This window comes from Oryctolagus cuniculus, chromosome 11, assembly GCF_964237555.1.
Source record: "Oryctolagus cuniculus chromosome 11, mOryCun1.1, whole genome shotgun sequence".
Classification (NCBI taxonomy): Eukaryota; Metazoa; Chordata; class Mammalia; order Lagomorpha; family Leporidae; genus Oryctolagus; species Oryctolagus cuniculus.
This window is the reverse complement of record NC_091442.1, coordinates 113,773,762-113,914,624: the sequence shown is the minus strand read 5'-3', so window position 1 is coordinate 113,914,624 and position 140,863 is coordinate 113,773,762. Positions and strand designations below refer to the sequence as shown.

The 140,863-nt window shown below is 57.9% G+C and overlaps 1 protein-coding gene and 1 long non-coding RNA gene across 3 annotated transcripts; one reads left to right on the top strand and one right to left on the bottom strand.

The window, feature by feature from the left end:
• Positions 1–21,874: 21,874 nt before the first annotated feature.
• Positions 21,875–123,777, top strand: CACNG2 (calcium voltage-gated channel auxiliary subunit gamma 2). The gene is made up of 4 exons (XM_070052882.1): positions 21,875–23,132; positions 111,464–111,547; positions 119,515–119,655; positions 120,137–123,777. The coding sequence occupies exons 1-4, from the start codon at positions 22,922–22,924 to the stop codon at positions 120,670–120,672; spliced, it is 972 nt and encodes a 323-aa protein (XP_069908983.1). The 5' UTR covers positions 21,875–22,921; the 3' UTR covers positions 120,673–123,777.
• On the bottom strand, positions 118,916–120,681 carry LOC138844433 (uncharacterized). 2 transcript variants are annotated; one of them, XR_011380275.1, is made up of 2 exons: positions 120,565–120,681; positions 118,916–119,434 (listed from the first exon to the last, which is right to left on the bottom strand). It is a non-coding gene; the product is annotated as an uncharacterized lncRNA (long non-coding RNA). The 2 variants fall into 2 exon arrangements; XR_011380276.1 differs by having other exon boundaries at positions 118,916–119,146; positions 120,565–120,673.
• Positions 123,778–140,863: the final 17,086 nt, after the last annotated feature.

The window sequence follows — 140,863 nt, the reverse complement described above, 5'->3', positions numbered from 1 at the left end:
CAGGCCCAGGAACAGGTCTCTGAGCCCCCGACCACTCCCAGCCGTGGGCCCTGCAGCGTATTCAGTGCGCTGGGTTCTGAGAATCCCGGGATGCGGGGAAAGTGACAGCGGCGACACCAGGGCAGAGAGGAGAGTGCCCACTCCCCCGTGTGACAAGGGTCCCACCCCACTCCCGAGCTTAGAGGCCCCAGGAGCCAGCTCTGCACGCCGGATCTACACTTAAGCAAGAGAACTGGGCGGAGGTAGGAGCTGGAGCCAAAGCTGAGTCTTCCACGCTCACACATGGATGCAGACACACACATACAGACACACAAATGCCCAACCCACACAGGCATGTACACACATGTTCACACACGCACGCACATATCTACATATGCACCGGACGCAGACACGCACATGCATGTGCAAATGCCTGAGATCCACACGCATGTACACATGTGCTCGCATGTGCATGTGCACACACGTGTGTCTACATGTGCACTGCACACAGGCACACACACAGGCTCACACCACCCAGGGAGGTGCACCAACTTCCCCATGAGATTGCCATTTTAAAATGAGCAGGCGTGCGTCTTAACAACCAGAGACTGTTCTTTTTTTAACAACTGAACGTGACTGGAAAGATCTAGAAGAGGCTGGAGGTGTCCCACAGGAAGCCGGCTACCCAGCACGACAACCAAGCTCACCGGAGTGGTCCGGGCACGACGGGAGCAGTTTTTAGAAAGACAACGAAACAGAGCAGAACCGTTGTCTGGGTGCCTCCCACGCCCCGGCCCTGCGAACCCCCACCATCTCCCAGCTTCAGGCTGGACCCCAGCTGGGCACGCTCCCAGCACCCAGGGAAAGCCTCCGTGAACTGGGAAATCTGAAGGGTAAGCGAAGAAGTGGGTGCATTGGAGGCTTTCTCACTGCCGCCTGGTTTTGCTTTCAAATCCCGACACGAGCGGTGAGTTTGCCAGCCTAAGGGGTCTGTGGCAAATTCTCACACATGTATGGTACAGCAAGGCTCTCCTGTTTGACCTTGGCTGCTCTCCTTCTCCCAGGCGATTCCACTACTTCCCAGTAGGGGAAGGGTCTGGGAGTGCAGGCAGGGGCTCGCCGTGGGAAGCCCGTGCCTGGTGCCTGCTCACTGGGTGCCCAGGCCAAGCCCCTGTCCCTGGCAGACTCCTGGGCTCATCACGGCCGGCTCCGGGAGTCTGGGTGAAGGAGAGGATGGGTGCGCTCAGTCCTCACCCCGCGCCGGGAGCCGGAGCTGCCTGCCCCAGCCCCCAGGAGCAGCGCAGGCTGCTGCATGATGCTCCCCTCTTCCAGAGACAGGAAATTGTCTCCACGCGGCCTGACAGGCGAAGCTTCCAGGTGCCTCTGTTTGGTGAGCACCTGTTTTGCACTGGCCCCTACCAGGGGCTCTGCCCACTCAGCTCAGAGGAGCCCCAAGACAGCAGGTCCCACCACCCCTGCTTCACTGGGGCAGCGCTGGGGTTTGAGCCAGATCCGTCTGCCCAAGCCCAGGAGGGCTCTCGGCCCCTCCCACATCCTCCCTGCTGCTACAGGGCCGGCCATGACTCCCCCTGCACCAGCTTCCCCTCTGACCCCCCACCCCCACGGCATGCGGAGCTGTCCCCATTCACCCAGCCTCCTGCCCATGGATCAATGCCTCCCTCTCTCCCTCTCTCTCCTCTTCCCTCTGCCTCCAGCCCTTGAGTTTCCAGTGTCACCATGAGCTCATTGGACAGTGGCAGTGTTCCCGGTCCCACTCTGGAAGACACCATCTTCTGCAGGACACAGAAAAGCAGCACAAAGGAAGGGCCGGAGGGGCGGCAGTGGGCTCGGGATCGCCCAGCAGCAGGCCTGCTGCACCCCTGGGGCTCCCTCAGCCAAGGTCAGTCCCCGCCCCCGGCAGGTGTTTCATGTGCGTGAACTGTCACTCTGAGAGGGCACACAGGGGCTGGTCGGGGATCGCACAGAACAAGGGACCCTGTAGTCAGTAAAGGCTGCACCCGGGCTGCATGTTAGCACTTCCTCGAATGCCAGGGACCCGGAATGGGGACGAGCCACTGGGCATGCGAGGGACAGAGCAAGGTGCAACGTGGCAGCTCTCAGTGTGAGAGAAAAGAGAGGGGTGCCTCTGGGGCCCCCCGGATGCCCAACTTGAAGGGTTGTCATGAACAGGGTGACTAGGATGGGGGACACCCCTTCCTCTGTCCAGTACCTCACATGTTTCATCGTCTGCTGCCCTGGCAACACTGCCCTGACATCATCGTCCACCCATTGGACAGATGAACAAACTGAGACCTGGGGAGTGAGGTGACTTTTCCAAGGCCACACAGCTGGGGCCTGGGGGCCTGGGACTCAGACCCTGAGAGCAGCTTCTCAGCCTCTTGCTGGGGTGGGAAGCGTGGAGCACCATGGCCAGCCCAGGGGAAGGGCCCGGGGAATGGGTCCACCACACACACTTGACCAAGCGGGGCGGGCCCAGGGCCTGAAAGAGCTGTCCATGGTGGACATGGCCTGCGAGGCAGGGAGTGCCTACCAGACCCCTGCATCTGAGGCACATGGCTTCCGTGTGGTCCTAGGGCCAGCCTGGCAGCAAGAGCAAGACTCCAGATATATTTAAAAATACAAGTGACCTGGGGCTGGTGCCATGGCTCACTTGGTTAATTCTCCACCTGTAGCGCCAGCATCCCACATGGGCACCGGGTTCTAGTCCTGACTGCTCCTCTTCCAGGCCAGCTCTCTGCTGTGGCCCAGGAGGGCAGTGGAGGATGGCCCAGGTGCTTGGACCTCTGCACCCGCATGGGAGACCAGGAAGAAGCACCTGGCTCCTGGCTTCGGATTGGCGCAGCTCCAGCTGTAGCAGTCAGCTGGGGGGAGAACCAATGGAAGGAAGACCTTTCTCTCTGTCTCTCTATCTCACTGTCTATAACTCTACCTCTCAAATAAAAAAAATTCAAGTGGCCGTTTGAAACCATGGCCCATCTGTGTAAGGCGTCGTCAGTGGCAGTCCCACTCACTGCAGGCATCCTGGACTGGGGGGGGGGTCTAAAAAAGCAGGGTTCTGGTCTAAGATTTACTAACTCCACTTGCTGTGTGCCCAGGGGTGAATCCTGGCTGTCTCTGGGACGGCCATAAAATAATTCAGTAGATGCACCTGTTCTTAAGTGCCTCCCCCCGTCTGGCTTTCCAGGAGCCCAGTGAGTGAGTGCCCGGGTCTGTGGGCCGGATGGAGCGGGAGCCCACAGAACTTGTCATACAAAGTGCTAATTCAGCACCGACCTTGTCAGCTCCTGTCCATGCATAGCCTCAGGTTACGGGCAGCTCAACCCCATGACGTGGAACTAGAAGAGCAGCCCGCCCATCTTGCAGAAGAGAAGTTGAGGTTCCAAGGTGTGAAGTCCCACGCCCTTTGGCCCACAGCGAGTTCAAGCCCAGCTCCAGTTCTGGTCCCCTTCCACTGTGCACTGCTGCCTCCCTACCCCTGTGCCCACAAAGGTCGCTCCTCCCTCCACAGGGCCTCCTGCGAGGGGCTACACTCAGGACTCCCATTTCACAGAGCGGAACACGGAGGCACAGGCCGTGAGCTTCACCGCTTAGCAACACTGCCTTGCCCACCTCGAGGCTCTCACGGTATGAGAGGCAGCAAGCTCGCAGGCCCCTGGCAGCAATTAGGTACTAGACACAGACCTTGTGGAGGCCCAGGGGGTTCCAAGAGGGGCCGCGGTCCCGATCAGGATGGCAGGAGGCTGCCTTGAGGGGCCGGGTGGTAGGGGATGAGCAGAAGCAGGAGAGGAGATGGAGCAGAAGGGAGCAGCTTGTGGCTCGGCCGTTAAGACACTGCGTGGGACAGTGGCATCTCACACCCAAACACCTGGGTTCAAGTTCTGGTTCTGCCTCTGGTCCCAGCTTCCTGCAAACACACGCCCTGGGAGGCAGCAGCTGAGGGCCCAAGTGCTTGGGTCCCTGCCACCCACGTGGGAGACCTGGATGGAGTTCCTGGCTCTTGCTTCAACCTGGTCCAGTCCTGGCTGTTTTGGGCACTTGGGGAGTGAGCCAGTGGATGGAAGATCTCTCTCTGTCTCTTTGCCCTTCAAAAATATACATATTTGGGCCAAGCACCTGCATTGCATGTTGGGGACAGTGCCCCGCTCCAACAAAGGATGCGAGTTTGGACACCGCTCCCAAGGCTGGGGGGGACACGAGGAATGGGGGTGCAGGGGCGATGCGTGCTGCAACAGGGCGGGGTGCAGAGGAAGATGCTGGCCCTGTCCACATCAAGGAATCCCGGTACTGGGTCCTGGAGCTGCCCTCTCAGGGCACAGTTGCGACGCCACACCTCCCTAGGGTCCTGTGCCCGCCTCCCTCTCCTGGCCATGCCCACAGCCGCGCAGCCCATGGAGCGCCCTTGAATGCCGGCTCCTGCCCTTGGTTTGTCACAGAACTTTCCCAAGGTCCTTTGCATTTTAATCTTGATGACCCGGCTTAAGGTCCAGGATCTAATTTGTGTTGCACAGAATTTACTACGCGGACAGGAACTACGGGGGCAGACAGATGGCGCAGAGGTGAGGATGGGCTCTTAGGCTGTGCTGGCACATAGCAGGTGCTTCTCGAACGTCTACTGGATGGACCGAGGGTCAGAGGTGAAGGTTAGGGGCCAGCAGGGTGAGGTCCAGGGCTCCAGCAGAGCCTTCTGCCACCTCCTGCCCCCTGACCTTGTCCTCACAGCCATTCCCCGGCCTTACTTCCTGAGAGACACTTTATGACACTTCATGATCAAACGCCCATGACGGTCCTTGGAGGCACTGACCCATGGTCACTCAATGAGAAAGCAGCGGAGGAATTTCAGTCCAGATTTGGCTGACTCTAGAACCTTCTTTCTTAGTCGCTGGATTTTATTGATTCTCAAAGCTTCGCCCATAGACATTCACCTCTTTGGCTACTCAGGATAAATATTTGAGGTCCACGTCACGCTGTCTTATCAGACCTTTACACTTTAGTGTGAACATGTAACTGAAAGGGGGATGCATTTACTAATGAAAACGCCCATAGTAACCTCACGACTAGTATTCGCACAGTCGCCCGATTGCTCATGGAGCACGCACGACACACCAGGGACTGTTATCAGCACGGGACAGGTATTCTGTCTTTTAACCTTCGTGGCAAGCTCTGACAGCAGTGGTTGTTAGGATCACTGGTCATTAACGATTGAGGTCCCCCGCTCTTTCACACCGTTGGCGGGAATGTGAAATAGTAGAGCCACTTTGGAAAATGGGATGGAGGAGCTTCAACAAACTAAAAGCAAACAATCCAGCAATCCAGCGATCCCACCACTGGGTGTCCATCCAGGTGGGATGAGGCCACTGTACCCAAGAGATCCCAGCACGGCCCAGTTTTTTGCAGTGCTCCTCACTGTAGCCAGCACCCAGAGTCAACCAGTGTCCACCAACAGATGAGCGGACAAAGAAAACATGGTATGCACACAAGGGAATGCTACACAGTCATCAAAAAGAGAAATGCTGGGCCGGTGCTGTGGCGTAGTGGGTAAGGCTGCCGCCTGCAGTGCTGGCATCCCATATGGGCACTAGTTTAACCCAGCTGCTCCACTTCCAATCCATCTCTCTGCTATGGCCTGGGAAAGTAGAAGATGGCCCAAGTCCTGGGGTCCCTGCACCCATGTGGGAGACCGGGAAGAAGCTCCTGGCTCCTGGCTTTGGATCGGCACAGCTCCGGCAATTGCAGCCAACTGGGGAGTGAACCAACGGATGGAAGACCTCTCTCCCTCTCCCTCTCCCTCTCTCTCTCCCTCTCCCTCTCCCTCTGTCTCTCCCTCTCCCTCTCCCTCTCCCTCTCTGACTCCCTCTCCCCCTCTCTCTCTCCTTCTCCTTCTCTCTCCGTGTAACTCTGACTTCCAAACAAATAAATATTTTTTAAAAAGTGAAATGCCAACATTTGCAGCAACATGGATGGAGCTGAGGCCATCCTATTACACAAAAGAAGCCAGGGAGACAAGCACCACGTGTTCTCAGCGTCTGCAGACGCGGCAACAGCTGCTCTTCTAGCACAGAGCTCACCAGAGGTGAGGCAGGGAGGTGGGGGTACCCTGAAGTTGGCCAACAAGTGGGACAGGAGGCATGGGTCACAGTGTGCTGCGTGCGTTAGCTCTAGTGGGCAGCAGTCTGTGCTGCACTTCAGAAATAGCCAGGGGGCTGGCACTGTGGTGCTGCAGGTTAATCCTCTGCCTGTGGTGCCTGCATCCCGTATGGGCACCAGTTTGAGTCCCAGCTGCTCCTCTTCTGATCCAGGTCTCTGCTGTGGCCTGGGAAAGCAGTTGAAGATGGCCCAAGTCCTTGGGCCCCTGCACCCATGTGGGAGACCTGGAAGAAGCTCCTGGCTCCTGGCTTCGGATTGGCTCAGTTCTGGCTGTTGTAACCATTTGGGGAGGAACCAGCAGATGGAAGACCTTGCTCTCTGTCTCTCCCTCTCACTGTCTGTAACTCTATCTCTCAAATAAATAAACAAAATCTTTTTAAAAAAAATAGCTAGAAGATCCCAACACACAGCAATAATCAGATCAACATTTGAGGGGTCAGGGACACGAGCTTCCAGGCATTGACCATTGGACATGGCCTGCGTGCATCCTGTTTCCACACTGTACCCCCAAAACACGGACAACTCCTAGGTGTCAGATCCAAGTTTCAAAAGTTCCACTTCACTTCCCCTCCCACTTCCCTGGCCCTTGACCTCTCTGCTGGGCCCCCTCTCACCATGAGAACCTGCCTTCCCTCACCCATGGGTCAAAGAGGAGGTCAGACAAAGGGAGAAGACCTCTGCTCCGTGCACAGCCTGGAGCCATGCGCAGAGAGCCCAGCCTGGACAGAGCAAGCCCGGGCCACTTCCACCCTCACCTCCCCCCAGAGGCACAAACGGAAACCTGTGTTTGCTGTGGATTCACTGTGTCTGGGGGTATTTGTCACCCGCCACAGCCAACCAGGACAAATCCCCACGTGCATACAAAATGACTGAGACGCAGGGAGATGGCCTCACTCCCGTGCGTTCACAGGGCTAAAGGTAAATTCGAACAGTCCCGGGCCAGGGCCTGGAGTCACAGGGGAGGGGCAGAATCTTGAAGAACGAAGTCCAAAAGCTTGTGAATAAAATAAACCAAAGCGGACGAATGGCCCATGGGTTCATGTTCAAGGTCACCGAAAGGCAGCACCTGCAAGTGCAGAGCAGGTGTGGGCATGGCCAGGACTGAGGTGAGGCGAGAGGAAGGAACTTCAGGACCCTTCCCTGGCAGGGGTGCAGGCTCTGCGGAAGGAGCTCTGTCAGAGGAGCTCCAGGAAGCTGGCACCACCCTCCGCCAAGATGTCACTCATCCAACACATCCCTCCCAGGCCCCCGAGGAGGGGAGGAGACAGTGGCCCGGGGACAAGGACAGCAGGAAAAGGAGGCACCAGGCATAGTGTGGAAGGAGCCATCGGCCGGGACCACAGAATTCTTTCATTAGAAGAACTTCAGGGTCGGGGCCAGCGCTGTGGCATAGCAGGTAAAGCCGCCACCTGCAGTGTCTGCATCCCATATGAGTGCCAGTTCTAGTCCTGGCTGCTCCACTTCCGATCCAGCTCTCTGCTATGGCCTGGGAAAGCAGTAGAAGATGGCCCAGGTCCTTGGGCCTCTGTACCCATGAGAGAGACCCGGAAGAAGCTCCTGGCTCCTGCCTTTGGATCGGCCCAGCTCTGGCCACTGCAGCCATCTGCAGTGGATGGAAGACCTCTCTCTCTGTCTCTCTCTGCCTCTGCCTCTCTGTAACTCTGCCTTTCAAATAAATAATCTAAAAAAAATAAAAAAGAACTTCCTGGTCATCACTTTATGAGCCCCCGTGTCCCTTCTCATGGCCTCCTGAGCCAATATAGCAATCGGGAAGGAATGGGGGGGTGACTCACTCAAGACCAAACAACAACCTTTGGCCCGGGGCTGACGATGCCCACGGCCCACGCCAGAGAACGCGGGCTCTGCCAGGCAGCAGCCATGGCTCAGGTGACTCGGTTCCTGCCACTCGCGTGGGAGACCCGGCCTGGGCTCCCAGCTCCCAGCTCCTGCCCCAGCTTAGCCTCACTGTTGCAGGCCTCTGGGGAGTGAGCAGTGTGTGGAAAATTGATCTCCCTCTCTCTCCTAGATAACAGATTGTTGTTATTATTATTACTACTACTGAGTAATTTTCAGTATCAGTGGGAAGCCCGGTCTCTGCAGAGTCCTGGACCAAGTCCAGGCTGAGGGTGCTGGTTGGAAATGCCCCCGGAGACCCTGGGGTCCGAGCTCCAAGATGGGGAAAGAGAAACCCGGAGCGGCTGACGGATGCACAAGTCATATGGCAAAGCCCCCAGCGTCTCTTCCATCTAAGCCTCACCCTGATTCCACCTCAAGGCCAATCCCAAAAGTCCTTCCCTGCACCAAGATGTTCAGCTCGGTGTTGTTTAGAACCATGCAGAATGCAAGCCTCCTGCTGCCGGCGGTAGGCGAGGGAGCCCCATCGTTTTCTAGCCACAGCGCCCTTGATTCGAGCCCCCTGGAGCGACTCTGCCCCTGGAAGGTGCGCCTCAAGCCTCTACTCCTTTGCACATACTGTTCCCTCTGCCTGGAGCCCTTCCTCCCGCACCTGTCCACAGTCCCCTCACTACACAACTCCACACTGCTCAGGAGTGCATACTTGCTCTTGCCATCCCCAGCACCCAGCTCGGTCTGGCGCACAGGTAACCGCTGGGTGAAGGGCAGCATCACCCTTGAAGCGACACACACACAGGCCTCCTGAGCCCCTGTGGGGTCGCCCAGTGCTTCTGGCTGCCTAAACCCAGGGACAAGCCCTCGAGTCCAAATCACGCGTCCCTGCCTGCTTTCAGCAGCTCCCAGCCACCCCACCACCACCACCACCAGTGTCCCCGCGCTGCTTCCTTCAGCATCCCACCCCCTTTCCCCTGCGGGCCACCACCCTCGGGGTCCAGTTTACAAAGAGGCGGAGCCGTCTGAGAGCCACCGCCCAGCCACCAAGCGACGCAAGCTCCCTCCTTGTGTGTTTCAGACACCATCGAGGGACAGACACCCGCAGCGGCTGTTCTCAAAACTCGCTTCTATCCCCAGCTGCCTCCAGCGAGCTCCCCGCCAACACCTGCAAAGTCCCCGAGCCCTCCCTGGGGCTACCTGTCCATGTCCCTCTCCCCTTTCTTCTGGATTCTGTATCCCAAAGCTTCCCCCCAAGAAACAAAGCAGCAGCCAAACACTGTTGGTCGGCAGTGGAAAGGGAGTCCTGAGTGGTGTCCCAGGTGGCTTCCTCCCCCGGGGATCGGCTTCTGCGCCCTTCCCTGGATGCAGTCCATGCTTCGTCCTCATCCTCTCCGGGGGCTCTTGGGGTGTTCGCTGCTGTCACAAGACAACACCAACTGGGTAACTTCTAATTAAGAGACGCTGCTGCTTCACAGTTGCAAAGCGCGGGGAGTTCGGGGTCAAGGCGCTGGCCTTCCTGCTGTCTCGTCCCCTGGCGGGGGGCGGAAGCACAGGAGGGCAAGGGAGCCCGAAGCAGTGGAAGTAGCGTCCAGAAGCCGCCTGCTCCCGGGACAATGACACAGACACCTCCTGCCAGCCCCCAGCCCCCACCACGGTGGCAGGAAAGGGCCAGGGTGGGGTGGGGGGGCCTCTGCGGCCGCACAGTGAGGGGCGACCCTGTCATCCAGGGGCCCAGGCAACTGTGCAGTCCCCACAGCCAGCACTCTCCAGGCTGAAGTCTGTTGGTCCCAGGTCCGCACACCCGCGCCGGTGGAGGAACCACCACAAACGCACGTGGATAACCGGCCGTTTTCTCCAAGAGCGACGTTGAGCTCAGGGACATTGCGCCTGGAGAACCCGTTGAACGTGACGCTGCTAGAGACGCCCTCAGAACACAGAGCAGGAGCTGGGAGGAACATTCAGCACACACAGCGCCCTGGACGCAAGCAGTCGCCATACCGGGGCCCTGGGAACTCCACCTCTGGACGCTCTTCTGACCGCTGAACTGTTGGGCCAGGAGTCAACCAGACTCCTCAGCGGTCAGCAGTGCCCAATCCCCAACCTGCCACACACACACACACACACACAGAGTCCCTGTCCACACTGCTCTCAGAACTCACTAACCACACGGTGGGGCTGGCTGATCTGATATTTTATAAGCAGCATAGATCAATTGGAAAAGTGAATTATCCTTGGTTAGTGACTAACAATAAGATAATAATGTTAGAACTACCCCCCCCAAAAAAAAGAAGTGTGTAGGAGCTGGGAAAATATGGCAAGAGGAGAAAAATTGAATTAAGTTATGCACAAAAAAAAAAATCCAAAGCGAGTGACTGTGAGAAGGCAAAGAGCAGTTAATTTGGCGATGGAATTAAATTACTCCTCTGTTAGAGATGAATTTAGCACCGTAAAATGTAGGAAAATGTATTTCAATGATCATTGAGCTTATAAATCCAATAAATTGTTATGATCTTACGGAGGTGTCTTAGTTCACTCGCTCTGAGCCCAGAGACAGCTCACTGACGGCGCGAGGAGATCCGGGCTGGCCACCCGGCCCCTCGGCTCTCACCCTGGCCTCTTTGCTCCAGGCTTCTTGCTTGCTGTCCCTCGGCCTGGGCATCTCCCCAGCGCCCTGTGCAGACAGACCTCAGGTCCTGGCAGGGGTCTTCTCTGATTCCCCCAGTCCCGCCTCGGTCCCGGCTCCCATGAGTCCCTCGTCTGTTGCTGTCACACAGCCCTGGGAGGCTCGTGGACAACACCTGCTCTGGCTCTGCCCCAGGACCCACAGGCGGGACCGGAAATTCAGCGAATCCATAGCAGACTGATTCCTAAGTCGATCGTTTTGCATGGCCTGCGAGTGATGTTAGGAATACCCAAATGGCCCTTGGCAGAAAAAAAGAAACAGGTTCCCCAGCCCTGCTTGAGACGGAGCAGGGTATAAAGCAGAGGTTTCCTTGGGCTCGTGGCTCTGGAGGACCAAGACCAGGCAGCTGCACCTGCTCTCCTGGCAGCAGGCAGAAGGGCAATGGACGTGTGCAGAAAGGGGCTGTCCTCCCACAACGGCTAACCCGCTCCAGCCCCGCGTCCAGCAGCTGCACTTCCGGGGGACTCTGCAACCCTAACACCCCACTGCCGCACTCTCTCTCTGCCATCATCTTGTCTTGTATCTTTCACAGCCCCCCCCCCACACACACACACCGCTGCATGAAACAGACCTGGCACGGATCACGCTCTATGTGGGGGCTCATGGGCCTGAGCAGGAGCCATAGAGATAGCACAGAACGTGGGGGCCGGGGAGGGCAGGGCCATGGCGCTGGAGCTCTGCCACTTACCATCCCCCTGGCCACACCTGTCACCCCAGTCTCTGGGGGCCCTGCCTTTCCAGCCATATAACTGGGTGCCACGCCCACCGCACCAGGCTACTTCGAGAAGCCAGCAAATTAACAGATGTAAGACGATTTCAGCCCTGCCTGGAATGTACATCTGTTATTTCATCCATCCCTGCCCCCATGGGTTATTCAGAAGCAAATTCCACCTTTCCTGTGATTGTCTCTATTTCTTCAAGCGTCTCTAAGGTAGGGACTCTCTATTGTAAATGCAACCCTAACATCACTGTCACGCCAAAAATAACCCACAGGGTACCACTGTCACAACTTGAACTTGAGCTTCCGTCTGCCTGGGCCCCTACTCTCTCGCCAGCCCCAAGTCACACCTCACGTAAGACAGGTGCTTGGTAAGGAGGTGTTACCCAAATGGCTTTTTTAAAAAAGATTTATTTACTCATCTGAAGGTCAGAGTTGAGAGAGAGAGAGGGAGAGACAGAGAGAGGTCTCCCATCTGCTGGTTCACTCCCCAGATAGCCACAATGGCTAGAAACCAGGAGCAAGGAGCTTCATCCGGGTCTCCCCCGTGGGTGCAGGGGCCCAAGCACTCGGGCCATCTTCTGCTACTTTTCCCAGGCCATTAGCAGGGAGCTGGATCAGAAGTAGAGCAGCTGGGACTCAAACCAGCACCCATACAGGATGCCAGCACTGCAGGCAGCGGCTCTACCCACTACACCACAGCGCCAGCCCCTAAATGAATGACTTCTTCCAATTTGCTTCGAGGGCCTGAAATGTGACAACCGGCCCAGGGGCTCAGTGCCTCTGAGATGTCCCATTCAGTTCGATCCATCTGTTCTGTAGACATTTGTCTGGTAACCAGGTAATATTTTAGGGTCCTGGGGTGGAGGGAGAGGAGGCCTGGGGAGGGAGGGAGCAGCAACAGCACCCACCCAATGTCTCCTGTGCCCACTGTAGTCCCCGGGGGCTCCCATGCAGTGATACCTGAGATGCCACGGAGTAAGACAACGTCCAAGGTCCCGCAGTGGAACCAAGAGCCTGCTGACAGCAGACGAGTGTGAGAGCAGCCAGCCCGGCTGATTAGAGATGAGGACACACAAAGACCCCCGTGATCAAACACAAACAGGGCTATGGAGGAAGTGACCCAGAGACGGGGGGCTCGGCACCAGAGCAAAGCACTCGCGAGAATTTCCCCTGGGGCAGGTGACGGTCCAGGCCGGTCGGAGCCTGTGCCATCGATGGCTTTACTGTCGATGCCAGCATGACCCACGACCTCATCTTCCTTCCTACACATAAACAAACCCGGGATGAGTTAGAGCTTACTGCCCCACCATCCCTCCTGAAAATGTAGGGGGTGGGCGCAGTGGGTGAGATGCCATGTGGGATGTCCACATTCCATACCATGAATCCTGCTAACACACACCCCGGGAGAGAGCAGCCAGGGCAAGTCCTCGGGCCCTGCCAGCCATGTGGGAGATCCAGAGTGAATTCTGGGCTCCTGGCTTCAGCCTGGCCTAGTCTGGCTGTTGCAGGCATTTGCAGAGAGTGGAAGATCTCGATCTCTCTCTCTCTCTCTCTCTCTCTCTCTCTCTTTCTCTCTCTCTCTCTCCCTCTCTGACTTTTCAAATAAAATAAGTATGTAAGCTCTTCTGATAAAAGGAAGACATATTTCATTACCCAAAAATGACTCGTCTGGCAACAGCTATTCCCAAAGCCAATATGAGGACGAGAGTATATCAACTATTTGCACACAGCTGTCAAACCAAAGGTTCCTGAAAGCAGCTGGTCCACACTGAGCCAGCCCGGACAGAATTGGGAAGGGGGTAGGCGAGGCAGGGCACAAAGCCCAGTGGTCAGTGGGCACACAGAGGCGCAGACTCCCCAGCCGATCCAGAGTCGAAAGCAAACGATGAGATTTCATTTTGTCCCCAGCGGGCAAGTGAAAATTAAAAATGCTGTCAATACCCTTTGCTGGAGCGGCTTTAGAGAAACGGTGAACTCGTGAATTGGTGGAGAAAACGCAATATGGCAGAGCCTTTGGAGAAAGCAATCTGGTAACCTCGACTAAAGTGAAAAATCATCTCTGGTCCTTCAACTGAGTGATGCCACTCCTGGGAGTCCATTCCCTCAACATCAAAGCCCCCGCTGGGCGGACGTGAGAACCCGGAGGTTTCCTGCAGCAGGGTTCACAGAAGGTACACAACAGGACATACAGGGGATGCTGTCCAAAGAAGACATCCCAGCGCATCTTCACGGTGAAATACGGCACCGCGGGTAAGCGAGTGCGTGCGAGCCGCGAACGCTCCCAGAAAGGATAGAGCGCAGAGCAGAAAGGGAGCCTGAGACAGTGACGCAGCCCCCGTGTGGACGCGCGCACGTGGGTACGCGCAGGTGTGCTTGCCGGGGTAAGGACTAACACGTGGGAAAACACAGGTTGTCTTTTTTACAAAAATATTGTATTTATTTATTTGAAAGGCAGAGTGATGGGGCGGGGAGAGACAGAGAGATATCTTCCATCCACTAGGTCACTCCCCACATGGCCGCAATGGCCAGGGCTGGGCCAGGCTGAAGCCAGGAACCTGGAACCCCAGCCGATTCTCTCATGTGGGTGCAGGGGCCCAAACACTTGGGCCATCGGCTGCTTTCGCGGGTGCATTAGCAGGGAGCTGGATCGGAAGAGGAGCAGCCGGGACTAGAACCAGTGCCTGTATGGGATGCCAGCACTGTGGGCAGAGGCTTGGCCCATTATGGTGCAGCACCAGCCGGAAGAAACTATTTTATGGAAAAGGGATCTTGACGTCTCGCAAATCCCACAGAGGGTGGGCAGGAGGTGGAGTCTACCCACGCACTTTGTTCCCAGCCAGGCCTGGCCACAGCTCGTGGGCACTTAGAACCCTTAGTGGCTTTGACCGTTTCTGGAAGGAGTCAGGGGGCTGGGGGTGCACTTGGCAGACCATAAGGACAAAGCGCTGCTACTGAAAACTCACCAGCAGAGAGGGCCTCGTCTGGTTCCCACAAGGTTACCATTACACCCATTTCGCAGGTGAGCAAACAGAGGCTCAGAGAGGTAGAGGAGGGAGGGGTGGAGCTGGGCTAGCTAGAACTCTGGCTACCATCACCTGGACGCAGGAGAAACCCCTCCTCCTCCCGCGATCTGCTCTGGGAGCCTGTATCTCCTTATGATGCCAGCACCCGTGTCGCTTGCACCCAAGGCCCCGAGGAGGAGCTGCAGGCTTGAAACTGTGTGGCCGAGCCTCCTTCGGCTGTGGTCCGGCCGCCTGCAGCCTGCAGAGTAGGAAGCCCCACTCCTGAAGGCAGGACAGCGGCTGTGGGATGGAGCTGGAGCCCTGTGCAAACGTCACCTCCTCCATGGAGCCCCCCCTGCTGTGGATCTGCCTTGGCCACTCTGCATCCAGTCCTCGGGTCCTGCCAGTGACAGCCTTGGGTTTGCTCCGCTGTGTGCCCAGTGCCGTGAGCGTGGCACCCAGCAGGCCCTGGGCTGGTCCAAGGCCCTCCCGGGCCCAGCCCCACCTCCTCTCCCAGCTGCTCTCCACAGGACCCCCCACTGGAAACCAGGACCACCTGGAGCTCCAGGGCCACACCATGCATGTACCGCACCTGCAGTTAGGCAAGCAACGGTGGGATCCGTTACTCAGCGCCCGCCTCCTGCCTTCGAACGTGTTTCTGTGGGCGGCGGCTATGCCAGTCCTGTTTGCTGACACGCCCTGGGCAAACCTGGGGAGTCCAAGCCTCACGCTTGGGCCTGACAGGCCCTCTGCCCAGAAAACGCTTCCCCAGCACCCTCCACCTCCTCATCACCTACTCATCCTTCAAGACCCACACCAGCAGTCACCACCTCCTGGAAGCCCTCCCGGCCTCCTGGGTGGCATTACCTGCCCTCTGCCTGCCTTCCCCGTGGGACACTGAGCCCCAGTCCCAGGCCCCCGCACCTCTCGGCTGTGAGGCTCCTAGGCAGGGACCGCGTCTTAGCATTTCCATATTTTATGCAGAGCCCACAACCTCCAGCAGGAGCTCCCCACACAGCTGAGATTTCTCCGGGGCTTGCTACACAGTAGGCGCTGGGAGCGCTTTGCGTGATTTTATTTGATTATCAGAACAGCACCTCAAGGCGGGCAATGCTGCCCCCCGTTTCCAGACAGGGCGGCTGAGACCTCGGGTGGCTGTCGCACACCAAGGCCACGCTGCTAGGAAAACATTGGAACCGGGGCCTGACCCCAGGCTGCGCGGCGCCCAGCCCAGCCACCCCAGCAAGGCCTTGTCCTGGATCCGCTAAGACCCACACAGAGGGGAGCCCCCTCTCCTGTCCTACTCATCGCCACTCCAGGTCCCACCATGCGAGGGACCCCGTCAGCCAGGGCCCCGCTCAGAGACCCCCAGCCCCTCCTGGGGGCTGTCCCCATTCCCTTCCTCTTCAGGGCATTTGTTGAGCACCTACTGTGTGCTAGACACCGTGTGAGAGGCAGAGGCCATAAAGTAACACAGCCAAGCCCCTGCCCTTATGCTACAAATAAGAAAATAAATACGTGTGGGAGCAGGGGCGCTGCTGAGCAGGTGCAGAGGGTGTGGCTGTGGGGGGAGGGGCAGCAGGCTTGTCTTGAGGGGTCAGTGGGGCCTCTGAGCAGACACTGCAGGAATAAGGGAAGGAGCCAGTTGCCCAATGAGCGTCTCAGACAGAGGAGGAGTGATGCAAAGGTCCTGGGGTGGGCATGGACTAGAGGGGAGGAGTAGGGGGGAGGGGCTGTGAGGTGGCCCAAGCCTGGTCACATAGGCCATGCAGGACCTTGCTCGCCCAAGTGTCCCTAGGAAGGGTCTCGTTTTCTGCCTCCACCCTCGGATGCCTTCCCCCCAGGAGTCCCTAGGGAGCCCCACCAGCCGGCTCAGTAGGGCACCTTGACCGCCCGTGTCCTTTCATGTCTTTGTAGCTTTATTGGCCTCTCATGATTTCCTTCACCACAGCTCAGTTCCCGGGGGCCAGCCTGGAGGTGGTGACCCTGGTGATCCAGAGCTCTGATGGTGGCCGTCCTGGGAGGTGGGGCCAGTGACTTCTCCTGGGAGTTCCTGCCGTGGGCCCCACACGTGGGGTCTCTGCTTCTGGCTCTCGCAGGCTCAGACCTCCCGGCACTCCACCCTCGACACACAGGCTGCCCCTGCCCCACAGCCCCAGCCCCCTAGGCCACAGGTTCTTGGGCAGCCTCCAGTGCAAGGGAATCACCCACCACCCGCCCCCAGCGCCTTCCCTCCACAGCCCCCGGGGCCCCTGCACAGCGTGGGGCTCCACAGCTCTGCTCCCGGGCCCAACCCGCACCTCTGCCAGTGCCCCCACCCGCCAAGGGCCAGGACGGCATCCAGGACTCGTTTCCCCGATGGTCCGAAGGCTTCTGATAGATGCAGCCCTCCGCGTGATCCCAACAGCCACAGCCGTATCCGTGTGCTCGCAAACCCTCCGCTGGGCACCATTCTGGGGATGCCGCAAAGGAAGAAGAGCCACGGAATCTGAGCCTGGGCGGGGACAGAACTCAGATGACGGACCAACGTCGGGCCAGAGTTGCCGGGGTGACCGCGTCCGGTCGTGTGGCCAGCAGCGCCTTCCCGGAGTGGACACTGACGCGAACCCCAGACTGGTGAGCTCAGGAGACGGCATCCAAGCAGGGGGACAGCAAATGCAAAGGGCCTGAGGTAGAAACAGAGCCGGCACCGATGCCCCAGTCCACAGAGCAGGACGCTGGGGCTCAGGGGGCAAAACTGCAGCCCGAGGTCACACAGACGGAGCAGCTGAGCGGGGACGCAAACCCAGGCCCATCTGACGACACAGCCTGTACCCTTCCTGCATGGGCAGCAGCCACAGGACGGGGTCGCCGAGGGATGTCCCGGACAGGCCCAGCAGCCCCAGCCCAAGCCCCTGCCCCTCAGCCACGCCCCCCCCTTGAGGCTCCTGGTGCTACACCAACCTCTCTGTGGCTCTGCGTGGAATGCCCTCCTCTCTCTCTCTCTCTCTCTCTCTCTCTCCCTCCCCTGACCTCACCCCACCCTGATCTTGGAGGGTCAGCTTGTCACCAAAGAAAAGTCCTCTAAGACACTCCAAGATCCAAGACGGGAGTAGATGCTTCCTGCCAGGACGCCACAGCACCCGTCTTCACTGTGCGCATCCGTTCACTCGTCAAACAAGCGTCGCAGACCTACTACGTGCCAGACAAGCTCAGCCACGAAACAGCAACTGCAGCAAGGGGGGGAGGCGCGTGGGGCGTGTGGGAGTCGCAGCAGGCAGGGCCGCGCGCCCACAGCCCACAGCTCTCCCGGGCTGGCCGCAGTGCCCTGGCCGAGCTGTCCGCCTGCCAGCCTCCGTGATTCGGGTGTTTTGTTCTCGTCTGCATCCCTTGCACTCGGCCCAGTGCCTGGCACAGGGCAGACACGCATTTGGGTTTCCAGACCAACAAAATCCTCTGTTCTTATTGAGCACCTACTATGTGCCAGAGACAAAGCGGACCCACATCTTGGCCTCCGTGTGCCTCCCCTTCCTGCGGGGCTGGAACGGAATGGAAGGGGCTGTTCACGTTCCTGCTTCCTCCGTTACCAAGCTGAGAAGAGCTGGGCAGGGAGCAGGCAGCTCAGAGCAGCAGAACCCAGCAACACGAGACGCGGGGCCGAAGCCGAATTCCTGGCTCCCTCCCCCAACTCCTTGCCCCACCACACCCTGCTGCCTCACACTTACCCATCTCGGTAATGGGCACCAATCACCATCAGTCTCTTCCCTGACACCCCGACCCTCGCCTCCACTTCTCTCCGGCCCCGGCCACCACTGACTCCTGCTTGGGCTCCGGTGACAGCTGTGGACAGCCTCCCTGCCTCCGGGTGTGGTTCTCACGTCTACGTCGCACCTGTCTCCTCCCAGAGGGCTCTCCACGCCCCCCCACCACCAAGGGCTTAGCCCAAACCATTTCCCAGTACTGTTTTAGGATCAGCCAGACTTAGGGTCTTCCCACACTTCTGAACCTTGGCACCAGCTATGCCCCCCTCCCATTCAAACATTCTAGAATGTTCTTCCTCCGCTCAGCTCCCCTGCCCTCTCCCCACCTGTCCACTGCCATCTTGGCCCAGCTACTTCCTCCTTCCTGCCCTCAGGGAGGGTGCTTCTCCCCCACAGAGGGTCTGTTCACAGCACTGTGGCCCCTGCTGGCCTGCCTGCCCCCTGGCTCCCCTCTGAGTCCTTGGAGGCAGGGACCGCATCTGTGACCACCAGCACCAGGAATTAGCCCAGCGCCTGTCCCCAGGCAAGGCTCAGCTCTTCGAATGAGGAAGGAAACGCATAAACTTTGGCCTTGCGGCTACAGAGCCGGAAGCAGTACCAAGTGCTCAGGTCTCTGCCACCCCGCATACGAGATGCGAGGCCGGGGGATGCGACGTGGGCTCTTGGAGCCGCGTTCACTCCTCTATAGGAGAAGTTACGAATGTGGGGTCAAGTCTGGGAAGGGCCGGGCAGCAAGAAGTTCCTCTACAAATGTTCCCAGCTCTGTGGATGAAAAATAAAGAGCCGGGGTCTAAAACCCGCGCTCAGAAAGCTCGTGTCTTAGGTCTCACGGGCTTCGAGCCAGGCTCCGGGGCCAGCCTCCCAGCCGTGCCACTCACTAAGGACAGCCTCAGGTCAGATCGCTGGGCCAGGCTGTGACTCAGTTTCTTCGCCTGCAGAATGGGAATCAGGAAGGTACAGACCTCACAGGCTCATTGTGGGGTTCCGCTTAGCTGGCCCCCACAGTCGCTAGCTGTTGTCACTGCTACAAACATGGACCACGCACGGCCACGCCATGTCCTTCCTGACCGAGTGAAAGCCATGTTTCCCCGAGAGGTTAGACGACTGCCCAAGGTCACACGGGGAGGAAGCGGCAGGCTCGCGCTTCCAGGCCAGGTCTGCTGCGCCCAAATCCCATGTTACTTCCACTCTATCAAAGAAGCAGCTCAAAATAGGCCTGTGGCATTTCAGCTAATTTCCTCTAAGCCCTTCCCAAAGAACCAGCCACAGGAGCACCGAGCTGCTCCCCCATTCAGCCACTACTAAGTCTGGGTGCCTGCTGGGTCCCCACCTCCGCGTGGGGCTTGCCCCAAGCCGGCTCTTCCCTGGTCTGCAGAAAGGATCTTGGAGGGGCAGAGGCAGCTTGGGAGGGGGAGGGCGGGGGGACAGGAGCCACGTGGAAGAGGAAGTTGAAGATCAATGCTTGCTGAGCAGCCCCCGCCCCGCCCAGGGCCTGGCACTCCCCGGGTCTTAGCCCCATTTCACCTGCACCATCCCCGCTGGGTCCCTGCCGCTGGGACTTTGCCTTAGGTTAGGCCCCCAAGACGGACCAGTGAGCAGACAGGGCTAAGGGCCCCCAACAACCTGCCCAAAGATGCAGACTGAAGTGCTAGCACCGTGACGACCCACGTCCGGTAGGGTGGCAGGCAGTGCGAACCAGGGAGCAGCTGGGAGCAGTTTCCAAAAGTGGGAGGCAGCCACCAAGGGGCCCGGATCCCACACGGCGGAACCGAGGCCTGAGGAAGCCGGCCCCTTGAAGCCACACATTTTGCAAGCAGCAGCGTGACGCTGTGCCCCGGGCCTGCTCTCTCTTTCCCGAGGTCTCTGCTCTCTCCGGGCTTGCAGTCCAAGCAAGGGCTTCCTCCCCGCCCCCTTTCCTTTTCTCAATGATCATCTGGCCAGAAGATTAATCAAATGCTGCTAAAGCCGCGGCCGCTGTCGGGGCTAAGACGTTAGCAGCTCCTCTGTCCACACAGAAGCTTCCGGGCCTTGGCTACGGACTCCTTTTGAGCAAAACATTCAGGGCAGGTAGGGGGAAGAGAAGAGGGGCTCTCTCTCCAGAGAGAAGGGACCTCTAGGATGGCCAAAGGCAGCCAGGGGACAGGAGCAAGCCAGGACAGGCCACTCAGGCTCCTGGCTCCACCAAGCTCCTCTCCACCAACCCCCTCAGATGCCTAGCTGATCCTGGAGGCCTCGGTGCCTGCCCCTTGCTTCTTCCTCAAGGACAAGAGCCGGGAAAATCCTCCCCACTGGCTCAACTAACTGGATTTCCTGCTAAGTGGGGTCAGCAGCCCAGCCCCTCCCGCCTTCACAGGATGAGACACCCACGGCGGGGGGAGCCTTCAGCCTGCAAACGTGATCTTGCTGCACCCCCAGGTGCCTTAGCAGAGGCTGCGGGAACCCCACTTCTGTTCTCAAACATCACAGCCCCACAGGGCCCTCTCCCAGGCACCGGAGGGCGGTGGGGCCTTGCGTCTGGGAGGGGAGCCGGGAGGGGGCGGAGGCAAGTTTTGCAGGGAAACAGGTAGCATCTTGTGAATGCCCTGGCCCTACCTGCTGCCCCCCACCCCCAGCTGAGGCCAGGAGGCCAGGCAGTGGACGGATGTTGGCCACAAAGAAAGTTTCTCCGTCATCCGTAAATCTTTTCTCTCCTCTCTGACAGTCAGCAGTGAGAAATTATTAAGCAAAGAACCTCAAGACAAGCAGTGGAGGACAGAGAGAGGCAAGCACGGGAAAACGGATGGAAAATCTCAGCTCTCCCCCCACCCCCGCCAGCCCCCTCCAGGCTCCCCCAGGAAAAAAAAAAATCTCAAAACCAGGCACCCACATCGCGTCTCCTCCACACGCACTCTCTCTCTCTCAGCGGCAAAACTTATCAGAGCTAAGACGCAATGGGCAGCAGGAGGGGCGGGGTGGGGGGGCTGCTTTTTCACAGGAAAGAAAAGTTGTCCTCGCAGGTGGAGACCGTGAGGCTGGAAGGAACCCAGGACAGCGGTTTGCGGAGGAGGAGGAGGGGAGGGCTGTGCGTGTCGGTGTCCCCAGCGGGGAGGGCTTCTACTCCCAAGCCAGTTTATGAATGGCACCGGAAACCTACAGCGCCTACCATTTCTCCCGCGTCCCCTGCAGAGTGTTTACCCTTGGGAGGAAAGCCACAGCCCGCCCCTGCCTCCAGCCGCCCCTCCGCAGCCTTTCCCACGAAGAATCTTTCCAAGATGTCTGCTTGCAGAGCAAGACTTGGAATGTCACGGAAAAACTAGAGACATAGACAGTGCAAGGCACACCCGTGTTAGCCAGAGAGACAAAGCGAGGACAGACAACCGAGCCCATAAAATAAATCCCACCACCACCATCACCACCCCCCCAAAAAAAAGCAAAGTGGAAACGGTGATGTCCACAACACACAGAGACGGGGTCTGTAATTACCCACACAGCTCATTTTCGGCTTGCAGGCTGCCCAACGGCTGGGTGAAGTTTGGTGCCCGTCTGATTGTGGTGGGAGGGTGGTGTTTGGAGCTCTGGGCACGTAGAGATGGAACGAGAAGGAGGCTGAGCTGGGAGGGTGGGAGGGGAGAGGGTGCGAGCGAGGGAGCCAGCGCGCTCCAGCGACGCCCTCCTTTAGCCCCGGCAGCCCGGCCGAGCGCTCCCGGCAGGGGCTGGCGGCGCAGCGAGCCCCGGCGAGGCCGCCCCCAGGGAGGGAGCCCCGCGGCCCGCGCGCCCCTCCCGGCGGGCCGGCCCCGAGCGCCGAGCGCCGAGCGCGGCGGGCGCGGCGGGCGCGGCGCGCGGAGCTGTCCAGTTCAGCACCGCCCGGCGATGCAGTAGGTGGGAGCCTCGGCGGGGCCGCGCGGAGCTGGGGGGGCGGCGGCCCATCCTGCAGCAACACGCCGGCTCCCTCGCTTGCGGGCGCTTTGCAGATAGGGGGAGGGAAGCCCGCCTCGGTGCTCCGGGAGAAACCCCCTCCCTCCCCCACTTCGCCGACTCTTCCCCCGCCGCCGCCGCCGCCGCCGCCGCCGCCGACAACAATACCCGCCACCGCGGCCGCGCCTGCCCGCCCCGCCGCCGCCGCCGCCGCCGCCGCCGCCGGGGCCGAGCCATGGAAGGCGAGACCCCCGCACCTGCGCCGCTGAGACCCAGGGCTCGCGGAATACCGGGGAGTCTGGTCTGAAGCGGAGGCGCCCGAGACCCCCCAAGGAGGAGAACTGGCGAAGCCCAGGATTTTCATGGCGCAGGCCGCAGAGCCGGGAACGAAGAGGAAAGGTTCCACCGCAGCTCGCACGGTCTCTAACTCTCTAGGTCCCGACCATGGGAGATGGCGTTGACGATTGCACCCTTCCGTGGCTCATGGTGGAAGCCATCTCCAAATTAGCTATCACATATGGAAACTGGAGACCAGAATTTTAGGAAAAGAGATTAAGGCATCTCACTTTGGGGGGGGTGGGGGGTGTCTTTTTATTTTTATTTTTTCCTTTTTTTAAAAAAAATCAGTGCAACTGGAACAGTTTCTGATCTCAAAAGGCAAGCCTCTTCCGTGTGATCTTTATAATTTACACTCTTCGTGAGCTTTCTTACCGCCCTTTTTTTTATATCTCTCCGTATTCTCTACTCACACATATATCCGTTATATTAGTAGTGGAATTATCTTTATTGGTTTTTTTTTTTTTTTTTTTTTTTTGCTTTAGTCCTGGCACCCTCGCACACACTCTCCCGAGAACCAGAAGTCGGTTGGGTGTTTATATAATGAAGAATTATGGGGCTGTTTGATCGAGGTGTTCAGATGCTTTTAACCACGGTTGGTGCTTTCGCTGCCTTCAGCCTGATGACCATAGCCGTGGGGACCGACTATTGGCTCTACTCCAGAGGGGTTTGCAAGACAAAAAGTGTCAGTGAGAATGAAACCAGCAAAAAGAACGAGGAAGTGATGACCCATTCTGGACTGTGGAGGACCTGCTGCCTGGAAGGTATTTGCTTCTCCACCCCTCCCCCTCTCCACCCGCCCCTCCCCGCCGCACTCCCCCCACCCCAAGAGTCCCCTTCACCTTCCACCATTTTCCTACTTCACTCCCTCCACCACACATCAGGGTTGGCTGGGGTACTTTCAGAGCGGAGAAAGATCAATAAGCAAAGACCGTACTCTGCTCCCTCGCCTCCACCACCCGTCTCCCCCTGCACCCTCCTCACTGGCATCACCTGTGAAATGATGACAACAACGAGAGGTGGTCTTTAGGAGTCCGGTGGGCTCTACCGGCTTTGGAATCATTAGGATTTGCCCTCTGATTTGGGAGGAGAGAAAGAACCGCTTCTCTCAGCGCTGTTCCCCTTTCCCACTGAAGAACCGGAAAAGACTCCCTTTTCCCCTTCTCCACCCCTGACTCTCCAAAAGTCCCAGACACATTAAAAAAAAATCTCCTTTTTATTAAAAGAAAAAAATCTGTTGTTTCTAAAGAACGTTTTGCTTGCTAAATCCTAATGATTCCAGGGTTTCCAGAGCATTTCGTAATGTCTGTGAGCCACACGTACCGCGCGAGGCGGCTGGCTGCGTGTGTGTCTGTGTGTGCTTTAGCGTTTACGAAGTCTAAAAATACATGCGTCTCTCACAGGAAACAAGCCCAAGTTCTAATACACAGCAATGAACTTGCGGGTCAGGCTGGGAACCAATGCGCGTGCACACAGAATGACATGTCTGTTAAGCCGAGGCGAGAGGAATGAGCCCTGCAGCCGGCTTCAGATTCCGACATTGTGCGGGCAGGGAGGGAGGGAAGCGAGGGCACGGGGAGGTGGGGGGGGGGGCATTGGGGCGCAGTGGGGTGGGGATGGCAGGTGTTTGCCTTGATCTTGCGGGGTTGTTGAGCCGTGTGCGCGTGCTGCAGGCAAAGAGGCCCTCACGGTGTAGGCTGGGGGATCAGGGGCTGGACGGAGGCATGTGCTTTTGGGACACATTAATGAGCGCAGGAGAAAAAAAAAAAAAAAAAAACTCCTGCAGGTCATACAACCTGCATTCGGCAATGGACTTTAATGGGGGGGGGGCGCTGCGTCTGGCCGGCTCCGCGCGTCTGTGTGTCCAAGCTGCGGCCGTCCACAGATAGCTGTGCTGTTTCTGTGTGGCAGGCAGGAAAGGCTGGTGTGCTTGGTACCTGATGTGAACCAATCCTGGAGGCCGTTTGAGGCAGTGTTGGGAAGCAGGGACTACAGGATTGTTTGTTAAGCTCAACATGGGATGGTGATGCAGGGAGTTGAAGCCAAGAGGTGGGGGAGAAGGGAGGGAAAGGGACGGGAGAGGGAGAAACTGATGGAGCCTCTGGGGTCTGAGCTGAACTGAGCCAAAGCTGCTCTGGGGGGGGAGGAATGGAAAGGTCTGGAGGGGAGCTCACGTTCAGGCCCCCTCCCACCGGTCTTGGTGCAAACGGTTGAGTGATGGCTGAACATGTTTTGAATAGCTAAGTGACTTCATTGAGCGATGGTCTGTTTGACGCATACTGCATTTGGTGCCCTCTCTCCATCCAAGCCGCTGCCTTTAACACATTCTGCAGAGGAGCTCCGTGCCGAATGCTGGATGCCCGTCCCTGGCCAGGGAATCGATACCAGGAAATTAATGGGGACTGTTTAGAACACACGCACGCATACCCCCACCTTTGAAAAATGAAAAGCCTTTCTCTCAGACAGCTCGTCGTTAGCGGTGAAAAGACTTCCATTTAATTAAACATTTATGACAGACTTTTATTCCGAAAGAGAAGGAAGGCAGAATGAATGAGGACTGCTTTAGGAAAATGATCAGAGTAGCAATTTGCCTTCCGTGGCGTCTACTCGAGGGACAGAGACAGCCAGCCGAGACAGGGAGCAAAGACACGAGCTGGCTTTAGGGGGAACACACCCAGGAATGGGTGGGTTGCTCTCCGTTGTACTTTCTCGGCCAGGGTTTTTTTCTGATTCCCAGAAGGCAGGGGGACTTCAAAGACTTAAGTGTCTGTCATTAAGATCCCATCTGTATGGTGTCCATGTCCCCAGATCCGCAGCCCACCCCAGTAACTTTCTCTGCAGGCTGCACACCCTCTGTGCCCCTGGAACATCTATGCCTGGATAGAACTGCGGCGCATCCCACGGCCTGTGGGCTGCACACAGGCACCTGCCTCCCGGTGATAACGGGAGGCTCGGGCTGTCTTCAGGTGGAGGGACGGTTGGTCTCTCTCCACTTGTACTGGAGGCCTTTGCAGGAAGGAGCCTGGGGGCACCCAGCCTTTAATTCCCAAAGCCTCTTTTGAGATGGGGCATCGCAGGCCTGGGACTGGCCTTGGCCATGCAGATGCTTTGATGGTTTTAAGGCTTCTTCTTTGCAAAGGAGGCACTGTGGTTTCCCGAGATTGTCAGCTCACTTCTTTCTGGAAGTCAGCATCGCCAGTTCTTGGGGGGCTGTTGCCGGGCTGCCTTTCTCTGAGCACCCCGAGTGGGGGCAGCGTTCATGATTGGAAGTCCGATTCTCCCTGCTGCAGGCTGCCCCAGCCTCTGCTGCTTGGGAGAAACCGGACTTTGGAAAAAAGACCCCAGCCGTCTCCTCTTTATCTGTGTTTCCTGCCCACACCGGAGAAGTTGTGGACCGGTCTCGCAGCTCCTCTCCGATCTGCTGCTAAGGCTTCCAGACACAGAGCAGCCCCGGCCTCCTCCCATCGCTCACTCCCTGGCTTGCGCTAGGGCTGAAAAAGGCATCTGAGATAATTCTTCTCATTCACCCGCTTAGGAACACAGGAACTGCTGCTTTTGAAATGAATGAGTTTGCCCAAGACTGAGAAAGGACGTGGCCACCTGTTAGGGACAGACACAGGGGCACAGGGAGAGGGATCCAAAAAAAGAAAGACAGAAACCCACAGCCCTTCTTTTATCCCCATGCAGAGAAAATAAAAGCTTTGGCGTGTGCTGTCTCCAGCAGGCGCGTGTCCTCAGGGGCATCTGAGGAGCGGGGTGGCGGGTGCGGGCTGCACGTGCACACAGGTAGGTGGCGAGTGATTGGAGGAGCTCTTGAACTCGTCAAGGAAGCTGCATTGAGAATCTCGGGCTGCAGAGATGAATTGGCCCTTTCAGGGAGGGGTTCAGTCAAACCTGCAGCAGGGCGCTAACACAGCTCGTCCCCAGCGCAGCGGCAGCTCGTGCTGGGGATATTAACCTCTGTGGTCACCCCAAGGAAGCGGCGTCCCCAGGGGCAGGGAGAAATTCTCTCTTGGTTGGCTCACTCTGCACCTCCCTTCCCTCTGCCCAGGCCCCATGCCTGCCCCAAAGGATTCCCCGCGCTGCAGAGGCCGGGCCAGCAGCTGCTACAGTGTGGTCTGCAGGAGAAAGGAGCCCTGTTGCCCTGCTGTGGGCAGAGCAGCTCTCTCTCTCTCTCTCTCTCTCTCTCTCTCTCTCTCTCTCTCCTGGCTGTTGGATTCCATCTGCTGAATTGTTCAGCTCCTTCTGCACCCGTGGCCCTCTTTGAGCAAGAAGTGTCTTAAGTGTCCTGAATTCTCTTGGCCAAGTTCATGACTGCACAGCCCTCATTGCGGGAGTGGAGGGAGTGTGCCGTGCTCTGCTGGGCCTCGGCTCTCGGGTTCCGTGGAAGGCAAAGGTGCATCTGGCTTTTTGCTTTTCTCACGCACCCTAGCCCATAGCATGGATGAACTGGGAGTGGAAGACAACGTCTTTCCCACAGCCTGTGCATTGCCCCATGATCCCCAGGGCAATTCGGCTTTTTGAAGGAACTTTGCAGACAGTAGGTGCATAAGCAAATATTTATCAGTGTGTTCATTCAGAAATTATTAAAATGACCTTAAAGGAAAGCAAACACCATAAAGACATGTGACAGGTAATTAGAGAGGGAGAGAGAGAGGAGAGAGAGAGCCGAGGGGTGAGGAGGTCAGGATGATTTGCTTGTTCTTCCTGGAACTTCTCTTTTTAAAAGAATAATAATGAGTCACGAATCTGTTATTATAAAAAGAATTCAAAAGGAGCCAGTCACTGGGTCTGCACAGCCCCTAATTGGCTACAGTGAAGGCAAATTAGTCAAGGAAAGGTAAATATATAGAGATGGAGATGGAGATGGATATAGAGATGGAGAGATAGAGAGAAAGAGAGAGAGGTCAGAAGACATGGCCTCTACAGGGAAGGAAACTACCCACTTGACTTTCCTTTCTCCTCTGCTGCTAACGTTTACTGGAGTCTGGTTCGATCCTGCCCTCCAGCACAGCAAGTGCTCTGGTGGGCTATACCTGCTGGCATCCCTTGAACCGTCTTTTTTTTCTTTCTTCCTTCCTTCCTTCTTTTCTTTTCCTTTCTTTTCCTTTCCTTTCCTTTCCTTTCCTTTCCTTTCCTTTCCTTTCCTTTCCTTTCCTTTCCTTTCCTTTCTTTTCTTTTCGCCTTTTTCGCAAACCTCCCGTCCAAGGTCCTGAGTTCTAGCTCAAGGTTCCCCACAGATCCAGGCCCTCAACTCCCTGACCTTAGCCACATTCCACCTATGCGCAGTTCACACGGCCCGCCCTGCCCGACTTCTGCTCAGCAGGTGAGCAGAATGGGGCACAAGGGACGGAAGCACCACACCAAGCGCACAGGGCAGCAAGGCACAGAACCCGATCTTGAACCCAGGCCCCTTGTGACTCCCTGAGCTGCGTGTCCCCCCCGGTCCAGACACCCTGAGAGCCCGCAGGGGCTGTGAGTAGACCTCAGCCCACCGAGGTCGCCACTCACCCCAGATACCAGGCTGCCTGCGCCCCACTGAGCAGCCCCAAGGAGCTCTGGCCTGAGCCTGTGCCTCTGGACGCTGAGTTCTGGCCCACCTGACTCAGCCAGCAGGCCACGCCCCCAGGCCACCAGGGCAAACCGCCCGCCCCTTTCAGGACAGTGAGTGCACCTGTGCACCAGGTGCTTGAGAAGAAGGGGGTGCCACCGTCCGGCCAGGCCCGCCAGGTGTCTCTTTCTTTTTGCTCTTTCATTTGGGAAGTGTCTTCAACCTAATAAAAAGCTTTGGTTTGATGTTGCCAAGCGTCTTCAGGAAATAGGAAACTCACAGCCACTGCAGCTCCCGGGATTTCGCAGATGAAGCTTTGTGCTGTGCTTGGAAGAATTTTGCAACCCCACAGACCCATACTCACGGCCTGCTTGGCCGTCTTAGGAGCTTGTGGTTTGGGGCCGGTGATTTGACCTCGCCAGGAGTCAGTTTCCTTGTAAGCAAAGGCAGTGTGACAGCCTCCTCACTGCCGGGCTGGCGTTCGGAGATTAAATGGATGGGCGTCCGTCCCCTTCTCTTCTCTGGCCACCGTCTTTGTAATCACCATGAGCAGTCTTCACTCCACAGCCCCAGACAGGGGACTTCAGTAAGTTCATGGAAACCAGAATTAAAAAATAAGTCAGGGGCACGCATCTGGCCACGGGGTTAAGATGCCGGTTAACACGCCTACTTCTCTGGGTTTGAATCCCGGCTCAGCTCCTACCTCCAGCTTCCTGCTAATGCCGAAGGTGGACCCAAGTCCTTGCATTCCTGCCACCTGCTGGGAGCCTAGATGGAGTCCCCGGCTCCTGGCTTCAGCCTGGCACTGTCCCAGCTGTTGCAAGCATTTGGGGAGTGAACCCAAGGATGAGACCTTTCTCTCTCCTCTCTCTCTCTCTCTCTCTCCCTCCCTTCTTCCCTCCCTCTTCCTCTCTGTCTCTCTACCTCTCCACGCATTCTTAAGAAATAAGTTTGGTTTGGCACAAAACCCATTTGGAGTCCGTGTGTAGTTGGTTGGTGAAGTTCGACTTCCGTCGCCGTGGTGAAGACCCCCCTGTGCGTGCCTCATGTCTTTGAGCCCTTGTACGGAGTCCATCCCATCCCCCCACACGTGGTCTCGGACTCCCATCCCCCCACACGGGGTCTCAGCCGCTTGTATCTGCTTGTGTCTGCTCCCCAGCCCTGGCCGCTCAGCTCCAGGAGGGCTGGGCCCACAGCAGTGGTGATGGCGCCAGGTGGGAACCTGCCCTGCTTGAGAAGTGGCCAAGGGACCTCTGCCCACAGCCATTGAGAAGTGGCGGTCCCTTGTTCTTGCCCAAGGATTGTCCTTTATACACAGTGAGCGGCAGTGGCATAAATGTCTTTTTTTTTTTTTTTTTTTGCACGTTCCAAAAAAAAAAAAAAAAAGTAAGAAGTTCAACACAAAGACACCTGAGACAGGAGGATGAAAGAGCTCAGAGAGAAGAATCCTGAGACCGGGTGGGAGTGAGGGTCTCCAGGCAGCGCCACGCCCCGAGGCCCCGGGGAGAGCTCCCTGTGACTGCGCCCTTTCGGGCGGGGGTGGGGAAGACGATGCATATCCAGACTGATAGCGCAGCCGCAGCCGCTGTTAAATGCATCCAAACCCGGCGGCTCCTCTCAGCCTCACGAGTATGAGAATGCTTCTGAAAATGCGTGGAGAATGGAGTTAACAGGACCAACGAGGGGTCTTCAAAACACCCATGGAGGCGCAAAGTACAAAAACCCACGGATTTCACCTGGGGAGCCCCAGTGTAGACTCGTCCTTCAATCCCAGTTCCCGTGGACTTCTGGGAGAGGCCTCGCCAGCCGTGTGAGCTTCCGGGTTAGCTGCAGCGGGGGGAGGACACGGTCAGAGAGGGGAGGACACGGTCGGAGGCAGCGTTCTTCAGGGTCAGCAACCTCAGGCTCCACAGAGCCTAGCAGGAGAGATTCGATTCACAGCCTCTCTCTCTCTCTCTCTCTCTCTCTCTCTCTCCCTCTCTCCCTCTCTCCCTCTCTCTCTCTCACACACACACACAGCCAGAGCTACTATAATATGTACTAATCGAGGGATGTCCCACCCAAGTCTGAATTCCTGATCTTGGGATTATGTCTAATCAGGGAAGGCTTCCCTGAGGAGGCAAGAAGGGAATGAGAATCTGCAGGATGCGTAGGAGTAACAGGCAGAGAAGGAGCAAGCCAGGGAGGAAGACAAGTGGCTGGAGAAGGCTGGGGGGGGGGGCGGTGCCAGAAAAGCGAGCTGGATGGAGGGGGTGGAGCTACTGGCTGGCGTGGGCGGGGACAGGGATAGTCCAGTCCAGGAGTTTTGCTCCTTGCCTTCTGGCTGTCAGCTGTGTGACCTTGGGCTACCGAATCCTGCGTCTGTGCCTCGGGCGTGCCATCTGCTGACTGTGAGCGCCCTTGCTTGCCTCCTTGGCGCTTGTGGGGGGTCCCGGAGGCTTCACAACTCCCCCTGACTGTGCAGAGAGCGCAGGAACTAAATGCCACCGAATTCCAATCCACCAGCTAAATGCAGAAAAGCACGAGTGGAGGTGGGTGCCAATCCTGTGGGAAGCAGCAGGCAGTGGCCCCCACCCCTGCCTCCAGGCCCCTCCAGAGGGGTCCCAGCGGGGGGTCCTAAAGCCCCAGATCTCACAAAAGGGCTCCCTCTGATCCAGGACATCAGAGGCAGCCCCAGAGCCTGCAATCCCCACCTGCCAATTCAGAGATTTCCGGTGCCTTCCACAACCTGGTGGGATCACGCAGGATTGGGGCTGGAATTTGAATGAGGCTCAGTTACAACCGTGAGGCTCTGGGGAACTAGGAATGAGAGGCGAGCGATGCTAAACTCGGCTCCCAGTGGCAGGAAATACCCATCGGCCGCTGTGGGGGCGGCCAGGACCCCCGAGGGCCACCCCAGCGCCTGCTTCTGGCCCTGGGATACACATCGGGCTCCATCCTCCGGTTCTAAGATACCGCCAACCGTGAAAGGAATGAACTGTCCCCAAAAACAGCCTTCGGTGTGGGTGCAGGAGACAAACTTGATGTTCCACATTAATTGTAAGATACACTCTGATCTCAAAAGCCTTGAACCTTGAGATAGGTGCCCTGGAACAGGAGGGTGGAGAGCTCTCTTGCTGAGCGGAACACAGGTGGGCAGGGCCCCAGGGATTTCTCCAGATGCAGCTGATGCCTGGCCCCTGGCTCAGGAAGCAGCAGGGGGCCTGAGAATGTACTCTGCCAGCAACTTTGTTGCCAAGGAAAAGTGGGGGGGGAGTCATTGGCCAGGTCCCAGGTGTGAGTCGCAGAGGGAGTTAAGAGGCTCAAGTTCTGCCCTGGAGGAACCCAGTCTGGTAGAGAAGCTGCTCCAGCCAACAGACGAGGATGACGGCACGGGGTGAAAGGCAGAGCAGGGGATTCTGGGAGCACAGAGACCAGGGACACGGGAGAGGCACAGGGTGGGTGAGCAAGCCCGGGAGAGGAAGAGTGCTCCAGAGGGAAGGAACGGCGGGACTCCCACGGTCCAGGGGGCTGGGAGGTGGAAGGCCCGGAGGCACGAGGGAGGCTGGGAGGCGGCAGAGGTGTCACACCCGCGGTACAGAAATGCCTCCCAAGCAGTTTGTCTTTGAGGATGACTCGAGGGATGGCCACAGCGGATGCACTGGGCACAGGTCGTGGCAACCAGAGACTTGGCTAAGCTAATCTCAGTAAGGGGAAAGCACTGGGGAGAAGGGGGAGACGGCAGGTGCCGCTCCATGGGGGCATCCAGATGCCCCCTTTTTGCCGTCCTAGGATGAGTGTCGTTGAACACAGGCAGTGTGCCAGGCCCTGCAGTTACACAAACAGAGAGTCTATGCCCAGCTGCCATGTTCTCCAGGGCCCTTTCCAAAGCCGCCCCCCACCCCGGGCCCTGGGCCTCTCTCTCACTTCCTTCTCTACCATTTGCTGTCCATCGATGGATTTTTTGAGCATTCCCTTGTTTTTGATCTGGGTGCCCCTGCGAGCCCGTCAGCCCCAGAGGGGCAGGGCCCAGGCCTGCCCAGCCGCCACAGGCTTCCAGAGCGGGGGCCTTGTGCATGGCACAGGGAGTTCACGGCAGCCACAGGTGGGCCGGAGGAAGAGAGAGACGCGGCCGGAGCCCGAGGGCTCGTGAGGCAGGCAGGCTTCCCGAGCAGGACTGCAGGCCTCCTCCTGGATGCCCCCTTCTCCCGGGCCTCGCCGGGGGACCAGCAGGTGTGGCCTCACCCCCTGCACCCGGAGGGCTTCCAGGAAGCCACGGTTGCCTGGCCCAGAGGCCCTGGCTGAGCAGCCCTGGGCTCACTCCAAGGAGCTGCCCCCGCCCACCTTGCCTCAATGCCATTCTCCCCTGGACTTCTCCGACCACGGGTAGCTTCCCAACCACTAATGATTTTTCCCTAAGGGGACCAATGCTCCTCCCTCGTCCTCCTCCATGGGATCTTGCAAAGCCCTTCTGCCATCCGTGGCTTTAGCACCAATAACGACGGCAGCAGTAATAATAACAGCCGGTCCCTCGTCGGGTGTTTGCTTTGTGCTCTGGGCTGTCTGGGATGCTTGCCGGAGGTCAGCTCACGTTCGGTCTTTTCACACTTCTGAGGGATCGTCTCCATGTTCTCCGTCTTCGCAGGCTCAGAGAAGGTCAGTAACTTGCCCAAAGTCACACAGCCAGGGGCAGAGCTCAAGTCTGCCCGGCCCAACAATCTGCAGATTGCAATCTCTTACTAGGCTAAATGTATCATCTGCAATTTCCGCCACCCCTTACCCCCCAAATCTGTATATCAGTTAATTTGAGAAGTTGGGGCAGGGCTGAGAGAGGTCGCTCTTTGAAATCCTGTGCACGAGGGAGTCCCCAGCATTTGGAAGCCTGGCTCAGGACAGGCTCCTCACCCGCCCAGGCGGAGTGGGGTGGAGTGGGGGGCTGCCAGCTCTGCCCGTTGCTTTGAAAACAGGCAGGCGCCTCGCGATGCAAAGACAGCCTTTGCTCCCCCCCCCACGTTGTGAACACACGGCCCCTCCCTGCCTCCTGCCTGGCACCCAGCTCTGTCTGTGGGTCTCAGCAGCACTGTCACCTCCTCCCCCCGCCCCCCGCATCTCTGCCACCCCACACCCTGCTGCCACCTGGGTGGGGTCCCTTCCCCCTCCCTTCCACAGCACCCATGCTCAGCTCCAGGCCATGCGGCCCCTCACCTGTTTCTGCGACAACACTTGCTAAGTCACTATTGTGTGTCTTGGACCACGTGAGGTTTAGACTTCGGCTGGAGACCCAGGTGTGGGAGCGGCGGCAGGGGAAGGGGTTAGCAATGACCGTGAACTTGGGCAGAGACCGCAGCATGAAGGGCCGGTTACACTGGGGTTGCTCAGTTCATGTCCGGGGAATCAGTGAAGGCAGAGAAAAAAGGACCCGGCCCGGAGTTTTGCAACTGAGATTACGATGCACATACACGCTCAGCTTTTCCCAGCATGCTCACCCTCGAAGTGCGCACCACATTGCAGCCAGGCCGGCAGCGCGTGTCGGCTCTGACACCGGCCCGCCCGAGTTCAGAGCTGATCTCGTCACTTCCCAGCTGTGTGACCTTGGCCGAGGAACCGCCGCCTCCTAGATGGGTTTCTCGCGTGTCAGACAGGGAACCTGCTTGCATCTCCCCCGGGAGCCGGCGGGGGTGGGGGGAGTTCAGAACGACGGGCAGCCTGCAGTGAGGGCTCGGAAAAGCCCAGGGGCACCTGTGCCCTGGCGTTGGGGACACTTCCCCCTATTGGCAGGTGCAAAGGGTCCTCTGCCAGGGAGCTGTGTTCGGGTGTAGGACTGGGAACTTTCTCATAAAAATTCACACTTTGGGCTTCGCTTGGGGGAAAAGAAATCTGAAGATTTTTGTAACCCTTGGGGACGGCCGGCAGAAGCCGGGCGGCAGATGTCTCTGTGCACTCCTGGGTCCCCACAGCTCCCGTGTGGCCTCCCAGGGCCTCTGTGCTCCGTGAGTGACCCTTACCTGGCCTGTGTAGGCGTCTGAGTTTGCAAGCCAGTGGCAAGTCCCAGCAGAGCCTTTGTCTTTTGACAGCTGACAGCGTAGCTAAGACAACACGGGCACAGGGCGGGCATCGCGCGGCTCCCGGCCACAGAGGAGCACAAGCCAGAGCACAAACAGCCCACCTTCCCGAGGCTCGGGTGCGAGGTTCGCCCCTGGCCGCTCCCTGTGCCGGAGCAGCCCGGCCAGCGCTGCTGACCTTGGCCCTGGCTCGGTGCCTCCAGGAAGTGCAGGCACCCCTGTGGCGCCCACCAGCCACGCGGTACACCTGCGCCTCCTGTGGTGAGGAATCGAGGGGAGGGGGCGCACGGGAGCACCTGGGGGTTCTCTCCGGCTGCTCTCTACCTCCGAAGACTTCACAGCCAGCAGGGAAATCTGAGGAGCTGCCCCAGTAGGGAAAAATGGCCCGGCAATTGCCCAAAAAGGCTTTGAGTTTTGCGACAGCGACAGGCCTGACCCAGTTCAGGAATCGTTGAATGTTAGGGTGAAGGTCCGGCTCCGCGCGCACTCAGAGGTCCCCGGAACGGGTCAGCTGCGGCAGAGCCGGCTGCCCCCTCTTCCCTGCACCCGGTTACACTGGGGTTGCTCTTCCCTGCCCCCCTCCCCCATTGTCTTTGCTTCATCGTATTTAGTTCCCTCCGAATCCGCTTGTTTGTCTACGGTGTCTGTTGGTTCCCTGCTAAGTTCTGTAAGACCAAGGTCCTCGCCTGCCTGGTTCACTGCCACAGCCCTAGAGCTGAGATCAGCACCTGCACACAGTAGGCGCTTAGTGAACACTTGTGGACAGCAGAAGATGCGGGAAGGAGATCAGGGCTAGAAGAGACGGGCAGCTGCTGGGCCACTGGCCGAGCGCTCAGAGCACCCATAGATGCGTGGGGAAGCGCGGAGAGGAGAGGTCAGGAAACAGACTCTGGAGGCAGTGCCCTCTGCAGTGGGTTCTGCAGGGTGCATAGGAGTTTACCAGGTGGAACAGGGGAGAAGGCCCAAGGCAGATGAGAGAAATGAAATGACCCACAAAGGGCGAGGTCAAGGACAAGCAGAGGCCTGGGAAGAGCAGCAGCTCCCGGGCTTGGACGTGGACACCGTCGCCGAGGGCCTTGGGCAGGGCTGGTGCTGGGTCGAGGTCCAGCTGGCATTTCCAGCTCCCAGGTGAGGCTGATGCCACAGCCCCTCGGACCCAAGGTTCTGGGCCGTGGTCAGCAGGCTCTGCAGGACGCGGATCCAAATCCCGCCCCGGGCCTCGCTGCCAGGCGCCGGGTAAACTCCAGCGCATGGATCCAGGTCGCGGTTTCGCACTCCCAGCCCTTCCTGGCCCTCCATCTCAGCTCATCTCCCACTGGGGCTGCGGGGGTGACCCGCGGCACGGTCTGCCCGAGGCCTGCTGTCTGGGCGTCTCCCCGCGCTGGCCCTGTCCTTCGGCCGTGGCGGCTGCACCCCTGCACAGGCCGCTCAGCACCCTGGACAGGGCTGCGACCGCGCTCCTCGCCTTACGCAGGGCGGCACCGCAGTGGTTCATCTGCTGCCCTGAGGGGCCTGTGGAGCGGCTCCAGTGAACTCAGACCGCTCACTTGCCGTCGCAGGGGTCAGACTTCCGAGATGGGTCTCACCGGGCCAGCGTCGGGCGTCGGCGGTCCTGTGCCCCCCGGGAGAGTCTTTGCTGCCTAGTCCAGCTCTCGGTGGCCGCGCAGGCTCCTGGGTCCGTGGCCCCTTCCTCCACTGACAGGGGCAGCAACACGGGCAGAGCCCCCCTTGTGAGTCTCCCATGCCTGCTGCCTACCTGAGGACCCTGGGGGCGGCCAAGACCCGTCCAGGTCATCCAGGTCACCTCCCCATCCCAAAGTCAGCCTTCTTCTCTGCTGTGCCACGGGGCACATTCTTGGGCGACAGCACCTGGGGTGTGGGCCCCTCCGGGAGGCCATCTTTCTGTCTCCCACATGCGGTGGGTGAGAACCTATGACTTTCACAGCTGGTACCAGAGAGGATACAGCAAATAACAGTAGCTTCAAGGAAACAAATCTGGAGGCTGGTGTGGAGGCCCCACAAAATGCTTAGCAACACAGGCTCCTACCAGCTGCCTGCTCCACAGCCCCCCACAGTGCAGCCATCAAACTCATATCCCATTATGGCTGCCAGAGTTCCAGCCACTGCCTTCGCATTCCATGCATAGAGGTGGAGGATGCCACTAAAAGACAAGGACAAAGGGCACCTGTCCAGGAAGGCTTCCTGGAAGATATCACACAGCACTTTTGCTTTTGTTTCATTGGCCGCAAGTTTGTCACAGATCATACAGTCTCTATAAAGAGTCTGGAAAACACTATAGTTAGTTATTCCAGAAAAAAACCAGAGGTTGTGTCGTGACGGGAGAGGGGAAGCTGCAAGGCAGCTGGCAGCGACTCCGCGAGCTCAGCTCCCAGTCCCTCGCCTTATTGAAGGGCTAGAGAGGGGCTGCAGCCAGAACCCACGCGCCCTCGTCCCAGGCGGCACCGCGCACAGAGCCGGGCACATGGTGGCAGCTCCCAGGCACGCTGCAGACTGAGGGGCGCCTGGCCTTGCATCTGCCCCCGCCCCGCCCTCTCCCCACCTCCAGGAGGCCCAGCTGTTGGCCCCTCACTTGTGGCTTGCGTCTCCGCTTAGCTCCTTGGGTGAGCGTCGCGCTCGGTCTGCGTCCCACAGAGCCCTCAGCTCCGAGGGTCCTCCCGCGGACCAGGCAGAGAGAGGCTTGCGGGCGCGCCGACAAGTGGGGCTGCTTCCCTCTCCCCGGTGTCTAGATGAGGCTCTGCACGGAGGCGGGTTCCGCAGCGTGGCTTTGGCACGGGAAGGGCTGACCAAAGCCAAAGCTGGTGCCGACCTTCCGCTCTGCCCTCGGGCTCCGGCCGCCCCCCCATGACGGTGCAGACGGGCACGAGAGTCTCCCCGCTTCCTGTCTCTGTCTCCCACCCGGACGGGAAGGCCCTCGGCCGCTGTGCCCCCCACCTGCCACGGCGCCGGCGCAGGGTGGGTGCTGGGTTGCTGAACGGAGGATTGGCCGATTATTTGGAGTGAAATTGCAGAGGCGCGCGATAGGCCCTCAGGAAAGAAAGATGAGCACAGGAGGGAAGATGGCCGGGCTCAGGGCCGTCCCCGTAGCAGGGGGGCCCTGGGGCCCAGAGGGCCTGCGGCAGTGGGTCAGGGCGGGACAGGGGGCAGCAGAATCCGGGGAGAGGCCTGCCCCCTCTCCAGGCAGGAAGAGACAGCCCTGCCTCCACCCCGACACCCAGCCCCGGGAGAGATGAGAGGGCCAAGGGGAAGCCCGCAAGCCGCGAAGCCTGCGGCCAGGGCTCGGGCTGAAATCCCAGGCCAGGGCCAGGAACCGCAGCAGCCGGGGCCGATGGATTTTCCCTAGAACCCGGCCGCTTCCTGCCCTAGTTTCTTCCCGGATTGATTGGGCGGCGCGATCCAGCAGGAGCCTCAGATAGGCCTGGGTGGGGCTCTTGCCTGATCCTGGTCCCGCCCCCCACCCCCCAGGCAAGCTGGAGCGCCGTGCGCCCGTGGGTCCTGGGGCTCTGCGTGGGTGACTTGTGCCACACCCAGACACTGCCCTCCCCCACTGTTAACCCAGCTCCTCACTTGAAGGAGCCCCCTCCCCCCCTCCCCGGCGTGAACTTGGTGCAGAGCGGCCGCCTCCAAGGGGTCTCAGGTTTACATTCTTAACCCACATTTACCGCAGTCAGCCTGAAGCTGCTGGAATGTTCCTTCCACCACCCCGAGTCTTCCCGGGGCACCCCGGCGGCCCACTCCCCACCGGGCCAACACATCCGCCTGGCCAGCAAACCATCAACTGGGTTGGAGAGAGCTGGGAGAGGCCCCGCCTCCCTGTCACTCATCAGCCTTGTGCTGTAGGCGCCCAAGGGGACAGCGGGTCAGGAAGTGACAAGGCCAGGGTCGAGCCGCAGGGACCACCGGGGTCTCCCGGAGCCTCTTGTGGGCAGTAGCAGCAGTCGGCCCTTGGTGCAGAGGACGGTGGTGTGGATGACATCCCAGGGACAGGGAGGGCAGACAGCCCACCTGCCGCTGTGTGCGGGAGGATTGTCCACGTGGTTTCCCCAGGGGCGGGGCCAACAGGGAGGCCCCTCACCCAAGACTACACGAGAGTGGGAGGAATCAGCCTTTCTCACCATCACCGGAGCAGCAGGGATCTTGCCCAGCCCGGGGTTTTTCCACCGGAGCAGGGGGCGCCCCTGGAGTCAGGAGGCACCGTGGGGCCTTGGCGCGTCCTTGGATAAAGCGGCATCGCGTTCACACCCAACTCAACGCCCCTCGTCCTGTATACACGTGATCGCCCGTAGATTACGCACAACACCCGAGACAAAGTCTGCACAGGCCAGGAACTGTTGCCCTGCGCCACTGAGGGAACTGTGACAAAATCGATACCTGTGCACGAGCAGGCCAGGTGCTAACAACTTTTCCCAACGCTTTTGATCCACGGCCCCACTGAATGTGTGGATGCAGAACCCACGGAGAGGCGGGGACTCTGCACTTGCTTGGAAGAAGCTGGGAGACCTCCCAGCCGTGACTGTGCCCTGGGGGGCAGGAGGACAAAGGCCACTCTGTCCTAACAGCAAAGATTCTGTGTTATGATAAGGAGCGGCAGGGCCAGCGGTCCCCTCTGGGCCGGATAGACACGGCTGCTTCCTCCCCTTCTCTCTAAGTCTGACGCAACCTCTTAGATTCATGGGCTTCCTCCACTCCCCCCACCACCCCCACCCATACAGTAAGCGCTGAACTTGAACTTGAAGTGGTGAACTTCACCCCGATGGTGTTTGCGCTCTGAAGATCCAGCACTGTCTTGTTAGACCCTCGCCCGCTGCGAAGAGGCAGGGCCGCTTCCTGCACAGCTGAGTGCGTCAACACATTATGAAAGCCCTAAACTAATTTCTGAGCGTTAACGTGGGGGCCTGGGGACTAACCCCGGAGCGTCCCGTGTCGGCAGCTGTGAGAGGCCAGGATGCCCCTGAGGAGGAGCGGGGAGCCGGTGTGCCTCCTCCCAGAGGGCCCCGAGCAGCCACGGGTTCGTTGGCCCCCAGAGCTCCCTGCAGGACGGCGGGCGTGGGGGAAGTAAGCGGTCTCGCAATGAAGTTGATGGGATTTTAATAGCCAGACAGATGGCCCGAGAAAAAAAAAAGAGAAGATTCTTTTTTTTTTTTTAAATGAGGGAAAAGACTTCCATAGCTTCCCTTCTATTAAAAACGAAGTGAGAGTTGCCACGCCAGGAGGATTTATCAGCATTATTAGTATTGTCAGCGTGGACGTCTTCTTTTTAATAACTGAGTGATGGGGCCTCCGTGATCAATCAGGGCCCTACTCCCGAGCAAATGGGGGCTGGAGCTGTCCACTGGCTTTCGATGCGATTGTTATCTGGACTCCGCTTGATTTCACAATTTAACGATTATCCTAAGTAATTGCGTTGTTGTTCTCATTCACGCCGTCAAACGTGCTGGGGGGCCCACCGTCTTAAGAACTTAAGGTTCCATGGAACCCACCCCAGCGGTGCTCAGAACCCTGGGGGAGGAGGACACACCAGGGAGAAGCTCAGGAAGAAAGAGCAGACAGAGAGGGAAAGAAGAGAAGGGGGAAGCGAGCCAGCGCTGCCTGACCCCGGCGACAGCCTTGCAAAACTTCCATTTTGCAGACGAGGAAACTGGGGGGCTGACATGAAGTAGCTCGCCCAGAGCCGGCGGCCGGCAGGGACAGAGCTGGGAGTCGACGTCAGGGTCAGAGCGAGCCCTCACTTCCGTGTGGGGCGGCCAGCCCTGTACCTTCTCCTCCAAGGGCCAGCCCAGCCTTGGGGACTGTCCTCGTCCGTCCCCCAGCCCTCTTGTGGTTTGGCGAAGGGCAGCCGCTTCACCCAAAACCCTGCCCCCAGGTCTGCCTCTGTCGCTTGTCCCTCATCCGATCATCAGGTTCTCCTGACTGAGCCCTGGGCTTGATGGGCCCCAGGAGAGGAGGGGGTCGGGCCCCCGGAGCACGCAGTGAGCCCTGTCGGAGAGGACCACGCGTGCATAGGAGGGCCACAAACCTGGTCCACCCTGCGGAATCCAAACGTGGTCAACCTCGCGGCGGCATCGGTGGCACCAATTTGGACCTCAGAAGAGGTTTTAGCTGCCCGTGGGACTGTGGATTTCATTCTCTCCTGCAGGGAGCTAAGACTCTAATTGAATTCTGAGCGCATTTGCTGGGTGCTGACAAGGTGCACATCACCCGCCCCCCGAAGCACTGGGTGCCGACCCAAGATTGGCTTCCCTGCCTCTCCCTGTCTAAGAACTGTGGACTCTGAATAAAGAGATGTCTGTCCTCCCCCAGAGAGGGACGACCACTCGGCTGCTGTTCCTCACGCTGTTTCCAGACAGAGCGCTCTCCGCTCTCTGGTCCGCCCTGGGCGTTTGGAAGCGTTCTCCCCATTCAGCTTGCATTGATTTTCTTTTTCTTTGCAAGGCAGAGAAAGAGAGACGGACAGCCGGCGCCGCGGCTCACTAGGCTAATCCTCCGCCTTGTGGGGCCAGCACCCCGGGTTCTAGTCCCGGTCAGGGCGCCGGAGTCTGTCCCGGTTGCCCCTCTTCCAGGCCAGCTCTCTGCTGTGGCCAGGGAGTGCAGTGGAGGATGGCCCAAGTGCTTGGGCCCTGCACCCCATGGGAGACCAGGAGAAGCACCTGGCTTCTGCCATCGGATCAGCGCGGTGCGCCGGCCGCAGCGCACCAACCGTGGCGGCCATTGGAGGGTGAACCAACGGCAAAGGAAGACCTTTCTTTCTGTCTCTCTCTCTCACTATCCACTCTGCCTGTCAAAAAAAAAAAAAAAAAAAAAAAAAAGAGAGAGAGAGAGAGAGACAGAGATCTTCCCACTGCGGAGCCAAGCAACAGGGAGAGGGGGCCAGGCCAAAAGCGGGGGTCCGGAACTCCACCCGGGCCTCCCAGGATGCGCACCTGCAGGAAGCTGGTGCCCAAACAGCATCTCCAGGGCTCCCTGAATCACTCAGCTGTGGAAGGGGCGTCCCAAGTGGTGACTCAAGCCACTGAGCCAACACGGCCCGCATCTGTAAGCTAAGGTGCTGCATCGGTTACTCTTAGCTCTGAGCACGTAACCAGCGAAAACGAGGGCAGGGGTTGAAGGAAAGACTGCAAGGGAAGAGCCAGAGGGACAGAGCCCCAGACGGGCAGAGACCAGAGCGGACGCTAGGCAGACAGGGCATGAGCGGCCAGCTTGCTCCTATAGAAAACTTTCAAATCCTGAAAGTGCAATAAAGTAGGAAATAACTTCTCTGCTTCTTAAAAAAGATTTGTGTATTTATCTGAAAGGCTGAGTTACAGAGAGGCAGAGAGAGAGAGAGGTCTTCCATCCGCTGGTTCACTCCCCAGATGGCCGCAATAGCCAGAGCAGCGCCGATCCGAAGCCAGGAGCCAGGAGCTTCTTCCAGGTCTCCCATGTGGGTGCAGGGGTCTAGGGACCTGGGCCAGCCTCTACTGCTATCCCAGTCACATTAGCAGGGAGCTGAATTGCAAGTAGAGCGGCCGGGACTCGAACCGATGCCCATATGGGTTGCTGGCACTGCAGACGGTGGCTTTACCCACTCGCCACGGCGCCAGCCCCTCTGCTTTTTATTCTCATTCTTCTTAAAGGATAAACATGTAGGTGAAGAAGGTGATAGCAGAGGAATTAAGCTGAGAGGAGGGGTCAGCCTTGGTGGAGGTGCGGTCCTCGTGATGGAGGGGGCGGGGACAGGACGGGCAGGTGGCAGCGGGGACTGGGGCGCGTGAGGTGGTGTTGGAAGATGCTGATCATTGTGAAGATGGCAGGAATTACCATAATAATCAGCATCTGGGACAATTCTTCACAGTTTCTAAAACCTTTAATTTGCATTACCTCATGGTAGAAGAAAGATTGGAGTTTTCAAAACAATAAGTATTTCTTTTTTAATCAGTATTTGAGATGCAGAGGGATAGAAAAGAGCTCCCATCTGCTGGGTCGCTTCCCAAATGGCCACTGACGGGCCGGGGTGGGGCCAGGGCCGAAGCTGGGAGCCAGGAATGCCATCCGGGTGTCCCACCGTGGAGGCGGCAACCCCAGTACTTGGGCCATCACCACGGCCTCCCGGGGTCTGCATGAGCAGGCAGCTGGAGTTGGGAGCTGGAGCCAGGAACGAAGCCTCCGATGGGGACACCGGGCCAAACACCTGCTCCCAAACAGCAGCTGCCTCAATCTGGCCCCAGCTGGAGTGTCCCCCGGCTCGGCCAAGTTAAGAGAGAAGGGCAGACTGTGGGGGAACCCTTCCTGCACCACCCGGAACCAGACGGTTGGGTAGGGAGGAAAGGGTACTTATGGCAACTATGGCCAAGCCCAGGCTAATTCCCCCGCCTGCCTCTGCGCCGCTCGTCCCCACCCCCAAGGTCACTCCGTCCTCATGACTGGTGCACTGAATGCCCTTGTCACCCAAAGCCTGGTTAGTAGCTTCACAGAATGCGTAAATGATTGGAGGCTGGCTCCTGGTGGATAAGTAAAAATCATTGCCGATCGTTGGAGCATATTTACTTTTTAATTAGGCACCAGCAGAGACGGGGGTGTCCCTGGGGAGCCATCTCTGATAACCTCTTAAGAAGCCCGACTGACATTGCCTGGGGGAGAGGGGGCGCGGGGCGGGAGGGGGCATCCCGTGGCCGTGGCTGTGGCCATGGCCTGGCCGCTGCCTCTGCTCCTTCCACATTTCCGTATGGAGGCCTTCAGGGCCTGCCTGTCAGTCTATCACCCTTCACTGAAACTGATCACACATCACTTTTTTTTTTTTTTAAGAAAACCCAAGTGCTGACAGATAGCTGCCAACAAAATGATTTCTTTAAAAATAACCTAATCGGGGAATATCAGATTAAGGTGTGGGCAGCTGTGCACCTTCCTCTGGCCATGGCCGGTGCCGCAGTAACTGCCTGCTCTGGGCTGTGCTGTGAGCTTTAATTGAGAATGTTGGCCGTGTCGGAGGGCCCCACACGGCAGCTATGACACAAGCCGCGCGTCCTTGGGCAGAGGCAGGGAGGTGAGCTCCAGGATCTGAGCAGGGTTGGAGAAGTGGGAGAATCAGGCCAAATTCCTGGGGCGGCGCCTGGGAGGCTGTGTCCTCCGTGGCTTTGAAGCGGGTGTTGGCGTGGCCGGACGAGGGGGACACAGCTCTGGCTGTAGTCCATCGTGGGGACACACACAGAGGGGCAGGGGGCGTGAGTGGCACGCATGCGGGTGGAAATGAGGCCAGAGCTAGTGTGGGAGCTGGCGGGGGGGGTGGGGGAGTGTGGCCGCATGTGCAGGGCGGGGCGGGGTGGGGATGGTGACAAATTGGGTCACGTCTTTGTGGAAATGATGAAAGAATTTGGGTCAGAACTGTGGGGGAGAAGGCTTGAGAATTGGGTCGAGTCTTTGGATAGAAGGGGGAACTGGGTCAAGTGTGAACAAGTTGGGGAAGAGGGAAGTAGAAGGTGACGGTCAGAGGGGACTGGCTCCCCGGGATCGGAGGGGGAGGGGCAAGGAGGAAGCAGTTTCGAACACCCGGGGGTTAAAGATAGAGCCTTGAGGTCTGGATGGTTTTCTCCCGAGTCCGCCCACTGGCGGCTTCCTCTCCCGTAACTCGAGGCTGAGAGCAGGCTCTTCCGCTCCTGCCTGGGACCACACGCCATACATCGCAGCCAAGACAGGCTGTCACTCACTTTGCAAGCCACCCCGCGCTGGCGTCTCAGGAGGTAGCAGCTCCAGGTTTCTGCGTAGCCTCTTTTTATCGGGAATAGACAGCCGGCGGGCAGAGGCCCTCCCTCTGGGGTCCAGCCCGTCCACGCGGCAGCACCGAGTCCCCCTCCTCCCCGGCCGTTGGCATCCTTGTATGACTCGGAGCTGCAAAATACATTTTGTAAATAAAAGCTGAGGCACCCGTTCATTCCAGCGGCTTCCAAGCTGGCTTGGTTCAAATTCGTGCAATCACGGAGCCGGCAAGCCACAACAACCCTCCAAATTACACTGCAGAGGAACGGTCTCTGGTTAATCACCCCCAGCTCCCATTGGCTACTGGGTCGAATGGAACTTATTCTCAAAGCAAAAGCAGACCGCGTGCAGCTCAGAAGTCCGTCTTTGCTGTGACACTCTGCAGAGAAATTCATGAAACCACAGAACTCGGTTACAATCGAGTGGCAGCACAGGGCCGGCACGGGCCACTGTATGTTCTTGGGAATTCCACCCCCCCCCCGTGGATGCCCGTGGTGGGTTAAGTGGGGTTTCGTTGAAACGCTCACCCATGACCTGGCAGCTCCTCTTGGGGGGACCTGTGCATGGAGCTACAATGACCCTGACCAGATCGGAGCTCGCTGGTTGAGTCTGAATTTTCGGTTGCCTCTGAGAATTCCCTTCTGTTGCCGTGAATCACGGTGAGTAAGGAGATGAGCGTGCAGTGGGCAGCTGTGGCCGTGGGCCCCCCACCCCCACCCGAGCCGTCCCCGGGAACGAGGCACACCTAGGCAGTACCGTGGGAGGTAAACCGCATCATTTCTTGTGCACCGGAAAAGGTTCTGGCTGCCCGGAGGAGACAGGAGCAGCTCCCCATGGTGTGGCTGATATCGAGGGGTATTCTGGAATGGGGGGCGGAGAGCTGCCTGATCAATGCGCTTGGAGCTTAAGTGATCTGCTCTGGTGTTTCCGGACTCTTATCATCTTTGTAGAAGGATCTCGCAGCTTCTGAATGCCTTCTCCAGGAGAAGAGAGAGAGAGGAGAGAGAGAGGGAGAGAGAGAGACTAAAAGGGACTCATTCCCTCTGCAATTCAAATCAAACCCTCATTTTCTCCGGCAGAGTTATTTTGAGTCATTCATTATTATTTTTCCTCTGAAGCGGAGGCTGTTTGATACTGCAAGACGGTTAGAACCAAAGAGAGCAGAGAGGGCCCTGAAGTAGTATTCTCACTGCAGTTTCAGATGTGTTTGGTGCTGGCAAAAGATTTCACACACACACGCACATGCACGCCCGCACACGCACACACACGCATGCACACACGTGCACACACACGCACACACATGTGCACACACATGCACACACGCACATGCACACACGTGCACACACACGCGCGCGCACACACACACGCCCTCCGAGAAGCAGCAGCTCCAGTAGGCAGTTCAGAGAAATGAGGGCCCAGGCGCTGGGGTGAGGGGAATCGCACGGCACAGGGGAGCAGGCAGCTGGGTGAGAGGCCCTGGCCTCCACTTCTGAGCGCCGTGACCTTGGCCAAGGCTCTCACCCTCTCCATCTCCTGCTCTGTAAGACCCAGCGTTTCCCTGGCCAGCCCCCGCTCCATGCAGCACCATGAGCTGGGCCTCACGCCACCCCCGTCAGAAGTGGGTGTGGCCTCGCTGCTCCGAGGCTTGTGCGTTTACTGAGCGGTTCCAGGACTCAGCGGGTGACCTTGGGCCAGCTGCGTGGCCTCTCTGAGCCTCGCATGCCTCATTTTGCAAAATGAGCGCAGTTGCGATTCAGATGAGCTCCTGAACTGGGCTAGCGCCCCGATCCAGACGAGAGTTCCACACAGGGAAGCGATTGGCACTGGCTCCAGGATTCAGATTTGGCAAAAAATATGTATGTATGTATGTATGTGTGCAAGCATGTATGTGTGCATGTATGTATAAAGTTCAGACGTGGCAAGGCTTCCAGAACGGGAGCCCTGAGAGGTCCAAGTGCAAGCTGCTGGTCTATGGTCCCAGCTCCAGGAAAGACAAGGTCCTGCGTGTCCATGAAAACTTCTGTCGTGGCAGCAAGCAGCCAAGAGACAGCACTGGGGGAGGTCACTCCCTGGGGGTTGGGGCCCTGGTGTCACCCAGCCCAGGCTCGTGGTAAGCACCACCACACACCAGCCCTGTGGGTGCACACACCCGAGCCAGCTCTCGGTGCCTCCCACAAATCGGGGGTGGCAGCCGCATGAACCTCGTCAGGTGCAGCTGGGGCAGTCACCGTGGAGCCCGGGGAGCAGCCCCTGCTGCCGCCTCCTGGCTCTTATTGGCGGCCGCCGTCACTGGTGGCAGGCAAAGGAAAGCAAAGCCAGCGCTCCTGATGGCCGCTCTTGCCCTCTCTCAAATATTTCCCCATGGAAGGTGAAAAGGGAAAGGAGCATCCCGTGGGGACAACCGGGGAACAGGTGGAAGGCGAGAAAGTGGGGGAGCCGTGGGCCAGGCCCTCTGGAGCTCCGACACTGCTCTCTCTGGCCCGGTGGCACTGGAGGCGTGGCCGAGCCCAGCCAGAGGGCCCCAGGGGCCTTGGATGGGGCCCGGTTCCTGGGACCGTTATCCACAGAATGAGATGCGCCCCCAGTTCTTTAAAAGCAGCCAACATAGAAAGCAGGCCCACGTGTGTCACAGGTTGGGATGCGTCCCACTTTGGCTTTAGAAGCAGATCAGGCCAGTGCCACGGCTCACTAGGCTAATCCTCTACTTGCAGTGCCGGCACACCAGGTTCTAGTCCCGGTCAGGGTGCCGGATTCTGTCCCGGTGGCCCCTCTTCCAGGCCAGCTCTCTGCTGTGGCCCAGGAGTGCGGTGGAGGATAGCCCAAGTGCCTGGGCCCTGCACCTGCATGGGAGACCAGGAGAAACACCTGACTCCTGGCTTTGGATCAGCGCAGCGCCTGCCGTGGGGGCCATTTGGGGAGTGAACAAACAGAAAAAAGGAAGACCTTTCTCTCTCTCTCTCACTGTCTAACTCTGCCTGTCAAAAAAAAAAAAAAAAAAAAAGATCAGAGCTTACCTGTCGGACCAGGGAGGGAGAAGAGGGGAGAGGACTAATCTTTCTGTTGGGCTCCCATCTCCTAAGTGACATCATTTAACCCTCTGGCCACCAAGAGCCAGTGCTCATTGGGCACTCAGCAGATGCCCAGCGTTGTTCTAAATGACTTACTCATGTTGTCTCATTCCGATCCCCACAATGACCTTTGAGGCAGGTGCTGCCATGAAACCCATTTTACAGATTGGGAAACGGATGCTCAAGGAGATGCCGTCCCTTGCACAGGCCACACGTCCCCTTAGCAACGAGCTGGGATTCAAGCCCGGGTCTGGCATCCACAGGGAGGTCCCATCCCCCCTGTCTCCCATGCAACACAGCATGCTGGGAGAGGAAGTGGCCCCAGCACTCCGACTGCCTGTGTCCAGTCCAGTGCTCTGCGGCCAGCCTCAGCTTTTCTCATCTGTAAGATGGGAATGTAAACAGTGCGGATCACACACGCAGTTTAAGACTTAAATAATGAGGAGATGAGTTTATCCTCTGTCTGTGCGGAGGAAGTGAGAGCTGGGACAGATGCAGTAGCCTCCCCACGGCGGCCCCTCCTCCAGGTCCCCCCCCCGGCCCACCACCCACACCACCCGCAGGACCAATGTCCACCTGCAGGCATCCACTGCCCAGGCAATCTCTTCAACCGCCAGGGCTGACGTGGCCAAGCCTGGGCACCACCGGGTCGTACTTGACCGTCAAGGAGGGCCGGCTGCAATGGCGAGAGCCATCAGCTCACCGAGCACCCCTCCCTCAGGCCCCTCCCTGCTCCACCCACTGTGAAGCGCTCTGCCCCTGGGGAGGGCTTTGTGTGGAGGCCACCGCCCTTCTCCCTGCCCTTCAGACACGGTGGGGAGAGGGGGCGGCAGCGGCCCCCAGGCCCTCTACACTCCTCTCCCCGCCTGGCCCTGCCGACGGTCCCTGATGCGGGCCGGCCCTCCAGGGGGACGGCCGTTTTCATGGCATTTAAGAATTCATCCGGGAGATCGATGTGTTTTCGGCGAAATGTTTATTTCACAGGCAGGCCACTGTCCACATAAAGGTTTTACCGATGCCTCTGACATTATTAGAGTTCAGAGGATTCGATTTCCAGTCTTTGCCATCTCCTTCTAATCCTTGGTGCCCACTCAGATTGATCGATCACCAGCCTCGCTTGCGCTGGGGCCTTGCCCCGCCCGCCATCCTCGCCTTCTCGGAGATCATTAGTTCACGCCTTCCACACGCGCCCGTGACCCTCCCACCACGCGCCCAGCCCTCTGGTGGAGATAAAGACATCAGCTTAGACGCCACCCTTAGCCCACGACGCCTTCCCAGGCTCCAGGTTTGCTTCGTTCACTCTCTCTTTGAATGCAGGTTCAGATTCACTGCACCCAGGAAGGGGCCGGGACTCCGCATTTTTCCCTCTGTTTATTTATTTGGAAAGCAGAGCAACAGAGAGAAAGAGAGACAGCCAGAGAGAGATGCTGTCATCGTCTAGGCCACTCCCCAAATGCCTGCAATGCCCGGGGCTGGGCCAGGCGGAAGCCAGGAGCCTGCAACTCCCTCGGGGTCTCCCACGTGGGTGCAGGGGCCCAAGCACCTGGGCCGTCCTCCACTGCCTTCCCAGGTGCATTAGCGGGCGCTGGTTGGGAAGCAGAGTAGCGAGGACTGGAACCAGCGCCCTGACCCAGGCATCATCGCAAGCAGCGCACAGCCCTGTCCCTTAAGTTTTCTTCTTAACCTTCAATATGCACACATCGGCTGGGGTGACAGCGGATCGAGATGGGGCATGGCGGGGTGAAGGGGGAAGAGAACCCACCCGTGGTCAGTGATGGCGATGCCGGGGAGGCCTGGGGCTTCCCGGGAGCCAGGAGAAGGACCGACCTCATGACCTGACAACCGGAACAGAACTACAAGTGTTCCCAGGTTCAAGGTCACCCCAACAGGCAGAGGCAGTGCGACCTCCCAAACCCAGCGAGTTAGAGCCGTTCTCGGCAACAGCCTCGCGCAGGCCAACCTGGTGGACAAAACCTCCCTGCCTGTGGGTTCCTGGTCTCTCCACCCTCCCTGCCCCTCCTCCCACCCCTATTCCAAAGATAGCCCCCACCCCGGGCCTCTTCCTGGGCTCCACGCTGTGTTGCTCCGTGTGTACCTTCTTGCTCTTGCTGTGGGTCCCAGGAGAGCTTCCGCCTGCGAGAATGTCACCTGTTCCTTCTTCCCGTCATTCCTCGCTCCCGCTCTCTGCTTCGGGACAGTTACCTCCCCGCTGTCTCCTTCGGCTGCAGTTGCCACTGCCCGTCCTCGTCCCCGGAAGCCTGCCTCCTCCCTCTCCCCTTCCAGAAGTCTGACTGCTTTGCCCAGTAGCAGAAGCTTCCTTCCTAGGCACGGGGCTAGGAAAAACAGGAGTCCCCCTTTGATAGCAGAAGTTCGGGGTCAACAGAGCTCTGTCACAGAGGCAGAGGGGCCAGGGGCTTCCCTACACGTGCTTGGAACACGCAGCTGCCGGCCAGGCCTGTGACGGAGCTCCAGGGAGGTCAGGAATGCACAGATCTCAGAGCAGCCCAGGAGGAGGAGCTTTAGGGCAGCGTGAGATCCCAGCATGGAGATTTGCTTTAAGACCCTGGCGGGGGTTGGGGGGGGCTGCCGGAGGGCACTGGCTGGCGTTGTGGTGTAGCAAGTTAAGCTGCCACCTTGAAACACCCACATCACATACGGCACCAGTTCGAGTCCCGGCTGCTCCACTTCCAATCCAGCTGCCTGCTAATGGGCTGGGAAAGGTGGAAAACTGCTCAGATGCTTGGGCCCCTGCACCCATGTGGGAGACCTGGAGGAAGCTTCCAGCTCCAGCCTTGGTCTTTGTGGTTACTTGGGTGATGAACCAGCAGATGGAAGATCTCTCTCCCTCCCTCCCTCCCTCCCTCCCTCCCTCCCTCTCTGTAATCCCTGTCTGTCATAGCCCTCATCAAGCACAGGCCAATGCAAAGGCGTCGGCCCTCAAAAGAGCATGAATTATTTAAACCAATCCATTGCCGATGAGTAGAACAATGACGGGGTCGGACCCAAGGGGAGCACAGAGCGGCACTTTTCAGCCTGCTTGGAGGCTGCCAGGTTAATTTCCACTTGTCTATTTCTGACCTTATGGAGAACGTATTACCACAAGGTCAAAGCACATCTCTATACGTGTGTAATTTTAGAACTTCAGACATAGCAGAGAGCAACTAGTTGAGTAACGAACACACACATGGGACCTGGTTTGCCATTCCGGCTGCGCTGCCCTTTGAGTAGGTGACTTAAATCCTTTGAGCTGGCCTCAGTCTTCCCTTCAGGGAAATAGGTACGAGGAAGTCTTCCTTGCTAGGCGCATTGATTAAACACATTGTGGGTAACGCCTGCAACAAAACTGAGCAGTGGGCTGTTACGATGATTAGATTAGCATCAAGCAGCAGATTGTTACCATGTTACAAAGATAATAGCAGAAAAATAGACCCTCCCAGCAAAGCCACTGGGCAGAGATGCTAAGCTAGCCTCTGCATTTGTGCCTAACAGCTTCCTTTGTAATTGACAGATAATGTGTTCAGTTGAAAGTTGCAATTGCCAAGCTTCGAGGTCCCCGCCTCCTGGTGTTTCCTTCCTTCTCTTTTGTATGTTTGCCTGTCAATCAGCATCCAGCCAGTACCCAGCCAATCACAGTCTCTGGTACCCATAGATGTCTACAAAATGTTTGAATGAATGAAGTTTGTAAAGAGGAACTTATAACTCAGAAGTCTACAGAAGCTGAGACTCAGAGATGGGGGGAAGCAATAGAAGAGACTTGATTCCTGCCTTCAGTTTATGATCCAAGTGTGGAAAGGAAGCAATCATTTAAGCATGAGCACACACACAGTCATACATGTACTGCGCACTCACAGCCATACCTGTCATACATGCACGTACACAAGCTGCATACATGTGTGTGCATATGCACATGCACACGTCATCCATGCACTGCAAACACGCCTTATGCATGAACACACATATATAATCATGCATGCCCATGTGTGCACACTCAAACACACTCATGTCAGACATGCACACTCCTACACACGTATAGGTTCTACATGCACATACAGTCACATATGCATGTGTGTGCATGCATGAACACACACAAAAACCCTGACCAGGCATCTGGTTTGGACTCTGTCCAGACATGAGCCATGCCTTCAGGATGCATGCGGGGGTCCAGACCCAAGGCTGGCAGGCATTCTAGGAAGGGGGTGCTGAAGGCATTGTCTATGCATCAACTTGTCTGGGCCCAAAGGTGCTGGTGGAACATGATTCCTGGGCGTGCCTGGCAGAGATGAGCCCTTGAACTCAGGAGCTTGAGCATGGACGTGCCCACACCCGTGTGAGCAAGCGTCCTCCCATGCACCGAGGGTCCGGGGGCAGTGAAGGCAGAGAAGGCTGCATCCACTCAGCCAGAACTGGGACAGCCATCCAGCGTGGGTGCACCTGTGCCTGGGACCCAGACTCAGCACGATTGATGCCCCCTGGCTCTCAGCGGCAGAACCCACACAGAACGCACCTCAGCTTCCTGTGTCTGTGCAGTCGCATGAGCCAGTCCCCGAGGAAGTCTCCTCTTGTGTCGCTGTCCGTCAGTGCCACGAGCTGTTTCTCTGAAGACCCTCATACAGGTGGGCGGGAGCATGGAGGAGCCGGGGACCTGGGGTCTCCCCAGAGCTCTGGGTCGCCCTGGGAAGTCCTGGGCTGAGCATGACAAGGACTGGGAGAAGGGAGGGAGAAACAGAGTGAGGAGGCAGAGAGGGGCCAGAGCCAGTGTGGGAGTTAAGGACCCAGAGCCACAGGTAGCATGAGCCGCAGGTCCCGCAACTCAGAACTGGAGTTGGCGGGATCGCCTGCTCCCAGGGGTGGGCGGTTGTGAGGATTCCCTGCGGGCGTAAGGCTCAGCCCAGCACCAGCGAGGTGGAAGCGAGGTTAATGTCATCTTGGCGGTTTGGAGCCGGGAGGTATCGGCGTGGATGAACTGTTTTAAGGAGCCAAGTCTAGCAAAGCAAAAAACCAAGATAATTACCAGATATTTAGGCCAGAAGAGAACTGATTAGCATAGCTCTGTAAGGCACACTTAGCGACACCCAGTGACCTAATTTCTCGAAGGAGCGCCACGAACCCTTGCGTTCTGCCTCCCGGTTCCTGCGGCAACCCCGCCCCCGCGCTGCGTGGCAAAAGGTTTTTCACCAGGGAAATAAACGCAGCAGCCTGCCACGGGCTCCGCGTGGACCTGGCCTCTCCCCTGGCCTCGGCATTTGCTTACTTTATAATAACAAGAGCACCAAGTGCCCCTTCCAGCCCACGCAGTCTCCTGTTGTGGGGGACGAGCCCACTGAGCAGGCAAAGCGAGGCGTGGGGCTAGGTCCTGGGGGCCAGAAACCATCGGGCATGGGCCCTAACTGTCCAGTGGGGGGTGGAAGGGACCTGCCAACAGCTCAGGGCGCCGAGAAGACAAGGGGCTGGGGACGGCAGCCAAGGACGGGCCCCAGGAAGGCTGAGTCCAGGGAGCAGGGGGCTCCAGGGCAGAGGGGGCTGCAAGTTCTCTCCAAGGTGAGAACTGAGTCTCCCTACCAAGGACCAGGTGACAGCAAGGCCCGGAGAGGCGGGGCCTCCAGTGGTTCAGTCCATGGGGGAGCCCAGGGGTGGGAGCCCCGATGCAGAACTGGCAGAGGCCTTGAATGCCAACTCAGAACTGTGGTTTCCTCTAAGGCCAGCAAAGAGCCTCTGGTTGCATGGTCTTTTTTTTGGGGGGGGAGGTGGCTTTTTTCTTTATTTTTTAAAGATTTTATTTATTTATTTGACAGGCAGAGAGAGAGAGAGAGAGAAACATAAAGAGAGAGATCTTTCACTCCCCAGTGGCCACAACGGCCAGGTCTGGGCCAGGCTGACACCAGGAGCTCCATCCAGGTCTCCCGCGCAGCAGGCAGGGACCCAGGCACTCAGGCCACCTTCTGCTGCCTCTCGGGTGCATCAGCAGGGAGCTGGATTGGAAGCAAAACAACCAGGACTCAAACCGGTGCTCCGAAATATGGGATTCTGGCGTTGCTGCCAGCGGCTTCAACTGCTGCGCCGCGATGCCAACCCCTCATTTTTTTATTGTGGAAAAATTCACATAAGATTTCCCATCTCGGCCATCTCCAAGTGTAGAGTTCAGATGTGGCCATGTTTAGCCACCACATCCATCTCAGAACTGTTCAAAACCTCAGACCTGAGGCTGCTTCCTGTTAAATACTAGTGCCCCGTATTCCCCAGTGCCCGACGCTAGCGTCCTCACCGTGCCAGGCGCCTCCTGCAAGTGGAATCACATAGCACCTGCTTTTCTGTGTCTGGATCATTTTGCTCAGAGCCAGGTCCTCACGGTTGATCCATGATGGAGCCCACGCCAAGGTCCGCTTCCTTTTTGAGGCTAAGGTTCATTCCATGGCTGGTCTGGGGCCACCGCCTTCTTGTCTGTCCATCTTTCAGGGGACGCTGGGGTTGCTGGTGTGTGTTGGCAATTGTGCACGTGGGTGTACAACTATCAGTTAGAGGTACAGCTTCCGGTTCCTTTGGGTATCTTCCCAGCAGTGGAATCACTGGAACACATGGGGATCCTATTGTTATATGTTTCCCACAGCCAGTGGACCATTTGACGCTCCCCACTCCCAGGGTTCCGATCTCTCTACATGCTCCGCGGTGCACTGAGTTTTTTGAAAGTGACAGAGGTTCCTGTTGTAGCTTGGATTTGCAAGTCTCTAATGGTGAATGGTGTGAAGCATCTTTGTGAATGGCTAGTATCTGCCTCTCTTCCTTAGGGCAGTGTCTGTTCAGGGCTTTTGCCCATCTTTGAATCGAGTTGCTTGGCTTTTTTTTTTTTTCCTCACAAGGGTGTGGTATCAGCAGACTTAGGTAACAGCAGCTCCTGTTAATGGAACATTTATTATGTGCCAGGCCCTGTATAAGCGATTCCTGCCCATTGGCTCCTCCATCCTTGCGACAGTTCTGTGAGTGTGGAGTCACTTCAGGCCTCACTCAGGGATGAGCAAACGGACATGAAGTGACCGGCGCAGGGTCACACAGCATAGGAAGGGATGGTCAGGGGTTCAGACCCAGGCACGTCGGCCCTGTGGGTTCCAAGCTGCCTGCTTGGCGGGCACAAGCCCTCCGGCTGCACGTGAAGAGTGGGCTCTGGGAGGAGCAGCCAGAGACCTGGAGAGGAGTGTGGAAGTGTTGGAGACAGATCCAGTCTGCACCAGCTCTCCTTTCCCGTAACAAGTCTTTCCCGTCATTCCCAGCAGCCTCCCAGCCTCGCCAGCCTCCTGCAGGCGCCAGCCCAGCCTTTCCTGGTGGGGAGAGGCATCCCGTGACCCCCTCGTCAGAGCTGAGTGGTGCCCGCAGGCTCTCATTCCTTCTGCGTCCATCCCCTGGGCCTTGCAGCCTGCAACGCACGCTTTCCCTCCCCCCGAACAGTCCTGTCTTAATGTTGGCTTTCTTGTTCTGTAAACACGAGGAGATGCTGCTCGTAAGAGAACTCTGTTTTATTACACTGCAGTCTAGCAAGCATAATCGAATTAGGCGAGGCCTTATTTGAGTGCACGTCAGCCGATTCTCCCTTCCCGGCTGGCACCATCCCTTCCGGCTCCGGTGTGGCCATTGCTTTTGAGCAACGGGCGGAAAAGAAAGTCCGCTTCAAATCTGGGTTCAGATTGCGGGGGGCCACCGCCCAGCCTGTGGCCGGGGAAGGCTGAACTCCCTGAAGCGTAGAGCCCTTCCCCTGGGGAAGTTGGGGTGCAGTGGTGGCCCCCCCAACATCTTTGCATGAATGAGATTAACCTGGTGACAAGCCTGGCACCAAGAAACTCTTCACTCCTAGGGAGCAAGGGCCTTGGCCATTCTGTTCCCTGCTGAGTCTCAGGCCGGGTAGGTGAACACATGCGTGTGTGCACGCGTGTCCAAGTGGGCCTCTCCGTTTCCCCGGCTCTGCGGCTGTGCGTGCAGGCGTGCCTGCGTGCACCTGCCCCCGCAACTCTCGTGGCCCTGAAATCCTAACTGTAGAAGCCGCAATGCCTGGCAAGTGGGACAAGGGCTGCGAGCTGCCAAGTTCCAGATTTTTCTGGCCTCGTCCATGCCACGCCGGCCACAGGGGAGGAGCGGTGGGAGGAAGCGTGCAGAGACGAGGGTGCCGGTTACTGGACGTGCCCCTCAGGGAGCGCAGGTGCAACTGTCCTCTGCATGCTCTGTGCCTGGCCTGCACCTGCCAGCCTGCCTCCTCCTGGGCCTCTTCAGGGCATCGGTGTCCTTGCTTAGCAGCAGGGCCATGTGACCGAGGCCTGGCCTGAATTTGCCTGTCTTCCCGCCCCCCCTGCGGAGGGGAGCCAGGTTAGGGCTGTCTTGTTCCTGCCCAGGACTCAGCAGGTCCTGCCAGACTCTGAACGGGATGTGGCGGTCATGTGGGGCGCCCAGCGATGCCGGGCACGGCTCAGGGCCGAGGCGTTGGATGTCGGCTTCGTGCAGCCCGCGGGAGAGGCCCCCTCGCGACACATTGATAAAGATTAAAGGTCTCTCTAGTCCCTGTGATCTTCGCCGTGTCAAAGGGAAAGAGTCGTTTTCCTCGGCTTCTCTCTGGCGCTTATGAATGTTACAGGGGTTTGCTCTCAGAAGCGCAAGCTCAGGTTGCCTGCGGAAGATGGGCGTTCCGCGGTCTCGCTGTGTCATGTCGCTTCTTGCTGATGCGTGTGAGAGTTTGGGGGAGGGGGACAGGGACGGCCCTTTCCTCAAAGGACCCCGTGGCATAAATCAAAGCCCTGGACATGAAGTCCCAGAGCAGCCGCAGCTCATGAGGAGCAAGACTGTCTGAGTTACCGGGCCCACGGGGGCCGGCACCTACTTGCCCACGCCAGGCAGCGGAGCGGGCACCCAGGGACAAACCCGGCCAGGGGTCTCTCTGGGCCAGGAGCCCCCCGTGAGCACCTGCCTTGAACCAGGGAGCAGGATGGCAAACTGGGAAGCCCCATGGATGTCTGTCTGGGTTTTTGTTTTTTTAATTGTGTTATTCTGCAATCATTGTTTGAATGCCTTTGTGGCAAAGGGCCGTGGGACTACAGGAATAAGCACACCAAGGACTGGTGGAAGAAACAAGGGACCGAAACGCATTGCCAGGTGCCCCAGGAGCGCTAAAAAGCTCTGTGGTCGGACTCATCTGACTTCCGGTCCTGGCACCTCCACTGAGACGGGCAGAGGGGACAGCTCTGCTGACCGTGATGGGGCACACTGATGGCAGCACGTGTGTGAGGGACCCAGCACGTGCCCGAGAGACAGGGAGCATGGATCCAGGCGCAAGGGGCCCTGACCTCCAGTCCAAGGAGCCCAGGCTTCCTGGAGGAGGAGACATGCAGCCCAGGCCAGCAGAAACAGGCACGAGGCGGGAAAGGAGCAGAGCTGAGTGCTGATTCCCTGCACCTGTGCAGAGGAGAGCAGGGGCAGGGGCAGGGGCAGGGGCAGGGGCAGGGGCAGGGGCAGGGTCAAGAAAAGGGGAGAAGGCCGGCGCCGTGGCTCACTAGGCTAATCCTCCACCTTGCGGCGCTGGCACACCGGGTTCTAGTCCCGGTTGGGGCGCCGGATTCTGTCCCGGTTGCCCCTCTTCCAGGCCAGCTCTCTGCTATGGCCAGGGAGTGCAGTGGAGGATGGCCCAGGTGCTTGGGCCCTGCACCCCATGGGAGACCAGGAAAAGCACCTGGCTCCTGGCTCCTGCCAGGATCAGCGCGGTGCGCCGGCTGCAGCGGCGGCCATTGGAGGGTGAACCAGCGGCAAAGGAAGACCTTTCTCTCTCTGTCTCTCTCTCTCACTGTCCACTCTGCCTGTCAAAAAAAAAAAAAAAAAAAAAAAAAAGAAAAGGGGAGAATGAGCGACCTTTCTGTGCCTCGGTTTCCACGTCCGTCCAGGGAGAATCTGACAGCTGGAACAACTTGGCAAGGTAGCTTAGGATAGCGCCTGGCCCCGAGGAAGAAGTGGGAGCTGTTGGTAACTTTCCAAGGGAAAGCTCAGTGCCCGCCAGTCTGCACCCCAGGCCCTGCAGGCCCCCTCGCCTTCGACCCCTAAGGCTTTGTCCAGTCCCGGTTCTGGGCCAGGTCTCCGTGTCCCTTTGTCTGGTGACACGCAGACTGGGGTAAAACCAGTTCTGCCTGAATGCAGGCGCCTTTCCCCCAGGAGACACTGACAAGCCTCTGGGGCGCCAGGGGAGCCAGCGTCGCCTGTGGAGGGCGCTGCTCCGCAGGTGAGAACACTGTTGTTCCCGCGCAAGGCCGACTCGGCCCCCCCCCCGGGATCCACGCGTGCAAGGAGCCTTCAGAACAGTGCGTGGGGGCTGCACGTGCTGAAAACACCACGCGTGGGCTTCCAACCGCTCTGCACCAAGGCAAGCTTCCCTTTGGAGCCCACTGTCCGGGGACGGTGTGAAACGCGCTTTCTCCAGGTCTCCCTAGAGGATGCAGTGTGCGTCTGTCTGGAGGGTGTCCCCAGGGCGCTGTGTCCGCTGTTTGCTCAGCAGCCTGCACAGGGCCGTGACGAGCCCCTCGTGGGCCCACAGTGGGTGTCGTGGTCACCCTGATGTGTTGAGGGTTTCAACCGAGTCTGCTCTGACTGGGCCCCTGGGAGACCTGGAGCATGAAGTAGCTGACGTCATAGGAAGCCGGCCCTGCAGAGGCCTGCGCTCACAGCAGGACACTAACCCGGCCAGCAACATCGCGGCCAGCAGGGGGCCGAGTGCCCACTCTGCACCAAGCCCTGGCCGGGCACTTCCCATCACACTGACTCCTCCCAACATTCTTGTGCAGTGAGCACGGAGTCCGTGGAAACGTTGAAAAGTCCGAGTTTGTTTCGGCGCAGACTTCTTTTCATACAGCGTGGAAAACGCGTGGTGTGAACACTCAGCCGTCTCATTCGTTTCCACGCGCTTCCTGCAGCCGCTCGTGTTCTCATCCCATTGTCCAGACGAGAAAACTGAGGCACAGAGCGAGTAAGTCACTCGCTTCAAGTCACACAGTTAGTAGGGAACTGGGAAGAAGCGGTGACTTAGGGACTGTGGTGAGAAGGGAGCGAGGTGGGAGTGGGTGGTGGGAAGGGGCCAGGTCCTTCCCACCGGGCGACCTTGCCCCGTGTTTATCACTGAACCCTGGACACACCCACCTGGGGCACCTCGTGGGTGAGAAGCGGCGAGCCAGCCAGGCCCACAGGGCACACCTGCCCGCCCTCTCCCACCTGGAGGAATGGGGACTTGGGCTGTTGGGGGAGGGGCGAGCCCGCCGCGGTGAACGCCCACCGGCAGCACCTCTGCTTGTGCCGCGCGCTCCATTCTGCTGGCAAGAATTCCCAGGGCGGCGTGGGGTTTCCTTGTGATTTTCCAAGTCAGGACGTGAGAATGGGCTGGAATGAAAGTGCGGTGAGGAAAACAGTGCTCTGCTCACCCTCCACGTCTGAGGGCCGGCAGCAGGGTGAGCGCTCGGGAAGCTGTGGTCAGGGGACGGGGGACGGTCCCCAGCCTGGGAGTGCGTCCGGTTTGAGCGGGAAGGGAAGTCAACCACACCTGCTGAGCAGCCCCCACGAGTCCAGTCCTGGCCCGAGCGCTGGGAACACGGGGATGACTCAGGCTCATCCCTGCCAGGCACAGCTCACGGCCCAGCAAGGGACGCGGACATGCGACCGTACGAGCACACACAGGCCAGCGCGGGGGAGGCTGGAGCTCCTGCGGGTGCCAATGGTGCCATCGCCCCGTCTGCTCCCCGGTGGGGCAGTCACGCCAAGCGGGGAGGGGGGGGTAGCAGCCACGGGGACACTCTGCCCCCTGCAGCTCCTGAGGTTGGGAGCCAGGACCGATGAGCCAGGCTCTCCTGGGGAACACAGGAGGAGCGGGCAGGCTGGGGGCGGGGCGGCACAGCGGGTGGGATATTCAAGCTGTTCCATGTGGTTTCTGGGGACCAGCAGGTGGCCGAGCCAGCGAGCCGAGCCAGCGTTGGAGCTCTGGTCCTTTCTGCTCCCGGAAGCAGAGCCCGTCCCCATCCCCCATGCGGCCACCTCCCTGTCCAGGACTCGCCCCACGTCCTGTCCTGTCCCCTTCCCTGGCCCTGTGGCCTCTGCCCCATTCCTAGGGAAGAGCTGGGCCCAGGAACCAGGGAGACCCAGCACCCACTTGCTGAGTGACCCTGGGCCTCAGTTTCCCCACTTGTTGGAGGAGATGGGAAGAGACCTCCAGGAGAAGAGGCAACCCCAGGCCCCCAGCCCGAGACCCCCCCTCCCCCACCCCATCAGGATGCCCTCTCCCCTCCCCCAGCCCCTCTGCTGGCCTGGCAGGGGCCGAGCTGTGCTGTGAGGAGACAGGCTGCTGCCCGGGCCCTCGTGACAGGACAGAACCAGGGCCTTAGGACTCCCCAGCAGGACTCCACCCACACCTGTGGGAGTGGAGGGCGTTGTGTAAAGCGGGGTCCCCCCACCTCCATCCCCACCCCACCCTGGCCCCCTCTCCCACAGCGTTTCCCCTCGGTCCCCCTGCCGTCTTTACTGTTCTCTGCCCACATCCCTGCCTGCCCCCGCCTCTCCCGCCAGGGCTCCCTCCGCTGGGACAGACCGCGTGTTTTCCCCTCCCCCTGCACGCTGGCCGTGGCCTCCAGGCCGCAGTCGGCGATGATCTCACGGTTTGCTGCTTTGTCTGCAGAGACGCCCCCCTCGGCTCCCTGCAGGGCACCGGGTGCCTGCACGGGGCCTGGGTCCCGATGCCTTGAGCAAGGGAAGAAAGCAAAGCATCGAAGCAGAGAAGACATGAGCGAGACTTAGAATCAGGGAGAGAACAAATGACCTAGCTTGTGGCCTTTATTTTCCTCATCTAGAAAATGGGAATGATAGGGAGCACTCTGGGTTATTTTTCGGGCACTCTCCTATGTGAAATGCCCGCCGCGGGTGCAGTGAGTGTTCCCTCCTCTCATCTTCCCTCCCAGGTGTCCTAACCATCCCCGGGTCTGTCCCGCGTGCCCGTCGCTGCTCTTTCTAGGGGCGGTAGCGTGTTCCCTCACTATCCAGGGAGACTGACCTTGTGTGTCCTGGCTTGACATCACAGTTCAGGCTCCTGCTCCTCCAGGTGCAGCTTGGAGTCCCTGTTCCTCACTGCCCATGCGGGTCACAGGCCACGTGGGCTCAGCACCGCCGCCTCGTGAGGTGGCCCCCACAGCCCTTCCGCTGGGTGGCTTTCTTGCTTGCTTGCTTGCTTGCTTTTTTCTTTTTCTTTTTTTTTGGTAAAGATTTTATTTATTTATTTATTTATTTGAGAAGTAGAGTTACAGACAGTGAGAGGGAGAGACAGACAGAAAGGTCTTCTGTCCTCTGGTTCACTCCCCAGATGGCCACAATGGCTGAAACTGGGCTGATCTGAAGCCAGGAGTTTCTCCCAGGTCTCCCACACAGGTGCAGGAGCCCAAGGACTTGGGCCATCTTCCACTGCCTTTCCAGGCTGCAGCAGAGAGCTGGATGGGAAGTGGAGCAGCCAGGACTAGAACCAGTGCCCATATGGGATGCTGGTGCCACAGGCAGAGGCTTTACCTGCTACACCACAGCACTGACCCCAGTAAAAATATTTTAAGATTTATAAAAATTTAGAAAACTTTTTACACTCTGTTAAAATGTGTATTTTATATGTTTTTCTATTCTACATTCTTAAAATATATGCTTTATGAAATTAATAAGATTAGGGGCCAGCACTGTGACTTAGCGGGTAAAGCCACTGCCTGCAGTGCCGGCATCCCATATGGGTGCCAATTTGAGTCCCGGCTGCTCCACTTCTGATCCAGCTCTCTGCTATGGCCTGGGAGACTGGGAAGGAGCTCCTGGCTCCCTGCTTCAGATCAGTGCAGCTCCTGCCCTTGCAGCCATTTGTGGAATGAACCAGCGGATGAAAGATCTCTCTCTCTCGCTCTCTCTCACTCTCGCTCTCGCTCTTGCTCTCACTCTACCTCTGCCTCTCTGTAACTCTGCCTATCAAATAAATAAATAAATCTTTCAAAAAATCAATAAGATTATAAATTATAAAAATGTAGGATTTGTGAAAATGATGACAGATTAAAAATGCTTTAAGTTATAGGCAGGTGCAGCCGCATCCAATTTGAAAAATGAAATCCTCAGATCAGCTTCACAACCCTGGGAACCCAGTTGCAGCCACAGTGTCATCCGGCTCTCTGTGCAGCCCGTGTTCCTTGGCTGCTCACTGGCAGGGTCTCCCTGAGCTGGGCCGGCTCTCCTGTCTGTGGCCTGTGAGGCCCTGGTGCTGGGGGCGGGCAGGAGTTGTGGCTATGGGGGAGCACCCACAGGAAGTGAGGGAGTGAGCCCTGCCCCTATCTCGGGCAGAGCCTGGAGGTGAGAGGAATAGGCAGGTGCTGATACATGGAGGAAGTGCAAGGAGGCCAGTGTCCCGGGAGGCAGCAGGGGCTGGCCGGAAGGGACCTGGGGAGTTGGATGGGGAGCCTGGGAGACTAGGCATGGAGGAAGGCTTTCACCCAACCGGGATGGAGAACACAGCACGGGGGCTGGGGTGGCAGCAGGGTGACCAAGCCAGGGGCACGGGGGGTGAGGCAGCATGCATGGCAGTGGAGGAGGTGCTGGGGGGGTGGGCAGTGAGATTTGCTTCTGGATTGGATGTGGGTCATTCAAGAAAGCAGGAGTCAAAGGCAAGTCGGAGCGAGGGGCCAGCCCGGCAGCATCCGCACACGGCCGATGCATAGTCTCCGCCTCCCGGAGTCATTTGTAGGAACGATGCGCACAAGGACTCAGTGCCACTCCCCGGGAACACCCGTTCCCCAGCGGAAATCAGAAGTGGTGACTCAGAGCCCGCTCCTCGCACTGCTAGGTCCTTGGCCACCGCCGGTCTCAGGAGCCCTGGGTGTGGAAGCCTGCAGTGAATCGCGCCCTGGGCAGCCCCGCCCATTTGCTCCACGGATGCTTTACCAGGCGCCTGCTCTGTGCCGGCCACGGTGGTCTTAGCTGTGGGCTGAAGCTACCGAAGCATCCAACAGAGTTGGTTCCTATTCTGCAGAACTTCAGGGCCAGGAAAGGGAGACAAGTGTGTGAGCTGGTGAGTTGTTGTACGGGGCAGAAAGTGCTAGAACAGACTACGAACCAGCCGGTGCAGGGCATCCATATGCCAGTGGGCGAGTAGATGGAGGTGCCACCTGCTCCAGGCTTTCATGACCTCATCAAGACCACAGGCAGGACAGGGGACGGTCTCCTTGCAGGAACTGCTTTGTCCTAAACCTGGTAGGGACAACTTGGATAGCGGGACAAACAACAGAGCTCCCAGTGGCTCCATCCTACAAACAAATGGTTACATATGAAGGAGCTGGGCAGAGAGCAACAGAAAGGGGATTCTGACGCCAACGCTACACACGATCCCTAAAGACCTTTTTATTAAGGATTTTTTAAATTTACTTTGAAAGTCAGAGAAGAGAGAGAGGTTTTCCATCCTCTGGTTCACTCCCCAAATGGCCACAATGGCAGTGGCTGGGCCAGGCTGAAGCCAGGAGCTTCTTCCAAGTCTCCCATGTGGGTGCAGGGGCCCAAGCTCTTGGGCCACCTTCTACTGCTTTCCCAGGCCATAGCAGAGAGCCTGATCAGAAGTGGAGCAGCTGGAACACAAACCTGGACTCCAGCTTCCGACACCAGTCTGCCAAAACCCAGGTTGGGGCGGGGGGAGGCGCAGGAGTGTGTGCAGCCACATTTCTTGAAAGCTCTGAGCTCCCGCTCATGCTAACTCAGACCGACCCCCGTGGAAGGAGCCCGCCCCCCGCCGCCATGGGAGGTTCTTGGTGACCCTCAGGACATCCTTGTGGGAGAAGGTGGCTTGGAGCCATGATGAGTCTGAACAAATGGGAACACTTGAAGAGGGCGGAGCCAGGACCACACGTCCTGGTGGGCTGTTTGTTGGGTCTGGCTTCTGCCTTTTGCTGTTTGAAAGACATGGCTTTGTCTGTAGCCCCTCCAGAGACACCAGTGAGCAGTGTGAGGGGCGCCTCCCAGCTGCGTGGCTGCTGATGCCGCCAGAAGGAAGGGGGCAGGGAGCGTAAGGTGTGCCCACGTTCCTGATGCCAGCATGCAGAGGAGGGGTTGCCAAGCACCCTCAAAGAAAAAGCGGGGCTCTCTTTGATAATGCGGGAACCTTCATTCACTTGTACTGAGGCACATATGGATTTTGTCCACACATGCCTACACACATATACACATACACATATACACATGCATACACATATCTACACATACATACACATACACACACATATCCACACATGCATGCATACACACATATACACCTATACACATACACGCACGTGCACACACACACATACATACACATACGCACGCATATCCACACACATACACACATACACACATACACATATACAAACACACATACATGCATGCGCACATATCCACACACATACACATATACAAACACACATACATGCATGCACACATATCCACACACATACACACATGCACATATACAAACACACATGCATGCATGCACACATATCCACACACATACACACATACACATATACAAACACACATACACCTATACACATACATGCACAAGTGCACATGCATGCATATATGCATGCACACATCCACACATGCATACATGCATGCACACATATGCATGCATGCACACACACATACATATACACCTATACACATACACACACATGCACACACATACATACATATATATACAGACACATATGCACATATACACACATACACATACACGCACAAGTGCACACATGCATGCATATATACATGCACATATCCACACATGCACACATGCATGCACACATGCACACATGCATGCACACATACACACATACATGCATACACACATGCACACATGCATGCACATACCCATACACACATACATATACACCTATACACATGCATGCACATGTATACATACACATACAAATATACACACATGCACACATACCTCTATATACATACAAATATACACACGTGCACACACATACATATATACACATACAAATGTACATGCATATACATACGGGTGCACACGCACTGCATATACACGTGCACACACATGCATGCACATATACACACATGTATACGTGCACACTTGCGTGCATGCATGCACACACATACTCACATACACATGCAGATATACACATGCAGATACGCACACACATATGAACATGCATGCACACATGCGTGCACAAATACACATACACACGTGTACATACACTTACATGCACACTCACACCATTCTTGTTGTAATTTTAAAAACCAGTTCTTGAGATGCCTCTTTCTCTCCCAGTAGCATGTGTGACCACGAGAACCTTCACCAAATGGTCTGTGACGTGTGGTCTCTGCTCCTGGAGGCGGGCAGCTCCCTCAGTTCTGTATGTGTGGACACAGGGGCCTGGCCCACACTGGGAGCCTCACAGAGACCCCAGCTCTGGTGCCTCCACACAGCCTGAGGGCCCAGGGCGGTCAGGCGGCTGGCTTCATGGAGAGGACCTTTCTTGAGGGGGGGCGGAGGCGCCAGGTCCCATCGGAGCCGCCCAGCGCGGCTCTCTCCTCTGACGCTCCGCCAGGCTGAGCTTCAACATTTTATGTGAAAATTCAATTTTTCAGTGTCAGCCCTGGTGTCACTGACGTGCCCTGGGACTTCCATCTCCTGTGGATGCGGCGTGGAAGTCACTGGCAGGGACGCCCCCCCGACCCCCGGCGGGGGGGTTCCTGCCACACTCCTGAGCACCTGCTGCGTGCTTGGTGGCAGCTTGCCGGGCAGTGGGCACGCAAGGGTCTCAGAAGTGCGGTCCCGCCCTGCTGACCCCACAGCGCTGCCAGCCAAAGAGCTATCAATCCAAAGAGCCCAGCCACAGTGGTCAGTCCCCGGCGTGACCCAGCTTACAGAGAAACAGCTTCTTAAAAAGACAGTGAGTGTGGGGACATTCAGCTCAGGGGTCAGTTCGGAGGGTGAGCAGGACTTGGAGGGGGGTGATCTGGAAGTGGGAGACACACAGGTCCACCTACGACAGCCAAGGGCAAGTTCGCAGGGGCCCGAGAAGCCAGAGGAGCTGCACTGCAGACAGCGAGGGAGGCAGGAGCAGCCGCCTGGGGCAGGTCCACGGCCACGCACAGGGCTTTTCAGCCTGAGCTCCAGGGGTACAAGCAGCAATGGTGGGAGATGGTTTGGGGACCTAGGGGGACACCCGTGAGCCAGTGAGCAGACAAGGGACAAGGAGGCAGCCAGGGAGCCTGGCCAGGAGACAGAAAGCGTCGTCCAGATCCTCCATCTACTTAAGCAGCAAAAGCGGAGGGGTGGGGAAGGGCGGCCCACGGCCCCTTGGTGACGGTGGATCAGCAGCAGGTTTGGGTGCTGGGCTGCACAGCAGGGGGACTCGCTGACGGTGGCCAGGGTGTTCCTGAATGGGTGGAAGCCAGGATCTGGGTGGCTCTCAGCGAGGGGGTGCGCTCAGAAACAGAAAGACCAGGTACAAGGCTGCTGCCACCATCCAGGCAGGAGCGGCTTGGTGGCCTGCACCGCGGAGGTTGTTGCGGGGGCGGGATTTGGGAGGACAGCTGATGGGATTTGCTGGGTGAGGGGAAGCGGGCGTCAGTTAGAGAGAGGAGCCAGGGGTGAGTAGCACCGGGATGAGGGAGCCGGTGGAGGGTGTGAGGAAGTCGGTCGGGCAGACCCCGGGGGAGGCCAGCGCGGGCAAGTGACCTGCGAGGCCAAGTCCCAGTAGGGCCGTGTCGGCCCCAGCTGGGAGGCTGCACGCTTTTTCCTGGTGAGGTGGAAGCCACAGAAGAGCCTTAGGGGTGCGATTTGTGTTGAGAAATCTGTCTGACCCCCAGCGTGGGGAGAGAAGATGGCGGGGAGGAGGGTGACAAGATTGGGAAGGTGGCCCCGCAACCTCCAGCCCCAGCCACGCCTTCGCCCAGGACCGGCTCATGCGTGCTAGCGGGCACAGTATCCCATTGTGTGTGCGGACGAGATGTTTTCTAGACCCGCCGGGCAGCTGCTGGGAGCTTATGTTGTTGTCGTTTTGTGGTGTGAAATAAACCAGGCTCAGAAAGACACGTGTTACACGATCTCACTCATATGCGGAACCTAAAAGCACCGATCCCGTCCAAGTTGAGTGTAGAATGGTGGTTACCAGAGGCTGGGAGCGCCGGGGAGAGGAGTGGGAGGCAGGTGAGTGGGCACCAAGTTACAGTTAGAAATAAGTATGGCGCTTGCACAGGAGGGTGACACAAATAGTGGTGATGTGCCACCAATTGCAATAAAAGCGGGGACAGGATTTTGAATGTTTTGTAATCACAAAGAGGAGGTAGACTTGTTCACCCTGATTTCGATGTCCCACCACACCCATGAGCATCACAGCACCAGCCGGTGCCCCATCCATGCATACGAGTTATATGGGTCAATTTGAAAAAGAAGAGGGGGCCGGTGCTGTGGCTCACTTGGCTAATCCTCCGCCTGCAGCACTGGCATCCCATATGGGCACCGGGTTCTAGTCCCGGTTGCTCCTCTTCCAGTCCAGCTCTCTGCTGTGGCCCGGGAGGGCAGTGGAGGATGGCCCAAGTGCTTGGGCCCTGCACCCTCATGGGAGACCAGGAGAAAGCACCTGGCTCCTGGCTTCGGATAGGCATAGCTTCAGCTGTAGCAGCCATTTGGGGGGTGAACCAATGGAAGGAAGACCTCTCTCTCTCTCTCTCTCTCTCTCTCTCTCTCTCTCACTGTCTAACTCTATCTGTCAAATAAATTAAAAAAAAAAAAAAGAAAAAGAAGAGGTTAGGTTGGTGGAGTTAAGAAGAGGTCAGATCTGGGGCGAGCCTTGCTGACGGCTGGGATGTGGCAGGGGGTGGGAGAGAAGGCGGCCCCGGGGCCCCCAGGTTTCTGTCTGCAGCAGGAGAGGGGGGTGCTGAAGATGAGAACTTCACTCGGATAAAGAAATGCCGTGTGGTGAGGCTGCCTGGGAGGTCAGCCAGGGCCCTGCAGGCGGGAGTGGCCGGGGAGGGGCGGGCGGATCCGGCAGAGGGTGGGCTGGAGGCACCCGCAGCCGGTGGCGGGCCCAGCTGGGAGTGGCTGCGGGCGCCTGCTGGGGGGCAGGTGTCCACTGCGTGCGGCCAAGGGCGCTGGGCGTCCCGGCCCCCACGTCACCGAGCCTCCTCTCCTGTTTCACTGGAGGACCCTGAAGCGCCCGGGCTACTCCTCCTGGTGCTGGATTTGGAACCCACCGGCTCCTGGTGGGTTTCTCTCACTCGCTCTCGTCAGGGGCCTCCTAGACCCGGCCGCGACCCCACGGAGCGCATTCTCCGGGCTGAACTCGCACTGGGAGCAAAACCGCGTCATTTCAGGCTGGCAGCCAGCGCTGGCTGGGCGTCGGGCGGGCAGCGCCGGGCCTGGGCGAGCCGCGCCTCCCCAGGGCTCGAAGCCGTGTGCGGGCGTCAAGGTTTCTCCTCGGGCTCTTGCTTTATTAGACAGAGACCTCGCTGTCACCCTAGAGTCATTCAACAATGTCCTTTTAAACGCCTGCCTTGCCTGGGGGAGCCGAAGCTCCGAGCAGTCAGAGGCACTTCCTGCTGTCATGGAGCCTCGCACACACCTACACACACTCAATACACACACTCACTCACACATATACACACACATACACACACTGACACATATACACACATACACACTCATATACACACACTCACACACACTCACACACTCATATGCACACTCACACACATACACACACTCATGTACACACTCACACACTCATATACACACTCACACATATACACACTCACATACACACTCATATACACACTCACTCATATACACACTCACACACACTCATATACACACTCACACATATACACACATACACACACATATACACACATACACACACTCATACACACTTATATACACACTCACTCATATACACACTCACACACTCATATACACACACTCACACATATACACACATATACACACTCACACACATACACACACTCATACACACACTCATATACACACTCACACATATACACACATACACACACACACTCATACACTCACACACACTCATATACACACACATATACACACACTCATATACACATACACACACTCATTACACACTCACACACTCATACACATACTCACACATATACACACTCATCACACACACTCATTACACACACTTATATACACACATATACACATACACACTCATATACACACTCACACACACTCATATACACACTCACACACATATACACACATGTACACACACTCATGCACACACTCATATACACACCCACACACACTCATATACACACATTCACATGCACACTCATATACACACACATACACACTCACATGCATACACTCATATACACACGCTCATATACACACTCACACACTCATATACACACACTCATGCATACACACACATACACACTCATATACACACACTCACATACACATACATTCATATACATACACACATTCACATACACACATACACACAGTCACACGCTCACACTAAAACACACATACACACACTCATACACATACACACACATGTACACTCACACTCAAACGCACAGTCTCACACACAGTCACATGCACACTCACACTCTTACATACATACACATTCACACGCTTACTCTAAAACACACAGACACACTCTCACACACACGAGTACAAACTGTGTTGCGTGTTGTGAAGGAACAGAACAGAGTCAGGAGACTGTAACTGGCCGAGCTGGCAGCGCATGCAAGGGCCCTGAGGCAGGAGCGCAAAAGGAGAAAACTAGGGACCGAGAGGAAAGGCAGAGGCTAGAGAGGAAGCCAGGGAGTGCAGTGACCGGGTCTCCAGCCACAGTGGGATGACGAGCCTCAGGCGAGGGTGACTGCGGGCGGGCCTTTGAGACGGCCACCGCGCCTGCCCAGGCGGGGACGAAGGAGGTCTGAGCTAAGAGGGACAGAAAGGGAGGAAAGTGGGCGGCTACGAGGTGCGTCAGCAGGGCTGGGTGCAGCTACGTGGGGGACGGCGTCACTAAGAATGTAGACGCCAAGGTACGCCAGGGTCATTGGCCTTACGGGCCCCTCGCAACTTGTCTGACCCACCAGGGACAAGCCCTTCAAGCTGTTGGGAGCCGGCAGTGACGGGGCGTGCAAACAGTCTCACTTCCTGTGCCTGCAACCGGGCCGCCCCACCAAGACACCAAGAGCTGTAAGGACACCTAAGATAAGGTCCCCGCTCACCCATTCACTGGCTCTGGCCGTGTCGCCACTGCAGCTGGGAGGGGTGGGCCGGGGAGGAAGGGGCGATGGGCACCCCCAGCTGGAGAGAGAGGCGCGAGGTGAGCCCTGGGCTCGGAGGGCCTGGGGGAGGCAACAGACCGGCATTCCCCAGGGGCGCACCCCGGATTCGGGCTTCACATTTTACTCATAAAACAGTCAATTATCTGCTCGATTTGCCAGGCTGAAACAGGCTTCTTAGATTTTTACAAAACAAACACGACTGATTGCAAATCAGCTTTCGTGACGCGAGAGATGAAACTTGGCTGGGGAGCTGCCGATGGCAGCCACGATAGCGTTCCTGTCTCACTTGGAGCTCATCGCCGCTCCAACAGCGCACCAACAAATCCCTGGGCTCTTCCTCGGTGCCAGGCAGCGTTTAATTCCACCAAACCTTTCTTCTTCCTTCAGTGCGTCAGGAGTGATGTCATCATTTCGAACCCGATTTAGGAAGTAGACACGTTCAGGCAAGGGGCGAGGTTGCCTTGAACAATGGCCAACTTCACCTATAAAATCGTGGGAATAGACAGCAAGGACAAAGAAACACACATCTACCTAATCACGGGAGGACGCTTCTCAGCTGTGGGCTTGCTCTTAGCCACTTCACACAATCTTAAAATTTCACTTAGCATATTTCTCAGCTTAACGATATCAAGCCAAGCTGGGATTCTTTCTGAAGCCTTTTAGGTGGAGGAGCTCAATGCATTATTCTACTTGTTGAAGTTTATGTCTGTCTCTTCTTTCTTGTGTTTCTGTTTCAAACCATGATATCAACCTCGTATTGCTAAAACTTGAGCACAAATGAACAGTAGCATTCTTTCCAAAAACCTCCGACACTGTGCAGGAAATTTCATATTGAAATGAGGATGGGGGCCTTTTTATTTATTTGAAAGGCAGAAATACAGAGAGAGAAGGAGGGGGAGAGAGAGACAAAGAGAGAGATAATGAAAATCTTCCATCTGCTGGTTCACTCCCCAAATGGCCACAATGGCCAGGATTGGGCCAGGTCAAAGCCAGGAGCCAGGAGCTTCTTCCAGGTCTCCCATGTGGATGCAGGGGTCCCAGCACCTGGACCATCTTCTGCTGCTTTCCTATGTGCATTAGTAGGGAGCTGGATTGGAAACGAAGCAGCCAGGACTCCAACCAGTGCCCATATGGGATGTTTGCCCTGCAGGTGGAGGCTTAACGGTCTATGCCACAGCGGCTTTTTAAGTTTGGATACCGCTGTTGCTTCTTCAAAAGGCTCATGAGGCCGGCGCCGCGGCTCACTAGGCTAATCCTCCTCCTTGCGGCGCCGGCACACCGGGTTCTAGTCCCGGTCGGGGTGCCAGATTCTGTCCCGGTTGCCCCTCTTCCAGGCCAGCTCTCTGCTGTGGCCAGGGAGTGCAGTGGAGGATGGCCCAGGTGCTTGGGCCCTGCACCCCATGGGAGACCAGGAGAAGCTCCTGGCTCCTGCCATCGGATCAGCACGGTGCGCCGGCCGCAGCGCGCCGGCCGCGGCAGCCATTGGAGGGTGAACCAACGGCAAAGGAAGACCTTTCTCTCTGTCTCTCTCTCTCACTGTCCACTCTGCCTGTCAAAAAAAAAAAGGCTCATGAGACTTGAGTATCATGAAAAGTCATGCATAGATTTCAATTTCTTAGCAGCAAGGTAAACATATCTTTTAATTTAATTTCCCATGAACTTTTGGAAGCCCTCTCGTATGTTCTTCATGTTTGCTTGCGGAAACGGGAGTTGAATGAAGGGGAGAGTGCAAAAGGGAGAGACACAGTCATTTCTGTGCAATTTCCATCATGAGATTCCTGTAGCTGTAGACAGGCTGTGTCTCCATAAAGTGCTTTGGCATCCATAAATGCCAATCCACAAAGCATTACCCAGCGCCATGAAGGAAGAAAATATACTCTCCCTCTTTCCCTGCCCAATAAGCAAACTTTGAAAACAATCATAAACATACATCATCATCGCTCAGCGACTTGCATTGCTATAGCAACTTTCGCTGGAGGATTTCTCAGATGCTTTGCACACATAATTAATTAGACCCCCTAACATCCCTGTGAGGGAGCCCTGAGGTGTGGGCGACGCTGACTCGCTGTCACCTTTGCGGCTGGCGCGCCGCTGTTGTTTACAAACCAGACAGCACACGGGACTGCGCACTTCACAGCACTATCAAAGGACTCAGGGTTCTGAGAGGCAGCAGAAATTTGGCCGTAGTGCAGGCTTTTGTCTTGTCGTGTAAATGTGACGGAGAAAGATGGGTGCACGATGTTGTTTTCTATGTCATCTGCCATCATTGCATCCCCTCGGGCTCCATTTATCCCATGGCATGCTGTAACTCTGCCAGACTCATCATCCAAGAGATGACCCCATTACCAAGCAATTCTGCCTTAAGGAATGCAACCAGCTCTTAAAAACGAACACATACACAGGACTTATTATTTGCCCAGCACTATTTTCAGCCCACGGTAACTAGTGAACCACTGGATCCTCACGGCACCTCTTTTGGGGGTCGGCACGAGGATGAGAGTGATGAACTCCATTTTACAGCAAGGACACTGAGGCATAGAAGGTTTAAGAAACTTGCCCAAGGTCACTCTTAGCTATGCTGCCTCTCACCTGCTAATGAACAGGTGCACTTACAGATTGACACGTTTCCTCGGCGTAGTCTCGCAGATTGTCACCTTTTTCAGCCTGCTGGGATGCTAGTGGGGTTACCTGGAGTAGCGTGGCAGAGGCAGGAAGCCGATCTGAACGGGAGGCTGGGCGCCGCTCACTTCAGCACCTTGGACAGAGGCTTCCGTTGCAGGCCCAGGCGCTGTCCGGTGAGGGTCTGTTATAAGGGGGGATTGGGTTTACTCTCTTTGCTTACTGAGACCATGCCTCTGTGACGATAGAAACACGTGCAGCATTGCCAGGAGCCCAGGTCAATGTTAGTTTGGCACTGACCGCTCTGGCTTCGCATTCTTGGGCCGTTGAGATGTCTTGAACCTAAAAGCTGATGCTTTTCATACTTAACAATCCATTGTCTCACTGCACAGAAAAGTGCCTGGCTCGTATTAGACCCCCGGAAGGTGTCTTCGCCCATGGACCCCAACGTCCTCTATCACCTTGCCCTGTAGGAGTGGCAGTAAAGGGCAGGGTGGGGAACTCAGCCTGTGGGTGTGGACTGCTGGGAATGCATCCCAGCTCTTCCCATTTCCAGATGTGGTGTTTGGCAAGGCATTAATTTGTTTTAGGCCTCAGTTGTTGTTTTTATCTATAAAATGGGGCTGAGTCAGGAGATTGCTTAATGAAATTGTTCTAAGGCATAAGTAAAATTATTAGTAGATAAACAGATTTTATCATGATAAGAAATGAGGAATGTAGTGGCGTGTCTTTGCAAACCAGAAGATTCGTGTAACTGATACACTTCCCCTCCTTGCTTTGGCTGTCAGGGAGCTCCAAGCCACGTTACCACTTAGTGTTAACAACTCTATGGGATGCTATGGACTTCCCATTGCTCTTCCTCTGTTTCTGCCCTGGCCCTGACCTTCCTTCCTGATTGACGTAATCTTTTTGTGATCTCATTGTCTGCATCATTTCAGATCACTGCACAGATAGACGGAAGCAGATGCCTAGAAGGGGAGTCTACAGTGATCAAAGGGCTTCATCTCTTGTGTTGTTGCTGTGCCCCAAAGCAACGGGATGATGCAAGGCGTTTAGTAAGGGCTTAGGAAATATTCATTGTACAGTCGAAAAGGTAGATGACAGGTAGAGGTGAGGGGAGAGAGGGAGAGGGAGAGAGAAGAGAGAGAGACTTCTCTAGCAATTCCTCTCCATCTCCTGACCACACAATTGTCGCACATGTTTTGCAAAGGGCACCATTATTACTTCTCGCACCGGCCCACAGCCAGTGCTCAGAACGACCCCTTCCCTTGGATCTGCTGCAGTCACTAACTCAGCAGCTTTGCCTCGATGCAAGGTCAGCGGGCCGTGGCCGCTTCACTCCGCATCCAGGATCACACAGGCCCTGCCCGGCGGAGCTGCAGAAGTGTTGATGCTGATGGGGCACGTGGTACAGTCTGTCTCTCCCTACCCCCATCATCTGAGAAGGCAGGGGGAGGATTCTACTCAGCAAACTTCCTCTCTCTCCAGACACCCAACCTCGAGGTCTCAGCTGGTGCAGGCCCCTTCCCTATTAAAAAAAAACCTACCAGGGTTTTACCAATGCAGGAAAAGCCTTCGTGACTCAGAGCCCCAGCACGTGGGTGGAGCCACGCATGTCTGTGACAGGGAGATTCCCCTGGGGAGAGCCAGATCCCTCCCTGTAACACAGCCAAAGGCTTCCAGGCTGCTGGGTCTGTGTGGCAGATTCGTAGGCAGGGTGGATGCCCTGGGGGCTGGAGGCAGGGAGAGGCGCAGTCTGAGCCCCACGCCAGCCACAGCAGCTGACGCAGCGTCCACACCCTCCCGAGCTGACTTCAGCTCCAGCTCTACTTCCATTTATTGAGTGCTTACTATGTGCCCGAGTTCCCGAACTGCTGAGCGCTTCACATTCCCAGGCATCTGATTTGAAGACAACGAAGCCAGGAGAGAGGTTGCCACGTGCCCCTCTTGCCTGCACTCCCCTTCCCACCCCCCCCCCCCGATCTGCCAGCCTTGGTCTTGAGATTTTCACACCCTCACGAGTCAGAGTCAGCTTCCCTTGGAAGGAATCCAGCACACCCTCTTCTCTCGCTCAGCAGGTATCGCACAAACAGCAATTCCAGCCAGGCAGGGAGCACTTGTGCCCCCCCCCCCGGCCCACCCCCAGCTTCAGGAAGTCTTCCAGCTCCCATCTTGTTAGAGGAGTCTTGCCTTGGAAGCCTCCCTGGGAATGAACAGGCATTTCTGATCACTATAAAGATTAAGCCAATGAAATAAAAATTCATTTTTGAGACATAAACTGTAAATGACCGGGATTTTCCACGGCAGCGCTGGCACTTCGGTGGAGGCCCCGCGGCCCTCCCGTCGATAATAATTCTCTGCAGTGAGCCAGGCGGTCCTGGGGCCGCTCAGTAGACAAGACACCATCAAACAGCACATCTGAATTCTGTTCATATTATTAGAATGAAAAGGGTAATGCAATTCAACTGCCTGGAGATCCCGAGTACACACAGCCATAAACAGCTGACCAGAGGCAAAATTGCTTAGCAAGAGTTGCTCACCTCTCGGGCCCTGGCTCGCCTTCCTCTGGCCTGCCAGCCAGGGAGTCCAGAATGACTGTCAGTCCACGGGGAGCCCCTCCCCAGGGATGCGCTTTTCAAAGGTGCTCTCTAGTTTGATAATGAGGGGATTAGCAGCCGCATTTCTCAAAGCACCAGGCACGTTCTCACAGACATTGTTAATCCATCCTCTGGTTCATTGAGAAAACATTTATTGACTATGCACCCCAAGCCGGGCCCAGGGCCAGGTGCCAGAGATCAGCAGGGATGAAACACACAAGACCCTCTCTGCCTGGGCTCTAGGACGGAGACTGCAGGAAGGAGATGATAAGCAAAAGTTTTTAAAGATTTTATTTATTTACTTATTTATTTGAGAGGTGGAGTTACAGACAGAGAGAGGGAGAGACAGAGAGAGAGGCCTTCCATCTGCTGGTTCACTCCCCAGATGGCCCCAGTGGCCAGAGCTGGGCCTATCTGAAGCCAGGAGCTTCTTCTGGGCCGCCCACATGGGTGCAGGGGCCCAAGCACTTGGGCCATCTTCCACTGCTTTCCCAGGTGCATTAGCAGGGAGCTGGATTGAAAAAGGAGCAGCTGGGATTTGAACCCACATCTATGTGGGATGCCGGCACTGCAGGCAGAAGCTTAGCCCAGTACACCAGAGCACCAGCACAATAAGCAAATTTTTTAAGGTGTAAGTAGGGACGGGGGATAGAGGAGTGCAGGAAGTGAGAGTTGAACAGAGTCCCCAGAGGGAATGAGCACACGAGCCATGTTGCTGTCTGGAAGGAAAGTATTCCAGGTCTGGGAACAGCAGGTGTGACCATCTTGAGAGTGTTTGCTGAGGTTTTCCAAGAAGCGAGAGAGCAGAGGGAAGAAATGGGGGGGGGGGGGGTGGCAAAGAAGAAGTGCAGGGCAGACACAGGAGTACTCGAAGGCCAGGCCAGGGTTCTGGCATTTAGCCCCAGGGCACCAGGGGCGCCACTGCAGGTCCAAGCTAAGAGCAGCAACCAATGACGTGGTTTGCAGAAGCTTGCTCGGGGCGGCGCCTAGGGAACAAGCGTAGAACCAGAGAATGCTGCAGCACCCCAGCGGGCCGGTGTGGACTGGGGTGGTGTTGCTAAATGGCCAGACGCACCCGCTGGTGGAAGCAGCACGGCCCCATCCTGCAGGTGAGGAAGCGAAGGGACAGAAAGGGAGAGCGGCTGTGCGAGATGGAAGGCGTGCAGAGCCAGGGCGCGAGTCCTGCAGGCTGAGGGTGCCGGCTCTTTTTACTGGGCCATGAGCTTCGCTGCCCCCAGTGAAAAGCACTGTGTGTGGGGGCGGGGGGAGTTTACCTCTCTGAGAGCAGGAAGAGGGACTTGTGCGGGGCCGGGGGATTTTTCTGTGCCCTTCGTCTCCCTATAGACTTGCAAGGAAAGGGTCCCACCAGGAACAAATGGCTACAGCCATTTTTCCTACAGCTGTCTTCTAAGCCATCCCCACTCACTGTGGCACCTGTTCCCGCAGCAGCCCCCAGGAAGGAGCCACTGCCAGCATTCCCAGTCTATACACGAGGCGCTGGATGGGGAACAGGACCCTGGCAGTCTGGCTCGCAGAGTCCTTGGTGGAGACATCACCCTTGGAGAGTTCTTTGCTTTTGATCTTGGAGAATCCAGTCCACACCACTGCCAGTGCACACTGATGTGGATTCAGGACACTGGAGAGTGTCCGGGTCGGGGGCCGAGGCCCCTCCTCTGCAGGGTGTGATGGGGCGTCCTGCCCCGGGGGGCAAGGAGACAAGAGGGCCTCCGGCTTCCCATCCATCTCCCAGGAGTCAATGAGGCTCCCGCTGTTGTAGCACTGGCTTGTCCAGCCTGGGGCGCAGCTCTTCCAGCTGGACACAGGGGGAGAAGAATTGGAAATCATTAATGGAACTCTGGCAGCCAGCTCCAGCGCTGGGTGATGGATGGCAGACACGTGTCAGCCCGCCAGCCTTCCCCGCTCAGAGGGAGCAGGGTTAGCTGGAGGCACGGAATTGTGCAGGGCGGGGCAGGGATCAGACTGGCAAAGGAGGGGTACACTGGGAGGACAGGATCCCCAAAAGACAAGCAGAACTGATCTGGGAAGAAGATGGGGTGGGGTGTGCAGCGAGAGAGAGAGAGAGAGAGAAATTTTCAAACCCTCACACATTCAGATTCCCCCCTCAAGTCCACTTTATCTCACCTCTCCCTCCACCCCAAAAGCGCTCGCTCCTCACCCACGGGCCTTAGCGGCACTCACTCAGTACTCAGTACCCGACCTCCCTCCTTCGGTAACCGTGACCCAGCCTCCATCTCCACCCCACTCACCTCCCCAGAGGAGACAATGAGCTTTGCTTCTGCTGTCAGCTTAGCATCCACACAGCCCTTCGACGTGGCTGTCGGGATCTCAATGCACAGAGGAGACACGCAGAGCTCAGAGAAGTGAGGTGGCTTGCCCAGGGCCACACAGCTGAGAACTGAGGATGGGTGACCCTCACGTGGAGCAAGCTGACCGAGAAGGCCAGGCTCCTGCCCCTCCCGGGGCCCTGGTCAGCCCCCCCCCACGCTGGCCGTGTGACTGAACAGTACATCTCTCTCTTCACTCACGTCTGTGTTCCCAGCACCCAGTAAGGGCTTAGTAAATATTGATAGAAATGACTCATGGATGAATAAGTGGGTGACAACTGAGCTCTAAGGAAGTGGAATCTACAAGTGTGCTCACGTGCACTCACGCTGTCAGACAACGCCAGCAGCTCTTGAAAACCATTGATTCCTTCAACAAGTTGCAAAAGGACTCATTGGACATCTGCTGTGTGCTGGGTGGTGTGTGAATCCCTGGGTATAGAACAAGGTGCAAGAGGAGCTCGTAAAACAGAGGGGAGGAAAGGCCATAAAACAAATAGCCAGCGAGGTCACAGCTGGGGAGATCCCTGCACAGGGTTGCAGCCTGATGAACGCAGAGTACAGGACCCCAGGGAGGAAGGGGTGGGCAGACAGTGAGGGCCGGAGTGATCTTGGAGCAGGAAATTTTAAGGCTGGGCAGTCATTCAGGCAAAGGCTGCAGGCAAGTGTTCCTGGCAGAAGGTGTGGCCTAAGCGAGAGTCCCGAGGCAGGGCTTGGAGCCTTCTAGAAAGTGCTAGAAGACCACTGTGTTTAGAGCAAGAGTAGAGGAGGTGCAGGGGCACAGAGGAGGCAGAGGCCAGATCTTTCCTCATGGGCCTTGTTAGTACTGTGGGCTCCAGGCAGCGGCCATGGGCAGCCCCAGCAGGGTGTGGAGTGGGGGAGGGCAGTGAGGATCTGCTTCTGTGCCGTGGGCCATGGGAAGCAATGAGGGCAGCAAGAAGGAGCCAGAGAGACTGGGCAGGAGGCTCTTCCGGTCAAAAAATGGAAGCCATCGTCCCTTTGCCAACCTCCAGATACCAGGAGTCTGACCTGCCCGCGGCTGCCCTGACCGCTGGGCTGCACTGCCCCAGGGAACACTTGAGCTCCTCTAGACACTGGACCAAAGAGAGAATGCAGACTGGCCCTGTCGGGATGCCTGGCAGCACCTGCCGGCCACACATCACTAGGACTTGTCACTGGCCACGGCCTCTCATCACTTGGGCAATAACTCAGTCACCAGCCCCTGGGTACCTGCAGACACAACACCTCCCTCCCGTGCGTCTCCATTGTCTTCCTTAGAAGCCCAGGTCGCAAGTCAAGTTCTTGGCCCTAGTGAGAGCTTTTTGCCACCTGACGGGAGCTACTGAGCAGGTGCTAAGTGCAGGCTTTGGGCCGCCCGGGACAGAGGCAGCCGCCAGCCGGGAGGTGCTGCGGCCCTGGCACGGGAGCCGTCACAGCAGATGTTGCTGCCCTACGTGGCAGCCCAAGTAGAATGCTCACACCCTGGGCGCTAATCCCTGGGTCCTGGCCAGCCGGGAGCCGCTCTGCTCCCTGCTTTGACAACACGAGTCCTCTGGGTGACCAGGGAAGTGCCTAGGGAGGGTGACCCTTCTCCCCAGCTCATATTCAAAGCCCCGATTCTCTGTGTCACACCCAGGGTGGGGGCTGAGATCTCCTAGCCTACGCGTCACATCCGCACGCGGCAGCCCCTGAGAGCTGTGATTGCAACGGAACCCCGCAAAGTCAACATCTTACCGGTGGTGCACCGGGCTCCTTGGATGCGGCTTTTCCTTCCCTGGTCCCCGGGGGTTGACAGCTGTTAAGTGAATTGTGAGCACCATGAGAGTGGGGGAAGAGTGCAGCCTCTTACGTGCTATGGACTCCTTGGCATAAAGCCCTAGTCCTGATTCAAGTTCAGTATCAGATCTGTGATGTATAGATCCACACTCAGTCATCCACAGGTGAGGCACCTGCTCTACATCTCCAGCGACAAAGGTGCCTTGCAGATTTGGCTCCTCACTGTCCAGAACAGCCCCAGGCCCCCTTTCCCTCTGTCCAGGTGCTGAGTGAGCCACGGAAGCAGGGCCCAGGGGAGCCCTGATCTGAGGGCAGGGCCAGGGAGGGCTTCCATGAGGTGCTTGAACCTGTGAGAGATGGAGGCTACGCTGATGTGAACTTGGTAATGGTGCATTGGAGGTGGGTAGGAGATCAGGCTTGGAAAGTGCCCTCTCAGCTGGTGCCGCGGCTCACTAGGCTAATCCTCCACCTGCAGCGCCGGCACACCGGGTTCTAGTCCCGGTCAGGGCACCGGATTCTGTCCCGGTGCCCCTCTTCCAGTCCAGCTCTCTGCTGTGGCCCGGGGGTGCAGTGGAAGATGGCCCAAGTGCCTGGGCCCTGCACCTGCATGGGAGACCAGGAGAAAGCACCTGGCTCCTGGCTTCGGTTCAGTGCAGCGCCAGCCATAGCGGCCATTTGGGGGGGGGGGGGGAGTGAACCAAGGCGAGGAGGACTTTTCTCTCTCTCTGTCTCTCTCTCTCTCACTGTCTAACTCTGCCTATCAAAAAAATGCCCTCTGAACAGAGGGAATGACTTGGGCTGTGTCCACGGCTGGACTGCAGAGGAGGAGGAGAGGAGTAGAATGAGGTGAAGCTGCAGAGGCGCAGCCCAGCCAACAAGGGCTTGGAGGGCCAGGTCAAGAGTTTTGGCCTTCGCTCTATCAGGGGCGCAAAGTTGCTGCAGCGAATTAGAGGAACAGCAGGGATGAAACAACGGACATGAACTTGAATGGACAGGAGAGGAGTCTAGGAGCGCGCAGGAAGCCCAGTTGGGGAGCTAAGATGGCGTCTTAGAGGAGATGAAGAGGAGAGGCTGGGTTTGAAAGCTATTTAGGAGGTGAACATTCAGCATAGTGGCTAAGAATCCGCACCCCATATCACAGGGCCTGGGTCCGAGTGCCTGCTCCGGTCTCGAATCCAGCTTCCTGCTGATGCACAGCCCTGGGAGGCAGCAGGTAATGGCTCAGGTACTTGGATCCCTGCCACCCATGTGAGATCCGGAATTGAGTTCTCCAGTCCTGGCTTCAGCCTGGTGGACGGGAGTGGACCAGCGGAGAGGAGATCCATCTCTCGCCCTCTCTCTCTCTCTCCTCCCCTCCCCCGCCTCTCAAATAAATTAAATATTTTTAAAAAATCAAAGGTATTTAGGACTTAACGGATTGGCTATGGGGATAAGGGAAGGAGCTGTTGAGGAGGCCTCCCGGGACCCTCATTCTCATGTGCAGGTGGCGGGCAGAAGGCGCTGGAGGACCCCATTGAAGGGTGGGAGGTGACAAGGGGAAGCTGTGCAAGCCCCAAGTTCAAGGTCAGGATGCCTGAGTCTGTGATGCCTTGGTGACATCCAGGAGGGGACACCCGTATGGAGTGGTAGATCTGGGCGTGCAGTTTGGAGAAGTCAGGGCCAGAGCGGCAGATGTGGGAGCCACTGACGTGACACTGACTGAATCCATGGATTTCAATGGCATTTCTTAGGGGCAGATTACATCTAAGGCTGTCACGCGGTTGTCTTCGGCTTTTTCCCACGGCTGGGCATTCGATTGCTTCTGTCTTTTGGCATTATAAATGGCCCGGTAATGAGCACCCTTGTACTAACTTACAGCTTTGTCTATATTCAGGGTTAAGTTTCTAAGTAGCCATGTCAGCAATGAGAGAACGAATCTGTCATGTTCATTCTCCCTAGAATGAAGTAGAAATTCTTTTTTGATTGACCACGCTTCCTGGTGGTCCCGGCGACTGTGTCTTTGAGTATGTGCGTGATTAATTAAGTCTTCCCCAGCTGCCTAGCCAAAGGGACTCTCTTCCCCGGAGTTCTTAAGGAAAATCCTAGACCCCTCACTCCCGGCTGTCCTTCGGAAGCCTGGTGCTTCAGGATACGCACCCACCACAGGACAAGTTGCCTGCCTGCCCCCATTAGGACCTGGAGCTAGAGAGCTGGGACCTGTTTTAGATACCCTGAGGCCCCTTCCGAGGCTAGTAGAACCCCGTACAAGGTCTGTGTGTCAGGAAAAGTGCAGAATAACTAACCAGGCAAGCACTCAGGAAGAGGCAATATCGATAAAACCCCTGCTGTGCCTCAAGACTTGCTGGCAAGCTGCAAACACAATGCACCTGCCAGCCCTCCAAAAAAAAGTGTCCCCATTTTGCAAAGGTTTGGGGGAATGGCTTCTGACCTGACAACCACACCCCCGAATCCCAGCGGCTCAGCACTACGAGTTACTTCCTCACTCACTTCAGGTCCTAGACAAGGATGCAAGGACTTGTGAGTTCCAGCTGGTGGCCCCGCCACTTCCAGCTTCTGAAGTGAGTGACCACAACCCCCTGCCTCAAACCAGAGAGGCAAAGAGCATGGCGGTGGCCTGGGGGAGGTTCTTGTGGCCAAGGCTTGGAAGTCGTGCACATTTCCTTCTTCATGTGTTGCCGGCCAGAACGCCCGCGTGCATGTGGGCACATCTGACCTCGAGGAAGGCTGAGAGGTGGGGTCGGGCTGTGGTCTCAGGGGGAGAGGGCCAGGCCATTCATGTGGTCCCCACTGGTCACAGTCCAGGGACATTATGTAGCTGACCTGCTGCTGCTCAGCTCATACGCAGAAGGGTGGGGATCCACCCCCAAGTCTGTACAACTCCAGTGTCTGCTCTCTCCACTGCTTCCTCCTGACCAGCACCGCCCTCTGGTGTCTCGTCCCCCTGGGAGGTCTGAGACGAACCTGGGTGACTCGCCTTGGCCGTTGTTTGATTCCACAAACGATCGCATTCCCAACGGCAGGGAGAGTGCCAGACTCTCCCCACGCACGCCCCTGCTCCTTCCACCCCTGGTCCTGGGTTCTGCATCTCATCGATCAACTCGTGAGCATGCCTTTGTGTCCGGTAGGCGCCTATTCACGTTCTAAAGTCTACGCCTTAGAAACTTGACGTATCCTGATGCCGTGGCTTTTATCATGAGTCAGTTAAAGCTCTGAAGATGTCAGTGTTTCTCTTCCATTTGACAGTCTCACTGCGGGTCAGACTCCTGCCACGCGGGCCCGTCTAAACGCTGTCTTAGCCCAGGGCTCAGAAGGGCTTTTGAGGAAGTCTTGGGTGTCCAGGGGTATGAGACCTTGACACCCTGAGCTCAGGAATTCTGTTTGGATCTCTTCCCGCGTGAGCGATTTCCATCCATCCCTGCTGGATCTTGGGGGCGGGGAGGGGCAGTTGTCATTGAATCCACCTCTCGTGTTGCAAACACAAACCACAGAACCTTCAAGTCGGGGGAAATCCGAGGACGAGAGTTCTAACACTAGCAGTTATCCTCAATGGATGGGTGTATCCGACAAACGTTTACTGAAAGCCCATTTTGTGCCAAACGCTGTTATAGGAGCTGAAGACAGAACTGTGTACAAAATGAGGTCACCGACACTGTGGAGCTGGGTGCCCACGGGGGAAGGGCTAACACACAGCTGACTGTGTCCCCCGGTGCAGTGGCCCTGAGTGCCGGGGAGACCGATCCAATGGGATGGGGAGTGGTTAGGTTACACCGGTGCCTAGGGACCGGCCCTCCGACATCTGAGCAGAATTGAGCAAGGGAGACAGTGAGGCTCTGGCAGGAGGCAGAGTGAGGGAAGAGGCTTGAGGGGGGAATAGTCTCGGCATCTTCCAGAGACAGCAAGTAGACCAGATGACCCGGGGGAGAGAGGTGGGGAGGTAGGGGGGGAGACTGGGAAGGGAGACAGCAGGGGTGGGGTCCTGTGACCCCTGATAAGGATGCTGGGCGTCACTCCGACTCAGAAAGGGGCCTTGAGTGGTGAGGATATCTGGAAATGAGAGGAGGTTTGAGGATCAAACCCAGGGCCTTCCACGATCCGGGGGTCAGGAGGTGTAGAGGAGCCAGTGAAGCAGAAGGGATTCAGGCAGGGGGCAGGGGCCTGAAGCAGAGCAAAGAGGGGAGGCAGGACGGGGGGACCGAGCAAGCCCAACACCGCCGATCGGCCACGGAAGCCGGGACAGACCTGGCACGGGGTCTCTGGGCAGGCGGGAGATCAGTGAGAGAGCTCGCGGGAGACCGAGTTGGGGGAGCAAAGAAAAGGGCGCTCACCCCTGCACTCTCATCTCATCTCTATCTCGCCTTCATCTCACTCGGTCTCTGTCATGTCTCTCTCCATCTCCGTCTCTATCTCCCTCTCTCTCTCTCTCTCTCCATCTCTGTCTCTCCATCTCTGTCTCTCCATCTCTCTCTCTCTCTCTCTCTCTCTTCTTCCATCTGCTGAGCACAAGCCTGGCTCCTTGTGTGGGTCTCCCAACTTCACTCCCAGCTCACCTTGGGGGCAGCTGCTTTCTCCCTGTTACCAGTGAGGCTCGGGGGGACCACACAGCTCACGGGGCTGAAAGCTGGACTTGACTTTCACACATGCCCGACCCAAAGCTCTGGCTCCCTTCCTCTGGACTCATGGGTGATTCCTGTAGGTCATCCAGGGCAACCGGCACAAAATGAATTCCACTTTAAAACTCTCAAAAAATAGGTCATTTGGTTTCTCTTTGAACCATGCGTGAATCATTCTCATGATTAGCATCTCTCCTTTGATTTTTAAATACAGTGGTGCCACAATCCGCCCTGGACATGGCCACACAATGTAGTACATTCTTCAAGGAGGTCCCTCCTTTCTTTACTCCAGTTTCTTCCTTATTAAAAAAAAGAAAAGAAAAAAAAGATCTTATCTGAATAGAAAACAGATGCTATCGGATCCTATTGACATCACCTTTCAGAGTGGCGTTCGCTTTCTGTCTCAAAATCCAGCTGAGCTCCAGCCCTGGACAGAAATCCCCGTGTGCCTGCCACAGCCGTCCACTTGCATGGCCCACTGGCCCTTGCACCTGTTGCGATGCTTCCAGCGCAGGCTTCACCAGGAGGAAATGGGGCACACACATAGCGTTGGCCTCTTTCTCATCCTCCCCAGGCCGGTGGCAGGGCAGGTGCAATGATTTAGGGGACCAGCGAGGGTCACTTCCTGCTACTCTCAGACAAAGGCAAGGGAGCTGCCTTCCCAGAAGCCTCCAGAAATCCACTCCTGTCTCATTGGCACAAGGTGGTCACATGACCACCATCCTGCTAATCATTGGCCCGGGATGGGTCACCTGCTCGGACAGAGAAAGGGGCAGGGAGGCAGCTGTCAGGCAAAAGTATGGTTCTGAGAGGAGGGAGGAAGTTCCAACTGGACACCAGGGGAGCCGCACTCGAGTCCTCCACATCCGAGTCCGCACCTGGACCCCCCCACCCCTGGCCTCCCTCTACCACGTGCCACACTGCTAGGTGGAAAAACACTGTCCATGCGGTCATGGCAAACGGGAGCTCTCGGCCTCCCTCGTCTCCCGCATGCGCCAAGTCACTGGGGGCTGTGCCTTCCACCCAGGAAGTAGCCCAGGAGTCGCACCTCTTGCCTGCATCCTACTGCCGTCAGCCTTCGCCAGCTCTGCCCAGGGCCTTGCCGAGCCTCCCCTCCTCCCAGACAAGACCCACGCTGGAGCCCACGTCTCCAAAGATAGACCCAGAAAGCGGTCGCCATGCCGGCAGTGTCTGCCTGCCCTTCTAAGTTGGGTCTGGGTCTCTCCCAGCGCCTCTGTGATCCCACGTGACCCCTGTCTGTCCCTGCTGCCATCCCCTGCCCCCTTCCATAACCCTGGGCTTATGCCTCTGAAGACCCCCAAATGCTTGCTCTCCCCCACTCCAAAACAACCCCTCCTCCCCGCCGCTATAAACGGCCACCACCCACCTGCCTCTCAGGCAGAACGCCAGAGCGCTATCTTGGTTCCTCTCTGTCCTCCCATCACATCTGACGCTTCCGTGGATAACGTTGACCCTGCCTCCAGGACACGACCCCAGACTCTTGTCTTCTGTCCATGTCCACAGCATCTAGCTCAACCCAGGCCACCAGGGCTTCCCCCTGGCTCTGCAACAATAGCCGACCAACTGGTCTACCCACTGCTCCTGCCCTTTGCAACCATCTCTCGATGTTCTCAGCAGGGCCCCCTTCCACTATCCCCCAACTCGCTGCCTTCTAATCCCTACACACACTGATCCTGTTCCCATCTGACTGCCCCTGCACTCACTGCTCCCTGTCCACGGAAGGCTCCTCCCCAGAACTTTCTACCTCTACCTAAGGATACAGCGTGGACAGGCGTCTCTGAGCTGGCCTCTCGCTAGCCCACAGCACCCTCCAATCACGTGATGTCTTCTCACAATCCCCGTGACCCAGCGCCAGGGGCAAGCCTCGTCTCGGTTGGTTTCTCCGATCCCCCTAGAATGGAAGATGTCGGAAGGCAAGCATCTTGTCTACCCGGCTCACTCAGTCCTTGTGCCTGGAATACAGTAGGAGCTCAATACCTGTGCTGAGCAAGTGAACGAACACATGACGATCCCGCCTGGGTGGCTCATGTGCTTCTAACGCTTTGTTCTGCTGAACTTGCTCTGGGCGTCCTTAAAGTCACCTCTGCCCACCTCCAGTCCACACACAGGCACCTGCGCAACCCCCAGCATTTACCGCCACCCCTTTGTGGATCACAGAGCTCTGTGCCGCGGCCCCAGCCCCACGCTCTGAGCTGCTCGGAGCTGGGGCTGTGTCCTGCCAGGCCACGTCTCCTTCCCCTGCTCACCGCCAGCCCTGGGAGGCACCGGGAGACTGCCAAGCCAATGAGCTGTTCGTCACTGATCCTTAAGGCTTTGCTTATTCCTTAGAGATAAAATTAGACCCATATTCCCTGTTTCTTCCCATCAGTCTCCAAGCAGGAGTGGGAAGGGTGGGCATCCCGATTCTCTCCGTGTGTTCCTGCAAGTCCCTACTCGGCTGTAGCAGGCTAACGCTTCTCTGGGTTATTTCAGACCTGGAACCTCTCTGATGTCGTATTTCTGATCGGTCGCTATTTGTTTTGACAGCTGTCAGGGTTTTTTATTTATGCCAAGCTCTCCCCAGGGTTTAGTTGACTGGACCCTCTCCATCTCACACCTAGAAAGAGGAGAAAACGACTTCCCCGTAAATCTCTCTTATTGAAGGTGCGCCACGAGCCGGCTCTGCCTTCACCTCTCCACGCTCCCCTGAGACGTCGGGGCTCCTGGTTTTTCTTGTAGTCTTTGCCACTCAGTTCAAAAGGACAGAGCAGCCGGCGGCGGGGTGCGGGACGCTGAGAGGCTTATTAACCCCACCCGGGAGGGTCTGCAGGCTCACCCCTGCCTGCCCAGGGGGTCTGGCCGCAGGTTTCCCGAGACTCTTCGACAGCTCCATGACAGAAACACAGAGCGGGCTGAGGGCGTTGATTTGAGGGTACGTGTCCAAGGGGCCAGAATGCTGGGCCTCTTCTCCTACCTGCCCCTTCGCTGGGCTCCTAGCAGACGGCCGTGGATACAGCCACTGATTTCCAAGGGGAAAGCAACACCCTGACTACAAGTAAGGCTTCCAGGGCTGCCCCAAGAGACACCTTCCCGTGTTCTTTCCAAGTCGTGCCTGCTTCGTGAGAGACGAGGCGTCTGCAGGAAGTGAATCTTCCAGAAACTCTGACGACCAGCCCCTGCCCCAGCAAACCCCATCCCCCCTCTCCGATGCATCCGGCCCGAGTGCTACTTCAACAGATCAAAGCTTGGCTCTGCTTTGTCTCCACACATGGTGAACGTTGTGTGCCTCTCGAAGACATCTCGTCCCCAAATATCTCTCCTCTTTTCGTAAATAGCATACATTATTCTCTGATTGTATAAGCAAAAAATAGTCTCATTATTTAAAAAAAAAAAAAGTGTTAGTGGGGCCGGCACTGTGGTTTAGTAGGTTAAGCCTCTGCCTGCAGCACCAGCAACCCAAATGGGCGCCGGTTCAAGTCCCAGCTGCTCCATTTCTGATCCAGCTCTCTGCTGTGGCCTGGGAAAGCAGTGGAGGATGGCCCAAGTGCTTGGGCCCCTGCACCCGTGTGGGAGACCTAGAAGAAGCTCCTGGCTCCTGGTTTCAGATAGGCCCAGCTCTGACCATTGCAGCCATCTGGGGAGTGACCCAGCGAATAGAAGACCTTTCTCTGTCTCTCCCTGTCTCTATAACTCTGCTTCTCAGATAAATAAATAAATCTTTTTTAAAAAAAAGTATTATTAAACACTGAAAACTACAGAGAACACGCTCCTCACAGCCCCACTCAGAAGTAAGCAGCAATAACATTGCAGAAATACTGGCTGTGCCCTGTCTTTTCTGGGGCTGTAGATCTCTATCTTAACACTCAGATCCTACTGGAGACATAATATTTTAAAGATTGATTTATTCATTTGAAAGGGAGAGTTACAGAGAGAGAGAGAGAGAGAGAGAGAGAGAGAGATCTTCCATCCGCTGGTTCACTCCCCAGATGGCGGCAAGTCAGGGCTGGGCCAGGCTGGAGCAGGAGCCAGGCGCTCCATCTGGTCTCCCGTGGGGGAGGCAGGGGCCCATGCGCTTGGGCCATCATCTGCCTCTTTCCCAGGAGCATTAGCAGGGAGCTGGGTCCAGAGCAGAGCAGCCCGTAGGGCTGCTGTCGTCCCGAGGCAGCTCAACCTGTACACAACAGCATCCCCAGTGCACGCCATTTGCTGTTCTCCTTTTCAGCAACAGCAAAAAGCCTTCCACTCCATGATCTTTGCAAACATGCTCATGTTTTGGTGATCGTAAAACCCATCTGTGGGGAAATAAACCCAAGGAAGTAGCCGGGCGGCAGGGACACGGACACCTACCCCAAAGCGCCCGTGCGTCCAGCACTCGCAGCCGAGTGACTCACTTAGCTGCTGGCTGGTGGTCTCCATGGCAACCTGCCAACAGGCGAGCCTGGGCTGGGGCTAAGGCAGCCTCCCCAGGGAATGCAGAGACCTCTGAGCCCAGCTGGGGGTCTCCCCTCCTCAGCTCGTGACCACGGCGTGGGCAGTTCTCGCTTCCGGTCTTCATTTCTGCCAGACCAAGTGTGTGGCCATGAGGATGCACTGCTTTTATGATCAGAAACAAACCGTAATTCTGTTGTCATTTCGGGAGCAAACACCTCACTATGTAGCAACCCTAGGAGTCTCTACTTCTCTCCCTCGGCGTGCACGCACACACACACGTGCACGCGCACACACACGTGCACGCGCGCACACACGTGCACGCGCGTGCATCTCCACCCTGAACCCATTTCCCATCCCCCCACTATTCCAGGCACACCTCCCCCACCCCCACCCCGTGGTCCTGGGTAGATGGGGCGGCAGTGGTGGAGCCCCCGATCCCTCAGTCTCCCCGTGTCTGGCTCCACTCCACGGGCCTCCAGCGCGATGCCAGGAGGCAGCATTGCTCAGCAGAAAAGGAGACACACTTTGATGGAAAGAGGCTTTGACGTCAAAGAGCTGTGTCACTTCCTATCTGGGTGGCCCTGGCTAAGTCACTTGACCTCTGTGAGCCTCAGCCCCCGCGTCTGCACAATGAGGATGAGGCTGTCCGGCTTGCAGCCCCCATGGCCCCTCGGGGGGCAGGTCTTCCTCTAGATCCGCCTGTCCTGCCTCAGCCAGGGGCGAGGCCACGCGCGTCTGAGCTGCAGCCGTGGGCTTTTCATCCACGCAGGGCTTCCTGCTTGGATGGAGGCTCTGGGCTCTGGTTTCAAAAGCCAACCACTGAAGAGACAAGAACCGAAATGTGGCTCAACTCTTAAGACAGCGCAGCCCTGGCTGCCCGAGGTTCCGCGCTGGCTTCGCTGTAAAACCCACAGAGACCCGCCAGGAAGGTCGCTTTCATTGATAAAGGCAGAGAGGCCCCCTGAAGCCCCGCCCCCGACGCATTTCCATGCCTGACCCCACACTGGAGCCCATTGGACGATTCGGGAAGAGGAGGCGGGGCCGAGGGGGAGAATGGAGAGGATCAGATGATTCTTTAAAAAGCGGCCATCGTGGGGCATGAAGTGGGTCGGTGCCGTCATCCTCCGCCTCGGAGCCAGCTGGGGCTGTGCCCTTAAGTGACTCCAGAGGCTAAAATGAAGTCGGCGTCCGAAGCAGGACGAGAAGGGTGGCGCTCGGACTCCCTCTCAACTGGCGCTGGTTGGGAAATTGCCAACGGCCAGGCCTCAGCAGGTTGCAAGGCAGCTGGCTCCACCTGCTACGTGTTTCATTCCTGTGCCTTTAAATCCCCAGCAGCCTGGCCTGTGACTGAGCCGCACTTGTTCTCGTTTCTCCCTTCCCCCTCCCACCCCGCCAAGAAAATGACTAGAGGTAGAAAAGCCCATATAGTCAAATTACTGTCGGAAGGTTTTACTAAAAATTATTTTTTTAACTGCAGTTAAAGATAAACGCGTTTTCTGCAAAGCGGAGCAATTTTATCAAGTCAGACAAAACATCATCCAGTTTCTTCTTAAGAACCAGATTAGCTCTATCGTTGGTGATTATCTGGATGTAATCCGTCACAGTTTGCACACTGAGCAGCCCACTCCACGCTAGGAAGCATCGCTCATTCATTCGCAGTCTTTCCTTCCGTGTAGACCCTGGGGCACCAGCAAGGCAATGGGGCAGCGCCCTGCCCAGAAGGACCCTACCCTCTGCTGGGGGATGATGGGCAGGCCCCCTCACAACCTCCAAGCAAAAGGTGATCTCCAAGGGCAGAGCGAAGAAAGATCAGCTCACAGAAAATGGGCACAGAGAGGGGATGGGACTTCACCAGGGTCACACAGCAATTTTTTTTGAAAGATTTGTCTGTTTATTTCAAAGAGTTACAGAGAGAGGGAGAGGCAGGAGGAGGAGGAGAGATCTTCCATCCGCTGGTTCACCCCCTAAATGGCCACAACGGCAGGGATGGGCCAGGCTGCAGCCAAGAGCCAGGAGCTTCATCCGGGTCTCCCACGTGGGTGCAGGGGTCCAAGGACTTCCTCCGAGGCTTTCCCAAGTGCATTAGCAAGGGGCTGGACTGGAAGCAGGGCAGCTGGGACTCGAACTGGCACTGCAGGCAGTGGCATAACCCCGCTGCACCACAGCGCCGGCCCCCATGCATCAATATAGCGGGAGAACGACAGCGAATTGTCAGTGCTCTTAGCTTCACAGAGAATCAACTTTAGTTCGATGTTTTTGAAATGTGCCCCATCCGGTGCCGGGGGTTGTGCAAAGCCAGGTGGAGTGGCAGAACCCTTTCTAACCCCTTGGGTCTCCCCCCTCCACCTGTTACAAGTGGAAGGGGCCCCAAGGATCGCTTAGCCAGGTGCATCTTGACCCGGGGGTGCCTCGCTCGGAGCCACGGACTCAGTCTCTGGGGTTGGGCTCTTTGCTGCCTCGGTGACACCTGGAAGTGGATTCTCAGACTTCGCGGGGCGCCGGGAGCAGGTGTGGAGGAGCCCGTGGGAAAAGTAGAAGTGGGAACCCGAAACCGGAAACGGGCGCACACAGGAGGTGGCTCAGGGTGGGCAGCCCTGGGGAGACCCCAGGCTCCGCCCTCAGGCTGAGCAGCCCTAGACAAGCAGCTTGACCTCTCTGGGCCGATTTCCTCACCTGTCAAAGCGGAGCTGTGCCTCCTGCTAGCTCCCGGGCTTGCCCAGGGCTCAGGGCCTCAGGGGCATGACGTGGGGCGCCTGGCACGCAGTCAGCGCTTTCCCCAGGAGTGGGCGAGAAGGTGCGAGAAGCCTCGGCCTGGCTCCCGGCTTCGCCTGGGGCCATCCCCACCGCCTCCCACGCAGACTGTCAGCCAGACTTCCTGAGGTGTCTGGAATTCCAAACCACAAACCCCAGGGGGCCCGCTCCCCTGACACATGAAGCTCAAGGGCAAGAAGATCCTAACTGTGGGTGTCGCCCAGGCTTTGTGCAGTGACGTGGGCGGGGAGTCACCAAAGCCGAGACCAACCCCGTCCTGCCGGGGAGGAAAGCAGCTCGCCCAAGGGCACACAGAGCGCCATCAGGGCACCCAGGTAGAGCGCCAGCCTCCATCTGGGCAGTGGAGATAATCGCGGGGATTAGAGGGGACCCGGTGCAGGCCTGCGCTAAAGCATCGTGCGCGGGGACCGAGCCATAGCCGCCTCGGTGCCTGTCACCGACGGTGCTGCCGTCATCGCCCAGGTCGTCACCCACATCACCGCCTACGTCATCGCCGCTGTCACCGCCCTCTGATTTTAAGCTGCTCCCCGCCCCCATCAGTTCAAGTGTGCTCCGTGGCCTGGCCCCCGGTTTTCCAGGCCCGGCCTGGCCGTGTGCATCGGCAGCCAGCAAGGTCACTGAGGGGGAGCGAGCACAGGCCCGGCCCTGCGCTCTGACTCATCGGGCCTCACCACGAAGGCTGTGGAGCGGGTGGCCCTGCTCCCCCATTGCTCAGAAAGGAATGAAGAAGCCAGGCCGATCTGGAGGGGTTGGGTGGGGGGATCGTGCCCGAGACCACAGCACCAGGAAGGATCCGTGCTGACCGCCGCCTGGCCCCGCCCCCAGCACACGCGTGCCTGCCACTGCAAGTGCATGTCTCCCAGGCATGCCACCCCGCAACACACACTCGCACCCTCCACAGAACACGCAGGCCTGCCCCCCGCAGCCCACACACGCCTGCCACTGCTCTCGATGCTTCTCCGAGCTCCGCCTCCATCAGGAATCTGAACCCCGGAGCCCGAGTGAGGGAGGCGGCTTGTCTCACCCTTAGGTGACTTCCTGTCAAAGCGGGGCTGGCCCAGGGCAGGCGCCCAGAAATGGCTCACGCCGCCCCCCGCCCTGGAGTTCTGAGTGGAGTCTCTACTCTCACAAGTGCTCCTGGCCCTGTTCCCACCCGTGGCCGGCTGGTGCTCCGGGGGTGGGCCCAGGCATCTGTGTTTCTACAAACCCTCCAGGAGCTCCGACACACACTGGGCACCTGCACCGCGCCACACCCAGCCTGTGCCTAGCACGTGCAGGGCTCAGGAAGCACCAGTTGAATCCTGCTCCACCACTGGCTCGCTGAGCGACCTCGGGCAAGTCACCTACCCTCTCTGTGTTCCCGTCATGTTTGCTGTGGCTGAAGCTCCGGCCATCGTTTTAGTCCAGCTCCCTTCGAGAGCTGCGAGTGTTCACTCGGCCTCCACTGTTTGCTGGCGCCTTTTCCATTCTGTGATACCAGGTGTCGCTGGAGACAAATGCCACCAGGCAGGGCTCTGTGCCCCAGCGCACACGGGAAAGGAGCCATACGCGTGTGCATGTGCGTGCGCCTGCACACTCTACTTAATTTTGATTTCTCCTTAATGAAGAACACAGAGCGGTGGGCATCGTAGCCCAGCGGCTGGGACACCGATGAAGACACCCACATCCCACATCGGAGCTGCTGGGTCCAGCACCAGCTCCAGCTCCTTAACCCAGCTTCCTGCTAGCGCAGACCCTGGGAGGCAGCAGTGATGCCCAAGTAGTTGGGCTCCTGCCACTCACGTGGGGGACCTGGACTGAGGTCCTGGCTCCGGGCTCGAGCCTTGGCCCTGTGGGTATCTGGGGAGTGAACCAGCCGTACACACCCCCACCACCTCTCAGATAAATGCATAAATCTTTTTTTAAGAAAGTGCATGTGGACTTTAGGGATGGAATTCGTTCTGCTCTGACTTCTCCTTTATCGGTTTCAAGAACGAGCTCCATTCCTAGGAGACCCCATTAGCCGTTCCCCCAGGCACCACGCTCAGTCCCCAGACAAGTCATCTTTGTCCTCGAACTGCGCCTGTCTCTTCTGCTGCGAGACTTCTAGGGGCTGGCGTTGCGCACAGTGGGCTAAGCCGTGGCTTGGGCATGGGATTGCGCCCGCCTCCACTTCCCACCCAGTTTCCTGCTGATGCACTTGGGAGGCAGAAAGTCATGGCCCAAGTGCTTGGGCCCCTACCTCCCACATAGGAGGCCTGAGTAGAGTTTCTTGCTCTTGGAGTCAGCCTGGCCCAGCCCTGGCTTCTTGGGGCATTTGGGGAGTGAACCAGTGGATGGAAGCTCGCTCTCTCTCTCTCTCTCTCTCTGCCTTTCAAATAAATAAATTACAGGATCTCCTTTAAAATTAAAAGATTACTAAAGTCTATAGGTCCGGAGAACAAACCTGCCAGCGAGGAGCAGGCTAGCGGGGGAAGGCAGAACTCACTCTAGACTCCCCAAGCTGGGAAGGCTTCCCAGAGGAGGTGGAACCCAAGTTAGCCTTGAGGGACAGGGGCTCGAGTTGCAAATGCCCATTCTTTCTGGGGCGCCTCTGACTCAGACCAGGAGCAGGGCACAAGTTGGTGACACTGCCCTGGCTCTGGACTGTCCAGTGCAAGGCCCCATGCTGGGTCCTGAATGTCCAGGTCTCACCTGAGCACCTTAATAAACCCAGCATCTTCTAGCTGAGCACCAAGAGGCACAGAGAAGTTAAGTAACTTGCCCGAGGTCACACAGCAGTAGTGGTATTGCTGGGACTGAAATCTAAGCCCAGGCTCTCAAACATGTCGCCGGATCACAGAACAAGTGAACTGACGGAAGGGACCAGAGAGATTTTCTCTGTGGTGATTATGGATGTTTCTCTGTGCCGTCAGCCTCACTTGGGGGAGTGGGTTTTGCTGTGGCTCCGTTACTCCGGGCAGCTCTCCTTGAATTCTCCAGCCAGGGAGGGGCTGCGGCTCTCAGCTGCTGTCCATCTGCAGACAGACCCGGAAGCTGTGTGCTGAGACCTGAGTGTCCAGTTACGTGTCTCCTCCTGGCCTGTGGTTTAGCGGTCAGAGGAGGTCCCGGGAAACAGGGTAGGATCTCCCTCGCCATTCACGGCGTGAGTGTGCGTGTGCAGGCGTGTGCACGTGTGGGTGGTCCCTACTCGATGATAATCTTTGAGAAGCTACTGAAGTGTAACTGGCTTTAAGGACCTGCCCTGGCGCCTTCGGAGCAGCGGCGTCTCGGGGCTGGAGTGTTTGTGTTTCCACAAAGCGATGACCTCGAGTGACAGCGGTCACCTTCGAACAGACTGATAAGCACGTCCCGCTGCAGCGACAGCGGCACGTGCGTCTGACTTCCAAGTGACAACCGTCGGCCCTCAGATGGAGATCTCTTGCGTCACACACACGGGAGTCTCCGGCTGTGCGTGCCGTGGAAAGCCAGACCGCGGGCCTGCGCCCCCACTGCCCCGCAGCGCGAGCTGGGGCGTGGAGGCAGATTTGGCAGCACGGAGGCAGCGTCGGCGGCCGGGAGAGCCACCGCCTCGCTGACCACCAACTGAAGAGAACGGCAGAGGCGAGCGGGCATGACGGACAGCTGTGGCGCCATGGGGGTCTTCATGGGCGAGGTCTCGGGAGCATTCACTGAAAACGTGGGTGCGCGTCCCGGTCCGTCTGTAGTGACTAGGACAAAGTACCTGAGGCAGGCTGGCCTCGGAAAGCAAAGATTTGTTTGGTGCACAGTGCTTTTTTTTTTTTTTTAAGATTTATTTATTTATTTGAAAGGCAGTTCAGAGAGTTCCAGAGAGAGAGAGAGAGAGAGGGAGAGAGAGAGAGAGAAATCTTCCATCCACTGCTTCACTCCCCAAATGGCTGTAACAGCTGGAGTGTGGCCAGGCTGAAGCCAGGAGCTTCTTCCCAGTCTCCCACGTGGGTGCAGGGCCCAAGCACTTGGACCATCTTCCACTGCTTTCCCAGGCACATTAGCAAGGAGCTGGAGAGCTGGATGGGAAATGGAGCAGCCGGGACTTGAACCAGTGCCCATATGGGATGCCGGTGCTGCAGGCAGCAGCTTTACCCGCTACGCCACAGCGCCGGCCCCTTGGTGCGCAGTCTATAGTCGAGTAGCCCTATCGGGTCAGCCTCTGGTAAGGGCCTGATGGGGAGGGTGCCATGGCAGGAGTGCACATGGGGGAAAGAGATCACTTTGCAAAGCAGGAAGCCAGAGGCAAGGAGAGGGCCAGACCTGCCTCTATCAAGACAGGGTCCCATCAGAACTCCCTTAATCCCCGATGGCTAATGACCTCCCTGTGGGCCCACCTCTTCCCAGCACCACACCAAGAGCCAGGCTCCGGACACGTGAGGCCTAAGGGCTGAACTCCACAGCAGTGGACACGGCACCAGCACTTGGGCCGCCCTGGCCCAGGCACGGCTCTACTGTGGTATAAACCAATGTGGCTCATTTGAATTCTGTTAGTGTCAAAACTCTGGATTTCCTAGGTCACGTTGTTTGTGTTTTACAGTTGAGGAAGAACGCTAAGCATAAGAAATTTGCACTTAGTGATATGTTTTTGTATTTTAAGCATCAAAATTTTTAGACTTATTTATTTATTTGAAACTCAGAGTCACAGAGAGAGAGGAAGAGGGGTTGGGAGAGAGAGAGAGAGATCTTGCATCTGTTGTTGCACTCCCCAGATAGCCTCGACAGCCCGGGCTGGGCCAGGCTACAGCCAGGAGCCAGGGACTTCTTCCAGGTCTCCCACACAGGTGCAGGGACCCCAGCACTTGGGCCATCTTCCACTGCTTTCCCAGGCCACCAGCAGGTAGCTGGATCAGAAGTGGAGCAGCTGGGACATGAACCAGCACCCAAATGGGATGCAGGTCTCCCAAGCAGTGGCTCTACCCACTATGCCATAACACCAGCCCCTCACATAAGACTTTTAAAATCTGTCATCCTGCAGGGCCACGGGAATCATATCCGCATCACTCACCCCCACGTTTGTCAAGTGTGGGAAGCCCTATTGCGGCGGAATGAGCTTGAAACGTGGGCCTGGCAGGGCCGGGTTCCAGCCCCGCCTCTACACCGAGCAACCTTGGGCGATCCTTAGCCTTCCCAGCCCTCCCAGTTGGCCATGAGTGTTTACATGGAAAATGCTACAAGTCTGTCTCCTGCCCTTCTGTAAGCTGTAGCCTCATCTCCACAGCCCTCTGCTGTCCCCGCCTCCCTCCCCGCCACGGTGGCCAGGTCAGGAAGAGCAGCCACGTCCCGTGTCAGCACGGCCCTTGCTGGACAGCAACGCCTCATTCTTCCTGGTGCAGCAGGGCTGCGGCCAGCAGGACACGGAGGCAGAGGGGGCCTTGGTGTCTAGTGCTGCCACCTGTCTCCCCAGCAAGGGCAGAGCCGGGCTCTCGTGTGAGCAGCAGGCGGAGCAGCCTCTGCAGCCCGGGCTGTGTCAGAGGAGCAGCCACCTGCGAGGCGCCCCCGCGGGCACGCTTGGCTGCCTTCCTCTGGGCTTCACCTAGTTCCAGGCCAGCTGAAGACGAGGCCATATGGCAGCAAGCTCCTCCTTGGGAAGAGAGGGGAGGTCAGGCCTCCAAGCACCCAAGGGGGCAGAGGCACAGAGCAGAGGCTGGCGAGGCCTGGCCCCAGCATCCCGGAACCCATCCAAAGCCACCAGCTGTCGGCACACAGTTCAGAACTTGCCTCCTCCCCATCAAGGCAGACATGCACTTGCACTCGGGGCACACTTACTGCTCAGCCTCTGCCGCGCTCTGACGTCAGTGTGGACGCTGAGCTCCCGTGTTGAGGGCTTGGTCCCCCAAAGTCTTCTGTTGTTGGCTCTAAGGCAGTGGAAGCTTAAACCAACCACGGCGTCTGCAGGTGGGGTGTTTGGGAAGTGATTAAGGTGGAGCCCCATGATGGGATCCTGGTGGCTTTTTTTTTTAAGATTTATTTATTTGTAAGGCAGAGTTAGAGAGAGAGAGAGAGAGAGAGAGAGAGAGAGAGAATTACAGAGTTACAGAGGGAGAGAGAGAGATATTCCACCTGCTGGTTTACTCTCCAAATGGCTACAACAGCCAGGGCAGAGCCAGGCTGAAGCCAGAAGCCTAGAACTCCATCTGGGTCTCCCACATGGTGGCAGGGACCCAGGCACTTGGACCATCTTCTGCTGCTTTCCCAGGTGCATTAGCAGGGAGCTGGATCAGGAGTGAAGCAGCCATAAGTTGAACTGGCATTCATATGGGATGCCAGTGTTACAGGCAGTGGCTTGGCCCCTGCGCCACACTGTCTGCCCCATTCCTGGTGTGTTTTTAAGAGCCCACAGACACATGGACCGACCCTGCTTCTTCCTGCCACATGCTGCCCTGCACCCTGGACTCTGCCAGAGGAGAGTTTCACCAGAGGCCAAACCAGTGCAGCCTCAATCTCAGACTGTGAATCTCCAAAACTGTGAGGGGAAAAAGAAGCTCAGATGTTTCATCATGGTGACAAAAAGCTGGCTGATATGGCTGCTCCAACCAGGTAGATGTGCTGAGCAGGCAGCGGTAGAAAGGGGAGCAGGGGGGCAGCCTGCCTTCCGCCTGTGGACTCACGGTTGACACAGCAGCCCTTGTAAGGGCTAGAGCTCCAGGGAAGGAGATGGAAGGGAACAGGCCACTGGGGCATTTCAGGGCAGTGTGAAAAGTGTCACTCAATGTATGGGCAGGGGGTGCTGTGGGAAACAGGGGACTAGCCCAGTTTTGGGGTAACAGCAGAGGGAGGGTCAGTCTCACAGGAAGCCTTCCCAAAGGAAATCAGGTGCTGGCTGAGCACTAAAGGGCCAGCAGGACTCCAGGCAGTGGGCGAGAGGAGCAAGTGTGAAGGGAGGGACAGGCAGGAGCCACAGGGAAAGATCCAGAGGCAGAAGAGAACACGGTGGATCCTGGCTCAGGGCAGCTCTGAAGGGCAAAGCAGCAGTCAAACTGTGAGGGATGCTCCAGGTCAAGCCCAGAGTTTGGGCCCCACCCTGCAAGCACGGGGAGGTGCCCAGGGAGAGGCAGCCGGATTCCACCTGCTGTAAATCAGGTGACTGCAGGGTAACAGGGAAGCAGGGGAGCCAGCTAGGGACTGGACAGGGTCACAGTGACGCAGGGAAAGCAGGGGGGCTCTGGATTAAGGTGTGGGTCATCTAAGACATGGCCAAGGTTTGGTGAGCTGGTGAGCATGGGTTGGAGAGAGAGGAATCCACGGCAGCTCCCAGGGTTGCAGCTTGGGGACTGGGGCTGGATGGAGGTGTGCTTGGTGAAGACAGGGTCTATAGGGAAAGGAAGCAGATGGCAAGTTCAGAGTGAGGTTCAGATACCTGCAGGATGGGTGTGCATGGGGGAACAGCCAGTGCACCAAGAAGTGGGGTCGGGGGAAAGACAGGTCTGGGTATAGAGACTTGTGGGCCATCAGCACATGGATAACAATGGAAGTCATGGGAGGAGACTCACCAAGGAATGTATGAGAGGGAAATGGGAGACAGACTAGCAGGAGATCCCCAGGAACGACAGATGGACGAGAGCATCATGGACGAGGGCCATGCAAAGGAGACTGACAGAGAAGCAGGAAGAGAACCAGGGGACCTTGGGGTCCCAGAGACGCTGGGACTAGGGCACATTGAGAAACCAGGTGGGCAGACAGGCCAGATGATGCAGGCACAGCATGGCAGAGGCAGAGGCCGTGTGCAGCAACGCCTCCCGCCCTGGTGCCGAAGGGAGAAACGGTGTTGGAAATCTTTGCACCTTGCCTTCTCATCACCCTCTGCTCGACAGTGCTTCCCAAAGGGTGTCCCAAAACTACCCCTGTGAGATGCAAGACGCACGCACACACACAGAGTCTGCAGTGAACCAATTTTGCAAAGATGGTGCACGCTTTCCCACCTTGGAGTTCAACGATGCAGTTCACACTATAAAGATTCAGTAAAGCCTTGCAGTGAGGAAACCTGTGTGACCCAGAATTTCCCAGACTCACTTGGCTCTGGAACCCCTTTGCACTCTGTATCCACCTCCCAGCGCTGGCGTCAGCAAAACACACTTCAGACACTGCGGTGTTAGCAGAGAGGGGCGTGTCTCACTGTTGAAGTGACAGAGCTGGTAGACTACTGGTAAACCACTGGGGAAAAACATCTCCCCCCCCCCCGTGAGCTTAAGACAGAGACTTCTCAAGTCTGGGTTTCCTCATTCATTCGTTGATTTAAAATGCATGGGGTCCGTACTAAGTGGTAGCACAACCTTGCAGGTGGTCAAGGTGGTCTGTGTGGGGACAAGGACAGAGGAGAGCTGGGAGGGCATTCTTTGGACACATGTTGAATGCTCATGGTGGAGGCTATCACTGGCCAAATAACAGGCAAGTGCTGGCCAGTTGGGAGGGATTAGAGGGAAAGCATCTTGCGGGATGGTCTTTTCTCCATCAAGAGGTGATGGCATTGGAACAACCATAAACAGTGTGCAAACAGCAGGTGATGAAAGCATTGAGGAGTACCAGTCAGGGTCCCAGGACCCAGGAGACTGGGAGCTCTTACCCCAGGCAGAGTGGCAAATCATTCTCAATGCAGTAGTAGGTGCTACCATTTACTGAGCACCTACTATATGCCAGGCACTTACATAATTGCAATGCGGTCATGGCTAACATTTCCTGAATTCCCACTCCACAAGCACTCCTCGAACTCGAAGTCCCTTTTTTTTTTACAGGCAGAGTGGACAGTGAGAGAGAGAGACAGAGAGAAAGGTTTTCCTTTGCCATTGGTTCACCCTCCAATGGCCGCCGCGGCCGGCGCGTTGCGGCTGACGCACCACACTGATCCGATGGCAGGAGCCAGGTACTTATCCTGGTCTCCCAGGGGTGCAGGGCCCAAGCACTTGGGCCATCCTCCACTGCACTCCCTGGCCACAGCAGAGAGCTGGCCTGGAAGAGGGGCAACCGGGACAGAATCCGGCACCCCGACCGGGACTAGAACCCGGTGTGCCAGTGCCGCAAGGCGGAGGATTAGCCTAGTGAGCCGCGGCGCCGGCTTCGAAGTCCCTTTCAAAGATTATCGTATCTCTCCACCCAAAAACCTGCCAAAACTCATCATCACGCTCTCTGAGAGGGAAATGAGGTATTGAGAGGTAACATCTCTTGCCTGAGTTACGGCTAGTTAAGTGGCAGAGTTGAGTTGTGAACCCAGTCTTGCTCCTTCAAATATTGTGCTCTTCAACATTATAGTCTATGCACGTTAAAATGTCTCACTGGTACTTGAACTTAGATTGCTGAAGTCTGAATCTAAAGTGCTAGCCATTACACCCAGAACCACCCACATTATTTATGTTCTTTAATCTTCCCAACGGCGTTTCGATGTAGGCGTTATCAATCGCGTTTACAGAGGAGCCCCGGAGTATTAATAACACAACTCATGGCAGGCAGCGCTGACTCCTGAATCCAGGGGGGTCTGACTCCAAAGTTCATGCCCCCAGATCTCTACTCTTCTGCTGTCATTGTTACAGCAGCTGGCATATTTCATTGCAAATGTAGAGGGGTGCACCCTGGCCATCCAGATGGGAGCTGGCCATGGTGCTGAAGGACCTTCCTGGGACTTCTGCTTTGCCAGCTCCAACCCTTTAGCTGCGGGGGAGATGCAAGAGACCCCAGAGGAGGGGCCGGAGTGAGTGGCCTCTGGCGTGGCTTGGGCAGCAGGCGTGATATCAACCCCTGTTTGACAATCGGTGTAGCAATTTTGGTGCATACCTGCGGAATGCCAGTCCTGGCTGGGATTGTGGGCACCGTTGTTTACCAGTTTCCTGCAGCCTTGACCTTTACTGCCCCTGTACCCAGGGCCAGTTGGGCCCAAAGACAGTTCCTCTCTCCAAGTCTGGCCTCTGAGGAGTCCTCACCTAATCAGGGGTCATGGCCTTGAGCCTCAATTAGGTCAAGTTCATTTGCATCGTGCTACAGTCATATACTGCAGCCTAACTAGCAGATGTAGATTTCCAAACACAGAATGGGCCAGGACCCTCCATCTCTCCTGCCAGAACTGCCAAAAAGCAGTGCCCTTGAGCCAGAATCTGCAGAGGGCAGGCATTGAGCTGGGACGCGTCATCCAGCCCCCCCCCCCAGCCCCTCCAGAGCACTGCAGATCCACACACAAAACCCTGAAGTGGCTCCTCACTGAAGGGCTTGCAAAGCCCTCTGTGTATTGTGGATCTAATTAAGTTCCAACATCATATCAAATTGAATCCTTTTATTAAACATTTATCTTCAGATTCCAGTGTGTCACAACATCACGTTGTTTTAAATGACAAAAATGCAAACAGTGTTCGCTTCCCAAGAGCAACCGAAGCAGCCGCTGCAGGCCAAAGGCAGCAGTGGACGCCTCCGCCCAGAGCCCATCCCCCCCTGCAAAGGGGTGGAGGGGCAGGGCCTTGGCGGTGCCCCTCCCCCACATATGCAGCCACTGGCGCAGCCAGCCCAGCCCTCCCCCCGCCCCGTGTCCTCACGGCCCTGTCTGATCAGCTGCAGCTCCTCTCAGTAAATTTCCTCCTCCCTCAGGAACCTCTGTGCCCTGGAGACCACGTGCAGAGACAGAGGGGGCTGGGCTGTGTCCTCTGTTCCTCTCTGCGCAAGGGCTGTCTTCAGGGGAGGGGCACAGAGTTCACGGGGCCCACCCCTCTATTAGCCCCATCCCCACCCCTCTCCCCTTGAAGGCTTCAGAATGAAGATTCTGATTCCTCATCCTAGCCACTTCGCTAGCACAGTATTCTCTCATTTAGTGAACTAATCAATAATTAAGAGCAAGACTCGGTCTCTTTGCACTGCCCCCCCCCCCAAGGTGATCAAGTTCCGGGGGACTGATTGCTGCCAGTTAGGCTCACTCACTTGTACCAGTAGCTGCTGGGCCAGACTGTTCTCTCCCGGAGACGGGACGGAGGAAACCAGAGGCCCAGCAGGTGCACAGTCCTTCTGCCCCTGCCTGAGCAGCAGGGTCTACTAAACACCTGAAAACACTAGGACTCGCATACTGCTCATTCTTTCTAAATAATTCCGCAAGGTCCGCCCTTCTTGCGATAGCAACAATCGTGATAATAATAATGGCCACTCTGTACGCAGTTCTGGGAGCTTTCTGTGTGTAGTAACAAGTACCTTGGCTTCTTTAAACCTCCACAAGACAACCCTCCACAAGACACCGGGAGATAGGTAAGGTTGTCAGCCCTTTTCACAGTGCAGACACTAAGTCTCAAAGACATGAAGCTGCTTGCCCAAGGCCACACACCTACTCGAGGGGCATTGGTCCCGAATTGCTATTTAAAACAATGAACTGGGCCGGCGCCGTGGCTCACTAGGCTAATCCTCCGCCTAGCGGCGCCGGCACACCGGGTTCTAGTCCCGGTTGGGGCGCCGGATTCTGTCCCGGTTGCCCCTCTTCCAGGCCAGCTCTCTGCTGGGAGTGCAGTGGAAGATGGCCCAAGTGCTTGGGCCCTGCACCCCATGGGAGACCAGGAGAAGCACCTGGCTCCTGGCCCCTGCCATCGGATCAGCGCGGTGCGCCAGCCGCAGCACGCTGGCCGCGGCGGCCATTGGAGGGTGAACCAACGGCAAAGGAAGACCTTTCTCTCTGTCTCTCTCTCTCTCACTATCCACTCTGCCTGTCAAAAAAAAAGAAAAGAAAAGAAAAGAAAAGAAAAGAAAAGAAAAGAAAAGAAAAGAAAAGTGAGCCCCTTTAAAAAATAAAAAAAATAAAAAAAAATGAACTAACATGCATCAACCTCCAAGGGCCTCCAGGGCCTCACCTGTAGAATGGGCTTAATGCTGGAAGCCACCAAAGGCACTGGCTCTCTGTCCTTGGTGCAAATCTCTCAGGGAAATGACACAGAAGCTCCCGAAGTCTGAAACAATAAGGCAAGATGGTGATGCAGGTGCTGGCGCGAGCCTGTCTGAAGTCACCTGCCGGATAAGTGACTTGAGCATTGAAAGGCAGGGGCGGGGGTCCTGGGCTGTGAGCTCACGGAGGGCTCCTTCCGATCCCAGCTTCTCAGGGGCAGAGGGACCTCAGCATCCCCGCTCCTACACACTTGCTGTCTTCTGCATCCCCAGGAGGCAACAACACCTTCTCCTTGAACCCCTCCGTGACGGGGCACTCACTCCCTTGGGAGGCGGCTCTGAACACCCCAACACTCACCCGGGTCATGAGGGAGGGCGAAGCTCCCTGGGCACAGTACGGGAGGCACGGGCGCACGCCTTAGATTTTGTGTCCTGAGCCCCTCCCCAGGCGCTGGCCCTTCCTGTACATTCCCACCCCTGGCTCCCAGCTCTGTCCTCCAGAGCCAATGGGATGCTGGTTTCGGTGGCGGAGCGGGAGAGTTTCATTCGGCTGGGAGGGCAAGTGTGCGGAGAGGAGTGGAAGCAGAGCCTGGGCTGGGAACGGCCGGTGCTGGGCAGCAGGCAGGGGATGTGCGAAGGCCTCTGAGCAGGCCGGTGCCTCTGGCTGGGGGCGGCGGGCTCCCTTGGCCTGGGGCTCTCAGTTGCAGGAGCCGTTTGCCCCACTGTGGTTCGGGGGTGTAAGGGGTGCTTGGCTCATCTGTCCTGGCCCTCGGCCACCAAGTGGTGCAAGTGAGCCAGCAGGGGGCTGAGGAACTCTGTGCTCAGAGAAGGGAGGTGGAGTTTGTGAAAGCAGCAGGGGCCGCTGGCATTTCTCACTCATGGAGGCGTCTGGGCACATGGCTTCTGGATGGGCCTCCCCCACCCATTCCCCACCCAGCCGGAGGGCCTTCACCCTAAAACACAAACCTGGGCCCGGTAGCCTTCTGCTGAGAATCCAATAGTGGCTCCGCGTGGCTCCCGAGTTCCTACCTGGAACGGCTCCCTAGGACCTGAACGGTCTGACACTGCTGCTTTCTCTCCCCGCTGGGACAAATGCACATGCATGCATGTACACACACACACACACACAGCCCAACAGACCCATGCCCTTGGCCTTGACCTCACGCCCTCTCTCTGAGTGACCCTGGCCCTTCTCCTACACTGTCATCTGTCCACTCCCACTTAGCCACCACAGCTCATCTGAGATGCAGCCTCTTCCAGGAAGCCTTCCTGACAGCCTACCGCCACGAGCTGAGCCATGCCCACTCCTGCTCCCAGTGCCCTGTGGTCTGCACAGAGGTCACCCCAAGCCCCTGCCCAGGTTCAGATCCAGCCCCTGCGCTCGTGCTGGCTGTGTCTCCTCACCCCTCAGTCCTCCGTTTCCCCATCGCTAGAGCAGAGACAACAACGGTGCTCACCTCAGCAGGGCATTGAGGGTTCCGTGCCCGGTGCTTTGCCCAGTGCCTGGCTCGGGGCGGCCTCTGCCCTGTGGCTGCCCATGTGGCCATCACTCTGGGTCACGTGCATTGGGCATTTGTCTGGGGGCCTCTTAGCAGACAGATTCGGGGGATGGGAAACCCTACTCCCCCCAACTTGGCATCTAGTTTCATGGTAGCACCTGGAAGGTCCCCGCTACAAACTGATTCCTCATTTACTATAGTTAATAATGGAGGGTGTATTCAGAATCGTTGTTAAATTAGTAGATTAAAGTTGCTGTTGCCATGGGAACGTGAGTGTCGTGTGGAATCCTGGCTATGTTACTTTGTCCCAGCACAGTGGAAACATGTATATACATATTACGACTAGAGTAACCATTTATCAAACCTATCATATCACAGAGTACACCTTAAATATACACAACGAAATTTATTTTAAAATATGAAGAAGATAAAAAGACTACTTTAACTCATGATTGTGTTCATTAGGCTCAGGCTGTGCTGCGAGGTTTTTTTCTAACTAAGAGACAAATGGCAGCTGCAGCCCGGGGCTGGGATAACTCCCCCACAGCGGGGCCCAGGCACCCCCTCCTCTGCCATCACTCAGTATCCCATTCTCAAGGCTGTCTTGGGTCCAGTATGGCAGCCGGTGCTCCACCGCCCACCTGCCAGAAAGGCCGAGAAATCACAGCCCAAGCTCTGAAGGTCATTTCTCTCTAGCCGCTCCCTGCACTTCCACTCACATCCCATTGGTCAGAACTCAGTCACATGGCCCCCTCTAGCCGCAAGGCCACCTGGGAACTAAAGTCTATAGTGTGGGTTGGAGGGACTCGAGCATCCTGGTATTTTGGTATCCAAGGGGATGCGGGATAGAGAGGAGGGGCCTCCCGGGACCGACGCCTGGTCGGGGCCGAGGGACAGCCTGTTTTTCTGGCCAATCCGTAACCTAGTGGCTTGTGAGCATGGAGTCGTGCCCTGGGACGTGTCCCTGGCTGCATCTGCAGCATTCCTCCGGGTTGACATGTGTAGCCGGAATCCACTCACTTTCTCGAATGTTGAATATCTCACTATAGGAGGGGCCTTCAGAAATTTTGTCTCGATGGCATTAAAGGATCGGTGTATGCTACTGCAAAAAAAAAAAAAGTTTGAAATCCATGTATCTTTTTTCAAAATATTTACTTTCCATCAACTTTTCAAACACAGCTCATATCAATACACTATCAGGTGCTAGCGTTCTGATGACAGAAATGTGGTTTGTTCCCAGAGGATTTTTTTTATTTATTTTTATGGGGACCAGCAGTGTGGCATAGCGGGTAAAGCTGCCGCCTGCAATGCTAGCATCCCATATGGGTGCCGGTTCATGTCCCAGCTTCTCCACTTCCCTTCCAGCTCCCTGCTAACGCGCTTGGGAAAAAACTGCTTGGGCCCCACTGCCCATGTAGGGGACCCAGATGAAGCTCCCGGCTCTTGGGCCGTCTGCTGCTGCTTTCCCAGGCGGATTAGCAGGGCGCCGGGTTGGAAGCAGTGCGGCCAGGCTGGCAGCAGCGTCAGAGTGGCAGTTGAGCCACTGTGCCTCAGCACCAGCTCCCTGCACCCGGTTTTGGTTGTTACGAGCAGTGCTGCCAAGAACATTCTCATTTGCATCTCCTTGTGCATAGACGCAAGGGCTTCTCCATCCATTTCTGGGAAAATCGCGAGGTCGTGAGGTGTGCATATATCTTAACATCATCAAGCTGGCTTTTAATAAGAAAGGTGTTAGGGGCGCTGGTGCCCGAGGATTCTGGTATCTGGCGTGGCGTTCCTCTGCTTAGGAGAACACAAACGTGCAATGCACACGTATGTGCACACATGCACAGTGACTCATTCATGTACGAGTTCATTCGTTCAATAAACTCCTGCCAGGTAGCCATTCTCATTCATTAAAAGTAGGAACAGTTTCTCAGGAGCGAAGCCACAGCTGCAGTGAATGAGCCGTCAGCTGCAGGAGCCCTGAGCTGAGGTCTCAGAACCAAGGACAGCAGAGTGTATTCAGGGAACTCTCGAGAATCAATTCTGCCCGGGAGGGACTTACAGACCCGCAGCTGTTTGTTCCCAAACAACACCAGAGCAGAAAATGATCAGCACTGATGCAAAGTGCTCAGCAGCCTTGCCACCCAACCCGGAGACCCTGCAGCCCGGGCATCACCCAGGAGCTTTGAGAAATGCAGCATCTCAGGCCACGGAACCAGGCTCTGGCTTAACAGGATCCCCCGACATTCTTATGCCCATTCAACTCTGAGAAGCCCTGCAATAGAGGGGGTTGTGGTGAGGAGAGCAATCAAGAAAGGCTTCCTGCAGGAGGCAGCATTGGAAGAAAAAAGAGAAGGAAGAGCCACCTTGACTGAGTGCCTGCTCTGGGGTTGGAACTACACTGAGGGTGCCTTCCCGGAGCCCCTCGCCCCCCAGGCAGGAATTAAGATTGCTTTCTTACAGCGAGGGAGACTGAGGCACGGACGTTGCAGGCCCATGCAGCTAACACAGCAGGCTTAGGAGCCAGGTCTTCCGGGGTCCAGAGCCCCGGCTCTCCCCCACATCACGTGGGAAGAGCAAAAAGAGCAGGTGGCACCTGGAGACCAGCGAGCAAGGGCCGCTGCCTCCATCTGCCTCTTGGGTGCTGCAGCTTCTGAGCACTGCTCAGAGCCAAAGGGTGAAGGCGGGCAGCAGTGACGTTTGCTCGGTGCGGGCACGGTTAGCGCCCAGCACATAGTGAGCACTCACAACTGACCTCAGAATGAATGAATGAGTGAATGAGCTAATGACTGAACTCAAGGACTGCCGCAGGAGCTGTCACTCAAACCACCCCAGGCCAGCTGGTGGCCCCGACTCGCTGTGCAAATGAGGTGGGGCGGGGGCGGGAGCTGAGGCCCAGGGGAGGGCTCTGAATCCGGGAGCAGAAAAAGGTTTACAGCAGGGAGAAAGCAGCTCCCACAGGGCCCCTCATTTGCTTCACTTAAAAAATTACTGGGACAGCCTCCTCCCCAGGCCCCCTCCTGGCTCCCGGGCTGCTCCGGTGAACACACGGAAAACCAAACCGCAGCTCTCAGCCCCAAATGACCAGGTTCGCCGGGAGCTTACTGCAGCTGAAGAAACAACACAGCAGTTGGTGTGCGGCGGTCCTACGGCGCTTGTTCCACAGGCCAGGGAATCTGTAAGCCACCTAACACCTGCACATGCGCGCACACGGATGCCCAGCCTGCCAAGGTCAATACCTGGAGACAGAGCCCCAGGTCCCTCCGCCTGGAGGCCGCCGGGGCACCGCTGCCCTCTGGGATGGGAGTTCAGCGCAGATCTGAGGCCGTTGAGTCATCGTGCGTGGGGTGCCGTCTCCCTGCGCCCCATCCTCCAAGCTCAAAGTCGACGCCAGTGGCGGAGGTGGCCGGGGGGGGGGGGGGCCTCCGGGGGAGGGATGGAAGTGCACAGAAGAGATGCCCCCTCCTCGATTCAGCCTGAACCCACCAGGGTCTAGCGCCTGCCCTCATCGTCACCCACCCAGCCCTCTAAATGGGACCCACCTTTTGGCAAATCTCCACTCCCATTGGTCGGCTGGGACACAGATCCCCAGGCTTGCCCTCCGTGCAGGGGTGTGCTGCTAATGGTTAACAGCTGGCTCTCTGGGGGAAGGAATGAGGGTCTTATCTGTGGCTCTGGTCACTTCCTTCAGGGTAACCACTCCCACGGTGGCTGATTTCAAGCTACTAATGTGGGTTAGGAAGAGGTGCTACACCTCTGGGCAGGTGCAAACCAGCTCTGTCGGACCCGTGCCTCCTTCATGCTGCCTCTGGAGCCTTGTCCTGCCCCCCAACCCCCAACTCTGCCCTGGGAGCCCCTCTCTGACCCTCTGTGTGTCCGGCACATCCCTGACGGCTACTGCTGGTCTCTTCCCAGAAAGCCCTTTTCACCCGCCACCACGACGTCCTCCTGCCTCAGCGCGCAGGCGTACACACTCCTACCCGCTTCACCCAGCTGGCTCCCCCCACTGCATCTGTGCTCACATCCTCACACGCCTGGGACACCCCCTCCTGTGTGCTCTCCCCTGTCCCAGCACACACCTGCCATGCCCCTGCATCCGTTTTCTGTCTCCCACCGCAAATGGCAGGTACAATATTTCTCCCTGTGTCCTCAGCAGGTGCACAGAGTTACATAAATCAGCAGACACCTGTGCTCCCAGAAGGCCTGTATCTCCTTCTAAGATGGGGATACTTCCAAAAGTTTGCAGGGGAAATGGAATAAAAATATAGGTTCATTCTGGCACAAAAAATTTTGAGATCCATGCATTGTATTTTCATGATACACATTTTTCATGAAAATTTTAAAATCTTTTATTTATTTATTTGAAGAGACAGAGAAACTATGAGAGCTCCCATCCCCAGATGCCTGCCACAAGCTGGGGCTGGGCCGGAGCCAAAGCTGGGAGCCTAGAACTCTATCCAAGTGTGTCATGTGGGTGACAGAGACCCGAGTGCTCATGCCATCACCCGCTGCTTCCCCGGGTGCACACGGGCAAGCAGCCGCCATCGGGAGCCAGCGCTGGGAACCAAAGCTAGGAGCTCCGACGTGCAGCCAGGGCTCAGCTTTCGGAGAAGCCCCCTGTGTTACTTCTCACACCAGATTAAGCTTATCTTCTAATTCCCTCTCCTGCAGACGTGCTGAAGCCCCGTCTCATACCGCAAGTGAGCCCTGCCCTCTGTCCCTTCCACACTTTCTGTCTTTGTCCCCAGATCGGGAGCCCCTGGGGAGCAGAGGGCAGCTGAGGTTCACTTCCATCCCCCTCCCCCTGGGGAGAGAGCCTCCCTGAGAAAGACACTGGCTGAGAGGAGAGGCGGAGGTGGAGACAGATACCGGAGCCATCTGTGCCTGAAGCCGTCACAACCCCTGGGCTCCAGTGCCAGCCAGAAAGTATGGGAGGGGGGCTTCAGGCTGGCATCAGGGAGACAAGACCACAGCGCTCCACGCCACCTGTCACGAATGGCCTACACAACTTACAGCCCACCAGGAGTGACTGGGCACCACTGACTCACCACACTCGCCTGCTGGAGCCCCAGCACCACCCACCCTCCGTCAGACTGAACCCAGGGCCCTGCCCGCCCAGCCTCCAGGGACGCCCCTGGGACCGCGCTCACCCTGACCTGCCTCTCAGGCCCACAGTCTGACCCCAGACCCTTGCCCTGGGCCCTGTGGAATTTGTGTCCCAACATCAGCCCACGTTCTCTTCACAGCCGCATCCCTCATGCTGGTGGGAGCCCGGCTCTCCCAGGACACCCCGCACCTACACACCTGGAGCTCCCAGGTGCTCCCTCCTGCCTAACTCCCGCCTCTCTGAAACTCACACCCCTGCCCCCGCCTCCCCCATATTGTCTTCAGTCACTAATTCCCTGAACCCCACCCTGGCACCTACCTCCATCTCCAGAGCTGCTTCTGGGGCCCTCCCCACGGGGTCCACAGCCAGGCGGGCAGTCCCTCCTGCTCCTGGCCTTGACCCCTCACTCCAGCTATCTTGAACTCAGCCAGCTGTGTGGCCTTGCAGTTGTTAGGTATTGAAATACGGTACTAGGTGCAGGGACAAGGACTGGGGACAGACGTGGCTCCGGGGTTGTGACAGAGAGAACGCAGGAGCTGGGACAGGGCGCCATCTCCCCTGTTCCCAAGGACGGGTCCAGGGCTGCAGGCTCCGAGGTCCAGCGGAGGCGTCCCCAGCCCTGCAGGGGGCGAGCAAGGGCACAGGACTGGGCAAAGCTGCAGGCACTTCCTCGTGGCTGAGCGTGCTGTCTCTGGGGCCTCTGCCCTCCTCCTCCCTGCTCTCAGCACCTCGGCGCCTGCTCCCGGCCTGGCCTGCAGCGAGAGGTCGGCCCCTTGGGCTGCAGTCAACATGTTAGGAGGTGGGAGGGAGCAGAGTGGGAGAGAAGGCTGAAATGCACAGTGAGGGGGAACGGGGTGGGAGGCGAGGCCGGAGACGGAAGATGGGGTCTCTGCGTCTTCAGGGCACCCACGTGGTAACCGCGCAGGGAGGGAGAGCGGTGGGTGCGAGGTGGCAGGTGGGGAGCAGGGCCGGTAGCCTGGGGTGGGCACTGCCGCCCACGGGGAGACCTGGTGAGCTGGAGAGACACTGAGGCTCTAACCCGAGTAGGACATCATGATGGAGGGAGCCTGAGGCGAGCAGGAAGTGACAGCAAAGGGTCGCCTTGCCTAGACCCCGGCTGGCCCGCGGGAGCCGTGGAGAGGCACCTGCAGCGTGCGTGGGGACCCGGGCTCCTGCCACTGCTCTGTCACATGCAGCCTGGCAGCTGCTGGAAGACCTAAATGTGTAGTTACGCAGGGAACCTGAGGGCGCACAGGGTCTTCAAAGAGTTCGTAGGAAAGGCATACTATGGAAACAAGACGCGTGGAGTTCAAAATGTTTTGAACCAAAAGACACTGAATTCCGCGTTTCCATGAACTGTATGTGGTGGGCCGCACTCATATGCACAGTGTGTCTAAGGGCCAGTGTAATACTTACCATTTCTGCAAAGTATCTACCGTGCACGCTAAAACTGCCTCCTACGTCCTGAGATGTGGGACCTCAGGCCTGCGCAGGCAAATAGGTTGCTAACATGGATCGAGGCCTGTGGCCATGAGACGGTGCCAGCCACTGGGCGGAGAAAGCCAGGTCGGTAGCTGCACGTCTCTCTGGCATCTGTGCCCCCAAGGACCTCCCCAGCGCGCCAGGCATGGTCTCTCCCACTCCGTCTGTGTTAGCTCCATTACCCCCCGTGACACTTAGCGGGCAGAATTCTCAGTATCTCCACTCTCAGCAGAGGAAACAGACAACGCGGCTGGGCTGAGCGGGACCCAGGCAAGGAGGGACCTGCACCCCTCCCCTGTCTCCCCGCTCCCAGGTTTAATTACTTTTCCATCCAGAGGCACTCAGTGGGTGTGATGTGCACCTGCTCTGGGGCTGGGGCTATGCCAGAGAATGGATGGCAAATTCTAGCCCATCCCTTGGTGTCCACAAAGGCTGCGTCCAATCATTCATGCATTCACTCAGTGAACATTGGCGAGGACCTGCTGGGGCACTGTGCCCGGGGCTCTCAACAGGGCCCCTTCTCGCCTGCTCAGCAGTCCCAGGGGGGACTGACGCCATCCAATCGCAACTCCGTATTCAGACCATGTAGGCTCTGGGAGCCTCAACCTTCTCATCTGTGATAGACTCCCTCTCACAGGCCTGTGGGCAAACAAAACGAGCCAACGTGTCGCTCAAGAACCCGGCTGAGGGCTCCAACCCCGGCTCCAGTGCCCGGGACGGTGCAGAGCTGTCGAGGGCTGGGTGGTGCAGGTTCCCATGCAGGCTCCTGTGACGGGCGTGGGAGGGGCTCCCGGCGTGGGTCTGGGTCTGCCTGCTTCAGAACACCCTGGCTGCTTTCTCGCCTTCAAACCGCAGGGCACCACGGCAGGCTGGTGGGCGTGGCGGTCTCCGGGCCAGAATCGAAGCCAGCCACCGCCGAGCTGCACCAGGGTGGGAGGCAGGGCTGTGCAGCCCCCAGGCTCTGGCTGCGGTGCTGGAGGTGGGGTGCGTTCATCCAGCAGGCAGATGCCCAGGAGCGCCCGAGCGCCGAGGTCCCACGCTGAGCGCCCAGGTCTCACGCTGAGCTCCCAGCAGGTCCCACGCTGAGCGCCCAGGTCTCACACTGAGCGCCCAGGTCCCACGCTGAGTGCCCAGGTCCCACGCTGAGCGCCCAGGTCCCACGCTGAGCGTCCAGGTCCCACGCTGAGTGCCCAGGTCCCACGCTGAGCGCCCAGGTCCCACGCTGAGCTCCCAGGTCCCACGCTGAGCGCCCAGGTCTCACGCACCCTCTCTCACGCGCCCTCTCCGTTGTCTTTCAGGGAACTTCAAAGGTCTATGCAAGCAAATCGACCACTTCCCCGAGGACGCAGACTACGAAGCGGACACGGCCGAGTATTTCCTCCGTGAGTGTGCCACAGGCTTTCCCCTCCCCCTGGGGGTGGGTCCTGACCCTCCATCCTTCCGAGAGCCAAGGACCAGGGCGACCTGGAGGCCACCATGAGAGCAGAGGGCAGGAAAACACACAGCTCCCCTCCTTGGCAAAATGCAAACCTTTTTGCATGCCGTTCCCTCTGCCTGAAACACCCTTCCCTCCCTTTGTCTGGCAAACTCTCCCCCATCCTCTTGGTCTTAACTAAAACATCACCTCCTCCAGGAAGCCCTCCCTGCCTCCTACATGGGTTCCCGAGGGCACAGCACTCAGCCATGCTCTGAGGTCCTTGTCTGTCTGAGTGACCGGCAGGCACTGTTCCCTATCTCGTTGGCCATTGTATTCCCTGTCCGGTGCTTGGCACCACCATAAGCACTTGGTAAATATTTCCCGAGCAAGCATTGAATGAACAAATGCATCAGGCACTGCCGGATTGGACCTTCCACTGGGAGGAGAGGAAGAAAAAAAAAAAAAAAACAAGAGTTTTTCTTTCTTCCCCCACAAGTCAAATCCAAGCTAAACCCTGGTGTCACCGCTGTGGTCTAAAATCCGCCTGAGACGCGTTATCAAGTGGAAGGCTTTGTAGGCCCCAGGGAAGTTTCTCAAGCATCAGCAAAAACTAACACGGCTCCGCTCCCTGAGACGGGATTTCCCGGAGAGGGGCTGAGAGTCCTTGAGGCCCGGGGCCTGAGCGGGAGACTCTCAGGCCGGCTCCTCCCCCGCCGAGCACCCCCTTCCTGCCCCTCCCCCACGGCAGGCGGGCCCGCTCCCGTTGCTCTCAGCTCACTGATATGAAAAATGTAAGAGCCACTTTATTGTACAGATCGCCCCTGTCTCTTCCCATCACTGCCGCTCGCGTCAAACCCGGCTCTCGGATCAGCCTGGAATCTGGCTTCGCGGAAAAGCGAACGAGGTCGACCAGGAGGCCGGGAAGGGAGGAGCCGGGAGTAGTGGGGCAATTTATAGATTTGGGTTTTTTAAGGGAAAAAAGGATCGCACCATGCCTGTCATTTCCTGTTACGAAGTCTCTCAAGCCTTAAAGGCTCTTAAAGGGAATTCCTAAAGGGCCATCTACAGTGTCGGTACCTGCCACCGTGTCCAGGGCTCTCGCCAAGCCTCCTCCTATGGCTGCAGGTGCCTGGCAGCTCAGTGAGCATGGGTGGGGCACCTGCCGTATGCCAGACCCTGGGCCCGGCGCTGGGGAAGCTGAGATGGGAGAAGGAGACGCAGTCCCCTGCCCCGAGGAGAGGCGAGAGGACACTGGGCGGGTCAGAGAAACAGCTGGACTTGGGCGATGCCGAACTCGGAGGGTCTGCTTCGAGCCGACTTAACCCAGGGATCCGTGAAGGTTTTCTGTGAAGAGCCGGATCCTGGAGATCCTCTAGTCTCTTTCCCAACCACTGCACAAAGGCAGCCACAGCCAACAGGGATGCCGACAAGCGCGCCGGCTCCAGGACGGCACTGTCCTCCACAGCCAGCCGCCGCCCGCACTTGGCTGTGTGCTGACCGTGACCTCTGATGGGCCGGTCCCCGGCTGGACACCAGAGCTTGGGTTTTGAAGCTAAGACTCTGTGAGACTCCATCCTGGTAGGTGAGAGAAACTGGAAGACAGGAATCATTTTTCCAGGAGCCCCAGCCCTGCTCCCTGCCCCCGCCCCCTGTCTGGGTCGGAAACTGCCCTGGGGGCCTCCCCTGCACACTCGGCACACTCGGCTGCCATTTTGCTGGTTCCCGCTGGGCACACGCACAAGGCCGTGACCCAGCTCAGGGCCTGGCGGGGAATCGGGGCCCAGTACTCTGCAAGGAAGTGACAACAGCCAATCGTGGCCAAGTGCCACGGAGGACAAAGCAGGCAGCACCAGCGCCCTGAGGAAGAGGGCTGGGAGCCAGTGAGGTGGGTGGGGCTGTGCCTGCAGTGGGCGGAGCTGTGCCTGCAGTGGGCGGAGCCTCAGTGAGCTCCTGGTTCCTGTGTGTGAAACCCACTTACCTACTCAGCTCACCAGCCACAGGGGAGACCGTGGGGCCTGCAGAAGGAGGCCCTGTCCCTGAGGGCGGTGTCTAGAGACAGAGTTAGGGACCTGATATGTCGTCCAGGGATAGAAGGAAGCAGAGGGGGTGACGCACAGGGACTGCCTGCCCCTGACCCAGACTGAAGATCATTCTAGAAGGGTTCCCTAGACAAGGTGGCGCCAGAGCAGAGACTTGGACTCTCAAAGAGTCCCACTCCCTCACGAGACACTTGCTAAGGACGCCCTGCATGCTGGGCAGTGCGGTCAGTACTTGTGGTGGAGAGGCCCCAGGGTGGACCAATCAGAGCCTTAGCGCAGGCCAAGGGGCAGGCTGGGGGAGCAGAGATGCAGGTCAGGCCAGAGCCCAGCAGGTGCACAGGGGGACAGCTGCCGCACGGGGGAGGGGAGATGGCGGGAGAGCTGTGTCCGCGCCCCAGGGAGAAATCAGACCTGGTGCTAAGTGTGGATGGGGCCTGCTGGGGAGGGGCAGGCTGGCCACTGGGGTGGTAATCGGGTCCACATGGGCCAGGGAGGCCGGAGGGGGTGGTTCGGAACCGCGCGCTGGGGAGCAGGAGGCAGCCAGGGACTGGGCCCTGCGGCAGCCCAGGGGATGTGGCAGAGGGAGGAGGTGGTGAGTTGTTGGCCTGGGGGTGTGTCTCAAACCTGAGGCTTCCTGAGCCCACCAAGGAGAGGCCCCAGGGGAGGGGGCGTGGCCAGTGAGGGGCCTGGCATCACAGCTGGGCCCAGGACGCTGGGCAGAGAGGGAGAGAGGATGTCAGGAGGGCACACTGGACCCACATCCAGGGCTTGACCCTGGGTGGCTCAGTCATCACCCGCGCCTCCTGGGGGCCTGGCTGGAGGGGCCGCCCCATAACGTCTGACAGTTGTGAGTGAATGAGTGAGAGTGAACTCACACTCACTCCCCGCGGCCTAGAGGCAGGGGTGCCCTCAGCAGCATCTGGGTCCCATGGGGGCACAGCCTGCATGGCGCTCACCCCTCCTGCCACTGCCCGTCCTGGCCCACCAGATGTGTGTGCTCTGGCAGACCCAGGGTCCCCTCCCTCTTTACCCAGAGCCTGAGGAGCAGGTGGCCAGAGGTGGTGGTGACGGGGGTGGCCGTGTGTGAATGCCACCGTGTGTCAGGGCGTGTCAGCACGTGTGGCCGATGTGGGCGTGTCTGTATTCATGGCCTAGGGCATAAGCCTGTGCTGTGCTCTGTCTTCCCGTGGCCACCCGTCCGTGTCTCTGAGCGTGATCCTCTGCCCTTACGTAAGTGGGCGCCCGCGTGCTGTGTCTGCTGTGTCCAGGAGCTGGCGGTTCCCGTCCTGGCCGTCTCCACATGGCGTGGAGGGGAACGGAGAGTCAGAGTCAGGTGTTGGGCCCAGCACCCACTCCCAGCACTGAGGCGGGGCGGGACCTCTCCGTTCCGCACTCAGAGCCTAGCTAGCACAGAGACACCTCATCCCAGCTCCTGAGGTGCGGGCCTGGGACACGCCCTGTGCAGAGCCCAGCCCTGCCCTCCGAGGCCCAGAAGGGCCAAGGACTTTCCGCGGCCCAGAGCCCCATCTGGGGCAGCCCCACAGCCCGGGACCAGGATGCAAGCCCATGCCACCACCCTCGCTCAGGCTTCTGAGAGTCGTGAGGCTACACCCGCCATGACCGCATCCTGCCACCCATAGTCCCTCGCGTCCCCAGGCTTCCGCAGTGTCTCCCCACTGGCACGCAGCCTCCGTGTCCCCCACAGGCCAGCGGTGGCGGCTCTGCCCTTGCCTGCTGGCTTAGTGCTGGTTGCAACCCCAGATTTCACCACCCCAGAATAAACGCAGAACCCCACGCCCCACGAGACACGGCAGGAATGCACGCTGCACCCACACAAGGGTTAGCAAAGAGTTCCCTGCGTGGGCCACCCCCCAACCCCTCCCCCGGCACCCGGGACACTGTGCTCTCCATCACCAGCATCAAAAACCGTACACTGACCACGGCACGCCGGCGCTCTGCACTTGCGTGAGCTCCGTGTTCTTCTTCCTTAGGGGAGACTGGGCAAGGTGTTGGTCCCCATCTCATGGAAGGGGACAAGGAGGCCAAGGGAACCCCATCTCTCGTCCAGGGTCTCCTCAGGCCAGTCACCCAACCCTGGGGCGCCCCACCCCACCCCTGGCTTAAGCCCCTTCATGCTCTCCTGTGTGTCTGTGAATCAGGGTCAGCCCAGACCACACCTCTGCCCTGCACACCTGTGCGCCCTATTGCCCCACACATGCAATGGCCCCAAGCACCCCCAACTCAGTGTGGCCTCTCCCCTCTCACCCGTCCTGGTCTCCACACAGGGCCCTTTGTTCCTGCTCACAAGCCTAGAACCTGGAAATTCTCCCCAGCGTCCCCTGTACCCATCCATCAAGCCTTGACCGGGCCCCCAGACACCTCTCACACCCATCCGCCTTTGTCCACCCACTTCAGGCCACCCTGGGCCAAGCCCCAGCGTCCCTCCTGTCTGGACAACTGCAGTCGCCTCCTCGCTGGCCCCTGTGGCCGCCCCAACCCCTTTGTAACAATCAGCTCACCGCAGCCCCTCCTGTTCCAAGCCCTTTAAGCTTTCCCATTGCCCTGGGACAAAAGCTCTTTGTCACAGCCACAGCTGCAGCTGCCGCATCTCCCACAGTGGCCCCAAGCTCCCCACCCACCAGCTCCTTGCAACCGACCCAGCCTTTCCATCTTGGACAAGCCCTGGCCTGTGCTGCCCTCTCTCAACCTGCCTCTCTTCCACCTAATTGGCTTCTCCTGTCCATCGCGATCAGCTCCACTCTCTCAAAGAAGCCCCCTCGCCTAGCCCCCACATGAGCTCAGAGGACGCTGAGAGAGGCAGTGAGGTGTAGAATCTGAAAGCAGAGGCATGCGCTGGTTCCGCACAGGGGTCCCGGAGCCCGACAGCCTTAGATGCATGGCTTAATCGCTCTGTGCCTCAGTTTTGGACTCTGTAAAATGGGTGTAATGAAGGTATTTGCTTCGTAGGGTAGTAATGAGGACTAATGAGCTAACAACACGTGTGCAGTGTTGAAAACATGTGTGGCGCATACAAGCACCTTCCTCTCTCAGAACTTCACTGTGGCTGTGCTATCATGTGATGACAGAGCTCTCCCTCGTGAGACCGTAAGATCCCTAAAGACACGGACCAGAACCGGCACAATGGCTGCCTCTGTCCTTGTCCACAACTGGCCCAGGGCCTAGCAGCTCCCTGCTCTGGACCACGTAGCTTTTCCCTAATATCCTCAGCCAGAGGTGGCCAACTACAACCAGGGGCCAAACCCGGCCCTCCAACTGACTCTGTCGATAAAGTTTTATTGAAACACAGCCATACCCATTTATTCACACACGGCTACTCAGGTCGCAACAGCCAAGCTGAGAAATTGCAATGGAGACTGTAGACGGTAGGGCCAGCAAAGCCGAAACTACCCCTGGCCTGCCCCTCTACAGAAAGGGCCCCGTGCCTGCTGCGGGGACTGGCCTCTCCTCGAGGCCAAGGGCAGAGCTGCCTAGGGCTGGGGACTGAGTTCCGTGGATGAATCCGTGCCGGCCACCGAGCCCGAGGCTTGGCCCCGGAGGGCAGGGCTGCCGTGGTGAAGGGCCGGGTGCTTATTCGTGGTTTGCTGAATGAATCAGACGCCTTGGGCTCCCCGTGGGAGCTCTTGGGCCCCATGGGAAGTCAGGACAAAGGGTGGGGGAGTCGCATCTGGAATGAAGGGGAGGGGCCACGAGAACCCCTCTGGCTGTGCACCTTGCATGGTGGGATGTAATACGGATCCCACCCCTCGTCAGCCTTATCCCCGCGCCTCTCAAACTTGTACGTGCATACGGGGACTCTCACTAGACCAGACTCTCACTCAGGAGGCCCAGCGTGGGGCCTGGGAATCTGCATCTCTAGCAAGCCCCTGGGAGAGGCCACCGTGCTGGCCACAGCCGGCACCTGCAGTGCCGAGGCCTGACCACATTCCCCTGAGCTGGATGCTGTTTTCGTCATGATTCCACTTTATAGGACGGAGACACTGAGGCCCAGAGAGGTAAAGATGTTTGCCCAAGGGTTACACAGCTAGTAAGAGGCAAAGCCAGGTTCAAATTCAGGTGCTAAGTGATCTAAAATCTCCCACACAGTCTGTGACACCTCCACAGAGAGGGCCCTGCCTGCTCTCAAACCAGCCCCCTTCCCAGCCTGGCCCTGAGCCCTGCAAAGCCCAGCCTCCCTAGGCATGCCATCATCCAGGGACAGCCCCCTGCCACCTCCTTCCCACCGGAGGCTGCAGCGTGGAGCGGCTCAGCCGGGCAGAGAGGCTGCTGCTGTGCCCCCGCCGGGCGCAGTGATTTAGGGCATCCCATAGGCTGCATCTGTGCACCGGAAGCCACTCTGTTCCCTCCACACCGCCTTCGGCTGCAACACGGCACCCTCCCCCTCCTGCCCGCACACGGGCGTGCACGGAGATGCACCCATAAGCATGCACGCACACAGAGCCTTCAGCAAGCTCTCCCAGCCCCGTGTGCTCACAAAGATGAGAACCCTGGTAGTGTTTAGTTGTGCATGTCTGTGTGTGTGTGCGTGTGTGTGTGTATACACACTGCGCAAGCGTGGGCAGGTGTATCTGGGCTGGGGGCTCAGTGCATTGTCTTCAAAATGCCTTGCAGCGGGAGACCACAGGTCCTTGCCCGAAGGCAGAAGGGCGCTAAGAATGCCGCCTGTCCCAACGGCCTGTGCCCTTGGCTCCCGCCCCCGCTTCCACTGGGCAGCTGGTTCTGCCCTGTGCTGCCAGCCTGGGTCCACAGCCCTGTCCTCCTTCAGAACCCTCCAGAATGACCCTCAGGTCCAGGAGGGTTGCCGAGCAGTGTGGACTCCACTGTAGAGGGGGAGCTGCACACAGCACCCACATCCGGGAAAACCTTCCCCAAGTCCTTTTGGAAAAAGCTCTCAAGTTCCCCACAGAAAAGCGCTCTTCTCACAGGCCCTTCGTGGCCACACTGAAGGGGCAGGGCTGGGGACGGGGGAAGCTCCACCCCTGGCACCTGTCCCTCCTTGATGCACCTTCCCAGCCAATCCCTGGGCTTGGCCCAAAGGCCCCTGGCTGATCGCACCCCCGCTCCTTGGAAGTCCCTTTGCAGCTGAAACAGGTCAGCACAATCCTGCTCCCTCTCCCAGCCTCCTGCCCAGCCCGAGCTCCCGAGCCAGAGCCACTGGCGCCTGCTTGAATTTGCAATGAAACACATCTCGCTCTGCAGAGGCAATTGGGCAGCTGTCCCTGAACCGCTGGGGCCCCCTGCCCACACCAGCCCCTCCCCCTCTGTCCGTTTCTCCCTTTCTTTTAAGATTTATTTTACTTTATTTGAAAGACAGATTTACAGAGAGAGGTAGAGGCAGAGAGAGAGAGGTCTTCCATCCGCTGGTTCAGTCCCCAATTGGCCGCAACGGCTGGAGGTGCGCTGATCCGAAGCCAGGAGCCAGGAGATTCTTCTGGATCTCCCACGCAGGTGCAGGGGCCCAAGGACTTGGGCCATCTTCTACTGCTTTCCCAGGCCAGAGCAGAGAGCTGGATGGGAAGAGGAGCAGCCGGGACTAGAACTGGCACCCATATGGGATGCCGGCGTTGCAGGCCAGGGCTTTAACCTGCTGCGCCACAGCGCCGGCCCCTCTTTCTCCCTTTTCCTTAAAGCTACTTTGCTTCTCCTGCGCTGGCTGGTCAGTGCCCCCTTCTGAGTGTCTCATCTCTCCTCTGCCGTCTTTTGCTCCCGCGATGGGCTCCTTCCTTCTCTTTCTGATTTCCCCACACTTCTTCATCGGACTGGGGGCCTCTGTGTCCTTGGCCCTGACCTAGGTGCTGGGGACAGAAAGAAGGGACGCGCCTCGCCCTGGGCTCACGGCCACACCTTCTCCCCCCTCCACCCTCGTGTCCCGCAGGGGCGGTGCGGGCCTCGAGCGTCTTCCCGATCCTGAGCGTGATCCTGCTCTTCATGGGCGGCCTGTGCGTGGCGGCCAGCGAGTTCTACAAGACGCGGCACAATATCATCCTGAGTGCCGGCATCTTCTTCGTCTCTGCAGGTAAGCCGGGTGGGGGTGGGGAGCAGGGAGCAGCCACAGCGTGCGGGCCCTGGGACTCCTGCCCCCAGCTCTGCCAAGTGCCCCTCCCCCGGCCACCCACCCATCTTCCGCCCAAAGCCCGGGTCCCTCTCAGTTGGCACGGCCCACCCCCCACCGCAGCCGCCTTCCTGGGGAGGGTAGGATGCCCTTGCCCTGCCCAAGACACCAAGCATGGCGCCCTCTACAGGCGCCAAGGAGCACGCCCGTCACCAGCACCCCGTTTCATAGATCCCAAAACCCAGGCGGGGGCCAGCTTGCCCAAGGCTGTGAGCCTGCGGCTTCCGAATCCAGTGCCGCCGGCAGGCAGCCGCCCAGCCTCCGGGGCTGCCGTGTGAAGCCCTGAGTGAGCGGGCGCTGGAGAGTGGGGGACCCCGCGGGTCCCGGGGAGGGTGGGGACCCCCGCAGGCCCGCCGCGCTCTGATGGCTCCACGCCCCCCCGCAGGGCTGAGCAACATCATCGGCATCATCGTGTACATATCCGCCAACGCCGGGGACCCCTCCAAGAGCGACTCGAAGAAGAACAGCTACTCGTACGGCTGGTCCTTCTACTTCGGGGCCCTGTCCTTCATCATCGCCGAGATGGTCGGGGTGCTGGCCGTGCATATGTTTATCGACCGGCACAAACAGCTGCGGGCCACGGCCCGCGCCACGGACTACCTCCAGGCCTCGGCCATCACCCGCATCCCCAGCTACCGCTACCGCTACCAGCGCCGCAGCCGCTCCAGCTCGCGCTCCACCGAGCCCTCGCACTCCAGGGACGCCTCGCCCGTGGGCATCAAGGGCTTCAGCACCCTGCCGTCCACGGAGATTTCCATGTACACGCTCAGCAGGGACCCCCTGAAGGCCGCCACCACGCCCACCGCCACCTACAACTCCGACAGGGACAACAGCTTCCTCCAGGTCCACAACTGTATCCAGAAAGAGAACAAGGACTCGCTGCACTCCAACGCGGCCAACCGCCGGACCACCCCCGTGTGACGGCCCCGGGAGGGCGTGGCCTGCGGGCTGGGGGGCGGGGGGCGGGGCGACCTTCCCAAAGCAAAAAAAAAAAAAAAAAAAATACACACATACACACACAAAACAAAAACAACAAAAAACACACACTCAAAAAAAAGAGAAAAACACAACACGTAAATTAAAACAAACAAAAAAAAGAACAAAATATATGAGGAATGAAGAAGCAAACCAACAGGAAATGTGGAAAAATAGAAACGAGGCGAGAAAAACAAACTTAAAAAGCTAGAGGGATTAAAAAAATTAAAACTAGAAAATAAATCTAAAAGAACATGCATGATTTCCCATGTACCTTATTTTAACATTTAATAAAAACCAATTTAAAGGAAACAATAAGAGGGCCAAGATAACATCCTAAGAGCACGGAGGCTGTCCTCCGGGGGTGAGGCTTCGGTCCTCTGCTTTCTTGGGTTTTTGGTTCTTACTATTTTTTTTTTTTTAAATACGGGAGAGATTCCATTCTGTTCCCTTTAACCCCCAGTCGGCCCCGCCTCCCTGGGAGAGTGGGGGCGGAGCCTCAGGGGCCCTCGGGGCCCGGGAGGAGGGGGGGGCCTGTGGTCACTGCCAGGTCCCTGGAGCCCCCCCACCCTACGCCGGGCCGGGTGCCCCAGGAAGGCTGGGAAAGCTCACGGGGCACCTGCAGGCCTCCAGGCGACCTTGGTCTCTCCTGTCTGTCCCTCAGGTGCCTGCAGGGGGCGCACTTGGGGCCTGCCCAGCCCCACGTTCCCAGTCCTGAACGGTCCTTAACCCACTGTGATGACTTTCTAGGCCTTGAGGAAAGGGAAGGAGAGGGGGTGGCTGCGGGGGGCCTCCCTCAGGGTGAGCCTCTGGGGGCCACCGTGCCCTGAGCTCCTGTCCCTGGGGCCGCGGGACGCCCGCCCTCCCGGGGCTGCAAAGCAACTCTCTCTCTCCTCACCCCTCACCTCAGGGCTGCCTGCCGACCCTGGGGTGACGGTGGACCCCCGGACTCATAGGCCCCCCCTCCCCTGGGAAGGGGGCGCACTGACCCTTTGGGGGTCCTGGGACTCACTGACGCCCCCTAGGGGCCCGGCGGGTCCAACAATGACACTGCAAAAAGGTTTCTTTTTACAAAAGAAAAAAAGGAAAAACAAGTGGTGATTTTTTTTTAATAAAAAAACCACAGACTATAAATAAATGTAAATATATAATAAGTGGATTTACTTGCAAGAAAATCAGATAGTATTTTTCTTTTAATTCTTTTCCAGCTTTAAACTGTGAAATCAAAAAAAAAATGGGGTGGGGTGGGGGACTTAAAATTTAGCAGGGAACTTGTAAAGAACAAAACAGAAAACAAATATACAACTCCATTTAAAACAGAAACAACGCAGTGAGAGGTAAGAGCTGGCCTTAGCGCTGCAGAGAGACAGGAGCCAGCCCCAGCCGGCTGCAGGGCATGTCTGACCCGGAAGAGCTCTTCCCGACCAGGAAGAAGGTGCTGCCGTTGCAGAGGGGAGAGCAGACCTCACACCCCGGTCACACACGCGGCCATGCACAGCCAGTGCGACGGTGGCCCGCAGGGACACACACCCTCAGCCCCGACCCTTCCATCACGTTCACAGCCAGGGGCACGGCTCAGAGAAAACTCACAGCCTCCAAAGCCATGGCGACAACCACGACTCCTTCACCTTGGCCTTTATGCTCACACCTCTCACCACATCACCTCCACACACACACACGCACACACCACGCCCACGGGCACATGCATTCTGGAATTTCCTGCTGTGTGGCCTCAGTTTCCCCCCTGTGGGTTAACCCAGAGGAGCACCCGAGGCTCACTCTCGTTCTTGGCGTCTGTGACTTTGCAGATCGGCCACCTACCCAGAGGTAGACACCAGGGCGTCCATCACCACACACACACACACACACACACACCCTGTATGCCTCTCACTGTGCTCCCCATCTCCTGCCCCCACATTCGATGTCAAAGCAAAAATATACACACGCGCGCCAACATACGCTGCCCCCCCCCAAACCAGGATGGGGATGACAGGTCCCCAGCCCACTCTCCATTCTGTGTCTCCTTTCTCCGACGCCATAGCCCGGCCCTGAGAGCGGAGGGCGCGTCCCAGAGGGATGGGCCAGCAGGTGCTCCCAGCACCTTTGGGAGTGGGTGCGAAAGAGGGTCCTGGCGCCCACCAGGAGCGGTTGAGGCTCTCCCTGCACCAGAGGGTTTTAGCAGAAGTCAGCCCTGGGATGAGAGGACCAGACTGAAGTCTGGGGGCATCCCTTGTATTCCCCAGAGGGACAAGGGCCAGTCCAGCCGGAGCTAAAATATCTTAGGCCGGCCTGCGTGCCACTCGGCGGACGGCAAGGCGCTTGCCGCCTCCATCAGGGAGCCTCCCTTGGTTGGCCTCTTTCTTGCTGCTGAGGTTCCTGTACGGAGCTCTCTGGGGAGCTCGATGGAGTGGCTTATGCTGTCTCAGCCTCTCTTCCTGCAGCTGGAGCCTGGCAAGGCGGCCTGAGGCAGGAGGCAGAGCGACTGCCGGCCCAGCCAGGCGTGCACGCAGGGAGGCTGCGCGGGCCCGGGCACAGCCCTGGGCTCACTCGAGGTGTGCGGCTCACTCTGGGTGCAGGCGGACTTTCCCTCCCACGCCCGAGCCAGACTCCAGAGCTGGACGGATCGGGGACTAGAGAGGAGGGAGAGGCCACAAGGAAGCGGCCAGCGGGCAGGCATAGCGCGAAGACAAAAAACTGGCCCCAGGTCTGAGCTCTGCCAGGGCCTCTGGGCTGCCACTTGGGTTTCCTTTCAGGCTGCCAGGAAGCAGGCCATCTGGGTGGGGTGGGGCGGGGGGCACCAGCATGGCCGAGAAAGGGCTGGGGCCCTGGAGGGAAAGAGCTGGGACCCGGGCGGCAAGGGCCCTGCTTCCTGAGTGGACGACTGCTCGTGTCCAGCTCAAACCAGTTCAAGAAACAAACCTCCATTTTATTTTCTTGGTGGGTCCTTTTTTTTTTTTTCAGACTGTTAACAGAAAAAATTTTAAAAAGCAGAAAACTAAAAAAAAAAAAAATCCTGGTACATGAAATAAAGATTTTTTTTATAGCTCGGTCCTCCTGTCCGTGGATTTCTTTCATCGCTTCGCCAACGTTGGGCATTCTGGGTACAAGGACACCACAGTCACAGTCGTGGGGTTAGGGACTGTGAAGCTGGGGGGCACACTGTAGAGGGTCCCCACTCTGCAGGCCACTGACACTTGCATGCTGCCAGTGACGGGGGGCTCACCCCTGAGAAGGTGCGGGCGGAGCCCCTCTGCACCCGGAAGCTGAGAGCACACTTCCTTCGCGCTCCAGCAATGCTGAGTGAGCTCCTCCCGTTCCCACGCGGGAGTCCCCGGGACACCTGGAGACAGAGCAAGGCATCCTTGGAGTTTCATCTTTTAGAGTAAACCAGCCGTGTGGGGCGAGTGTTGGGACGGTGGCTGAGCCGCATCCCATATCGGTAGAGTGCCTGGCTTGAACTCCGGCTACTCCACTTCCAACACAGCTGCCTGCTGTTGGGCGCCTTGGGAGGCGGCCGCGATGGCTCAAGTGCTTGGCTCCCTGCCACCCACAGGGGAGACCTGGATTAAAAAAAAAAAAAATTATTTATTTGAAAGACAGGTTACAGAGACAGAGAGGAAGAGATGGGTGGAGGGCTTCCATCCACTGGTTCACTCCCCAAATGGCTGCAAAGGGTGGGGCTTAGCAGGCCAGTCTCCCACGCGGGTGCAGGAGCCCAAGCACTCGGGCCGTCTTCTGCTGCTTTCCCAGGAGCATTAGCAGGGAGCTGGATCAGAAGTGGAGCAGCTGGGACTCCAACCGGCGCCCATATGGGATGCTGGCCCTGCAGGCGGCGACTTTACCCATTGCGCCACAGCACCGGCCCCTAGACCTAGACTGAGTTTCATGCTCCTGGCTTTGGCCTGGCCCTGCCCAGCCCAGCCCTGGCTGGTGCCGGTATTTGGGTAGTGAATGAGCAGATGGAACAGCTCTTGCCATCTCTGTCTCTCTCTCCCTCCTCCCACGTCTGCTCAGGTAACAACAAATAAACAAAACTTACAGATTGGTAACTCCGAGAGAAGGTAGAAAGACTTTTACAAGAATAAACCAGCCCCACTCAGCATCCCAAGCACAGCCAGGGTTTCAGTTTTCCCCCACGGGAGTGGACAGCCTGAAGGGCTAAAGGCACCACAGGTGCAGGACAAATGAGGAAAGAGGAAGAGGGAAGCCGGCCCCAGCTGGCTTCCGGGTCGCGCTCGGGCCCGGGGCCCTGGAGAGAGGAGTGTGCTTCCTTCCGCCCTCCTGACAGCTGGGCTGTCTCCTGCGCCCAGACAGCTGGGATTCACCAGCCTGGCGCCTTTCGTGTCTTCCTTCGGACACCGGAGAGCGAACCAAGGGGGCCTCCAAGTCACCTTAGAAACAGCCCTGGTGGCACAGCAGTGGGGACCACGAGTGCCCGTGACCTCAGGAGCTCCGGGAGGCAGGGGTGTGCAGACCGGGCCTGCAGGGCAGAGCCGCGCCACACACAGACCCAACAGGGGTCATCCCTGCCCCAGACCCCCCAACCTACCCCAAAGTGGCAAGGAACTCCGCCCAAGTTCAGCCCCAGCGCCCTGCCCCCCGAGCCCAGGCCACCCTCTCTCCAGACTGTCTCCACACCTGGCCAGGCCCAGGGCACCAGCACAAATGGAGGATCTAGCAGCCACACGTCAAACCAACAAGTGGAAAAGTCCCACCCATCCTTCCACCCTGACAGCCTGTCTGAGCATTCACAACCCCCACCCCACCCCCAGCTCCTGGCCCACTGCCCACACCACTCCCCACATCCCAGTTCCCCAAAATGAAACACAGTAGCCATTCCCTGGCCACTCCCTGGGGCCCGTCTACCCCGAAGGCCGCTGGGTGCTGGCCAGTCCTGGAAACAGGCTCAGAGACCCTCTGGGTGGAGCAAGCCCCAGAGAGAAGTCTAGAAGGGCAAGGGGCTCACGTCGAGCCCATCCCCTTGCCCTGGGGCCTCCTCTTGTATGGGGGAGGGGCACGGTCTGAGCCCGGCAGAACAGGGTCCCCTAAAGCCCAGGCGTCCCCTGTCTCCAGCTTTGCACATGGATTTGAACACTCAGGGCTGACACCCAGAGGGTCAGATTAAGGGGTGCAGAGTGCAGGACCCTGCCTGGAGGAAGACCAGGGCTGGGGGTCAGAGAGGGCCTGCAGAGCACCTAGACTTGCCCAGCGACTGGCTCCAGGCAGGCATGCTCGCCCTGAGCCCTCAGCATCCCCTGCCACCTGCCCCCTTCTCCCTCTCCACACGTGCTCCTGGTGTAGAGCTTCCTCCTGCGGCCCTCTCCAGGCCTGCCAACCTCACCTGACTCCCCAGACCACTCAGAGCACCTGCTACGGAGGGCCAGCCTCTGTCTCCGTGAGCCCCCGGACTTGTCTGCTGAGGCCACAATGACCATGACCATGATGACTGGGAAAGCTGGCTGGTGGCCACCCCACGCCTGCCCCGTGAGGGCTCCAGCTCTGGAAGGGGCCGGCCTTCTGTGGCTGGCAGAGACTTCTCCCAGGCCACGGGAGCTTTGCTGGGTCCACTGGCCCTGCCACCAGCCAGCATGGATCAAAGTCCCCACTGTGAGTCCCATGGGCAGGGCCAGCATCCCATATGGGTTCGAGTCCTGGCCGCTCCACTTCCAATTCAGCTCCCTGCTAATGGTCTGGGAAAGCAGTGGAAAATGGCCCAAGAGCTTGGGCCCCTGTACCCACACGGGAGACCAAAGGGAGTTCCAGGCTCCTGGCCTAGCCCCTGGGCACTGGAGCCATTTGGAGAATGAACCAGCTGGTGGAAAATGTCTGTCTGTCTCTCAGTCTCACTCTCTCTCTGTAACTCTGCCTCTCAAATAAATAAATAAATCTGTCTTTTAAAGATTTGAGAGGCAGAGGTACAGACAGAGAGAGGGAGAAATGGAGGGAAAGGTCATCTATCGGTTGGTTCACCCCCCAATGGGGGCAACAGTTGGAGCTGGGCCAATCCGAAGCCAGGAGCCAGGAGTTTCTTCCCAGCCTCCCATGCAGGTGCAGGAGCCCAAGCACTTGGACCATCTTCTACTGTTTTCCCAGGCCATGGCTGAGAGCTGGATTGGAAGTGGAGCAGCCAGGACTCAAACCGGCACCCGTATGGAATCCTGGACTGTAGGCAGCGGGTTTACCCTCTACACCATAGCGCCGGCACCTAAATAAATAAATCTTACAGGAGAGGCTAACCGCCCCCGATGCGGTGATGCTGAGCACACACTCCCTGTGTGATGCACCTGCGGCTGCTACAGCTCCCCACCAATGCGTATGTGGAAGGCAGCAAAACCGGGGATCATGGCAGGGGTCTCCACGTGCAGGCCTCCATTCACACCCACTACCCACTCCTGCCCCACAGAGACCTGCCAGGTGCCTGAGGGGAGGGCAGCCCAGACAGAAGGGCAGTGGGACGGGCCAGGGCGATTCTCCATGGCAGGGGTGTGGAGGTCCGGGAACGGGGGGCAGTGACGGGGGCAGCGCCCAGGTCTGAGCCTAGACGCCCTGAGAGCTGAGGCTCGCCGTGCCCACCTCGCGCCTGACACTGCTCCAGCCTGGCCTCCCACCACGGACATGCGTACTGGCCCCTGGGGACCTGCAGATGCCACTCACTCAGACACCCAGCTCCATGCTGGGAGCAGCTGCAACCGACAGAGACATGGATCCTGCCTCCTGTAGCTCTCGCTCAGAGGGAAACGGGGAAATTAGCAAGAATTAAATAATTATATAATTACAGATGGTCATGGATGCTATGAAAGAAATGCAGCGGGGCAGTGAATGAAATAATACCAGGCCAGTGGGCGCTTGGCACAGTGGCTGAGCCACTGCTTGGGATGCCTGCAGCCCACACGGGAGTGCCTGCGTTCAAGTCCCGGCTCCAATCCCAGTTCCGGAGTCTTGCAGTGTAGACGGTGGGAGGCAGCAGTGACGGCTCCACTGGTTGCATCCCTGCCACTCACGTGGACGACTGGGAATGAGTCTTTGGCCTGGCCCAGTTCCAGCTGGTGCAGCAATTTGGGGAGTGAACCAGCAGACCTGTCCATGTCTGCCTTCTCTCTCTCTCTCTCTCTCTCTCTCTCTCTCTCTCTCAGGAGTTGACCTCTCTTCTGTTTTTCTAAAGCTCATCTTCCACACAGTCCGTTCTGTGAGCCCAGCAGGTGGCTGGTCTGTGCCCATGGCAGGTGTGCTCCCACGGGGCCTCCATGGGTCAGGGACAACCACATCGGCTCACGTTCCTGAGTGGAGCCCTTGCTGATGGTCTGCGGGGTGCTCGGCTTGAGAGAATACCTGCGTGCCTGGTTTCTCCCCACTGTGGCCTGTGTGTGTGACATGGGCCCCTCAAAGCACGCCAGCTGGACCAGCAAGTCCCCTGTGCCACCTCTGGTGGCCTCGGCCAGTCCCAAGGCCCAGCCCAGTCCAGGGGCAGGGGAGGGTGGGGGGGATCGGACCTATAGCCCAGCTCTTAGAGGGAGCAGCAGCGTGCAGGAGAGGGGTGAGCAAACATGGGGAGATGTCTCAGAAGCCCAGCCACCCCCCGCCCTGGTAGACGGCAGTCAGGGGTGGCCTCTCCCCACACGGCACTGGAAGGGTGAGATGGACAAGCAGAGCAAGGACAGGGGCTGGGATCTACATCAGGAACGGTGCGGGCAGAGGGAACCGCATGAGCACGGCCTCTTCGCCTGAGGCAGGAAACACCAGGGCTGGTGATTTGACGTGGAAGAGTGACAGGTGTGATGGGGAAGTCACCACCGAACTTCCAAGTCAAACTCACCACGCCAAGCCAGGGCTCCACACCGTGGCAGGGGCCGCAGACGAGAAAGGCAGGCTTCGTTCAAGCTCGATGTTTCATTTGAGTTATTTACGTATCATTTGCAATCCACCTTTTCCCATTCAATTCAGCCTCCATTTATTCATTCCTTCTATAAGCAGAACAGCTTACAGCAAAAGACACATGCATAAAAAAGGCTTCTAAAGACTTTAGGGGCCAGCACTGTGGTGCAGCGGACTAAGCGATGCCAACATCACATGTCTGAGTGATGGTTTGAGTCCTGGCTACTCTGTCTCCAATCCAGCTCACTGGGAAGGCAGCAGAGGATGGCCCAAGTGCTTAGGCTCCTGCACCCATGTGGGAGACCCGGATGGAATTCTGGGCTCCTGGTTTTGGCTGTTGTGTCCATCTGGGGAGTAAACTGGTGAATGAAAGATCTCTCCCTCTCTTTCTGTCACTCTGCCTTTCGAAGAAATAATAAATCATTTTCTAAAAAGAGGTAGAAAACCAAAACTGTTGAAAACACAAGGAAGCAATGTAATTAGGGGAAAAAAACAAAAAGCGTGAGCTTCCTGGCAAACCAGGAGAAATGGGAAACACCACCAGCTCTGTGTCTTCCATCGTCTAAATCCACACTTGAGTTCTGGGGTGAACTTTTCCTCCTGATCTTGGGCTCTCGGGGGAGGAGAGAAAACACATGTGCACTGGTCATTAAGAACTCACAGCTGGAAATACAGGACGCCAGAAGAGTGCCCCAGACGGAGACTGGGCTGGACGTCCTTGCGTCACTGCCCCTCAGGGCACTCGTCCCTGGAGAGTCAGCAGAGAAAGGCAGGCAGGACATGTGGGCGGCAGAGGGAGACTCCAGCGCCGCCCTTCACCGCCACGTGGTGCAATCGCCGGGCAGGCCCCCCCCCCCCCCCCCGGCCTTTATGTCCTCATCAGCAAACTGGATTCAATGATCCCGACCCAGGCCCAGCAGCTGGGCTGCTCGGAGGAGACAGTGGCAGTGAGCGCCCCCTTCAGGCTAGGCATACACAGAATCCCTTCACCTGTCGTTTGTGCCCCTATGGAACAAATGGGCAGACTGGGGCTCCAAGAGCGTGCGCAGGTCACACGACAGGCACGTGGTGGCCCTGGGACGCTAAGCCGAGCAGCCACCGGCTCCGAGGGCCTGGCTTTGCCCCACACTGGCCCAGCTCTCCTACAGTGCTGTCCTTGCCGCCTCCTCTTTCCCCTTCTCTCCCGATTCACACTCCATCCCGCTGGGGGGCTCCCAGTGGAAGCCAGGTGCCTCCCTCCGAGGGGCTCCGTCTCACATCCTTCCTGCCCTTGGCCTCTCTCCTTGCCCTGTGGGGGTCAGGGAAACTAAGCTCCTCCACAGTGGCCCTTTGGAGGCCACTGCTTTTGCGCAGGGACTGGCGGGGGATCAGCAGGAGTCTCTAAGCTGGCCGGGAAGAGCGGGAGGATTCTACCCAGGGAACCCCTGAAAACAGAGGCGTGTCTCGCTCATCACTTGCCTGGCACAGAGCAAAGCCCAGTGACCCTATTAACTGAGTAAGAGTGAACTGAAATGCGTATTTTTAAGATTTTATTTATTTGTTTGAGAGGTAGAGTTACAGAGAGTGAGAGGGAGAGACAGAGAGAGGTCTTCCATCCGCTGGTTCACTCCCCAAATGCCTGCAATGGCCAGCGCTGGGCTGATCCAAAGCCAGGAGCCAGGAGCCTCTTCCTGGTCTGCCCAAGTGCAGGGGCCCAAGGACCTGGGCCATCTTCTACTGCTTTGCCAGGCCACAGCAGGGAGCTGGATTGTAAGAGGAGCAGCCGGGACTCGAACCGGTGCCCATAATGGATCTGGCACCGCACACAGAGGATTAACCTACTGCGCCACAGCACCAGCCCTGAAATGAATTTAATTGCACTAAGTTTAATTGAATTTAATAGCACTGAACTGAATTCCAAGTTTGAATGGTGGGTGCGTGAATGGAGGGATGGGTGGACAGGTGGATAGATGATTGGGTGGTAAGATGAACGGATATTTTGGTGGGATAAATGGGAAAACGGTCGGAAGTTGGATGATAGGATAGATAGGTAATTGGACGGATGATTGGATGATTGGATGGATGGCCGGATGGATGGGAGTGAGTTACTGACCACAGCTGATAGGGAAACCGGGTAACAGCAGGCACAGAGGTAGGGACACCCACAATATGTTTGGGGCAGAGCGCTCATGCCAGGAAGAAGCAGGAAAAGACTAGCCCTCGACATTGCTCTCCTAGGGAGAGGCGGAGGCCCCGGGGCAGGTGCTGTACAAGTGGCTGCTGGGAAGAGAGGAGTTAACAGCGGCGCGGCTCCCCTGCCAGCTGCGGCCGGGGTGACACTGACAGATTACAGCGTGTCCTCCGCACTAATAACACTGCGGCGCCTCCTCCTGCTGCTCCCAGCCAGCGCCAGCCGATCAATACCCAGAGGCCCTCGTGGAAAGCCCTCGGCCAGCTGCCCTGGAGGCCTGACGCCCGCAGAGCCGCAGAGGAGAGGGGACGGCAGGGGGCAGTGCCTTGCTCGGAGCTGGTGCTCCTGGGGCCAGGCACGGGGTCACCTCGGCACCCCCTGCCCAACGCAAACCCCTTCCTGAAGTCTGTGGAGACAGGGAACCAACGACCTCATGGAGACACCCACGGGGCACGCGGTCCCACAGCCTCCGTTTGCACACCTCCGAGGGACAGCCCCCAGAGCCAGGGCCCTCCCCTTGTGTGGCCCTGCATGAACCGGCCCCCCTTTATCTGTCCACCCAGTGGCCCAGTCCTCGCCTCCTGGGGGGCTGCCGTCTGAAGCCTGGGGCAGGAGAAGGGAACCAGCAGGCCTCGTGCACCTGCTGTAGGTGAGCCACCTCGCAATGCACACGTGACCCTCACGAAGGCCTGCTCTCCTCATCTCGCAGCCAACGCCCCTGAGGCTCAGGGGGTTATGTGTCACGCCCAGAGCCACACGAGCACATGGCGGCAGAGTGGGGACGGCAGTCCAGGCCTGTCCACTTCCGCCGTGCATTCGAACCCGTGGAGCTGCAGCCTGAGAGCTTCCTGCATCTTACCTGGGCTTCTAAGGCCCCACCCCCAGGGAGGCGGAGCCACCCGCTCAAGGGCACCAGCGCTAAGGGGCTGCCCAGATCGGGGGCTGTCCCTACGCAGCCCCTACCCGCACGGCGGCCTCCCCACAGCATTGCTCACGGAAGGCACCTTGGAGAAGCGCACGAGTCCATTTCCCTGGCGCAGGGAAGGGCCGAGAGACGGGCTGGAAGCTCTGCTCCCCAGAAAGCCCGGAAGTGACCAGAACTGCAGAGCTGGCTGTGAGGCAGGGCCCAGCTGGCAGGAGCCGTGGGCTATGCGGAGAGCCAGGGAGGAGGGCAAAGAGCCCACCGGGTCCCTTGGAAACCTGGTTTCAGAGTGGGAGGTGAGCCTGAAGCCACACCCTCTAGACCATCCTAGCACACATCATCCTTACACGCCGTGTCCATGCGCAGTGTCACATGGCATGCGCCCCGCCAGCCCATTTCAGTCCGAGCCCACCCCAAATGGTGCCTTGACCTGCACCACAGCCTGGGGATGGAACAACTCAGCCCAGTCCCAGGGCTCAGCTCTGGAGTGTGGCCGACGGGTTGCACCTGCCCTAGGAGCCAGCATGGACCACAGCCAGGTCCCATCTCAATCCACGGCCCCGCTCTGGCCACCTCCCATGGCCTCTCCTCCCAGCTCATCCCCCGTCTGCCTCCCCAGGCCCCACCGATTCCCATTCCTCTGTCTCCACCCTGTCAAACCCAGCCAGGGCCAGGCCTCCACCATCAGACACACACAGGGCCTCCTGACACCCACATCCCAGACCCTATGCCCCTCACAGACCTCACACCCCCTACTCAACCACAGCCGAGGGGTGACACGCTCCACGCCCCCCGGGAAAGGCAGCCACGCCTGTGACTGGCGCTCTTGTCTTTTCCCACTGCGGGAGCCTGTGTCTGCACCAAATCTCACCAGGGCAGGGATGCGACAGAAGAGCAGCCACCCTCGGCACCCTGTGAGCGCCTCGGATTTGGGGCCACACACAGCTCATGCCTTCGCTGCGGGAGAGGTGACCGCTGAAACACGAAAGCACACAGTCCTAATGCCACCAGCGCTGGCCCTGGGACTCTGCACAGCTTACTTCCTCACCCCAAGCCTCAGTTTACAAACCTGTAAAATGGGGGTGGTAGCGGTGCCTGTCTCACAGGGGCTCAGGAAGCACTCCAAGCCTCAGTTTACACACCTGTAAAATGGGGGTGGTAGCGGTGCCTGTCTCACAGGGGCTCGGGAAGTACCCCAAGCCTCAGTTTACACACCTGTAAAATGGGGGTGGTAGCAGCGCCTGTCTCACAGGGGCTCGGGAAGCACCCCAAGCCTCAGTTTACACACCTGTAAAATGGGGGTGGTAGCGGTGCCTGTCTCACAGGGGCTTGGGAAGCACCAGGTGCGCCAGTGGCAGGCAGTCTGGACTCGGTGGACTTGAGGGGCGGCCTCCTTTGTCCACCTTCACCAGAGAGCTCAGAGCCAACCGGATTTTGGGCCCCGGAGCCTGGCCTGGCTCCCCGCCTGACATCCTCAGGCAGCTCTGCTCTGTGCCTGCACCCCTCCCTCTCCTCTGCGGGGACCTCCTCTGCCAGACCCCGCTCCCCACCTCCCCCTGCACCCCGAGGCGCTTGGCACTAACCTCTGATTGGCAACTGCATTGTGGGCCATTTGCCCTCAGCCCCGCCCCCTGCACTCCCAAGCACCCCCAGGGAGACCAGGGCTGGCTTTTTCTGTCCTCCCCATGTAGCAGGCGCCCGGAAGATGCTCAATGAGCAAATGAATGAACGGACAAATGATCTCTGACCACTCGGCCCTCCGGCAGCCTTCAGGGAGCAAATCACCAAGGTGAGGCTCTCAGGCCCTGTGGCCGCCCCCTGGCACGGTGTCACTGCCTCCCTGCCTGTCTTCCCCCAGCTCCACCCCGGAAGCTGCGTGCAGCCAGGGAGCATTCCAGGCCCGGTCCGGAGGCCGCAGCGGCTCAGCACACAGCTTCCCCACTCCATACACCACGTCTGATCCACGGAGAGCCTAGCGTGTGCCACTGTGCAAGTCAAGTGCCTCAGTTTCCCCCAAAGGAGGGTGGAAAGACCCGCCCCTTCTCACACATCAGGAGGGTCTGGCAGATGAGACCACCTAATCGGTTTGCATGGCACCAGAGGCAAAGAGGCTGCTACTGTTCACAGAGCCCCTGCAGCACGGAGCTGAAGCCCTCCCCTCAAGCAGACACGGGGCTTGCACATAGTAGGCGTCAGTGCTGAGACACAGTCTTATGTGATGGCCCATGCCTTGGAGAGCAGCGCCATCGTGTGGCCAAATGCGGAACACGGGTAACATGCAATGGGGTTGCAGCAGCCCAACGCCACAGAGCAAGGCCAGATCGCTTCAGCCCCAGTGGTGGGGCAGGCTCAGGGTGTCACCAGCTTTCTGGACTATCTCCCTACCCTGGAGCTTGGGAAAAAACAGCAGCCAGGCAGCAGCCCAGCCACGAGTTCAGGCCGTCTGGCCAGGCCCTGGGGGCGTCGCCGCTCATTCCTCATCAGGGAAGACTTGAACTCAGCTCTGCCACTCACGCACTGTGTGACGGTGAGTAGACCATTGCCCTCTCTGGGCCCCACTTGTCTCATCTGGACCCCTGCACTGGCCACCTCAGAAAACTGTAAAACACAAGAGGATGGGGCCAGCCTGGTGGTGCAGTGGGCTAAGCCACCTCCTACAATGCTGGCATTCCAATGGCACACCAGTTCAAGTCCAGGCTGCTCCATTTCCGAGTCCCCTTTTTGCTAATGTGCCTGGGAACGCAGCAGAAGGTGGCCCAAAGGCCTGGGCCCCTGCACCCACGTGGGAGACCCAGACAGAGTTCCAGGCTCCTGACTTTAGCTGGGCCCAGCCCAGGCCTTTGCAGCCACTTGGGGAGTGAACCAGAAGATGGAAATATCTCTCTCTCTCTCTCCCTCTCTCTCTCCCTCCTTCTCTATAACTCTTCCTTTCAAATAAACAAAAATAAAATTTTTTTTAGAAACCAAGCGGGCTGAGAAAAGCACAACAGGTGTGCAAGGGGTTGAGAGTGGCGCAAACGCGATGGCCGGCTCCCGGTGACGACGGGCACCTGCTCAGCTCCACACTGCACCGAGCCCACGGCACATGGACTCGAGGAAGCCCATTTTGCAGACGAGGACGCTGAGGCTCCGAGAAATGCGCGACGTGGCCCAAAGTCACAGTCTTTCTCTCGGGGCTCCAAGCCTGCCAGGCCACGTGAGAGCTGGTGAAGGCAGGTGCGGGAGCAGGTCCTCTCCAGGGTCAAAGATGGGGCCCGGCCGGCGCCGCGGCTCACTAGGCTAATCCTCCACCTAGCGGCGCCGGCACACCGGGTTCTAGTCCCGGTCGGGGCGCCGGATTCTGTCCCGGTTGCCCCTCTTCCAGGCCAGCTCTCTGCTGTGGCCCGGGAGTGCAGTGGAGGATGGTCCAAGTGCTTGGGCCCTGCACCCCATGGGAGACCAGGAGAAGCACCTGGCTCCTGCCATCGGATCAGCCACGGCAGCCATTGGAGGGTGAACCAACGGCAAAAGGAAGACCTTTCTCTCTGTCTCTCTCTCTCACTGTCCACTCTGCCTGTAAAAAAAAAAAAAAAAAAAAAAGATGGAGCCCAAAGCAGCCGTGCACAGGCAGCTGCTGCCTCAAGAACCCTGGCGCCTCTCGAGCATCCCCGGTCTTGTCAACTTGTCAAGCCGGGGAGCCGTCTCCCTGCCCACGTCCTCGCTCTCTGAGCCCCGCCCTGGAGTGCTCCTTCAAGGCCAGGGTCCCCATCCCTGCCTCGCGGGTGAGAACACGGAGCCGAGACCCCGAGGTGAGCTTGCCAAGGCCACGCTGCAAGCAGGGTGGCCGGGATGAGACTCAAGTCTGGTTCTAGCCCTGCCCTGCCATCAGCCGGCCGTGTGACCTCCGCTGAGCCACAGAGCCGCAGCTGGTTTGCATTCAAGATCCCTGCGGGCTGCGGCTGTGTGTCCTTGTGCCAGGGTGAGGAGGGCGTTCCGCAGCATCTACGGGTGAGGGGAGAAGCAGAGCTGTGCCCTCGGCTCTCCAGGGAGGCTGCTCCCGGCCGCCCAAGGCTGAGTTCTCAACGCTCCCCGTGCCCTCCCAGCACCCGCGGTCATGCACTGCAGCTCATCCACACACCCCCCGGGGCCGGGCAGCAAACACAGGAATAGAAAGTTGAGTAGGATGCAATAGGGAGCAGTGGGGACTAGGGCAACGCAGAGCGAGCCCTGGCCAAGGGGGCAGCTCCTCTTCTGCTCCAGCTTCTTATCACCACACAGGAAGGCCAGCCTAGACTCTAAGAGAAGCCAAATATCGGGATCTTTACACAAAATCAATTTTGAATATAGACTCCAACATGCTTGACTACATACTTCACAGGCACGGCCGCCTGGATTAGCCACGCTCACATGCTCCTCTAGACTGGGCTAGCAGAGAGCATGATGGGGGTCTCTCTGAACGCGGAGTGACCGAGTGGCCGGGGACCACTCTGGAAAGACTGCAAGATCTTGTGCCAGTCAAAGCTCTCCGCTGCCACGCCAGGTCTCTGGAAACCGTGCTAACCCAGTAGATGTGATATATTTCAGCCATACCCCCTCCAACACCCGTCTCAGTCTCCCTCCCTCCCCACACGGCACCCGCTGTGATCCCACCCATTACACAGAGGAGGAAGTCAAGGCTCGGGGTGGCGGGCACACACCGTGCCCAAGGTCACACGGCTGGAAGCCAGCCTGGGGCTCCATGCAGGCGACCTGACTCCACCGGTGCCTGTTTGCATTGCTGGCATCCCCGCCTGCCCCGTGCAGCTCCATCCACACCACCTGCAGCAACTCGGCCCCAACAAGGCTCGCAGGCACCCCCGGAGGGTGGGGACCAGGGCATGGGGTGCAGACAGAGGAGAGCCCAAGGCTGTGCTGCAGCTCAGGCCTGAAGTTCAGAGCGGGGCCTCCGCCAGCCCGAGACGGCACAGCCAGGTCAACGCCAAGTCCATGTTTGCCCTGGGCACGAAACCACAGCTTCCAAGAGAGGGCAGAGAGAAGGGGCCGAGAAGCTCTCGTTCTCTGAAGCAGGCAAATGACTCCGAAGGAAACGGGAGTTTATTTTGTCCCCTGTCACCAGCGCCGCGAATCCTGATATATCTCAGGCCACAGCGGAGAAGCGGATGGCTCAGCACTGGGACAGGTGCCCGCACGAGGCAGGAAGTGGGTGGGTGGCTCAACAGGTGCCTCTCTATTCTGAGAGCCGGTCCTGTGACGGCTGAGTGTACTTCCAGCGGAGAGAAAAAATAGCTCTGGATGCCGACCGCTGGGACGGGCAGCAAGCTTCCCGGTCTCGCGGGGGACTTGCAGCATTCTTCGGGCTTTCATCCTTCCAGGTTTTCTGTTTTTAAAATTTTCCTGGGACACACAGGGCTCTTGGGAAGTGGGGGTGGGCTGGTGACTCAGAAGCACACCTGCCCACCGGCATACCCTCCGACAGGGAGACGAAACGCTGCAGCTCTTCCTGGGGCCCCTCGACCCCCACCCTCAGTCTTTCTCATCTGTAAAATGGGGGCAGTGGTTTCTGCCTCCACGGAGACAGAGCAGTTGGTAGGGCCACCGTTCCTCATGTGAACCCCTGGCACGTGGTGCGTTCTCTGGATCCCAGGATGCTTTCTTGTGGGTCCGCCTCCCAGGAGATGACTCGCCGAGTGAGTTTTCATTACAAATATTTACACGGGCTGGGATAGAAGGACTGCAGATAACCTCATCGGTCGTTCCCCCCAGTTCTCCGGAGCTTTCTGGATGGGGGGCTGGCACGCCTGGGCTTTCCATCCCCACTGCACCCTGGCCAGCTGGCTGACCTGGGCAGCTACCAGAATGGTGTTGAGCCTGGTGGTTAAGACGCTCATGTCCCACATCAGAGGGGCCCAGATTCAACCCCCACTCCTGCTCTGGACACCAGCTTCCTGGGAGGTAGCAAGTGATGGCTCAAATAGTGGGGTTCCGGCCACCCACATGGGAGACTTGGATTGAGATCCCCTGGACCCCACTCCACCTCCCAACCACTGTGGGCAATTGGGGAGCACACCAGCAGACGGGATCTCAGGATCCCTCTCTCTCTCTCACTCTCTCTCTCCCCCTCTCAAATCAATAAAACTGAAAAAGCGAAACCATCGCTCCGCAGAGCAGCCGTCCCCTGAGGAGACAGCCTTGCCCAGGCAACAGAGGCACTGCCCGAGCCAACACAGCCAGGAGCCTGCTCTGCACGCCGCCGGCGCCAGCTCTGTGACGGTCTCCGGCCTCCGCTCTGAGGGGCTCCTCCACCCACTGCTTCTCCAAAGACAGCGGCAGGCGCGTGGCCGGCGTCCCCCTGGTAAGCCCTGACGGCATCCCAGGCTGCCGGCTCCTCCCGGCCAGACCCCTCAGAAGCTGTGACTGGCGTGTGGCGTGACCCAGACTCTTCCATCACGCATTTCAGACAACGGGACGATGACTCGCAGGCCAGGCCTGTGTGCTCCTCGGAGGGCCGCACGCCTCCCACGCCACACGCTCACACTCTTTCTTCCAGAACCTTGGGCTTCACCCATAGGAAACCGAGTCACTGTCCTTGTCCCTTGACCTTGGGCAGGCCTGCGACTCACCTGCTGCCTGGGTGACTGTGGCGGCCCCACACAGGTGGCGATGCTGCTTCCAACTCGCTCGCAAGTCCCCAGCCCCTGACCGCCAAGGCCACCGTCTTGGGAGGAGGCCCAACTCCCCACGTGGACTCAAGCAGACTCTGAGAGTAAATGAAGAGAGAGAGAGAGAGAGAGAGAGAGAGAGAGAGAGAGAGGCCGGCGCTGTGGTGCAGCAGGTTAATGCCCTGGCCTGAAGCGCCAGCATCCCTTATGGGCACCGGTTCGAGACCCGGCTGCTCCACTTCCAATCCAGCTCTCTGCTGTGGCCTGGGAAAGCAGCAGAAGACGGCCCGGGTCCTTGGGCCCCTGCACCTACATAAGAGATCTGAAGAGGCTCCTGGCTCCTGGCTTCAGATCAGCACAGCTCCAGCCGTTGCGGCCAATTGGGGAGTAAACCATCGGATGAATGACCTCTCTCTCTCTCTCTCTCTCTCTCTCTCTGTAACTCTGACTCTCAAATAAATAAATAAATCTTTAGAAGAGAGGCAGAGAGAGAGAACGAGCCAGCCGCCAGCCACTCCAGCTCCTCTGATGCCTGTGCCAGTGTCATGAGAGACCCCAGGCCAGAACCAGAGGGCCAAGCCCACCCCCAACTCCTGACACGCAGAAGCCAAAAGAGGTAACAAATCGCTGCTGTTTCACCTTCTGAATTTCAGAGTGATCTGTCACTGTCACACAGCAACCGAGACCAGAACCAAGGGCTCTGTATCCCCCCACCCAGGGCGAGCACAGCCCGGCCCACACCTTCTGCCCCGCGTGAACCACATAATTATTTTAATAAACCATATTTTCATCTTTTTAACTTTGATATTTTATTTATTTCTCTGAAAGGTAGGGAGACAGAGATAAACAAGCAGAGATCGTCTATCCATCGGTTCACTCCCCAAATACCCACACCGGCCGCAGCCAGTCCAGGCCGCAGCCAGGAATCTGGGACCCAACCTGGGTCTCCCATGTGGGAGGCAGGGACTCAAGAGCTTGGACACCCCCCCCCCGCCGCCGCCTCCCAGGACCTGCACCTGCACGAAACTGGAATCGGAGCAGAGCCAGGACTGGAACCAGCATGGAAGTATTATGGGATGTGGGCGTCTCGCGCAGCATCCTGACTGCGGCACCCAAAGCCTGCCTCAGTCCTTCTATTTTATGTATTTGAGAAAAACACAGGGACAGCTCCCCTCTGCTGCTTCACTCCCCAAACGCCCACACGACCAGGGCTAGGCCAGGGCCAACGCCCAAAGCCGGAAACTCCATCCGGGTCCCCGCCTTGACAGCCATCGCCACTGCCTCCCAAGACCGACATCAGCAGGAAGCTGGAATCAGCAGCCTGAGCCAGGACTTGAACCCAAGTACTTCAACGTGGGAGGCAGGCGTCTTTTTTTTTTTTTTAAGATTTATTTATTTTTTTGAAAGGCAGAGTTTAAAGAGGCACAGGCAGAGAGGGAGAGAGGGAGAGAGAGGTTTTCCATCCTCTGGTTCACTCCCCAAATGGCCACAATGGCCAGAGGTGAGCCGACCCAAAGCCAGGAGCCAGGAGCTTCCTCCACGTCTCCCACATGGGTGCAGGGGCCCAAGGACTTGGACCATCTTCTGCTGCTTTTCCAGGCCACAACAGAGAACTGGACCAGAAGTGGAGCAGCCGGGACTTGAACCGGCGCCCATATGGGATGCCAGCACTGCAGACGGTGGCTCTACCTGCTACCCCACAGCGCCGGCCTCCAGGCGTCTTAACTGATGTCTTAATTGCTAGGCAAAAAGCCCGCCCGCGGCATAACTCGATGGAGACACCTCTGGCAAAGTGCCTGCCGCGGACAGTAAGTCACGTCATCCCACGACGTTCGGCCAGCTTCTCCAAGCGCACTCAGGGACCCTGCACTCATAGTGCAGCAGAACCCAACAGTGTGGCAGGAGGCGCCTCACCCACAGGGCGCTCAGGAGATCCACACTCGCCCTCTGCACCTTCTCCTTCTCCTGACGCTGCTCCGCCTGGGTGCCTGACAGGCGCCTCGCCAAGAGATGGCCTCAGGGGCAGGCTCAGCCTCCTTGCGGCCTCCAGAACACCCCCCACCCCTGCCAGGCAAACAGCTCCAAGACAGGGCTCCCCGTGCTCAGCCCCGGCTGTCCCCTCACTCCCCACCCCTGCCAGGCAAACAGCTCCAAGACAGGGCTCCCCGTGCTCAGCCCCGGCTGTCCCCTCCCCAATGCCTTCCCAGGAGAAGATTCTGGAATAGGTCAAGCAGGATCTGAATACAGACAAGAGACAGAGGACTGCAGAAAGGGGGAACCCTGCGAACCCCAGACAGGGCCTTCTCCACCCCCCAAAGGCGTGGGGGCTGCTGAGTGCTTGCTCAGGGGCCAAGTAGCCTCCCCTCCCCCAGCCCACCCCCCCATTAAAGAGAGGTTGCTGCCCACTCAGGGAACTGCCCGGCCGGCGCCAGGTGTGGGGACGCACTCAGTGTCAGTCCCTGTTTAAGGCAGGAGGCTCCTGTACAATGACGCGCTTGTGTCATCTGGACAACTGTCTTATCAGGACAAGGCACA

Coding starts and splice junctions, on each gene's coding strand:
- CACNG2 (XM_070052882.1), top strand. CDS start 22,922: ATGGGGCTGTTTGATCGAGGTGTTCAGATGCTTTTAACCACGGTTGGT. Junction 23,133..111,463: donor GAGGACCTGCTGCCTGGAAG/GTATTTGCTTCT, acceptor GTTGTCTTTCAG/GGAACTTCAAAGGTCTATGC. Junction 111,548..119,514: donor CACGGCCGAGTATTTCCTCC/GTGAGTGTGCCA, acceptor CGTGTCCCGCAG/GGGCGGTGCGGGCCTCGAGC.